The sequence below is a fragment of the Crinia signifera genome, chromosome 19 (assembly GCF_055691185.1).
Source record: "Crinia signifera chromosome 19, ASM5569118v1, whole genome shotgun sequence".
NCBI classification, from domain to species: domain Eukaryota; kingdom Metazoa; phylum Chordata; class Amphibia; order Anura; family Myobatrachidae; genus Crinia; species Crinia signifera.
The window spans coordinates 22028406-22172584 of record NC_139226.1 but is presented as its reverse complement, the minus strand read 5'-3'; the positions used below and the strand labels follow the sequence as shown (position 1 = coordinate 22172584).

General features: G+C 45.0%; 3 protein-coding genes and 4 pseudogenes across 4 annotated transcripts; 3 read left to right on the top strand and 4 right to left on the bottom strand.

Moving 5' to 3' along the window:
* Positions 1 to 5799: 5799 nt before the first annotated feature.
* LOC146041746 (formyl peptide receptor-related sequence 4-like) lies at positions 5800 to 11746 on the top strand (annotated as a pseudogene). Its single transcript, XR_014463573.1, has 2 exons — positions 5800 to 5894; positions 10041 to 11746. The product of XR_014463573.1 is annotated as a formyl peptide receptor-related sequence 4-like (transcript).
* A 12802-nt stretch (positions 11747 to 24548) lies between these two features.
* LOC146041475 (formyl peptide receptor 2-like) lies at positions 24549 to 25592 on the top strand. The gene has a single exon (XM_083161449.1). The coding sequence runs from the start codon at positions 24549 to 24551 to the stop codon at positions 25590 to 25592; it is 1044 nt and encodes a 347-aa protein (XP_083017575.1).
* Positions 25593 to 57826: 32234 nt separating this feature from the next.
* LOC146041473 (chemerin-like receptor 1) lies at positions 57827 to 58894 on the bottom strand. Its single transcript, XM_083161448.1, is given in 1 exon segment — positions 57827 to 58894. A coding segment is annotated over 1 exon segment (1068 nt).
* A 534-nt stretch (positions 58895 to 59428) lies between these two features.
* Positions 59429 to 102382, bottom strand: LOC146041472 (chemerin-like receptor 1). Its single transcript, XM_083161447.1, is given in 4 exon segments — positions 59429 to 59448; positions 61704 to 61843; positions 95621 to 95625; positions 101474 to 102382. Coding segments are annotated over 4 exon segments (1074 nt in total).
* Positions 102383 to 115042: 12660 nt separating this feature from the next.
* Positions 115043 to 115162, bottom strand: LOC146044083 (5S ribosomal RNA; annotated as a pseudogene).
* A 2403-nt stretch (positions 115163 to 117565) lies between these two features.
* Positions 117566 to 117685, top strand: LOC146044214 (5S ribosomal RNA; annotated as a pseudogene).
* Positions 117686 to 125606: 7921 nt separating this feature from the next.
* On the bottom strand, positions 125607 to 126488 carry LOC146041471 (chemerin-like receptor 1; annotated as a pseudogene).
* Positions 126489 to 144179: the final 17691 nt, after the last annotated feature.

The window sequence follows — 144179 nt, the reverse complement described above, 5'->3', positions numbered from 1 at the left end:
CAATCACAGGGTTCAAATTATTGTTTTTCTTGCACCACCACCTGTTTTCTTTTGTTCTTTTCTTCTGTAGTAATTGGGTCTATCAGTGAAACCATGTATGTAATTCATGTAAAAATGAGTGTAATATTTGTTATTAAAATGTGAATAATTGTATTTTAGAATTTTATGATGTTACCCCTGATGAAGTCGTTCTAGACGAAACGCGTTGGGATACTTCTCACGGTTTTGCCGATGAAAAAATTGAAGTTAATAAACAAAGAAATTGGATGAATTCTTCTAGTCTGCTTCACTGATTTGTGACCACCATATATATGGACTTTATTTACTTTTTCTAAAGGCGCCATACCACAATTGTGTTTTTATTGTCTTTGTTGTCCCTGAACCCTCTAGGGATTTGTGTGGTAAGGCAGCCATTCACTACAATATTTGAATTATACTTGCATATACAGCGCGGAGAGGATTATTGGTACTATATATATATATATATATATATATATATATACATACATATATATATATATATATATATATATATATATATATATATATATATATATACATACAGGGGCATCAACAGCAGTGTAGACCCCTGGGCATAGCAATGTATTGGGGCCCTTACCGATCCTCCAGCGGTAGGGGTGGGGAAAGCTTTGCACTGGGTGGTAGGGGGTATTATATCAACTGCTCAGCATGTAGGGCCTGGATCAGTAATTTCCACTAATTACCCCTTTACTGCACAGATGGTGGGAGATGGGGTGGGAGAAGGGGGTATTGGGCTGAATGAAAGGGCCCTGATACATAACTTCCAGGGTGGTAGAGGATGTTTAATATACAGAGGAGGGGTGTATAGTGGAGTGGGCTTATTATTCATAATTTTCTGGTGGGAGGACAGCTTGCTTGACTGCAGATATCTCCAGTTCCCAGAAATAGATTTCTTAGATTTTAATGGAATTAAAAACTAGAGAATCCCACCTACCAAATGGTATTGGGGACTAGGGGATGAGAGTTCAGGAGGCAGAGCAATCTGAAAACAAGTATATAAAACTACGTACCAGGTGTGTGGAGCTGGAGCAGTAACCAGCTGCTGGAAGGCTGATATCTCTGATTTTGGGAACAGTAGAGACAAGCTACTAGTGTCCATCAAAGGGGGAGAGTCCCAGCTTTTGGAATATATCCTCAAAATTTTTTTAAGTCAGAGAGAACCTGAAATATCTGACTGGGAAGAGCAATTAATAGGCTTGGATGGGGACCACTGCTTTGAAGTCAGATATCTCCGGTTCCCAAGGGCCGAATTTTAAAATTCTTATACCCATGGAAAGAGGGGACCCTCAGCTTTCAGCCTAGAGGGGTGTGTGAATCGCGGGGTGTGTCACGGTGGTTCCCCAAATCGCGGGAGGGGGCGCCGGAGATGCTGTCGGGTTCCGTGAATCGTGGGAGAGGGTCCACAAATAGCAGGAGGGGGGGGGGGGGGGGGTGCCGTGAATCTCGGGAGAGGGCGGGGGTTTGCAAATCGCGGGAGGGGGGCGCAGTGAAGCACGGGAGGGGGGCGTGGTGAATCGCGGGAGGGGGCGCGGTGATGGCGTGAATCGCGGGGGTGCCACGAATGGCGGGAGGGGGTGTCGCGTGGGGCCGCAAATCGTGGGAGGGGGTCCGCGGGGGTGCGGTGAATCACGGGAGGGGGCTTGGGTCCGCAAATCACGGGAGGGGAAGAGACGTGAATCGCTGGAGGGGGGGTCGCGGGGGTCCTGCGAATCGCGGGAGGGGGGGTCGCAGGGGTCCCGCGAATTGGGGGAGAGCGGGAGTGCGGGGGCGCCGTGAATCGCGGGGGGTTTCAAGGGGGGGGGGTGTAAAGCGGAGGGGGCGCCGGCAGTGGCAAACGCAGGATTTTCAGAAGGGGGTTTCCAGAGGGGCGGAGCAAAGCACGGAGATGGACACTTAGGTGACCCAGTATATGTCGGGTCAGTTAAAGTATTATAGATAGACCAAATGTATATAAATAATAATTAAAATAAAATAATATATATATATATATATATATATACACATACATATATATATATATATATATATATATATATATATATATATATATACATACAGGGGCATCAACAGCAGTGTAGACCCCTGGGCATAGCAATGTATTGGGGCCCTTACCGATCCTCCAGTGGTAGGGGTGGGGGAAGCTTTGCACCGGGTGGTAGGGGGTATTATATCAACTGCTTAGCATGTAGGGCCTGGATCAGTAATTTCCACTAATTACCCCTTTACTGCACAGATGGTGGGAGATGGGGTGGGAGAAGGGGGCATTGGGCTGAATGAAAGGGCCCTGATACATAACTTCCAGGGTGGTAGAGGATGTTTAATATACAGAGGAGGGGTGTATAGTGGAGTGGGCTTATTATTCATAATTTTCTGGTGGGAGGACAGCTTGCTTGACTGCAGATATCTCCAGTTCCCAGAAATAGATTTCTTAGATTTTAATGGAATTAAAAACTAGAGAATCCCACCTACCAAATTGTATTGGGGACTGGGGATGAGAGTTCAGGAGGCAGAGCAATCTGCCAACAAGTATATAAAACTACGTACCAGGTGTGTGGAGCTGGAGCAGTAACCAGCTGCTGGAAGGCTGATATCTCTGATTTTGGGAACAGTAGAGACAAGCTACTAGTGTCCATCAAAGGGGGAGACTCCCAGCTTTTGGAATATACCCTCAAAAAAACTCTAAGTCAGAGAGAACCTGAAATATCTGACTGGGAAAAGCAATTAATAGGCTTGGATGGGGACCACTGCTTTGAAGTCAGATATCTCCGGTTCCCAAGGGCCGATTTTTAAAATTCTTATACCCATAGAAAGAGGAGACCCTCAGCTTTCAGGCTAGGATCCTTAGACTCCTGGGGGTGTTTCTGGGTACTCAGGGGTCCGAAAATCGCAGGAGGGGGTGCGAGGGGTGCTGTGAATCGCGTGAGGGGGTCTGCAAATTCCGGGAGGCGCGAATCGCGGGGGGTGCAAATCGCAGGAGGGGGGGTGCCGTGAATCGCGGGAGGGGGCTGGGGTTTGCAAATCGTGGGAGGGGGCACAGCGAAGCACGGGAGGGGGGCACTGTGAATCGCGGGAGGGGGCGCGGTGGAGCCATGAATCGCGGGGGTGCCACGAATCGCGGGAGGTGGGGTCACATGGGGCCGCAAATCGCAGGACGGGGTCCGCGGAGGGTGCCGTGAATAGCGGGAGGGGGGTCCGTAAATCACGGGAGGGGTGTTGGGACCGCAAATCACGGGAGGGGGGGCGCCGTGAATCGCTGGAGGGGGGTCGCAGGGGGGTCACGAATTGCAGTAGGGGGGTCGTTGGGGTCCCGCAAATCGCGGAAGAGAGATCGCGGGGTCCTGCGAATCGCGGGGTGGTCGCGGGGGTCCCGCGAATGGGGGAAGGTGGGGTCGCGGGGGATGTTGCAAATGGGGGGGGTCGCGGGGGTCCCGTGAATCACGGGAGGGGGGGGGGTCGCGGGGGGCCCACGAATGGGGGAGGGGGGATCACAGGGGGGCCCGCATATGGGGGGAGGGGTCCCGCGAATGGGGGGTCACGGGGGTGCTGCAAATCGCGGGAGGGGGGTCGTGGGTGTCGGGGGGGGGTTGCTGGCAGAGGGGGGGTGAGCGGGAGTAATGGTGGATGGTGGCTGTGGAGTAATGGTGGATGGTGGGCATGTACTGTAGCCCTGGGTGGGTGGGGATTGGAGTTTGTGTGGCTGTTGAGCTCTCTGGATGGAGAGGTGGAGCAGGGGAATCAGGCAGAGAGTGCTTTAGGCAGGGGTGGGTGTGGGCTGCGGGCATGTGCGGCGGGTGAGCACCATAGGCAGTGACTTACCACGCACATGTTCCCTGCAGACCTCCTGGTGGATGTGGCTGGCTGCTGGGCATGGGGCAGAGTTTGAGTGGCTGTTGAGCGCTCTGGATGGAAAGGGGGAGCAGGGGAATCAGGCAGAGAGTGCTTTAGGCTGGGGTGGGCATGGGTGGCGGGCATGTGCGGTGGGTGAGCACCACAGGTAGTGACTTACCACGCACATGTTCCCTGCAGACCTCCTGGTGGATGTGGCTGGCTGCTGGGCATGGGGCAGAGTTTGTGTGGCTGTTGAGCGCTCTGGATGGAATGGGGGAGCAGGGGAATCAGGCAGAGAGTGCTTTAGGCGGGGGTGGGCGTGGGTGGTGGGCATGTGCGGTGGGTGAGCACCACAGGCAGTGACTTACCGCGCACATGTTCCCTGCAGACCTCCTGGTGGATGTGGCTGGCTGCTGGGCATGGGGCAGAGTTTGTGTGGCTGTTGAGCGCTCTGGATGGAATGGGGGAGCAGGGGAATCAGGCAGAGAGTGCTTTAGGCGGGGGTGGGCGTGGGTGGTGGGCATGTGCGGTGGGTGAGCACCACAGGCAGTGACTTACCGTGCACATGTTCCCTGCAGACCTCCTGGTGGATGTGGCTGGCTGCTTACTGTAATGCTGGGCATGGGGCAGAGTTTTTGCAGCTGGTGAGCACTCTGGAGGGAGAAGAGTAGAAGGGGAATAGGGCAGAGAGTGCTTCAGGTGGGCATGGGCGGTGGGCATGTGCAGCATGCGAGCACATTATGGGGATCACAGGCAGTGATTTACTGTGCACATCGCAGACCTACAGCTGGCTATGGGGCTATGGACGTAGAGGGAGAGCAGGGGAATCCGGCCACAGAGAACTTCCGGCGGGGGTGGGCGTGGTTGTGGGAGCGAAGGGCAGTGAGAGGACAGGCATGTGTGTGGAGCCTGTGGTCAGGGCCGGTGCAAGGTATTTTAGCAGCCTAGGCAAAACGTATAAAACTGCACCCCCCAGTTACCAAACTATCATTAGGAAGAAAGTATTACACCCTTACCATGCACCCAGCAAAATCCCTCATGCTCCTGTATGCCTATCCTGCACCCTGCCACCTCCCTCACACACCTGTACCCCTACCCTGCACCAAGCAGCATCCCTTACACACCTGTACCTTTACCCTGCACCAAGCAGTATCCCTTACACACCTGTACCTTTACCCTGCACCCAGCCACCTCCCTCACACACCTGTACCCCTACCCTGCACCAAGCAGCATCCCTTACACACCTGTACCTTTACCCTGCACCAAGCAGTATCCCTTACACACCTGTACCTTTACCCTGCACCCAGCCACCTCCCTCACACACCTGTACCCCTACCCTGCACCAAGCAGTATCGCTTACACACCTGTACCCCTACCCTGCACCCAGCAGTATCCGTCATGTGCCTGTAACCCTATCCTGCACCCAATAACCTCAATCACACACCTGTACCCCTACCCTGCACCAAGCAGTATCTCTTACACACCTCTGCACCCAGCCACCTCCCTCAAAAACATTTGCCCAGCCCTGCTCCCAGCATCTGGGGGGCAGGCGGCTGATGTCACAGGAAGTCAGCTGCCAGCCTAGTTCACGGACCAGGACGCTGCAAGTCTAAGTCAGTAGAGAATGACTTAGGTTTGCAAGCACTAGAGAAATCATTGGATAGTCGGCGATCATCGAATGATTTCGGGCCCACACGCAACCATGCTAATTGATGTTTATGCAAAACATCCATTCGCATTGCGGCGGGAATATCCGCTGGGCGGCAGAGGGCGCTCATTTAAAGCGGTGTTAAAAGTCTCGCTTAGCAGCAAACTACCGCTGCTTATTGAGTCAACCAGAATGACCACACTATATCTTTATCTATGGTATGTACACTGTTCCTATTACATTTATTATGTTATTTATGTTATAATTCTGTTCATAGGGGAAGAGGCGTCATGACGACCCTTATGGATAATATGACAATAAATCATCCTTTGGAGAATAGGACATTATACAACATGACGATGGATTATTACGACACGTATGTTTTACAGTTTGTTATCTAATTATTTTGTAGTGCTCCTGTTCAGATGGCTGCTGTTAGATACAGTATAGGCAAATGAAATCATTATTTGTGCTGTGATGACACTTTGTGCAGCATTGTTAATTCGATTTTTCTAAGTAAAATACACTAATACAGTACAATACAGTAAACTAATATGCAGTAATACACTAATACAGTACACAAATACAATACACTAATACAGTACACCAATACAGTACATTAATATACAGTAGTAAACTAATACAGTACACCAATACAATAAACGAATACAGTACATCATTACAGTACACTAATATACAGTAGAACACTAATACAATACACCAATGCAATACACTAATACAGTACATCAATACAGTACATTAATATACAGTAGTAAACTAATACAGTACACCAATGCAATAAACAAATACAGTACATTATTACAGTACTCTAATATACAGTAGAACACTAATACAGTACACCAAGGCAATACACTAATACAGTACATCAATACAGTGCATTAATATACAGTAGTACACTAATACAATACACCAATACAATAAATTAATACAGTACATCAATACAGTAGACTAATATACAGTAGTACACCAATACAGTGCAACCTCCTCCGTTAAGGCCCCTCCTCTCTGTGTCACCGCCATGCAGTGCAATAGAGTGTGAGAACTAGAGGACTCAGACTCTATTGCGCATTCTCAAACCTTATACAGTACAAAATACAGCACACCAATACAGTACACTAATGCAGAAAAAAAAAAAAAAAACACTGAACCAATGCAATACACCATTACAGTAAACTAATACAATACAACAATGCAATACACTATTACAGTACACTAATACAGCACAACAATGCAATACACCATTATAGTACACTAATACAGTACAACAATGCAATACACTATTACAATACAAATACAGTAAAACAATGCAATACGCTATTACAGTACACTAATGCAGTACAACAATGCAATACACTATTACAGTACAACAATGCAATACTCTGATATAAAACATAATAGAGCACAGGCTGCTTGTGAATGTTTCTGTGCATTTTTACCTTTTCATTCTCCGGAATAATATTGGCATGATACAGAAGCGGACACAGAAGCACCCTCTCTACTAGTCTATGTACTAAGCCAGTGGTTCCCAAACTGTGTGCCGTGGCTCCATGGGGTGCCTCGGGACACTTGCACGGGTGCCACGGGTTGGTGGTCCAGCCCCAATTCAAATTATTTATGGTCAATTATTTATGGACAAAACCAGTGCTGGTGGCTGCCAATCATAAACTGTGTCTACAAATAGAAGCAAATACTGATTTTTATTACAAAACTGAACCCAAGCATCACATCTAAACACAATCAACTTAATTTTATACATTACACCAGGGGTTTCCAAACCTTTTTGAATCACGGCACCCTAGCCTATCAGAATTTTTTCGCGGCACCCCTAGGCCCAAAAACAATGAATTAGATTGGGTTTATATGCGATTCTTAGGGTCAGTTATGTGCTAATGGGCAGGATTTAATTCTGTTTGTACACATTTTATGATTGGCAGCCTCCAGCACTGGTTTTACCCAGAAATAATTAACCATAAATAAATTGAATTGGTCCTGGACCACCAACCTGGGGCACCCCTGCAAGTGTCCCGAGGCACCCCAGGGAGCCACGGCACACAGTTTGGGAACCACTGCATTACACACATTATTTATAATTTATCTATATTTTTGTTTTTGGCCTAGGGGTGCCTTCAAAAAAAATCTGATAATCTAGGTAATCTAGGGTGCTGTTGTGGTGTGTATGGGGAAGGCCTTTAGGCTGTACCCACCCTTCGTAGTATCGGTGCCAGGAGACAATAGGCTTTCCTCCATATATGGAATCCCCTCCAGATATTCCATGACCGTGCTGATAGGAATACAATTCAGAATTAATGAGATTCTACTATTCAACGCTGAGAGGGTTGAGTGAGGGAAATTACAGGTGGCCGTGACTTTCACCGCCTGGGTAAATGTTCATCATCGGCCAAAGCCTCAGCCACCCAGTTTTCACCTATGTAGCACTCATGCGCTCAGGTGTTTGATCAAGGGGCTCACACATCAGTGTGCAGTCCCCAGGCTGGGGCTCAGGGGGTGGGGGGGAAGACAGACAAACACAAAGTTACTCACACCAGAGTTCTTGTCATCGTGCTTGACCTCACCTATAGGGGAAACACAACATCCCTATAACAGTTCCTAACACAGTGCTGACTAACCTGCACTGCTCCATGCTTGTCCACGGCTGCTCCGCCGGGTTACTTGGAGCCGCAGCTTCGGGACAGGAGTAAGTAACCCCCTGTCCCTCCACTGCGCTCAGGCACCCTCTCACACTGTGATTCATAAAAGATTGGAAACCCCTGTACTAAGCCTTGATAAGTGATACAGTAGAGAGTGACAAAGTACCTATCACACCCTGTACGTTACCTTGTAATTTGTTTTTTGTTTTACGTACTGCAGACACTTTGTGGTGCCTTATAATTAAACAAACTACTACTACTACTACCTAACTGCCAAGTTGCAGGGTATTTTTAGAAAAATGATAGGAGCTGGTTGTCTTGTATCTTTATCTCCCTTAACTTTATCTTCCTCCAATGCTCAGTACATACACCCCGTACTCAGTGACGTCATGTGGGTGATCGTGGGTTGCGGGCAGCACCTGTATATCACACGCCAAGGGTAAAATGCAACATTACAAGCAGCATGTGGCTCCTGTCACAATACTTGCCTAAGATTCCCATAAGTCATGCCATCTTCATGCGTGCACTAAGCCATCTACTATCACCCCCTAGAAACACTCTCCTTACGTTCAATATGCTCCTTGCTAAATGCTCTTCAAATTACACATGCAACTCTACATGGACACAATCAGGATGCAAATGAGGTGTGACTTACTGTAGTAGCATGCCCAATATCAAAATATTGCTCCACTTCATCTGATATTGGCAGTGCGTGTGGCTCTGAGTCAGGCCCTGTATCTCCATAGTTCACATTTAGTGGGCTTTAGAGAGCTGAGACAATGATAGAGCCGAGATGTTGATGATGATGATGATGATGATGAATATTTCAATTCATTATGCTCTGTGGTTTTGGCATTAGGAAAGTAAATTAGTATTATTTAGAACCTCACATTGTTATTGTCACTGTTAGCTACACCAAAATACTCAGCCTCGGTGCCTAGTACACTGTACTTTAAGTTATCTAGAGATTTTCTTTTCTTTTTTTTTTGTGTTCTAATTAAAATTGATTCAACTATAATTATTGCAAAAAAAATAGATAAAAATAAATAAAAACAGCAAATATCATGTAAATTTAGGTAACCCAAAAAACAAAATGTAGATATAAAATACAAATTTTCAAACATGGGAAGATCCATACTGGGTTTTGGTTGTGTTCAGATGTCGATTACTAGAACTGAACCACACATCTCTATATGTAACTAAGGGAGTCCACTCGTACATTCATGCTCAATCCCCGATCCCACGTCCTACCGTTCCACCATCTGGGTGTGTTGATCGGCAAGCATCGTTGATATTGTCAGGGATATTTAGCATGTTAAAATGCCGCAAGTATGCAATCTCCAAAGGGACAGGGAATAGGGATTTAAGCATGTTTAATATCCCCAATCCGCTGATGTGTAGGTCAGGAGATCACACATAGTTGTTTGGGCACATTAGACAAAAAAATGTAGGAAAAAGTAGCAAGGAGGCATCTGGGTACTTATGTATCATCTGGACTCCCATGTTAAATGCACCCCATTATTTCATACTCCTACTATCCAACTACGCATGGAGTTGATTTTATATAGTGTGGCGAGCGCAGCGAGCCCCGCGAGGGGACACGGTCTCATAAGAAAACCAGGAGCCCAGATATTACATAAGTACCGGCATCGGTTCTACAAATTGCCACCATCTCTTAATCCAGTTTTAAGATTCCAATTTAAGGATATAGTAACAAAATGAAGGGATTTTAGTAGGAAAATGTAAGTAAAAAGGCGGGGTTGGTGGGTAAGAATCAAGCAACAGGATCTACATTTTCATTATTTAAATATTTTTAATTTGTATACACTTAAATTGGTTCATTTTATTTTCAGGGACCTTACTGAAGACACCTGGCTCAATTCAAATCTCACCTATGATTACACTGAATATGAGACAGAAGATGATGATACCTTAATAGATATGATGAGGGCAATGTCCATCATATGGTACAGTGTGACTTTAATATTGGGGACCGTAGGAAATGGTTTGGTCATCTGGATTGCCGGCTTTAAGATGAAGACAGTCAATGCCGTGTGGTTCCTAAACTTGGCTATCGCTGACTTTGTCACATGCATTTCTCTCCCCTTGCGTATACAGTATCTGAATGGGCTTTGTATTGGGAAATGTTTTTTGATAATTTTCTGTGTAAGGCTGGTATAACAATTCTCTTCATAAACATGTTGAGCAGTGTCTATTTCATGACCGTCATCAGCATTGACCGATTTGTCTCAGTTTTTTGGCCAATTTGGACCAAAACACACAGGACGCCCAGGTTGGCCACCATCATAGCTATACCGGTGTGGTTGCTTTGCCTACTTACTAGTGTCCCTCATCTGGTGTTTAACCATGGGCTTGAGGGTGTTACTGAGTGTTATCCCAAATATTATCCGTATATTGGAACTCATTTGGGAATGATGACAAATGCCATGTATATCACAAGAAACATCTGCATGTTCTCATTCCCTTTCATCATTATCTTGATATGTTATGGCTTAATTTTTGTCAAGATCAGAGGAATGCGAAAATCAAATCGTTCTCATAGACCCATTCGTGTTATCACTGCTGTCATAGTCTGCTTCTTCATCTGCTGGTTTCCATATAACACTTGGCCATTAATAACTCTAAATATAAAATATCAGCGAATTGATATTGTCATTACAGAAGTTTCTGTCTGCTTGGCCTACTTCAGCAGCTGCATCAACCCCTTGCTCTATGTGTTCTTCACTCATGATTTCAAGAAAAGTTTTATAATCTCCATACCAGCCGTGTTAGAAAATGCTTTAAATGAGGGGCCTGAGCTCAGCAATTTTGACAATCCCACGGCCACATTTCAAGCTTCAAGTTTGGATTCTTCATCATTATAAATATTTTCCTGCCTGGATACAATAAAATGTTGTATGGATATTGGTAAAAAATATGTAAATATGTTGCATATTACTTGCGGGGAATGAAAAAGTGAAGAGCGATTAAGTACCATCCAATCAGTTCATAACTGTCAATTTTTCAAAACAGGTAACATTGTATCAATTAATTTTAGCTATTTAAAACTTATTGCATTTGAAAAATGGTGCTCCAGCGACTAAGCTCTTAAAAGTCACTGTCACTGGGCTTTAAGCCATCTCACAATTGATAGGGCTTGCCCTCTGCCGGCATTTGGAGATAACATCAAATCCAAGTGTCGGTGTGCTGGATCTCTATAGCCTTTGAATGGGTTCAAGGTCAGATGACTTGAGCAACCATTAATATTGGCCGTAAACTAAGTCCTATCCAGACCAATGTGTACAGGAAGTTATTGATGCCGCACGGTTTTTGTCCAAATCAGTGGCGTAACTATAGCCCCGCAGCCCCCGCGGTGGCGGGGAGGCGCTGAGGGGCTGTGGGCGCCGATCTGCAGGGTTATAGTTACAACTATATTTAACAACCCCCCCCCCTTACCCCTCCGCATGTCGCCGCCAGCAACGCCGCATTCAGGGTCCCGACTCCCGGCCGCAGCGCAGATCTTGTCCTGGCTCCGTCTCCTCCTGCAGTACTTCTAATGAAAAATAACTATGAGAAAATGGCTGCCCCCTAACAGCAGACAGTTTTTTGGGATGCTAGAGGAGGCGCGGGCCTCCTCTAGCATCCTTAAAAACTGTCTGCTGTTAGGGGGCAGCAATTTTCTGAAGGTAATTATAGAACTGCAGGAGAAGACGGAGACGGCTGCGGGACCCTGAATGCGGCAGCAGCGATACGCGGAGGGGTAAGGGGGGTTTTAACTTAACTTGGGAAGGTGGGTGGGAGGGCTAGGGGGAGGGGGGCGGCGCTGCCGATATTGGCGGGGGGGTGCACAAATTCTAGCTACGCCGCTGGTCCAAATTGTAAGGCTATCCAGACCAACCCAGGTAGCTGGACCCAGTATAACTCTTTCATACTGATTTGCATTTGAGGTGAACCCAGCAATTACACAGGTTTTTACGGTGGTGTGAAAGGGGAATTATACTATGGTAACGGAATCAATGCAAAGTGCGGCATCAGAAACTATATTGCCAATTAAATATTGCACCACAAATTACTAGCAGAAGAATCATCCGTATCTGGAAATTGAACATTAGTGAATGTTTCCTTATCAGCTTCATGAATAAAATTATTTTATACTGCCATAGTGTATCTTCTCACACTTTTGTTTTGTACTTCATATTTGTTGCTTTACATCATCCGATTGCCACATTTTTGTTTTACATTTGTACACTTTTATATTTGTATTAAGGTATGCTATAAATAAAATATACAAAAAAACAACTTATTCAGTATATTGTTCTATCAATTTTTTACAAAAATATTTTACTTTAAAAATGACATCTTTTATTAGCCAGCGTTGACAGCTCACCCACTATGCTAATGTTATCATTTTTGTTTGAGAGTTTAGATGATTATTATTAATAGCGTTTACTTTTTAAGGCACCAAAATTGTCCATACCATCATCCATGGAAAATTACAGTAGCATAAACAGAGAATAAAACAGAAAAAGGAATGTAACAGTCGTTACAGGGACATAAAACAAATAACAGAAGGAGATGCCGTTGTTAACATGAGTAATCAGTGACCCGTAACCTTCTCTTGTGTGGTGATTACATGTTGTACATATGGACTCCGGAGAATGGTTCTTAGAGATGAACCGCATTCTTTATTTCCAAAATGGCCAGTGTAAATTAATTTGCAATTATGGAAACAATCTTATTCACTGTGTTTGTACATTGTAGTTGTAATCCATACCACACCCATATGCACCTCTGAATGGATTCAGTATGAAATCCCGGCGGTCGGGATCCCGGCGTTCAAAATCCAGACGCCGGAATCCCGACCGCCGAAATCCCGACAAGGGGGGGACGTGGATCGCCAGGGTAATTATGCCAGGGTGTCATAGCGTTAGGCCAGCGGGGGGAGGGGGGTTGGTTTTGGCACTAGGGGGGACTTAGAGGTTACTTTGAAGGTGGAATAAAGGTTAGGTTTAGGCACTACAAATGGGGGTTATGCACTAAGGGGGGAAGGGGTTAGGGTTTAGCTGAGTGGGGAAGGGTTAGGCTGCTGGAAGGGAGGGTTCTGGGGTAAAGTGGGAGGGTAAGAATACTTAACCAACCCATGTTGGAATTCTGTTCAGCGGGAGCTGACCATCGTCATCCCGTCCACTTACTGAATTCCTATAGGATTATAGCTTTGTACAAGAAAGAATCTAACGCACATTATTAAGAATATAAAGCACATTAATGATCACATTAGTGATGAGTGATTAGTCAATTATGAATTGTTCTACTCGTATATTCTTCTGTAGCCTTTGTGGGGGTGGGAGGTTGAAGAGATTTGGTGCCAGATACACTGTGTGACTTTTGTAACACTGAGCTCACAGTATACTGTATAACCGCTACCCGAGGACAGTAATCTGAGCTATCCCGTGACCCATACAGTATCTTTTAACTGATATGAAGGTTGAAATCATCATGAGAAGTCAATTTGTAACAATCATACATCATCTGCACATGAACCTTCTCCAACAGTATTGATAGCGATCTGTACTAATGACTTGATAAACTCACTCTGCCCTTTTTTAGAAAGAAATATGTTAATTGATAGCCATGGGCAAGGCTGGTACTAGATCTGGTATGTAAAATATACATCAATATTGCCCACTGTGATACACAGAATAACCCAAACTCTTCCTCACCCTCACAATATAACCCTTCCATCCCACAGCCTAACCCTAAACCTAGTGCATAACCCTAACCCCCTTTTAAGTGCCTAAGCCTCTCCGCAGTGTAACCCTAACCTCCCTACCTTAACCCCCCTCCCTAGTGCCTAAACCTATATCCTATGTCATAACGCTAAGAGACCCCGGCATACTTATGATTGGGAATCCGGCTGTTGGGATTCTGGTGTTGGCATCTCCGTTGATGTTGAAGTTCTGGCACCGGGGATTTCTACCATCGACATCCCAATTGCCGCATTGTTACCGCATCCCATTTGACTACCCATTTGCTATTGGCTAGCTATTTTGCTTTTATATTTATAGAGACAACAGTCTTAGGGCCTGATTCAGAACTGCTCCCTAAGCAGCATATTTTTGCTGCCTGGCGAGCAGGTAAAGGCCACGTGCTGGCTGTCGGAATACCTGCCCCGAGGGGATGTGTAAGCGTACACATACCCTTGCATGCAAATGCAAGGATTTGTGCCATGAGGAGGGGGGGGGGATTTGCGGACAGTCAATATGTCAACATACACAAAGTTGGTATAGACAAAAGGTCGACACAAGCAAAAGGTTGACATGGCCATGGTCGACTCACAAAGAAGTCGACTTGAGATTCTCAGAATTTTTTCCCATTTTTCTGGACTTCTTCATAGTTTACTGTCCACATGGTCTTCAACTGGTATTAGTAACCTTATCCAAAAGTGATCCATACGAGGGGACACGTATAATAATTGGGAGTTCACATCCTCAGGTGTTGACATTGAAAAAAAAAAGTGAAAAACTCATGCCGACTTTTTCACGTTAAATTTTTCTGTGACCTTTTCTCCAGTATCAACCTTGAGTGAGTTGGCCATTTGGGGTTTACCAAGACTATACTGTCTACCCCCCCATCCGCACCCGTTAGCTGAATCGGGATCATGGCTACTAGTAGGTTAGTGGTGGAGCTCTATATTTCTATAGTTCTCTTCGCTGTCTCCAATCTGACCAGATGCAAATCTACAGAGCTAATCATTAGGAGCAACAAAGGATGTGTGATAGTCTGTTATTTCCATTTGAGAAGTGCTCATAGCATCTTAGAACAACATCTCTTCTGCACCGAAAGCTTCAATCACACGTTCTAATTCTCGCACTGCTTGGAGAGAAGAGCTACGGAAGCTTGACTCTTGCATGGAGACAGAGAGGTAAGAAGCATCTGCAGGTTCTCTTCGAATGCAACAATATTGTAATGTAATGTACGCAGTAAATGCAGTAAAATAATCTCTGAACTGTTTTTTTTTTATTTTATGATGAATTCATATTTGTACAATTTTTTTTGCAATGCTCACAATTTGTTGTTGAAAATCTATCTATAGATTATCTATCTATCTAAATCTATCTATAGTGTTTGGTGTGATCCATTTAGATTTACAACATTTCTAACACATGTTATAATTCTGCTACTAGTGGGAAAAGTAGTCATGAGGACCCCATCTATGGTTAATAGGACAATAATTCCTACTTTGGAGAACTGGACCTCAGTTACCATGACAGTGGATTACAACACCACGTAAGTTTGATCAGCTGTTTTATCTCTAGTTGTGTTGTACAATATATTATTTTCAGATACATTTCGTTCCTCAGTGATGGCTTTGGAGTTATCCAGTACATGGGACTACACTAGGGATATAGTCTACTAGTTTATTGTGTTTTAATCCTTAAAAGAAAATTAAATTAACATAAAGTTCAGAATACATACTAAAATGAACCACTTTTTGATCTTTTAGAAATAATGGACCTTATTCTGGTTAACACAGTGGTTTTTAAGCACGCCCGCAGCTCGCATTGCCGCCCGCCCCCCATTGGCAGGGCGAATTCACCCGAATGGCTGCGAATGGATGTTTGCTGACCACCAAATGATGTGGTGTGTACACACAAAACTAAGATACTCTCAGGTGCCTTAGCTTTGTGTGTGCCCTGTACGAAGACTGGGCGGGCAGCTGACATCCGGTGATGTCAGCTGCCAGCCTCCAGGCACCCTTGCAATCGGGGCAACACCATGGAAATGCCCAGCCCGCACTGTTGTGTGCGAGCACACGGCAAACACTTGCTTAAATGCACATGCGCAGAACAAAAACATTGCGTTCCCGTGCAAATTCACATGGGAGCGCACCAACCAGAATAACCTCCAATGTACAGAGGAGAGCCAGTTTAATATTACACAATTTAACAAATTTAAAAAAAGTGTAAATATTAATAAACTATAAATATAAAATACAATAGTAATTAGGGTGTTCAATCAAGGTGTATTTAATCTGTGCTGCTATTTCCACCGGCAGAAATAGCGGCACACGCCTATTCAATGCTGCCGTTAACAACAGCATTGAAGGCAGTCAGATACACCTTTTTTCGTTTATGTTTTGTGGGTAAACAGCCAAGGATTGTCAAAATCACCAGCGTTTTTAAACAATCCGAGGATGTTTTCACCGATCCACAGACTTTCCAACATTGTACCCTCGGAACATTGAATTCCAACTGTCGAGTTACTTTCGGATCGATAAAAAACAGCCCGGGATTCTGACTGTCGGAGCGTTCCGACAGTCAGAATCCCAGATTGAATACCCCTTTTAAGAAACATCCAAATACTGCAAATAGATAAACTCCACTCAAAAACACTTCAAATCAGTGTTTTAAAGTCTGTGTGGAGTTTGTATATTTTCACAAGCTTACGTGGGATTCTTCCGGGCACTCTAGCTTTCTCCCAAAATCCAAAAATTATACTGGTATTCTGGGTATGGTATAAGTCCCCAACAGATGGGATTCCAACGGTCGTTTCTCCAACATTGGAATTCTGACTGTCAGGAACCTGGTAGGGGGGTGAGCGCATTTAAACTTCGTGTGGACTATTCTATTCTCCCTCTATGGGGGTTGTGGACCACCACAAGGAAAAATAGCCTGTGTATGTCGGGACTCTGACTGTTGGACTTCTGACAGTTGTGATTCCGATGTCAGAGAAACGACCACCAGAATCCCAACTGTCAATCAGTCATGAGGCAACCAGTATTTTAACTGGACCCTGACAGATATAAATCTTAGTGTGTGCACAAGTGATAGGGAATGTAGATTATACATTTCACAGGGACTGGTACTGATGGGAATGACCAAATATTCTCTAGAAATGTGCTGAATAGTATGAATATAAACTGGGCAGGTATCTGCTTGTTAGCAGGCCATTCTCAAGCGCAGGTGTCCTTGTTGCCCTGAATTAGAAAGCTAGCAAAAGAAAGGTGCTGAGATGGTGGATGCTACTCAGCATAAACCAGGATGATGATATGCAATTCTAAGTGTGTATTAGTAATGCCTTTAAAATAACAAGAATGTACAGTAACATACTGTAAATCCTAATTAGCTCACATAAATAGCATACAGATTTAAACAATTGCAAAGCATCAGTGTTTGATTAACCAATATGCTGATTAGGCTGCAGCCTAATTTATTCCATGCTTGTTATCAATCACACACCCCAATGTACTGTGGGGGTAAAGTTATTAATGGAACTGCCAGATGGCTGTGCCAATGTAACTGATGGGCAGCCTAAATCCATAGTCTCCTTCCTGGGCACCACAAGCATTAGATCCTACTTGCCATTTGTAAAATCTTCATTACCTTAACAAGCACATAGGCAGTATGACTGGTGAGTCTCTGAGTGCCTCTACAGGTTTGTTAGCAGCATTACAAGGGGAGCTACATGTGTATTAGCTTAGGGCACCTGAAACCTTTTATCAGGCCTTGCAAAGCATTGTGCTGCAGACTGAACGTGGAGGAGCCATTGGTGGTTAGTCGCAGAGAATCTTCTGGCTAATACCTTGCTAACCTTCTATGCAATCCAAATGTAGACAAATTGATGCTTCAGGTGATTCCAAAAGAGCACAAAGATGTGGACTAACGTGTTTCAAGAACTAATGCCTCTTCCTCAGGGATTAGAGTGTATGTGCATGGTGACCCTTTTAAAATGGGTGAGTTTTACTTCTAGTCATGCCCCAACAGGAACTAGAAATGCTGATCCATTGTCAACTAGAACCAGAAGTAAAACTACTTGGTTGAGACCCAGAACCAGAATTGATGCGTCTCCATTGTCATCTGGAACTGGAAGTGAAGCAGCTCTATTGCCAACCAGAACCAGGAGTGCATGTGCATCTATGGGGAAAATGTTCAATAGGCTTAATGGGAAGCAGTGCATTTATGGTATCCAAATATGTTGGCAGTGGGTGACAACACAAATTAAATGAAAGTCTTCAGAAAGTTACTTATGATCCAATGTTTACCAGAACTGATTGTTGTAAACATAAAGGGGAGGTTTTTTGATGAAAATACATCTTTTTAGAATATTGGGCATTACACGTAATAAAGATCATTTTATACTGCATATGCCCTAGAATCCAAAAAGTTGTATTTTCATCAAAAATATAGCACCCCTGTTTACAAAATCAGAAGATCAGGAGCCATGTCGCTTATGATTCCAGAAAACAACCAGACTGGAAATAACTTTTTGAATATTTTAATTTCATTCATATTGTCACCCACTCTCAAAATCTAAAACATATCTGAAGTCTATTGGACACTTTCACCATAGTCATACACATCCACTTCCAGTTACGATTGATAAAGGAATGAGCAAGAAGAGAAAAGGACTGTTGTTTAGGGAGAGCACTTAAACAAAAAATGATTACATAAATTTTAACTTTTAATAGGTCATATTTTTATGGCCTTGAGAAAGCTTCTTAAATGCGGTGAAACATGTGTTGGTTAGATCTACACTGAAATGTCAATTAGCAGAAATAATCTTCAACTGTATTTAGATATTTAGAATTTCTCTATGTGTGTTACACTGAATATAAAAGATTCTTATGCTATGTTCCTGGTATGAACAGCAGAGGGCACCCTTGCCTGCAAAGTATTTAAACTAGTACTATGCTGGGCCTCCATAGGTCTGTTCATATAACAATTGATAGGTGGCAGCAATATAGGCACCATTGCCAGAATCAGTAAGACCGCCCGGTCCCCGACTTAGGTGACTGTATTCAATTTTTAATACCTGAACATAGCATCCAGTACTCTTTCAATACACCTAATTGTTAATGCATATAATATACTGATCAGGAAGCAATCCAATGTCATGTTCCCTTTGTAAACAACAGATAGCATCCTTGCTGACAAAGCATCTAATCTGATATACAGCCGGAGCTATCTATATTGTATTTATAAAATACCAGATAATTATAATAATTGTATCAGAATTATTAAGACCACCTGGTTTCAAACCCAGGTGACTGCATTTCATCTGGTGGTATCTGAACATAACATAGGGCAGGGGTTCCCAATCTTTTTCGAATCACGGCACCCTAGAGTAGCAGAATTTGTCCACGGCACCTCTAGGCCCCCAAAAATATATATATATAATTAAGTAGATTGTGTTTGTATGTGCTTCTTAGGTTCAGTTATGTGGTAAAAGGCATGATTTGCTTCTGATTGTACACATTTTATGATTGGCAGCCACCAGCACTGGTTTTATCCATAAATAATTGATCATAAATAATTTGAATTGGTTCTGGACCACCAACCCGTGGCACCCCTGCAAGTGTCCCGAGGCACCCCAGGGAGCCACGGCACACAGTTTGGGAACCACTGACATAGGGTATAATCACATACCTACCCCTCTGGTCCTTGTATAGGAAAGTGCCCATGACCCCCTAGCGGACCAGCAGAGGATAAATAAGAGTATCAGTGATAAACAGTAAAACACATTGGGGTGAAAAATATAAGAATTTTATTGTCAGAGGTATTTATAAAAAAAAAAAAAAACATCTTCTGGACAATAAATTACTTCTTTTCTACACACTGAAGACCTGCTTAATTAAGAAAATTGACATTTTTCAGTTTAAGATCTTTTTAGGATCACCTTTTCCTTAATACTTTTTTGTCACTAAAAACACCATCTGTGTGTATATATGTTTGTACATGTGATTTTAACCTCTTCAAATTCACTGCGGCTTCCCATCATATCATATAATGGGACCTTTTAAAAATATGACCTATTAAAAGTTAAATTTTATGTAATCATTTTTTGTTTAAGTGTGCTCCCTAAACAACAGTCCATTTCTCTTCTTGCTCATTGCTTAAACCATTACTGTTTAGGAACTGCACCCCAGCAAACCGATTTATTTAAATATGGGGATCTGATCTGTGGATCATATGTACCTAAATTTTCTATAGAGTGCAGACATACCCCCAGCTCCGTAAAGGAGAAATCCTGGGCGAAATGTAATAGGGTGCGTTTTTTTAGACTAAAAAAAAATCGCACCAAATCGCACCTTTAAAAATCGCGTTTTTTGCCGCGAATTCGCATATGTAATTAGATGCGAATTAGCGGCAAAAAATGCGATTTGCCACGATTTGCCGCGATTTTTAGTCATGAAAATGTGCGCATTTTCAGTCATGAAAATGTGCGCATTTTCATAAATGCGATTTTGTGCTAAAAAAAAAAAGTAAAAAAAAAAATGGCGTGGGGTCCCCCCTCCTAAGCATAACCAGCCCCGGGCTCATTGAGCCGGACCTGGTTCCAAAAATACGGGGGGACAAAAAGCATAGGGGTCCCCCGTATTTCTGAAACCAGCCCCGGACTCTTGGACCGGTCCTGGTTCCAAAAATACGGGGGACAAAAAATCTGGGGGTCCCCCGTATTTTGAAACCAGCACCGGGCTCCAACAGCCCGCGGTGTCATGCCACAGCCGGGGGACACTTTTTATACAAGGTCCCCCGGCCAAAACATGAGCACCGTGGCTGGTCAGCCTTGGACGGGGTACCTGGAGGAGTGGGGACCCCCCCAATAAAGGGGTCCCCCCCCCCCAGGCTTCACCCGTCCAGGGCTGAAGCCCGGGGCTGTCACCGGCGTCCGTGGCCAGTGGACGCCGGCCTGATAGGGTTAAATCCATCATACATATCATTACATTGCTTTTTACCGGCGAACTACAAGTGCCAGCAGACCTCCCCCGCATGCTGGGACTTGGAGAACCACAAGTCCCAGCATGCAGGGCATTAATGGGCCCGCTGGGACTTGTAGTCCACCTGTAAAAAGAATGTTTATAAAAAACACACACACAGAGAAGTACAAGTTTATAACACACACACCTCAATTTTACACCAGCGTTACTTACCATTCCTGGATCCAGCGCTGGTCTGGCTGCTTTACAGCCGGCTCCCCCCGCACTGACAGGCAGCGGGGAGAAGCGGCTGTCTCCGTCGCTTCTAACAGCCTCTGTAGCGCTGTCCGAGTGCTACAGAGGCTGAGAGCGTGATTGGCTGAGCTACAGTATGCGTCTCCATGGAGACGCATAGCTCAGTCCTGATTGGCTGAGCTATGCGTCTCCATGGAGACGCATACTGTAGCTCAGCCAATCACGCTCTCAGCCTCTGTAGCACTCGGACAGCGCTACAGAGGCTGTTAGAAGCGACGGAGACAGCCGCTTCTCCCCGCTGCCTGTCAGTGCGGGGGGAGCCGGCTGTAAAGCAGCCAGACCAGCGCTGGATCCAGGAATGGTAAGTAACGCTGGTGTAAAATTGAGGTGTGTGTGTGTAATAAACTTGTACTTCTCTGTGTGTGTGTTTTTTATAAACATTCTTTTTACAGGTGGACTACAAGTCCCAGCGGGCCCATTAATGCCCTGCATGCTGGGACTTGTGGTTCTCCAAGTCCCAGCATGCGGGGGAGGTCTGCTGGCACTTGTAGTTCGCCGGTAAAAAGCAATGTAATGATATGTATGATGGATTTAACCCTATCAGGCCGGCGTCCACTGGCCACGGACGCCGGTGACAGCCCCGGGCTTCAGCCCTGGACGGGTGAAGCCTGGGGGGGGGGGGCCTTTATTGGGGGGGTCCCCACTCCTCCAGGTACCCCGTCCAAGGCTGACCAGCCACGGTGCTCATGTTTTGGCCGGGGGACCTTGTATAAAAAGTGTCCCCCGGCTGTGGCATGACACCGCGGGCTGTTGGAGCCCGGTGCTGGTTTCAAAATACGGGGGACCCCCAGATTTTTTGTCCCCCGTATTTTTGGAACCAGGACCGGTCCAAGAGTCCGGGGCTGGTTTCAGAAATACGGGGGACCCCTATGCTTTTTGTCCCCCCGTATTTTTGGAACCAGGTCCGGCTCAATGAGCCCGGGGCTGGTTATGCTTAGGAGGGGGGACCCCACGCCATTTTTTTTTTTATAAAAACACTTTTACACATTTTTATTAACAGAACCATGCACAGATCTCAATGATCTGTGCATGGTTCTGTCAAATTCGCCTGTCAGAACCTGGTCTATTTTTTTTGCGATTTTTGGTAACATTGACCAAAAATCGCACCCTATTACATTTGCGAGTTGTATACTTTATAATGGGAAAACATCTGGATGCGAATTGAAATGTGACTAAAAATCGCACTTCTAAAAGTGCGATTTCGCGGTAAAAAGTGCGATTTTTTACCGCGATTTTCAACCTATTAAATGTGCGATTTTCGGAAAATGTGCGATTTCGGCCGTTTTTGACCAAAAATCGCACATGTCTAAAAAATCGCACCCTATTACATTTCGCCCCCTGTTTCTACGATTGATAAAGGAGCAGAATCACATCTGGTGTGCACAAAAGCTATGTCACTTCCTGCCTGGTTCGCACATGGCTGATGTCATTTCCAGACTCAGTTGGAGCAGGTCCAGAAGTACCCTAGTCTCATCACTTTTTTACCCATTTTAAATATGGTAACCATGCACAAAGGCACTCTAAACCCTGAGAAAGAGATATAAGTTCTTGAGATGCATTGGGAAACCTCTGTGTTGCATTGGATTTATTTGAAGGACCAATTTGTCTGGATTTGGACTGCATAGGAGCCTAGCATGGTGTTATCCAGAATAGACTCTGCAACTTCCCACTCGCAGCTCCTTCATCTACAGTCTGATCTGCAGAACTATACTTTGCATTATTTGAATTATGTATTCATTCACATGGGCCAATTAGGATTTATGTTACATTCTTATAATTTTGAATGCCCTTTTTAATCCTTGTTTTATATGTTTTATGCAATTTTGTTTTAGACTAAATATTTTTTGGTACTCTTTACTTAGTTGGGCGCCCGTCGCGGGCATCGCGGGTACATTTATGTCTGGCCGCGACGCGACCGACGCGATGCCCGCGATTTCCCATTGAAACCCATGTTAAACATGGAAATCGTGTCGGTCGCGTCGCGGCCGGCCATAAATGTACCCGCGATGCCCGCGACGCGATGCTCCCGATTTGCCATAGGAATCAATGTTAAAAGGCCCGATGGACACGATTTTACTGTTAAATGTCTCAATGGACCCGATTTGGACATAGGAATCAATGTTAAATGGGCCACAGAGCCCAAATAAGCACAATTAACCCTTAAATGTCCCCCCAAATTTTTAACGCCACCCCACGATCCACGCCAACCCAAAGCGTGGCGAGCGCAGCGAGCCCGCGAGGGGCGGCGGTACGCGTCCTCCGACCTTTTCATGCCCTACTATCCACTAGGGCATGGAGTGAGAATAGAATAGTGTGGCGAGCGCAGCGAGCCACCGAGCCCGAAGCGTGGCGAGCGCAGCGAGCCCAGCGAGGGGACGCGGATACCTTCACAGTTATACGCGTCCCCTCGCGGGCTTCACAGGTGTCCGTGGCGACGCGGACACCTGTGAAGCCCGCGAGGGGACGCGTCTACCTGTGAAGGTATCCGCGTCCCCTCGCGGGGCTCGCTGCGCTCGCCACGCTTCGGGCTCGGTGGCTCGCTGCGCTCGCCACACTATTCTATTCTCACTCCACGCCCTAGTGGATAGTAGGGCATGAAAAGGTCGGAGGACGCGTACCGCCGCCCCTCGCGGGCTCGCTGCGCTCGCCACGCTTCGGGTTGGCGTGGATCGTGGGGTGGCGTTAAAAATTAGGGGGGACATTTAAGGGTTAATTGTGCCTATTTGGGCTCTGTGGCCCATTTAACATTGATTCCTATGGCCAAATCGGGTCCATTGAGGCATTTAACAGTAAAATCGCGGTCAATCAGCCTTTTTAACATTGTTCCCTATGGGAAAATCGCGGTCATCGCGGTCATCGCGGGCATCGCGGGCATCCCGATTTACCCGCGATGCCCGCGATGACCGCGATGACCGCGATTTTTACCCCCGACGCCCGCGATTTCAATCGCTGGCGCCCATCTAGGTAAAGAGTACCTATTTTTTATATTTGAGAAATTTATTGAATATTGCCTTTTGCGACTTTACACACTTAGAACTGCATATCACTATCTTAGTTTACACTGGGTAGAGCCCATCTCATGAAGTTTCTATTGCTATTTCTCTATAAAGGGCTGGAAATATGTGTGCACAATATAAATAATTGGTAATATTAATAATATAAATATGTGCAAAGCATATAAATGCATCTCCTTTCAAAAGTATGGTAATTAGAACAAGAAAACCATGGAGACCAAACAAGCTGCACATATACAGGGCCTTGATAAGAACTGAGTCCTGGACTTCAGTGCTGTGAGAGGGCAAGCTAACCATGAAATCACCGGACTTCCTGATGAGTAAATAAGTTAATTATGTTTTTTAGGAATTTTACTGGAGACATCTGGCTCAATTTTAACTTCACAGAGGATGACAACACAACGCTCTATGAAGACTTCTATGAAGGAATTGCAAAGTATCATTTATCAATTATTATAAGGGCAATGTCCATCATATGGTACAGCGTGACTTTAATATTGGGGACTGTAGGAAACGGTTTGGTCATCTGGATTGCCGGCTTCAAGATGAAGACAGTCAGTGCCGTGTGGTTCCTAAACTTGGCTATCGCTGACTTTGTCACATGTGTTTTTCTCCCTTTACGTATATCTGAGTGGGTTTTGTTCTGGGAAATTCCTTATGATCACTTCCTCTGTAAGGCTGGTATAACGATTCTCTTCATAAACATGTTAACAAGCGTTTATTTCATGACCGTCATCAGCATTGACCGGTGTGTTTCCGTCTGTTGTCCAATTTGGACCAAATTACACAGGACGCCCAAGTTGGCCATTATCATAGCTGTACTGGTTTGGCTGCTGAGCCTACTTACTAGTGTCCCTCATCTGGTGTTTAACCATGGGCTTGATTATGTCACTGAGTGTTTTCCTAAATATTTGAATATTTCGGGGAACAAAAGAAACGCCATGTTTATTATAAAGAATATCTGCATGTTTGCATTCCCATTTTCCATCATCCTAATATCATATGTCCTGATTTTTTTCAAGATAAGAGGAATTAGAAAATTGAATAGATCTCAGAGACCCTTCCGTGTTATCACCTCTGTCATAGTATGCTTCTTCGTCTGCTGGTTTCCATATAACACTTGGCCATTAATAACTCTCGATGAGAAACATTGGAGGGCGGATACTGTCATTACAGAAGTTTCCGTCTGCTTGGCCTACTTCAGCAGCTGCATCAACCCCTTGCTCTATGTCTTCTTCTCCCATGATTTCATGAAAAGCTTTCTAAAGTCCATACCAGCCATGTTGGAAAATGCTTTGAATGAGCGGTCCGACCTTAATAGTTTGGACACTGTTGCCGCCAGCACATTTCCAACATTAAATCTGGAATCTTCAGTATAATTAATATTTTGTTAGTGAGCACACTAATGTCTTATATGGATATTAGTTTCAAAATCTCTGTATATGTGCTGTAGGCAGGTCACTTGGAATACAACATAAATTTCCCTCTATGTACATGCTTCTAGCTGGCATCACTGGCTATTTATATGTAGGTGTCATAACGATATGGTAGACTAAGGGGGAAAATTTACTAAGCCTTATAAAGAGATAAAGAGAAGAGAGATAAAGTACCAGCCAAGCAGCTCCTAATTGCCATTTTATAGGCTTTTGAGCGGTATCCAATTACCCTTAAAAAATTGTGTGCAAAAAAACTGATGTTTTACTGCTGTTTTTTTTTTTTTTTTAACCAGGCTATCCAATCAGCATACAGTATCACTCGATAAACAGCACTTGTTCTCCCGAAAAACACCCAAATTCGGCATTACCTGTGTGTTTTGTGTATCCGTTCCGTTAGAAAATTGGAATGCTCCAGCTGATAGGGGCTAATTAGATATCCTGACATTCTTGACATGTTGAATTATGAACATAAATCATTATACTAGCTATACCTGAGTAATATATGTTTTTTAATAGGTATTAATTTAAAGAGGAAATATAACCTATCTTTAAATAAGAACAGGTCGCTTGGGGCGTGGCCTGGACACTGAAGCAGCAGGACGTGCTTCGTCTGAGCTCCTGCCCGTCCACACAGCCAGTGCCCTTAACCACCCCTGTTTACCCCGCTAACTACCCCCACGCCTTAGTCCCCGGTGCCCCGGACGTCTGGGTAGCTGGGAGCCCAAGCTGCGGAGCCGGGGAGTACCCTTGGGTGCTCCCGCGGGTTGCGGCCTCCCCCCCCCCTCAAGCCGGGGCCTGTAGTTTGGAGGCGCCCGGACGCTGCCGCTGCCCGGACGCTCTGCACCGCGTGGAGGGCTGCCTGCTTCGCGGGGACCCGGCGCTCACCTGCATCTCACCCAGAGGGTCCCGCTCGCCCCCTCTCAAGCGCCGGGGACCTGCACCAGCCGGGGGCCTGAGGCTGCTGGGTGTCCGGCTCTGTGCGGCCGTCTTGGAGTCCCCTGCCGCTGCCCGGACGCTCTGAACTGCGTGGAGGGCTGCCTGCTTCACGGGGACCCGGCGCTCACCTGCATCTATTCCAGACGACCCCGCTCGCCTCCTCTCGGGCTCCGGGGACCTGCACCGGCCGGGCACCTGGGGCTGCTGGGTGTTCGGCTCTGTGCAGCCGGCGGCCATCTTGGAGTCCCCCGCCGCGGACGGAGCGGCGTCCCGGCCGCCTGGGCTCCTTCCTGCAGCACTGCACCAGCTTAGGGGGAATACCGCTAGCCCTGGGCCACGAAAGTACCGGCTCCCCCTGCGTCCTGTGGGGCAGAGAAGTGGGGATAGAAGATCCCATATGTCCGGCGGCCATCTTGGAGTCCCCTATACAGGTACTCAGTGAGCCCACCATCCTACAGCAGGCACTCCATCCTTGCTGCTCCACACTGTCCACAACTACCCCTAGCACCCTCTATACCTTTGGGGCGCCAGGCGACAGCTGGACTGACCTGGTTCCCCTGTGGCTCCTGTCCCCCCCCTCCCCCATTGTAGGTGCCTGGGGGCCGGGGCGGAGGCGCAACCTCCCTCAAGACCATCAATAGAGCACTGTGGCCCCCTGGACCCCCGCTGCACCGGTACTACCTGTGTGGGACCCCCGCACCTGCAGAGACCCCCCTCCTATCTCTCCCCCTACATCGCCCCACCGGCCTAGCTGCAGGAGCACCTGTTTATCCCATTAACAGCCACACAGGCTGTGGAAGCCGACCTGGCAGCTCCCCGCAAGTTTAGTGGATACGGCATCCACCCACTCATCACAGTCTACTACCCCCTCCATAATTCCCCTACTGCAATCACCTACAGAGGCAGCACGCTTTCACCTGAGCAATTGCCCCCTCAATATGTGATCTCCTGAACATGCCCCCAGGCCCGGAGCCTCATTAATATTCTCCAGCAAATGCAATAATTAACCTTCTGTCCTACCACATCCCTGACAGCCCTCCAACCGACTACATTTGTCAGCTTCTAACACCCCCATCCCAGCATCCACTATGCCTAAAGGCCAACGCAAACAGGGGAACTCAGATTCCGCTCAGAGCATAAGAAGATTTGCATTCTCGGCGGACAAATCACAGAAAAGCTCTACAGCATCAAATCATGAGCAGTCCGACTCAGATAAATCCGACAACTCCCCTCTTACTAGGGGCGACCTTCGCTCTCTACTCCGTGAGGTACAGGAGACAAGGCGCTCTGTCCAAGCAGTCCAAGCCGAAGTGCGAGAAGCAGTTACCGCCCTCAAAACTGATCTCAACGACCTCGGAGACAGGACGGAGCACTTGGAGGCCAAAATGGACGATGTAGTCTCAGCCCAATCAGACCTCTCCACAGACCTTCTTAACCTAAAACAAGAAATGCAAGCCCTACAAGAGCGTCAGGAAGAACAGGAGAACAGAGCGCGTCGTAATAATCTCAGGATAAGAGGCATTCCCGAAGAAGTAGACGCCTCGACAATAGACGACTATCTCAAGAAACTCTTTACACACCTCTCTCCCTCTACCCCAGAGGACCACCTACTCCTTGATAGGGCCCACAGGGCACTTCGACCTCACTCACAGGACTCCTCCCAACCAAGAGACGTCATACTACGCTGTCACTACTTTCAGGCCAAAGAGGACATCCTTAGGGAATCCCGCAAGCTGCCAAGTGTGTTGTTCCAGGGCCAATCCCTCCAAATCTATCAAGATATCGCACCCGCCACCCTGCTCAAACGCAAAGAATTTAAACCGATCACCACATTCCTGAGAGGGAAAAACATCCGATACAGATGGGGCTTCCCCTTCCGCATCCTAATATGGCATCAGAACAAATTCCTCCCCGCCAGGTCCCTCGAGGAAGCCCAGCGCCTCTTGACATCCATGGGCCTATCCCTGCCTTCCTCAACCAACAATATCGCCCCTGAAAACCAGTCTACAAATGCACCTGCCCAGACCAACACCCCTAGGAAGTCCCTGAACCGGGACTGGTCGCAAGTCCCCTCTTCAAGGCTATCCGGCTCTTCTGGACCTCCACCTTGAACTGTCAACCGGCGACTGAGTTTTCCGAAGATACACTGTCCGGTAGAATCTGCACAACGTCAGACGGACATAAAGGTTTATTAGAAATGTTGTTTGCCCCTATGGCACTTCCCTAATATCAGATTGTTAGCAGTTACTGTGCCCCCCGTTAAAGCACTAGTCTTAACAACTGTCAGCAACCATGTTAGGTGGCTCTCGGACTACTGCATATAGCTAAAGTCTAGCTAAATATTTGTCACAATTCTTGCTAACCGCTATAAGAAGTTAATCCCCTTCACTACTTAATCCTCCCCATAGGAGAACACCCCACGCATTGGCAGAATTAGAGTTATACATATAAATATATTATTCACCTTAACCATATGTTCTTGCCACATATATACCACCTATTACTTATTATTGGCTTCGGGCCGGAACTGGATTTTCCGGCCTAACAGATTGTTATGCCCCTGGACACTCCAGGTCATGCCCCCTTAGATGGGCTATCTGCCCATGACCGGTCTCAGTCACATAGTGACTCCCCCCCAGTCTCCCCTGACCGGCAATCTAGACCAGTGGCCCCTCTTCCTGGTCTTCCACTTCCCCTAGACCCCTCACTACCCCTGGTTGTTGTTTTTTGTCTCTCTCCCCCTTCCCCTGTCCCCAAACCCAGGGTCACCCCCATCCTGTTCTATTGTATAGGCTTGCTTGTATTAGGTGCATATTTCTCCCCTTGCTCCTTAGGTGCAGCAGGATGTTTTAGAGGAGGATCCGAGGTGGACCACAACTACGTCAGCTATGACCTTTAGAATATACTCTCAAAATGTCAAAGGTTTGAATTGCCCCTCCAAACGCACTAAACTTTACATGTCACTCAAACGCTCTAAGAGCGATCTAGTTTTCCTACAGGAAACTCATTTCAAGAAATCCCTACACCCAGAATTAAAGTCTAAACTATACCCACTTACTTTCCACGCATGTGATTTCGCCCAGAAAAAACGGGGGGTCTCGATCCTGCTAGCCTTACATCTCACATTTGTCCAAGACAATGTTTACGCAGACAAAGAGGGGCACTGGCTTATCTTGACAGGGAAGCTCAATCAAACCCAATGCACACTAGTTAATATATACGCCCCTAACCAAAACCAAGCACGGTTTTTCAAAAAAGTAGACGCCTTACTATCCAAATACGCCCAAGGGGCTATAATCATGGCAGGCGACTTTAATGAAGTATTAGATAATAGTATTGACCGCTCCTCTACCCCTGCCAAGAATACATCTAAATCTATATCCCCAGCCTCAAGGACCTTACTTTCCCTCCTCAAGCGTCACCTACTATTTGACTCTTTTAGACTCATAGACCCCTCAGCAAGGGACTATACATACTATTCCTCGACACATAAAACCTACTCAAGGATCGATATGATCCTGCTACTGTAAGTAGAGATCTCTCGCTTAAAATTACCTCAGCTGACATACATCCTATGATATGGTCGGACCACAATCCCATTACTGCTGAACTAGCCGCGATAGCTGCACGCCCTCCCTTAACTGCCTGGAGAATTAATGATTCACTCCTGCATAGTCCTGTATTCACAGACCAAATTAGGACCTGTTTACTAGACTACTTCCAACTTAATGACTCCCCCGACATATCTCCGCTGACTCTTTGGGAGGCCCACAAGGCAGTCCTTCGGGGTCACCTCATCAATATGGCTTCTAGACATAGAAAACTCACTGAAACCCACTTGGCTTCATTAACAACTAAGCTACACTCCCTCGAACTGCAACATAAATTATCCCCGTCCCCACCCCTTCTGGATCTGTTAAACAAGGCCAAATTAGATCTCTCTACCTTTCTCTCAGAACGCACAGCCAAATCCCTACAGAAACTAAATCAGGTTCTCTATGAAAAAGGGGACAAGGCCGATAAACTACTTGCCTCCAGGCTTAGAACTAAAAACTCACAAAATAATATCCTAGCAATTAAAAATGGAACAGGAGAAGTATCTTACTCCCCCAACTCTATAAATAAGGAATTCCAAACATTCTACTCAAACCTCTACAACCTGCACAAGAACACAGCAGCTGTCAGCCACAATGATGGAGTCATTGACGAATTTCTCCGTAGAGCCAACCTCCCCTGCCTCTCTGAACAGGCGTCCCTCCAATTAAATAAAGATATCTCCGAGGACGAGATAGCCAATGCCCTGAAGTCTCTGAAGCCGTCGAAAGCCCCAGGCCCCGACGGCTTCTCAGCATCCTACTACAAGAAATTTGCCCATATTTTATCGCCCCGCCTTAGGACCCTGTTTAACACAGTGTTACATGGCGCTCAATTCCCCCAATCCATGCTAGAAGCTAAAATAATTATCATCCACAAAGATGGTAAAGATCCCCAAGATTGTGCAAGTTACGGGCCAATCTTATTGTTAAACGTCGACATCAAGATATATGCCAAAATCCTAGCCACCTGCCTGAATGGTGTTCTTCAGGGTCTGATCCACTACGATCAGGTTGTTTTCATTCCTGGAAGACAGGCCAGAGATAACACAAGGCGTACAATAGATCTCATTCAAATTCTAAATCATAGACAGTCCCCCTCGCTAGTCCTAGCCCTTGACGCTGAGAAAGCGTTTGATCGCATTTCTTGGCCATTCTTATTTAAAACCCTACAAACTTTCGGCATAAAAGAGGAATTCTTCTCAGCAATATCAGCTCTATACTCCTCCCCAACAGCGAGAGTTTTGACCAATGGTACCCTATCTGAACCATTCCTACTAACCAACGGCACAAGACAGGGCTGCCCGTTATCCCCTCTCATGTTTGCCTTGGTCATTGAGCCTCTTGCTGCCATGATCAGAATGACAAAAGACATTCGCGGAGTAGAGGTTGGGTCCCATGACTTTAAAATCTCGCTTTTTGCGGACGATGTCTTATTAACACTCACCCACCCCTAATCTTCTCTGTCTGCCCTATACTCCATCATAAACGAATATGGCCACCTCTCAGGCTATAAGATCAACTACTCTAAATCCGAAGCCCTGTCTCTACATATCCCCCAAGATTTAAAAATCTCCCTCGCCTCCATCTTCCAATTTAAATGGCAACCCCGTAAAATTAAGTACCTGGGAGTCTATATAACCTCGCGCTACGAATTCTTATATGCTGAAAATTACCCACGTCTCTTAAATAAACTCAATAAGGATGTTGCACTCTGGAAAACCTATATTATCTCATGGCTAGGTAGGATTATCACTACAAAAATGACTATCCTCCCCCAACTTCTCTATCTATTCCAGACACTCCCAGTAAAAGTCCCAGAGAAGGTATTGCGGGAAATTCAAGCATCCTTATCCAGATTTATTTGGAAAGATAAACCCCCTAGGTTGGCGTTCAACACTCTTAAGCTCCCCAGAGCAGCAGGTGGCCGAGGATTACCCGATGTCAAGTCATACTACTTAGCAAGCCACTTAAGCCAAATAGCTGCTTCATTCGCGCCAACGGGTACACTAGCATGGTTAGACTTAGAATCCTCAGTGTTGGGGATCCGCTCCCTCGGCTCTATCTGGGGCCTATCAAAAACCTCAAGACAGCCAATCAGATGCCTGCTCCCTTCCCTTAGATTCACCATCAATCTCTGGAATCACTCCTCCCCCAAATTTAACCTCTCTTCCTCCCCCTCCCCCATCACACCCCTCTGGGACAACCCAGAGTTCCCACCGGGATGTGCACCTAACCATTTTAAATCGTGGTCTAAAGTGGGAATCAGATTGATATCAGACTTCTACGTTAAGAACTCACTGGTCTCTCTAGACGACCTTAAAACTAAATACCCTTCTCTGTCACCCCTCTTTTACGAGTATCTCCAGATCCGCCACTTTGTCAATTCAATCATCCACACTAGAACGATTGAAGCCCCTACCCAATTTGAACGGGAATGTATCGTGAACCCAATAGGAAGAGGCATGATCTCCCGAATATACTCTATCTTGATAGAGGCCACGGCTCCCAAGCGGACCCGCCATGAGCTGGAGTGGGAGAGGGATCTCGGCCCACCCCCAGACGATATGTGCTGGGGTGAGGTGAGAGAGGGTATTGCCAAGAGCTCAATTTCCACACGCATAAAAGAAACCTCCTATAAACTGTATTATAGGTGGTATTACACTCCTGATAGACTGTCCAAAATCTTTCCCTCGGCTACTCCGGTTTGTTGGCGGGGCTGCGGTAGAAGAGGTACTCTCTACCATATCTGGTGGACTTGCCCTGTCATAACCACCTTTTGGTCCCAGGTCCAAGACCTGTTGGGGTCCCTTTCTGGCACTTCAATTACCCTGGACCCATGGTCCTTCTTGCTAGCACGTCCCTTCCAGTACCTAGACCCACACATGAATAAACTGCTGTCCCATGTGCTAGCCGCTGCAAAATCACTAGTGGCAAAAAACTGGAAGTCACCATTACCCCCTACCCTACAGGCACTAAATAACTATATTGGATATATAGCAAATATGGAAAAGATCAGCTATTACCTCCATGACTGCCCCCACAAATTCGCCCTAGTCTGGAACCCCTGGCTACTAGCAAACCATCCTACCCCTAACCGTGTACTGTATATCAGCCCACATGAGAGTTGTTGTTGCCCTCCTGTTGTCCTACCCTTGGATCCTTCTTCTGCCACTAAGCTTCTGAGCTATGGTTAATATAAAGTATGTACATCTGCTCAGTTGTAACCCTCAGACCTATTTGTATTCTACTACTCATCTCTGCTCTCGTGCTTTCTGACACCCACAAATTCATAATTCTCTACTTATTGCTCGCATTCACGACCTAACCCTCCCCCTTCCCCCTCCCCCCCCCTTTGTCTTCTCTGTACGTATATTTGTTGTATCAAAATGTTTGAGCTATCTGCGTATAGCTATTAATGTTCTATTATGCAAATTGTTCACCTAGCTCTTCAAAGCAAAATAAAGAGTTAAAAAAAAAAAAAAAAAAAGAACAGGTGGCTAGCATAACTTGCTAAATGTAAATGTATCACTCATTGTAAATATTAAGCTCACTTTTTAAATATTACCAGGTTTCCTGTAATAAAAGCTGTTTGACATCGTTCGCTTTACGCTTACACTTTCAATTTCAACTCAATTAAATAATTATCAAACCATGTTTATAAAAGGTTAATAAGTGTATATCGGTTCAGAACATGAGACCCCCGGGCCAGTATAGCCCAAATACCCCAAGTCATCACATTAAGTGAGAAGCAGGGGCGGATTGGTACCGATATTTTGGCCCGGAAAATTTTTGGAGCAGCCCACGCTGGGGGGGGGGGGCTGGTGCTGCTGCCCGGAGGTGGGGTGTGCTGGTGCTTCCCCCCGGGGGGTGCTCGCGTGCCTGCCTGTGGGGGGGATTGGGGGTGCTTGCACTGCTGCCCGGGGGGGGTTGTCAGCTAACACTCGCCGAGTCCCACCACCACACGGCCGCAGGGTCTCCTTGTCCCGGGCAGCAGCCATCACCACTGCCCCGGCGGTGAAGAGCAGGCTGTCCTGGAGGATGCACGGCCTGTGCCGCACGAGAACTCCGTTCAGCACCCTCCCTGCCAGCGCCAACAGCGCCTCCGCTACCACTGTGCAGCAGCTCCTGCCACAGCGCCGACAAAGACGAACGCCAGGCCGGGGTGACATCCTGCTGGAATTGTCTTCCCGCTCCAGGTCCCGCCGGCAGCAGCACAGGACTGGGCAGCCGGCCCTGGTAGTACGGTCTGTGGCCCAGCCAGGTGGAACTCTGTCCGGCCCACCAGGAAATGGCCCAGTTTCCCGGCGGCCAATCCGCCTCTCATGAGAAGTAACAATGTAAATGTTAATAATTGTTGCATTATAAGAGGCATACTGTAAGTGCCCAAACTGTAACAAACAGATGGAGCCGCTCTCATTAGAGCAGCTCCTGGCAATTCAATCGCCATGTGCCATCCCCCGCCCAGAGTCTGACAGAATGGGGCGCACATGCATGAGACGTTCGCACGCCCAATTCTCCCAGAAGCCCTGCAGATGTCACCAGCTCCCTCTCCTTCTCCCCTGCTTGCCTGCCAGCTCTGCCCGCTGTATCCGCTCCCCGCCACCTTGCTGAGTGGGATGTGTGAGCGAATTAGCCATCTGCCGGCCCACCCTCTACCCACCCACTGCTGCCCTCCGCCAGCAATACTGAGGGTGGCTCCATCTGTACAGATTGAACCATGCTATTCTTGATTCTTTCTACGCCTTGGTGCACCGATCACCGAGAATGGGAGACGCTCATGCGTGTAAGACGTGCATGTGCCCAAGTCACAGCAATGGGAGCTTCTCTGTATACTCCTGTAGCGGGGATAGGCGCAGGGTCGCCGAGTGCACGTTTGCGATGGAGCCAGGTTAGATGGTTAGCAATTAAACTGTATAAAAGTGCATTATTGAAAAGAAAGTTTAGTACTGAAAAGTGTTACAATAATGAGGCCCCAAAGCAGGCCAGCAACATTAATTAAGGGGCCCCTGTATCTTATTTATCCAGGACATACCATTCATAGTGATCATTCCAATATGCAGTCTGCAAATGTTAGAACCTTAATACTAATTAACACCCAATGGCACATGGGAAAGAATTGGTGTACAAATGCAAAGGTTCTCAAAGTCGGTCCTCAGGACCCCACACAGTGCATGTTTTGCAGATCTCCTCACAGAATCACAAGTGAAGTAATTAGCTCCGCCTGTGGATCTTTTAAAATGTGTCAATGAGTATTGAATACACCAGTGCACCTACTGGGTGACCTGAAAAAGTTGACCAGTTTGGGGTCCTGAGGACTGAGTTTGATAACCCCTGGTCTACTACTACTATGGGGCAAATGTAATAGGGTGCGCAAATCAGAAAGTGAGAGATTTTTGGAGAGTGTTCCCATTTTTTTTTAAAGCGGCAGTTTTTTGCCAGTGCAAGTTATTGCCGCTTTAAAAATTGGGAAAACTCTTGGCCCGGTATATCTAAATATTCCCAGCAGACAAAGCACATTAGTTATTATTGAGTTCCATAATCAGTTTCCCAAAGATTTTTACATTTAAATATTGCATGTTCTAAGGATTTTCAACTGCTCATGTGTAGGAAACGACACAATATTAGTGAAGTCATAATGATGGGCATTTGGAAACTTAAAAAAAAGAAAGGCAACAGGTTCTCTTACCAGGATTTGTTATATATACACGCACACACAAACACGTATCTTTCTGTAGCATTTTTGGTGGTGGTGGTAGTGGCAGTGTTATTGGCGGCGGTGGCGGTAAGGTTGGGGGATGAGAAAGGTTGGATGAAAGCAATTACACTTTTGACACATATCCCATGGTATACTATATAACCGCTACTGTAAGATTGTAATCTGAACCATCAGCAGACCCGTATCTCAGCAGTCCCGTATCTCAGCAGTTCCGTATCTCAGCAGTCCCGTATCTCAGCAGTCCCATATCTCAGCAGTCCCGTATCTCAGCAGTCTCGTATCTCAGCAGTCCCGTATCTTAGCAGACACGTTCAGTATCTCAGAAGATCGTATCTTTTAACTGAAATTCAGAAAATCATCATGAGACTTGAACTCAATACATGTGATAAACATAAATATTATGTACATGAGCTTGTTTTATGCTTCTAGAAACGTGATGACGGTATAGATTTCTCAAATGTCGGCACCACAATTATATTAAATTATATTATATATATTATAACTATATTAAAAAATTCCCTTAATAGATATTAAAATTTATGAAAAAAAAATGTCTGCCTTAATATGTCCATGAACCCTTTAAACATCCTAGCACCTCATGTGTGTGTACCTCTAGCATGTTAAACCTTAACTTAACTTATCTTAACATAAACCAAAAAAAAAGACTCGGAGACATAGGTTTGTTAGAAATTGTTAGCTGATTTATTATTTGAATATTTAAGCTAGTTTTTGATTTGATTAAACTAATTTAAATAAATGGTGGCAAAGAAAGAATGGCTACTAAACTAAACTCCACCCCCAAACTCAGCATACGTAATCAAACTACCCTACCAAGCGGTATCCACTTGACCTACTACATTGACTACCACCCAGCCAGGTGGTCTCACTGCCCCCGAGCGGGAGATCGAGCGAAAGGCCTAAGTCAATGAATAGGCGAACGCACCGAAAACAATCTATACACGTTGCATAAACGGGTAATGAAGGCTTATTAACCTGCCGTTATTTCCCGCCAAGGCATGAACCCTGATCCCAGGGTACAGCCCCGCCACCAGCCTAAGACACACTAGCAACAACCAGAAGCAGATCCTCCAGAAACATAAACAGACCCTCTGGTACTAAATGAAACCCATCAGGCCTAAACAGGTGATGGCACTTAAACCTAATCCGTGTATGAGGTATAACAGCACCGCCGGCCGTTAAAACCCACCTTGCAACAGCCGAATTAAGCTTCTGTCTGGCCTCATCAACCGACTTAGCATCTCTGGCCCCTCTCCAACAAATACGAGGCACAATAAAAGACCACACTAACCTACAGTGTGGCCAGGCTGCACAAATGGTCTCCAGATCACTCAAGATCTGGGCCCACAATCTCAATTGGGACATTTTCCAAAGGTCGTTGCCACCGAGATGAAGCACCAGGACTTCGGGCACACCGAACCTGCAAACATTCACCATAAGGAATGACTTCAGGGCACCCCAAGTCATTCCCCTAACACCCAACCACCTAATGGATTGAGAGCAAGGAAACTCAGCCCCCCCCCCCAGAGGCAACCAACCTAGCAGCCCAATAGATAAAGGAGAGACCCACTACCCACACCTTTAACCTATCGTACCCCACACCTATAAAAGGAGAAGAAAAAAGAAGCCATTAGTAAGGTTGTATTGATATGAAGGGACATGGTATTGGACTAGAGGATCTGCCAAAAAAGAAAAAAAATTGTAAGATTCTGATTGCGGCACATATTGGTGCCGGAGGCATGCTTCAATCACAATTGAAGCCATACCAGGACACAAAAGGGAAGAGTCACAAACCATTGAGGGTAACAATACGTGGAAGGGGAATGCAGAATGAAAGGTGAACTCGGCCAGAGAAAAAATGACTGGACCTGCTGAGGGACTCTTAATTAAGACTATAGCCGAATTAAAAGGTCAATTCAGTCCGTCAGGTCAGGCAAAAAGCGATAAAACTCCGGACGCTGGCCCAACAGCAGAGCGTATCTAATCCCCGAGTAGGAAGGACAAGGGTAGGGGTAACAAAGGATCATTCAGCATCCAAACAAAACAAACAAGACAGCACAGCACGCTCAGGGCAGGAGGTGAGGCCTAATATATTTCTTTCAGCTAGCAGAGCGCCACCTCCCTAAGGCCTTAATGTCCCCAATAGATCGCCCGGCCACAGCAGCAGATGTGGCTGCCCCAATGCGAAAGGAATGGGTACCGAACTCCCAAGGGGAGAGACCCATTCCTGCCAAACAGTGACGCAACATCCAGCGAAACTGATAAAGAGTCACCGGGGACTCGTCATAATGCAAGAGCCAAGAGCCCTCGCGGGGCGGCCGCACCAACTCATACTGCGAGGCAAGAGCCACCGGGCAGACCCCATCCGGACTCACGGGCGCTAATGATACCCATCTACCCCTAGCCGCCTAATCTGTTTTGGACCGCCTAAGCCGCACCCATAGTGTCCCAGAATCTAATCGCACATCGGACAACAAAAGGACTGCTTCCCTGGACTTAGCCAGCGCCACAATTTCAGAGACCCTGAAACCCCCATGGAATGCCAAAGAAAAAGCCAGGCGGAATAAGAGGGTCTCATATACTGAGTCAGCGCAGCGACCCACCCCATCCATCAGGGCCAGGAGCATGGAAGCATCTATAGGACGCCGGGCGTCCGGGGGGTCTGGGGAAACACGGGACCAGCCCTTCATTGCTCTGGTAATTAAGAAACTTTTTGTGTAGTCATGGTAGCCCTTAAGCCTACAGAAAAAGGAAATCCCTGCTAAATAGCGGGACGCCACTGCCCTGGACCTGCCAGAGCTGTACAAATGTCACAAGAAGGACGACAAGCGCTTGTACCCCTGCCTACCTGCACGCATGGCCCCTCCAGAGAACTCCTCCCACTCGGTCCAGGCCTGCCGATATGTCCTAAGGGTAGCAGGCACCAGGGAGGACTCGGCTAACCCCTCCATTCCGGCCCGATCACCTGCCAAACAGAAGAGGGGAAGGGAACCCCCACAGAGTCAGCATCGGGGGCCAGTTCCCGAAAGCGTTGCCACTGGAAGCAAGAAAGGGCATCAGCCACCTCGTTCTCGACCCCGGGCACGTGTCGCACCCTAAACAATATGTTGAAGCGCAAACATTGGAGAAACAGGTGACTCAACACGCACAACACAACAAGCGATTTGGCCCTCTGGTTGTTAATGGTGTGAACCGCCCCTAAATTATCACACCAGAAAAGCAGACTCCTGTTCGCCAGGCGAGGTCCCCAGATCTCCATGGAAACCATAATGGGGAACAACTCCAACAGCAGCAAGTCTCGCGTCAAGCCTGACTCATACCAACTAGGGGGCCAAGGAGCAACACACCAGCTACCCGCTAAAAAACAACCGAAACCAGTGGAACCTGCGGCGTCAGTAAACAGCTGCAACTGAAGATTGTCCACTACCGGGGCCAACCAGATCTGCACACCGTTGAAATGCTGGAGGAATGCAGCCCAAACCTCCAGGTCTCGCCTGATCTCGCTCGACAGGCGAAATAGGTGATGCGCTCTGGCTACCCCAGCAGTGGCACGTTCTAACTTTCTACAAAACAACCTGCCTATAGGGATAACTTTGCAAGCGAAATTCAGCTGCCCCAGCAAAGACTGAGCTTGCCGCAATGGGACTTTTCTGGCTCGGCGACAAACATCTAAGGCCTCCCCAAGCTTCATTACTTTATCCCGCTGTAGCGAGCAAAGCCCCTGCACGGAGTCGATCTGGATCCCCAGAAAGGAAAAACACATGACAGGGCCGTTTTCTCTTCCGCAATCGGAACCCCGAATTGATGGAAAAGAGAATGGATGCTATCCAAGATGGCCGCACAATGGGTGGACCCAGCCGGGGCTACACACAGAAAGTCATCAAGGTAATGAGCGATCCCGCTCTCCCCTGACGACTGCTCCACACACCAATGCAAAAAGGTACTGAACCTCTCAAAAAAGGCACAGGATACCGAACACCCCATCGGCAAGCATTTGTCGATGAAATACTCCTCTCCTATGCGAAAGCCCATTAACCTGAAAGCATTGGGGTGTAATGGAAGCAGCCGGAACCCGGATTCAACATCAATCTTAGCCATAAGGGCCCCTGTACCATACGACCTAACCATAGCCAGAGCATCGTCAAATGACTGATAAGCCACTGAACAGCATGCTTCCGGGATGGCGTCATTGACAGAGAAACCCGCAGGGTAAGACAGATGTTGAATTAGGCGGGATTTGCCAGCGACCTTCTTGGGCACGACTCCTACCGGGGAGATAACCAAACCATCTACTGGGGGCTGATCAAAGGGGCCGGCCATACGCCCCAACTGTAATTCTTTGTCCACTTTTTCCCTTAACACTTCAGGGAGTGAACGAGCAGACTGCAGGTTTCTGAAGGAGCCCCCTCTAACTACGCCCTGAACTGGCAACTGGAACCCCTGACTAAAACCCTGAAACAAAAACTCTGCAGTCGCCCCATATCTGGGTATCGGATAAGCCAGCCGGCCATCGCCTCGACCCGAACCGGGGTATGAGCCCTATCGAGGGTTCCCCGAGGGACCCGCCTTGAAGGAGGAACCTGCGCCGGCCCCTCTGCTGGGGCGGCCACCTCGAAAGCAGTTGGAGGCTGGGTGGTTCCCGAAACAGTTGATGCAGACATGTTTAAACCTGCATTTCTGTCCCAGCTGGCAAGAGGAGTTGCTATAGGCATAACATTTATCCTTCCCCTGCCCTGTTCCCGCAGGCCTGGCCCCAGGCGCAGGACGTTGCGCCTGCGGGGTGCCCGGTGGAACCCTGGGTGCATTGGAGGGGGGGCCGCGGCTGCGGCAGCAGCTGTAGCTACACCCTAAACTGCACTCAGATGGACCCTGACCACTTCCATCCACACCTCCACATCCTTACACCCCAGGTCCAATATGTGCAAGCAATCCTGCTTGCATCGGAACTGCTCATCGTAGGTACACCAAGCAGTGCCACCATATTTGAGGTGCATGTCATGGACCATATGGATGTACCTTATGACATTCATATGCTCCTCAGGCCTGTCCTCCAGGTAGCAGGCCACGAATACGCAGAAACCTGTCAGCCAATTATCATAGGAGCGGTATGCCTCCGCCCCTATCCCCCCTTTACCCTTGGCCTCTTTGAACGCCTTCTTGGACTCCTCCGTCAGGCTAAACACATCCACAAAATCCCCCTTTTGAATTTCAACCCTACAGCTCTCTCCAAGGCCCCTCAACACTGCCGTGTAGTCGCAGTGCACCACCCCGGGAAGGTTACGCCTCTTGCGTTCCCTACGTGATAAGGCCGCCTTCTTCCTCCGTTTAGTCCCCTGCGCCAAGCGCCTCGCGGCCTTCTTAGCGTACTTTGCGGCCCAAGAAGAGGTAGATTGGGTGCCCTGGGAACTACCTGACGACCCCCCCCAGAAGCAGACCCTGACACCCCTCCTCATCAGAGGCCTCACCTGCCGACTCTGGCTAAGCAGCCCAGGTATCATCATCCGTGTCGGCATCGTCAGTCGTGTCGACCTTCTCGCCGACGACATTGTCGGCGTCAGGGAAATCCTCTTCCATGGCAGTATCATACTCGTCTGGGACAGGGGCTGGGCGGCCTGAGGCCCGGCATGAGGGACCCTGTCTACTGGCCCGCCGTGGGGTGGGTTCAACGGTGTCAGGGTTACGGGCAGACCTCCCCCCCATCACCGCTACTGCGTCTCCCATATCCTGTATGGCCTGCATGAATTGGGAGCAACCCCGGGTGACACCCCTACTGGCCAAAGCCGCGACCTCCCACTAGCACGTCAACCCCCGCGTCCCGAGGCATTGCCTGCACCAGGAGAGCCAGAGCCCCAGCAACCGAGGACCAAGCAGCAGAGAGGGCCTTGGGGTCAAAGGCCATGTCGGCAGATCCCGCCGCAGGGCCCCGACTGGTCCTCCGACCGTGTCGACCCCCGCGGGCGGAACTCCTGCCCCGAGCATGTCCAGAACCCCTAGATCCCAATCCCGCAGCGTCACCCCCGGCAAGCCGGGACTTGTTGCCCAGCAAGGTGGGCACAAATGGCCTCGGGGACCCCGGTGGGGAATCCCTCGCTATCCCTAGATATTGCCGTGCCCCCACACCTCGCCGCACCCTGACTGGCGTGCACGCAAGCGGTGCCTTCTGAGCCCCAGCAGCCGGCTGGGAGCTCTGAATGAGGCCCCTATCAGACAGAGGTGACCTCGCAGCTACAGCCCTCCCGGGACCCCCCCGCCGACTCCTAGCAGGGGCCGGGGTCGGGGAGGCTGAGGCAGCATTAGGCCCCCTCCCACCCGCGGACGCGCGCCGCGACGTGGCTCCACGCCGCCCACCAGCCGACCCGGAGGAGGCCGCAGCCGCACCCGCAGCCCGGGGGCTGGGGCTAGCAGACACAGCCCTCCTCACTCACCGACCTGCGGGAGGCGTGGACGCCGCTGCCGCAGGCGACCGCGCGGTATGCGCGGTGGCGGGCAGCTGTGCATCCTCATCAGCAAAACGGGCAGGCAGCCTGGCAGAACGCCGTGGGCATGGGGACCGTGAGGACATGCTAGGTGGGAAAGGTGCTTAAATTAGGACAAGTGGGAGCTCAAGGGAAAAACGTCCACTCACCAAAATTTCAGCAGGAAAGAGAGGAAGACTCCTCCCTTTCCTGACCCAATATTCAGCTAACTCTGCCATTCCCAAGCACCTTATTGGATCCCCGAGTCACATGTTCCGCAATGGTTACACACATAGCCTGGGATGTTTAACCCTTTCCATGCCTAGTGCTGGCATTACATTAATCTTCTTTTCTTTACAAACTCGCAAATGGTCTCAACATGTTATGTGCTGAGCACCCTCCTTACCTCTGATGTGAGAATATGGGTTATACTGTATGGGCATCTTTTATTCATTTTCCTTTATTAGTTGTGATGAGTCTATGTGGAATAGGGCATATTTTACTAATATAACGCAATGCCATAACTGCCATTTTTTTTTCCCTATTATCTCTGTTTATTTAGTTTTTAATTGATGTAGGGACAGATCTAGTGGTAAAAGTCTGACCTTGGCACAGTGGCATAACTAGAAATATTTTTGCACCCCCCCCCCATACATTAATTATACTTTTATTTATACATATTATTCCTGTGCCCCCATCACTATTATCCCTCCTATGACCCATCACAATTATCCCTCCTGTCCCTCCCATCACAGTTATATCTCATTTGCCTGAACATATAATTTGGAGAAATTTTAGACCTGGGGTGGCAGGCAGGCAGGAGCAGGTGTTCGAACACAGCGAAGTTCATGTGATTCTTTCAGCTCACTCAGACTGTGGCAGCCTTTCTAATCAATCTAAAGCCTCACTGTTATATGCTTTACTGTGAGGATTTAGGTTGATTGTAAAACCTCCCCAGCCTATTTAAATCAAGTGAAGTTTGGCAGGGAGTAGAGCGAGATTGTCATGAAGCTGGCCCCGCTGCCTGTCAGTGACAGCGCACCTCATACCAGCAAGGGAGCAGAGCGGGGGGAATGCCTCCCTGCCTCGCATACCTTGCTGAGCAGCTAGCGCCACCAACGACTCCCTAGGCAAAATTTCTGCCTTCTGCACCCCCCTCACCAATTACCCAATTTACTAATTAGGTGAAAGTGCAGAGAGAGGTAGCATCTTATAAGTTTCTTTGCCGCCATTCATACATATCCATTCCCTACCTCTCTCCTACTGTATTTACATTCATACATATATGCACTGCATCTCTCATATACTGTATACATACATACATACATACATACATACATACATACATGGCCACATACATACAGATGGGGCCGGGCTCATCTTTGCAGGGGATGGCGATGGCGTCGCCATCGCCATTCCCTGCTCCCGCGCCATCTGTGTGTCTGAAGGGGACGCGCGCGCACGAGGTGCGCGCGCGTCCCCTTCCGACGGTGCTGCCCTCGGTCGCCCGGTGCCCACACCGGGCGCCCGCACCCCCCCACAGCCTCCTCGGGTCCCCCCAGCCCCCCTCGAGCGGGAGGCGGACAGTATTGCGTCCGCCTCGCCGGCCGGCCGCCCGGATACTGAGACGCGCGTGCGTGGGGGACGCACGCGCGTCTCAGTCAGATGGCGCGCCGTGTTGCTGGCGGATCGCCAGCAGCATGCTGCTGGCGATTCGCCAGCAAGCATAAGGCCTGCGCTATCTGTACATATGGGTACCAGAGAGGGGAGTGATAAAGAGACGGTGAGGAGTTAGGTGATGGGAGGAGAGAGGGGGTGAGGTGAGAGGGGGTAATGTGATGAGGGGCAAGGTGAATGGGGCAAGATAAGAGAGGTTGAGTGGAGAGAGAGGGTGATAGTGAGGGGGGAGGAGAGAGGTGGCGAGGTGAGAGGGGGTGATGGGAGAGGTGGTGAGGTGACAGGACAGCACTAGTATTTGAAAAAATAATTAAACTAAAAAAATATGGGTGCAGGGGATTGCCTTGGGCCCCCCAAAGCCCCCGCGCCCCATGAAAGTTGCATCCCTTGCACCCTCTGCAGTTACACCACTGTATACCCATCCATCCACTGTCTCCATAAATACAGTGCGTACACATATACTGCCTCCTACAGCCATACATTGCCACTATCATATACACATACATACTGCCTACATGCAGCCATACACTACTTCCCACACTTGCACACACACACACACACACACACACACACACACATATATATATATATATATATATATATATAAACTTCCTATCCAGAAGATAAGTGAGGCAGCACTCCTTGTTCAAGATGCAAAAGTAAATCACATTTATTCCATTGATTCAAAGGTTATATGCTGCACTGGGGTGCCACTGATGGCAAAAGCAGCATAAAGACATGGGTTCGGAGTCTATTACAATTTCATAGTCACCAAATAAATGATATGGCAGTCTACGAGCCCGTTTCGGCTTATCCAGCCTTCATCCTGGACTGACCCAGAATGGATAAGCCGAAACGGGCTCGTAGACTGCCATATCATTCATTTGGTGACTATGAAATTGTAATAGACTCCGAACCCATGTCTTTATGCTGCTTTTGCCATCAGTGGCACCCCAGTGCAGCATATAACCTTTGAATCAATGGAATAAATGTGATTTACTTTTGCATCTTGAACAAGGAGTGCTGCCTCACTTATCTTCTGGATAGGAAGTTTCCATATTACTAATCTTAGGCTCCTGCACCCATCTCTGTGGATACTAGTAATGAGTGCCTATCCCCCAAGTTTCCATATATATATATATATATATATATATATATATATAGAGATATATATATCTATATATATATAGAGATATATATATATATATATATATATATATATATATGACCATGCACTGCATCCATATATCCCTCCCACATCCCAGCACATTGTTATCATTACCACTATCCCTTGGGATTGACTCCAGGCAGCCACTACTCCAGGTGATGCAAAACTAACCAGAAAGGACATCTTTCTCTCTGTCTCTATGCTTCCAATCCAGCTGCTGTCACTGACAGATGCATAGTGCTGCCATGGGGGGAGGCGTTGGTCTCCGCTGCTGGTGCTGAATGCTTAATGCCACTGCTGCTAGTGCGGAGGCACCAGTCCCCACTGCTTGCCAAGCGCCACTGCAGCTGGCGGGGAAGCGCTGGTCCCCGATGCTGCCACTGATGATGGGCGGGCGCTGAGAGGTGACTGAAGTTTCCCTCTACATTCATCCCCCGGATCCCTCTGGAAACCTTTTTTTTTTTTAAAGAACTATGCTGGGGACATTCTGCGGCCACCAATACATGAAATGTTGGGCTGAAGAAGTGGCTCCCTCCAGCAGCCGGCGGCAATAGGTCCTGGACACTGCGCCCACATATTGCTGGCTCCCCCAGCAACTGCTGGGGCTGCGGAGCCTTAGTTACGCCACTGCCTGAGTAGGAGATAAGATAATATGTGCGCATGCACCTCATGGTAGAAGGGGCCAAGTGCACGACAGGAATAGAACATTTTCTTCATTCTAATCTACCCTGAGGGCCACATAACATCATCTAGAGAGAAGCTTTGCTTCTTTTATCTTGTCTTGTAGATTTTGCCAGACCGGGGGTATGAGAAAGTATCTCTTGTTTCTAAAAGTTACAGGTAGCACACCCTAAACAATGGTAATTACCCATTTTTTTCATGAGGAAATGGGACAATTGTTCCTTCTTTATTTTAGTAGGGTTGGTTTTCATCACACAGTCCCTAATGCTCCAATTTTTGTGATAGGATGGGATTAGTGTGATGTCCTTGAGGAGGGGCAGTTCTAGGTCTGAATTAATTACTGCCCACAATCTTTTAGCCATTCCCATAATTTTTCTATTAGTGGCCGAAAATTCAGGAACGAAAACAATTTTCTTTTCCAGGGATTTTTTTTGGTTTGGCAATACGGAACTCTTCTTTTGGAATGTCCATGACCCTTCTGATGGCATTTTGTATTGTCTGTGTAGTATATCCACATTCCAAGAATTTATCCGCCATTATCTTGATTTGAATTGCCTCATCTTCGAGATCGCTACATATCCTGCGTACTCGGCAAAATTGGGAAAATGGCAATGATTTCTTCAAGGGCTCAGGTTGGGAACTGGATGATAATAATAATGAGTTGCCATTAGTGGGTTTCGTAAACACTGAGGTTTTGATAATACCATCAAAGAGTTTTATACTAACATTCAAAAACGGTATTTCACTGGAGTTATGACTGTACGTGAATTTGATGTTCACCTCCGGATAACAAACTCATCATCGTAATATAATCCCTTTTCCAGCAGGGTGCACGATAGATATTTGTCCAGCAGGTGCAATGGTGTTCAATTTGTATATCCAGGCAGCCTCACGTTGCAGCAGTAATTTCTGTCGATCACCTCCTCTCTTGGGGGGGGCGGGGGGGGGGGGATTACTTGCAATCCTTGCTTTCTAACTGTATAGCTTCTGTATGGCTTCTGTATGGCTTCTGTGTCCCTTATCCAAAATGCTTGGGACCCAAATAATTTTGGAAAACGGATTATTCCATATTTCGTAATATTTCGATATTTTAATGATTGAAGTTTCTTACATTTATGTTGTACAAACACATTAAACACATAAAATACACACAAATATATATATTTTTTGTGCATAAAAAAAGGTTTCAAAACATGAAACAAATTTTGTTTCCTATATCAGGCACTGAATTTGAATGTCAAGCAATAATTTTATTGCACATATTTAGTTCCAGTTACAGATGTCCCCAGTAGTGCTGTTAGCAATGAAAAACGTTTTTTTTTTTCACTTTCTGGAATGTAAGGTTTTCAGAATAATTTGAATATGGGATACTCAACCTGTACTAATAGTCATATGTAAATAAAATGTTCTGTATACTAACTATACTGTAGGATATTAAACAAGAAGACTAAATGATGTATGATATTTTTCCATTGTATAATTTATTACATTATTGTACATAAAGTGCTGCATCCAACCCTCTCCTGTGTTTATATATGTTTGGTACTTGTGTACTAGCACGGCGCCCAGCGCATCGCAGACCATAAGGAATATGAGCCCCGCGAGGGGACGCGGAATACATGTAAAGTAATATGCGTCCCCTCGCGGGGCTCGCTGCGCGAGCCACGCTTCAGGCTCAGTGGCTCGCTGCGCTCGCCACGCTGTATAAGATCAACTCCACGCCGACGTGGATAGTGGGGGTATGAAAAGTTCGGAGGACATGTACTGCCGCCTCTCGTGGGCTCGCTGCACTGGCCACGCTTCAGGTTGGTGTTCATAGTGGGGGTGGCGTGGGGGTGGCGTGGGGGTGTATTTAACAATATAAGCCCCCATTAGAGTATTTATACAATTTAAAATCCTACAGGGGGCTTATACAATTTAAAATTGCATCGCATCGGTGTGCATCGGGTGTATGGCATGCGATGCGATTATATTTTGTGCGACTTAATATCGTGGGCGCCGTGATAATTAGAGATGTGCACCGGACACTTTTTCGCGTTTTGGGTTTTGGGTTTTGGGTTCTGATTACCTTCAGGTTTTGGGTTCTAATGGGTTTTGCCAAAACACCCCCTAAAGGTTTTGGGTTTTGGGTTTTGGGTTTTGGGTTCTGATTTTTTTGAAAAAAGCATAAAAATGGTTAACATTGCATAATTTAGGTGTTTTTTTGCTCCTATGCTATTATTAACCCCATCAGCTTTCTTCTCCACTCATTTACAGTCTATTCTGAAGACCTCACACCTCACAATATTGTTTTTAGGCCAAAATGTTGCACCGAGGTAGCTGGATGACTATGATAAGCAAGACAAATGGGCGGCACAAACACGTGGCCCATCTAGGAGTGGCACTGCAGTGGCAGATAGAAAAACTAGGCCCCAAAGAGCACATTATTCAAAAGAAAAAAAGAGGTGCAAGATGGAATTGTCCAAGGGCCCTCCCACCCAAACTAGGCCCCAAAGAGCACATCATTCAAAAGACAAAAAAGAGGTGCAAGATGGAATTGTCCTACGGCACTCCCACCCAAACTAGGCCCCAAAGAGCACATTATTCAAAAGACAAAAAAGAGGTGCAAGATGGAAGTGTCCAAGGGCACTCCCACCCAAACTAGGCCCCAAAGAGCACATTATTCAAAAGACAAAAAAGAGGTGCAAGATGGAAGTGTCCAAGGGCACTCCCACCCAAACTAGGCCCCAAAGAGCACATTATTCAAAAGACAAAAAAGAGGTGCAAGATGGAATTGTCCTACCGCACTCCCACCCAAACTAGGCCCCAAAGAGCACATTATTCAAAAGATAAAAAAGAGGTGCAAGATGGAAGTGTCCAAGGGCACTCCCACCCAAACTAGGCCCCAAAGAGCACATTATTCAAAAGACAAAAAAGAGGTGCAAGATGGAATTGTCCTACGGCACTCCCACCCAAACTAGGCCCCAAAGAGCACATTATTCAAAAGACAAAAAAGAGGTGCAAGATGGAATTGTCCTACGGCACTCCCACCCAAACTAGGCCCCAAAGAGCACATTATTCAAAAGACAAAAAAGAGGTGCAAGATGGAAGTGTCCAAGGGCACTCCCACCCAAACTAGGCCCCAAAGAGCACATTATTCAAAAGACAAAAAAGAGGTGCAAGATGGAATTGTCCTACGGCACTCCCACCCAAACTAGGCCCCAAAGAGCACATTATTCAAAAGACAAAAAAGAGGTGCAAGATGGAATTGTCCTTGGGCCCTCCCACCCACCCTTATGTTGTATAAACAGGACACGCACACTTTAACAAACCAATCATTTCAGCCACAGGGTCTGCCACACGACTGTGGCTGAAATGATTGGTTCGTTTGGGCCCCCACATCACAAGCTGCCATTTAATATGTCCCTGCACAAACTGGCTCTACAGAGGCAAAAGGTCGTCCTCATCCTCATCCAGCGATTCCTCACCACCATCAGTATCTTGTTCTTCCTCACCCTCACAGAGTATTAATTCGTCCCCGCTGGAATCCACCACCACAGGTTCCTGTGTACTTTGTGGACGCTGGTCTTTCTCGTAGAATTGATAATTCATTTTTATGAACATCATCTTCTCCACATTTTTTGGAAGCAACCTCCTACGCTTATTGCTGACAAGGTTCCCAGCTGCACTAAAAACTCTTTCGGAGTACACACTGGAGGAAGGGCAACTGAGGTAATATAGAGCCAGTTTGTACAGGGGCTTCCAAATTTCCTTTTTTTTCTGCCAGTACTGGTAAGGACTCTCTGACATGCCTACTTGGGTGCTGTCACCCATATAATCCTCCACCATTCTGTCAATGGTGATAGCATCATAGGCAGTGGAAGTAGACATGTCAGAAATTGTTGGAAGGTCCTTCAGCCCAGACCAAATGTCCAAACTTGGTCCTTTATCACCACCAGCGGGGGGTTTAGGAAATCGCAGTTGTTTCCTTGCAGAACCAGTTGCTGGAGAAAATGAAGGAGAAGGTGCTGCTGAGTCACTTTCCACTTCAGAAGATGACAGTTTTCTAACCAGCAGTTCTTTGCACTTCTGCAGGCTTGTGTCCGCCGGAAAGAGTGACACCACGTAGGCTTTAAACCGAGGATCGAGCACGGTGGCCAAAATGTACTCCTCTGATTTCAAAATTTGTACCACCCTCGAATCCTGGCAAAGCGTATGAAGGACTTCATCCACAAGTCCCACATGCTTAGAGGACTCGCTCCGTCTCAGCTCCTCCTTCACTTTCTCCAACTGTTTCTGCAAAAGCCTGATGAGGGGAATGACCTGACTCAAGCTGGCAGTGTCTGAACTGACTTCACGTGTGGCAAGTTCGAAGGGTTGGAGAATCTTGCACAACACTGAAATCATTCTCCACTGTGCTTGAGTCAGGTGCATACCCCCTCCTTTGCCTATGTCATAGGTGGATGTATAGGCTTGAATGGCCCTTTGCTGCTCCTCCATCCTCTGAAGCATATAGAGGGTTGAGTTCCACCGCGTTACGACCTCTTGCTTCAGCTGATGGAGGGGCAGGTTCAACAGTGTTTGCTGCCGCTCCAGTCTTTGGCATGCAGCCGCCGAATGACGAAAGTGGCCACAAATTTTTCGGGCCACCGAAAGAGTCCCCTGCACAGCTCTGTTGTCTCTTAGAAAACTCTGGACCACCAAATTTATCGTGTGAGCAAAACAGGGCACATGCTGGAATTTGCCCTGCTTTAATGCCCGCACGATATTGCAGGCATTGTCTGACACCACAAATCCCCAGGAGAGTCTAAGAGGGGTAAGCCATTGCCCAATGATTACCCTCAGTTTCTGTAAGAGGTTATCGGCGGTGTGCCTCTTACGGAAAGCGGTTACACACAACGTAGCCTGCCTAGGAAGGAGCTGGCATTTCCCAGGTCCTACTACTGGTGCTGCTGCTGTTGTTGCTGCTGGACAAGGTGATTCATCTACCCAGTGGGCTGTCACGGTCATGTAATCCCTAGTCTGCCCTTTTCCACTTGTCCACATGTCCGTTGTTAAGTGGACAGTGGGTATGACCGCATTTTTCAGGGCACTGAGAACACTTTTATGCACTTTACTGTACAGCTTCGGTATCGCCTGTCTAGCGAAGTGGAATCTTGACGGTATTTTGTAACGGGGACACACTAAGTCCATCAATCGTCTAAATCCTACTCCAGCAGTTATGGACACCGGAAGCACATCTAATACAATCAGATCTGCTAAGGCCTCAGTTACCCGCTTTGCCATTGGATGACTGCTGTCATACTTCATCTTCATGGCAAAGGACTGTTGGACAGTCAATTGCTTAGTGAAATAAGTGTTCCGACTTCCCCTCCGGGATGATGAATGACTCCCAGCAGCAACCGCAGCAGCGGCAGCAGTAGGAGGCGTAGCAATGCAGGATCCTCCAGAAGAATCCCGGATAGGAGAGGAGTCAGTCAGGCAAGTAACATGGCCTATAGGACTACTCCCAATCCTCATTGAGGAAGAAATTGACGAGGAGGGACTTTGCGGTGTAGTTGGGCACGTGGACACAACAGGACAAAGGGATTTAGTTGTCCCTGGACTGTGTACATTCTTAGCCACAGTTTCTGAACTAAACAGCAACTTATGAACGCTCTTCAAGTGACGTAGAAGGGAGGATGTCCCTAGGTGGGAAACGTCCTTACCCCTGCTTATTTGAGCTTTGCATAAGCTACATATGGCAAAACAATTGTTGGACGGTTTGGGATAAAAATAATTCCAGACCGAAGAGGTGGATTTATTGGTCTTCTGTCCAGGCATGGTGATGCCCTTTGGGATCTCACGGACAACAACTGTCTTGCCCGGTGCCTCATTTAAGCAAACCGCATCAGCATCGTCCTCCTCGTCAATTTCTCCCTCAGCACCAGCTTCATCAATATCCTCCTCCTGGTGTACAACACTGACACCTTCATTATCGACATCTGCAACTGCACTGTCTGTGATCCTTCCAGCCAGAGCCGGCCCTAGCCTAAATGACGCCCTAGGCAAGATTTTGGCTGGTGCCCCCTAGCACCGCCACTAGTTCCACCTCTGACCCTGCTCCGCTTTCCCAGCACCATCAACCCTCATTATAGCAGTCATCATTTTGGTGCTCCTACCCGCAATATTTTAAATAGAAACAGCGCACACATTCGGTGCACAGCCCAAACAGGGGTGTGTTCTTGCTGGGAAGGGGCATGGCCACACAATAGTACCCGCAATTCAAATTATGCCACACAGTAGTGCAACTTTATTCACATTATATCATGCGATGGTGTCCCTTATTCACGTAACATCACACAGTAGTACCACTTTACCTTATGTACATTACTCCTCACATTATTCACATTATACCCTTAGAAAAAAATCCTAAGAAAATATTGTATTTTAAGCACCTCCATGGCCACACTGCAACCCAGCACAAAGCAGTGCGTGCTGGGCAGAGGAAAAGAGCTGCAGCTGCTGCTGTCACATAAGGGGAGGGGGCCCGGGGCCCCTACTGGGCCCTTCCATCAGACTTTGGCCTGGGTAATTTATACCACCTACCCCTTTCTCTCGGCACCCCTGATATTACCACACAGTAATGCCCCTTACACATGACACATATTATTAATGTCCTTATAACCATAATGCCCCTTACACATTGTGCCAACCTTTATTAATGCCCTTCATACACATAATGACACACATAATGCCCCTTACACATATGTTGCACATTATTAATGCCCTTATACACATGACACACATAATGCCCATTACACATATGTTGCACATTATTAATGTCCTTATACACATGACACACATAATGCCTGTTACACATATGTCGCACATTATTAATTCATTTATACATGACACACATAATGCCCCTTACACATATGCCGAACACTATTGCACAACCAACCCACTCACAGACAGCACTCGCACAGCCGCTAACACTGTGACCTCTGCCTCTGCTTGGATACAGATGTTTCCTCATACATCTTGCCTCAATATGCCATGCAGCTCCTGGCTAGTTCTGCTAACGTTGGGTGCCTTTTTTGCTGAAAATTTGTCTTATTTTCATGGTTATGTGACCAAGACACACAAGGAGCTTCCGATGATTAAAATGATATGTGGCATGCCTATATTCTGTGTGCGACTATGGCTGTACCTGCATACGAATGCTATGTTACAGTGATTTCCATAATTACACTATTTAATATGCAGATACAGCATCACTCACACACAGAATATAGGCGTGCTGCATATCATTTTAATCAGCAGAAGCTGCTGGTGCCCCTAGGCATTCCAAATGCCCTAGGCAATTGCCTAGTTTGCCTATGCCTAAGGCCGGCTCTGCTTCCAGCACATGCAGAGGGTGTGCTGCGAATGCTGAAAGGAGCATCCTCTTCCCGTACAGTGATGGGAAGGTCAGGCATCGCAACCACCAACACCCTTGGACTCTCCACTGGGATTTGTGATACCATGTCTTCTTTGGAAGGCAGAGTTGTTTGCTGGATTTTTGTTGGTGACACCTTAAATCTCTTAAATTTTAAAGTGGGAGAAGGAGGAGGAGGAGGAGGAGGAGGAGGACTTTGATCATCTTGTGAAGCTGAGCCACTAGTCATGAACATAGGCCATGGCCGTAGCCGTTCCTTGCCACTCCGCGTTGTAAATGGCACACTGGCAACTTTAAGTTTCTCCTCCAATGATTTGCTTTTTCTTTTTAAGGGCCTTTTACTCAACTTTGGCTTTTTGGATTTTACATGCCCTCTACTTTGACACTGGGCATCGGCCTTGGCAGACGACGTCGATGGCATTTCATCGCCTATGTCATGATGACTAGTGGCATCAGCTTCAGAAGCACGACGAAGTGGCTCCTCATCTTTTCCTTTTTTTTTATCCTCCATATTTTGGATATCTAACGGTAGGCAGCGGTGTCAGCAAACTGGATACCGAGATATCAGCTGGTTGTTGTCACTATCCAGTGACAACAGCAGCAAGATACAAAAGTGGATATATATCAGTAACACAACAAGTGGCGTCAGCAAACCAGAGTTATGTACTGCGATATCTAACGGTAGGCAGCGGTGGCAGCAAACTGGATACCGAGATATCAGCTGGTTGTTGTCACTAGCCAGTGACAACAGCAGCAAGATACAATATTTATTTTGTGGATAGTTACACTGGTAGGTAACACAACAAGTGGCGTCAGCAAACCGGAGTTATTTACTGCGATATATGTAACGGCAGCGGTGGCAGCAAACTGGATACCCAGATATCAGCTGGTTGTTGTCACTAGCCAGTGACAACAGCAGCAAGATACAATATTTATTTTGTGGATACACTGGTAGGTAACACAACAAGTGGCGTCAGCAAACCGGAGTTATTTACTGCGATATATGTAACGGCAGCAGTGGCAGCAAACTGGATACCCAGATATCAGCTGGTTGTTGTCACTAGCCAGTGACAACAGCAGCAAGATACAAAAGTGGATACACTGGTAGGTAACACAACAAGTGGCGTCAGCAAACCGGAGTTATTTACTGCGATATATGTAACGGCAGCAGTGGCAGCAAACTGGATACCCAGATATCAGCTGGTTGTTGTCACTAGCCAGTGACAACAGCAGCAAGATACAATATTTATTTTGTGGATAGTTACACTGGTAGGTAACACAACAAGTGGCGTCAGCAAACCGGAGTTATTTACTGCGATATATGTAACGGCAGCAGTGGCAGCAAACTGGATACCCAGATATCAGCTGGTTGTTGTCACTAGCCAGTGACAACAGCAGCAAGATACAATATTTATTTTGTGGATACACTGGTAGGTAACACAACAAGTGGCGTCAGCAAACCGGAGTTATTTACTGCGATATATGTAACGGCAGCAGTGGCAGCAAACTGGATACCCAGATATCAGCTGGTTGTTGTCACTAGCCAGTGACAACAGCAGCAAGATACAAAAGTGGATACACTGGTAGGTAACACAACAAGTGGCGTCAGCAAACCGGAGTTATTTACTGCGATATATGTAACGGCAGCAGTGGCAGCAAACTGGATACCCAGATATCAGCTGGTTGTTGTCACTAGCCAGTGACAACAGCAGCAAGATACAATATTTATTTTGTGGATACACTGGTAGGTAACACAACAAGTGGCGTCAGCAAACCGGAGTTATTTACTGCGATATATGTAACGGCAGCAGTGGCAGCAAACTGGATACCCAGATATCAGCTGGTTGTTGTCACTAGCCAGTGACAACAGCAGCAAGATACAATATTTATTTTGTGGATAGTTACACTGGTAGGTAACACAACAGGTGGCGTCAGCAAACCGGAGTTATTTACTGCGATATATGTAACGGCAGCGGTGGCAGCAAACTGGATACCCAGATATCAGCTGGTTGTTGTCACTAGCCAGTGACAACAGCAGCAAGATACAATATTTATTTTGTGGATAGTTACACTGGTAGGTAACACAACAGGTGGCGTCAGCAAACCGGAGTTATTTACTGCGATATATGTAACGGCAGCGGTGGCAGCAAACTGGATACCCAGATATCAGCTGGTTGTCACTAGCCAGTGACAACAGCAGCAAGATACAATATTTATTTTGTGGATAGTTACACTGGTAGGTAACACAACAAGTGGCATCAGCAAACCGGAGTTATTTACTGCGATATATGTAACGGCAGCAGTGGCAGCAAACTGGATACCCAGATATCAGCTGGTTGTTGTCACTAGCCAGTGACAACAGCAGCAAGATACAATATTTATTTTGTGGATAGTTACACTGGTAGGTAACACAACAAGTGGCGTCAGCAAACCGGAGTTATTTACTGCGATATATGTAACGGCAGCAGTGGCAGCAAACTGGATACCCAGATATCAGCTGGTTGTCACTAGCCAGTGACAACAGCAGCAAGATACAATATTTATTTTGTGGATAGTTACACTGGTAGGTAACACAACAAGTGGCGTCAGCAAACCGGAGTTATTTACTGCGATATATGTAACGGCAGCGGTGGCAGCAAACTGGATACCCAGATATCAGCTGGTTGTCACTAGCCAGTGACAACAGCAGCAAGATACAATATTTATTTTGTGGATAGTTACACTGGTAGGTAACACAACAAATGGCGTCAGCAAACCGGAGTTATTTACTGCGATATATGTAACGGCAGCGGTGGCAGCAAACTGGATACCCAGATATCAGCTGGTTGTCACTAGCCAGTGACAACAGCAGCAAGATACAATATTTATTTTGTGGATACACTGGTAGGTAACACAACAAGTGGCGTCAGCAAACCGGAGTTATTTACTGCGATATATGTAACGGCAGCGGTGGCAGCAAACTGGATACCCAGATATCAGCTGGTTGTTGTCACTAGCCAGTGACAACAGCAGCAAGATACAAAAGTGGATACACTGGTAGGTAACACAACAAGTGGCGTCAGCAAACCACAGTTAAAAATTTAATTACTGAGTCTGCGATATCTAACGGCAGCCAGTGGTGTCAGCAACAACAACAACTTAATTATTTTTTTTTATATTTTTATATATTTTTAATTTTTTTTTTATTTTTTTTTATATACTCTGAGAGGTAGGTACAAGGTAGTGGCACTGGCAACAACAGAGGTGACTGCCTGGTAGGTGTTTACAACCATATAACAGGTAGCCAGGCAGCACAAAAACCCTCTCTGGCAGCACAATAAAAATTATTAAACCCCCCTCTGTCTGTAGTATTCTGTAGCAGGCTAGCAGCAGCAGTGACACAATTAGAGATGAGCAGGCTATAGCAATATAGAAAGAAAACCCCCTCTGCGGCAGTACAATAAACCCCCCTCTGTCTGTAGTATTCTGTAGCAGCAGCAGTGACACAAATTACAGATGAGCAGGCTACAGCAATATAGAAAAAAAAATCACTCTCCAGCAGCACAATAAAAATGATTAAACCCCCTCTGTACTTGCAGCTCTTTAGCAGCAAGCAGCACAGTGACACACACAACGCTCCAGCAAACCCCCCTCACGGAGCAATAAATAAAACCCCCCTCTCTGGCAGCACTGCTGCCTGCTCTGCGTCGCCCCACAGAATGAAGATGGCGGCGGCGGGTCCCGGCTTTTATGTAATCCGGATCTCGCGAGAATCCGACGTCACCAATGTGACGTCGGGCCTCGATTTCGGCTCCGGGCCTGCGCGGGAGTCCGCGGACGTCCTGGATCCGGATTCGGATTCAGGACGTCCGTGCGGATCCGGATCTCGGAGATCCGGACCCGCTCATCACTAGTGATAATACACAAGTACCATATGTTTTGTTTTTTTTGTACTGATGTCCGGCACTCCACTTACTTTCTTTTCTACATTTCCAGGGTTCCCACCATGGAAGAAGGAAATCCCCACAGGTAATGCAGCAATGAAGCGTCACTCCGGGTCTTGGGAGCAAGAAAAGTGTTTTAATGCAGTCTACTGTATTGTATATTGTAACCTATTTTTTTAATTGATAGAATTATTTACTTCACATTAAATATATTGATCCCCTCATTGCCCAAACATTGTATTTAAAGGGTAAATCCTTATAAATACAGTGAATGGATGGTACTATAGTGAATAGACGTCCACCACCCCACTATAAATGTATATTAAACAGGATAACTCTCTAGGTATTTGTTATTTATTATTGCAGGTGATATCATAAATTCTTTTTGTGAAGCCATAATACATAAGAATAGATTTGATTCTCTTCTGGAACGATTTGTATAATATTGTACAAATAAATTTTGTGTTATACTTTTCCATCAAACTGTGATCGTGAGGCTTGAAAAGAATTGAGGGTTTTGTTGCAAAACATGCTCTGTCCTTTCAAATGATTCATTCTTTTAAAAACAATGACACTTAAAAGAACTGAGAGTTTTTGGAATGTAGAGTTCATGGAATGAGGATGAATCTCAAAATGATTAATGATTTGTTCCCATCAATTTCCAAAAAAGTCTGATCATATCAATGCTCTGTATCAGATTAATACCGGTCTTCAAATGTTTTCTCTAGAAGAAATGGGATGGACTTAAATAAACTCTTTTTGAAATCCCTCCCGACAAATACATAGATGATGGGATTTACACAGCTGTTAAGGATACATAAGCAAGCAGCAATGCTATCCATGATAAACATTGTATTTTCATCGATTTCAGTATTCATATACTCTAATAAGGACAATAAATGGATTGGGAACCAAAAGCAGAAGAAACAAATTACAACGGTAATAATGACTTTAAAGGGTCGACCAGATCCAGAAAGATTCCTACTTCTTCTCAGTCTACATGTGACAAGGCTATAACAAATCATTATTATCGAAAATGGTATTAGGAACATGAAGACAAATCTAGTAATGAGCATAGCTTTGCTCAGTGATGTATAATAGTCTTCACTATATATGAGAATGCAGTATGAAATATTGTTAATTGGGTCAAGAATAATGTCCATGAAAACAAGATATGGGGAACTAAGTACAAAGCAGGATGCCCAGATAATTGCGGAGATCATTGAAGATAATCTGAGAGTTCGGTGGTTTTGTGACCACACAGGACACAGGACTGATGTACATCGGTCAACACTGATGATCATTAGGAAAGAGGTGCTGAGAAACATGTTGAGGTACAGTACAGTCGATACAGCCTTGCAAATAATTACACCGAAGAGACTCTGACTTTTGAACAACTCCACCAAAACTTGCAGAGGGATGGAGGCATTTAAAGTAAAGTCAGCAACAGCTAGGTTGAGAAACCAGATAGTATTAACTGTCTTCTTCATCTTGAAACCAGCAATCCAGATGACCAATCCATTCCCGATAATTCCCAGTATGAAGATTACAATATCAAAAATAAAAATACTGATTACAAAAATGGAAAAAAACAGTGTATAGTCTCCATTTCCATTCTGGGGGCTGTAATCTGTTACATTACTTGTGACGCCAAATGCAGCTGAAGTGTCTTCCATGTTGTCAAATGTTCTACTACAAAGTTTCAAATAAAAAATTAATACTTACAGTATTGACAATACGGGTTTTTTTCAATATCATCAATACAATTTTATATAATTTATATTGGTACTTCCTCATCTTTGCGGCCACCACTACGTCAGTTACGTTACCCGCTACTTAACCGATACGTAAGGATATCCGGCGAGGAAACCGTTACAAATCTACTCTAGAGACATTTTTGAGGTAAAAGATGTTTACTATATTTAATAAAATGTACCAATGGACGTGAGATGAAATTATATGTCCAGAAGAGTGTACGCCACCACCCTGGCTCCACACCACCACCCTGGGTCCATGCCACCCTCCTGTGTCCACACCACCATCTATTACATTTAGTAGAGTAATGGTGAGCAACGTGAGCCACCGAACCAAAAGCGTGGGGAGCGAAGCGAGCCCGAGAGGGGATGATAATACTTAGCAGCACTACATAAGTTCGATAGCGTTAGTGGTGGCGGCAAAGATGAGGAAGTACCTTTATATTCACTTTACACTTATTTTATAATACGATAATCTTAAAGAAAAAAAAATGTGTTCTGTTCATGGACAATACCTTATTCCCTAATGGCTCCTACTGCACTCTTCGGGGGAGAAGGATGAGACTTAAAAGAGAAGTAATCAACACCAGCTTAAGTAATGGATGCAATACTGTGGGTGGTGGATTGATGGGGGGAAGTAGGAATGGATTAATTTGATTGATACCATGGCTCAGCAGTTGGTGGTAGTGGGAAGAGCAGAGGGGGGTGGACAGAGAGTAAGGTGCCAAGAATGAATCTATTAAATCCAAACGTCCCATATATTTAAACAGTACACACTGGGGGAAATGTAATAGGATGAGAAATTTAGAAAGAGAGAGATTTGCTAAGAAATCTCCAGTTTTTTTAAAGCGGCAATCATTTACACTTCTAAACCAATTTGATTGCGAAGTGTTAATGATTGCTGCTTAAAAAAAAAAAAAGAGATTTATTACCAAATCTTTCACTGTCTGAATCTCTCATCCTATTAAATTTCCTCTGCTATGTGTGACTATATACATCTAAATATATATATAGTAGAAGAATGGGTAAGGCGTCACTCCAGGGCTTAGAAGAAACAGTATTTATTGTGAGGCAGTCAACGCCGTTTCGGGTGTTACCCCATCGTCAGGACTAAAATGTGTTGGTTGAGCACATTTTGGTCCTGACGACGGGGTAACACCCGAAACGGCGTTGACCGCCTCACAATAAATACTGTTTCTTCTAAGCCCTGTAGTGACGCCTTACCCATTCTTCTACTATATTTGGTGGGCATCCCACCTTGGATGGCACCCAGGCAAGAGTCTTCTGAGTGCGGGGAGTGCTGGACATCAGCGCGACTTAATATATATATATATATATATATATATATATATATATATATATATATATATACAATTGTAGAGAGAGGTAGCACTCCTGTACTAGTAATAAAGGTCCCGGTGCCCTCCAGTTCACTAAAAAGTGAATATAGCACAGATAGGGTAGCGGCGGCACTCAGCGTGGAAATAAGGCAACAAACGCAGGTAGTTACTCAAACGTTTTCGATATCTAATTCGATATCTTCATCAGGATGATCCTGATGAAGATATCGAATTAGATATCGAAAACGTTTGAGTAACTACCTGCGTTTGTTGCCTTATTTCCACGCCGAGTGCCGCCGCTACCCTATCTATATATATATATATATATATATATATATATATATATATATATATATATATAGTGGCAATATTCTCCTGGGGCGAGCCTCTAGGAAAAAATGAGTGGCACTCTCCGGATTTTAGTAGACACGTTTATAGTGCAAAGTTAGTCAATACATAGTCGTCAACGTTTCAAGGCCTCAGCCTTTTCGTCAGGACGGACATAAAGTGCATACAGTGCTGTGCAAAGGAAAGAGGCCACTGCACCGCAACCTGGGAAGTGTGGGTGCTGTTTCCACCCCATTCGTAGGAATGGCGAGTGTGTTGGTACTTCTGTATCTATCTATCTATCTATCTATCTATCTATCTATCTATCTATATATATATATATATATATATATCTATATAGATATATATATATATATATATATATAGATATATAGATATCTATATATATATATATATATATATATAGAGAGAGAGAGAGAGAGAGAGATATATCTATATAGATAGATAGATAGATAGATAGATAGATAGACAAAAGGAAATAACTGCGCAAGAACCTTGATAATATGTATTGGTAGTCCACAAATGGGGGGGGGGGGTAATCGTGCCATCCAATATTTCCAATGCACTTTAGGTTATATTCACCTGGTTCACCATTCACCATAGTTCTCATCTACATCTTGGAAGCGTAGAAATTACACCTTTTTTTACATAAATTAAACATCATGTTCTTTGTTTTTCCTGCTTGGGATTTTCGACACATATATCATATATGTATATTTGTTTATAGATCAGTCTGCATATAATATTACTAAGTGTGTTATATATCTCGCTGTCCCGATATATTTGCTAATTATTTTAATCTATGAGCAATATTTAAGTACGAATGCAAACTGTAACTTCTTGTTGTGGGTATTAAGATGTTGATGAGAACTATTTATCACTTGTAAAGAGGGTTTTATTCCTGTTGCTATGTTTCTACTATTTCTAAAAGCCACTAAATAATCAGTCATGTTTTTAGATAGTAGGAGCTCCCACGGTTTTAAATAAATGGTATATTTTGACATGCAAATACAAATTTCTCATATAGGAGTGCATCCGCTTACAACTGCTCTTTTCTTCTCTCTTTTTGACAATTTGCAACAAAGTCTGATCATATCAATGCTCTGTATCAGATTAATACCGGTCTTCAAATGTTTTCTCTAGAAGAAATGGGATGGACTTAAATAAACTCTTTTTGAAATCCCTCCCGACAAATACATAGATAATGAGATTTACATAGCTGTTAAGGACACATAAGCAAGAATCAATGCTATACAATATAATTATTACATTTTGATTGAATTCGGTATTCATATACTCTAAGAAGGACAAAAATGGATTGGGAACCAAAAGCAGAAGAAACAAATTACAATGGTAATGATTACTTTAAAAGGTCGACCAGATCCAGAAAGATTCCTACTTCTTCTCAGTCTACATGTGACAAGGCTATAACAAGTTATTATTATCGAAAATGGGATTAGGAACATGAAGACAAATCTAGTAATGAGCATAGCTTTGCTCCTCATCAGTGATGTATGATAGTCTTCACCATATATGGGAATGCAGTATGAAAGAATGGGTACTTGTTTCCTAGCACAGCGCCCGTCGGATCCCATCGCATACCTTTAGTTAAGGTATGCGATGGGACCCGATCTGACCCGATATTCGGGTTTTAATAGCTTCCAATACAATTTTAGAATTGTGTTGCATCGCATGCCTTTACAATGGCATGCGATGCTATGCAATGCGATTACACCAGATATCACATTGTACAGCCACCCCACTATAAACTCCAACCCGAAGCGTGGCGAGCGCAGCGAGCCCACGAGGGGCGATGGTACGCGTCCTCCGACCTTTTCATACCCCTACTATCCACGTCAGCGTGGAGTCGATTTTAGCTAGTGTGGCGAGCACAGCAAGCCACCGAGCCCGAAGTGTGGTGAACTCAGCGGGCCCCGCGAGGGAACGCGGAATACATGTGAAGCAATCTGCGTCCCCTCGCGGGTCTCGCTGCGCTCGCCACGCTTCAGGCTCGGTGGCTCGCTGCACTCGCCACACTATATAATATCAACTCTACGCCAACGTGGATAGTGGGGGTATAAAAAGGTTGGAGGATGCGTACCCCGCCCCTCGCAGGTCCTCTGGATGGAGGGGCGGGTGTAAGGTCCCGCTCATTCCCGACAGATCTGCACATTGTGAACATCTATATAAGGTTGGTGTTTTTATATATTTTGTATCCTGATGACAAAATTAAACATTTTGAAACGTTGACCATATATTTGGCCCACTCGTGATTCCTGAGTTGCAGTTGTGAGTGCCGCACCTTCGCCAAAGTATCAAAGTATATATATATATATATATATCTGGTGAGGCCGCGGCACTGGGGACTTGCAAACAAACGAAACAGGGAGCCGGTTCTCTGTTGACATTTCAGCCCTTTATTGCGGGCTTTTCTCAAAGCCCGCAATAAAGGGCTGAAACGTCAACAGAGAACCAGCTCCCTGTTTCGTTTGTTTGCAAGTCCCCAGTGCCGCGGCCTCACCAGAGATATTATCGGACCCAATCCAGGTCAGTGCACTGGCTCTCTGAGGACCTGTGCTACACAGTGATTTCCCAATTGAGGTAAGGTTGCACCTTGTCAGACTCCATATATGTCTAATTGAGTGTATAATCCAATTTGTATAGAGGTTTTCTGTTAGCTACCTACTTTTAGTTATATTGGAGACAGAAGTTTACAGCCAATAAACTGGTGTCAAAAGTGATTTATGACCTGGTGTCAAAAGTGATTCATGATCTTTCACCATCTGGTTGGAGTTTCGTGTGCAGCATTTGCAAAATCGGTATGTTATACAACTTTATATCAAACCCTTCCTGTCGCATTTAAAACTTCAGCATCAAAAACTTGTTTTGACATCATCATCTCCACTTCTATCAGAGGATTTAGTACCTCTAGATATGTAAACCTTTTTTCCATTCCTTTTTTTCTCTCCTCCTCCTCCTCCTTCCGGATCACTGTTCCTCCTATTCACTCTTTGGATCTAAAAAATGGATGTTTTATATTATTTTTATACATGTACATGTTTTACTATATTTTAATATGTGAGTAACGACAAACTTTTCACTATTTGTAGAGATTTGTTCACTGCCGCTGATGAAGTCCTGAGGGACGAAACGCGTTGGGCTATGTACCTGTGAAAGCGCTGATGAATTTTTAAAACAATCTAATAAATGTCAATTTGTTTTTATAAATCATTGATTCATTTTAGTTCAAAAGTATAAGTACCGGTGTTATAGTGCACCTCTGTCCTTTGTTTATATATATATATATATATATATATATATATATATATATATATATATATATATATATATATATATATATATATATATATATCTTGAATTGATACAGAATAAGGAATATTTGACACTGATGTACAGTTTTAAATGTAAAACCTTTTAATTAGTCGATTGAATAAAAAAAAAAAATCAATAAATCCTGGTATGCCGAAATTTACATATGAGTAGTTTTCCTGTGCAGATTAAATTAATGTAATAAACCCAAAGTGCTAATCCATTAAGCAATTGCTACCAAGTAAGTGTTCTGTAGGTGTTATTCGCCACTAAATTCAATGTAAAAAATTACTCCAGCAAACAAAAAAATTACGGTGGAAAAATACTTAATGCAAAAGTGAAAAAAATATCTTAGTCGATTCTGTAAAAACCTATATTATGATAAACTTTATTTGTATATTTTGTCATATCTGACCTTAAATTTCCCTTGTTATCAAATCCTAATCCCTAGATCAATTATTATTATCAACATTATTACATTTTATTTATAAGGCGCCACAAGTGGTTAGCAGCGCCGTAAATGTTTTAGTATATGTACACCTCGCAAATGTCTCTATTTTGAATTCCCACGAAATGGACTAATACAAATCATATCGCAGATTTGTTAATATCTGGTCATCTGGAACTCTTTTTCCTAATATGAGATTATTTGTATAAAAGTTCTAGATCAAATACTTGCTCCTGGCAGTCCAAAATATAGAGGGGGTATTCCTATAGGGGAAATAGCGGCGGCTCCTAATTCAATGCTGTCTTTAGCGACTGCTTTGAAGCAGGATCAGTGCAGAATCGGCCCGACTTTAGAAGCTGTCGGTCCCGTTCTGCTAATAACAGCCGTGGATTGTCGCGATCCCGGCCGCAGATCGCCAATCCACAGCCGTTTTATTAGCCACGCCCCCTTTGTGCCCCTTTCTGCCGATCGGCAGGTGGGATATTGAATCCCGCCTGTTGTTCAGCTGTGGGGCTGACCGCAAACGGGCCAGGATCACGGCTGTAGGCAGGGATCGACATCCGTGATCCTAGATTGAATACCCCCCTAAAGTCACATACCCATAAACTGTATAAAGTTTCCTAAAATGTTTGGATACAAATATTTTGTTTCAAAAATACAAATTTTAAACCTCAATCCCCCAAGAAAGAAAGAAAAAATAATAATAACAACTGTGGCTACCGGAATCTTGTTTGATGTTTCAACATAATATTATATTTAGGGATAGGGATAGACAAATAACTAAACTGTAGGTACTGTGGGTTACAGATGGAGCTAGCCTCAGCCAGCCTGGTGGGACGTGGGCGGCGGATGAGGACGTGCGAGTGGCTCACTCGCTTGAGTGTCCCGCTCACTCGACGGCGGGGACCGGGTGCTTACCTTCCCATCTCCACTTCAGGGAGACAGGCAGGGAGGGGCTAACAGAATGGGGTGTGCAAGCGTCTCGTGCTCGCTCTCCCCATTCTGTCGGACTTCGGTGGCTGGCGCCGCATAGCCATTCTATCACCAGGAGCCGCTCTAATGAGAGCGGCTCCATCTGTACATGGACAATTCATTGCCAAAGCATCTTACCTTCCTTCTCCCTTGCAGTGTATATTGCATTTAAAGTTTCTCTCCGTTCAGCCGACAAGTGACTGCGTTTCTGTCTTTCTTTTCAACATTTACATTTGATTGCAATTTTTTTTTTTTTTTTTTTAAGATCTGATAATTAAACATACAAAAATGGAAATGATAATCTAACGCACATGTTTGACTGCTGTTATGGATATCAGTGCTGTAGATCTGAATCGGGACAGATAGCAGTCCGTTAATACAGTACATTGGGCCTGATTCAGACCCAGTCAGTTGGGGCCGAATTCGTACCCAGGTCCGATTGTGCGGGTCTGTGCATGCGCAACACATTGGCCCCAGATGAACACAGTGAATTACAGTACAGTGTCTGCCAGGCTGAGACCGTATGCAATGCCAACTGTGTTCAATGTTGAGTGCTCCAGGGTTTAGTGTTAAAAATGCATCTCTGGCTCAGGCGGTACACTTGAGAACTGCTAACGACACACTAGTGTGCCACAGCACAGTGGTTGAAAAACGCCGATGTATTGTATTATAATTACCAGTGAAATGGATGTCATTCACTGACTGCCTGATCTGCCTCCCACTAGATGCAACAAAAACCCCATGTATATTCTCCGTATATTGAATAACCTGGTGAGAAGTTGTTGTAAAACCAGATTATGCAACAGACAGCAGCAGGGAACAATGTCAGACCATTTAGATAACATGAGCAATATTCCACCAGATCTTCAAAGACACCTGGAACTAAATTGTAAAGCTCAAAACTCTTATGCACATAAGATAACTCTTATGCACATCAGATATCTGATGAAGCCGCTGATACCTACACAGGAGGCGGAGAAACGCGTCATACAGCTTTTTAAAATACCTCCTCTACACTTTCTGGAGCTCCAGAATCGGATTCCCCACCTGCCTGTCGAATAACCCAAAAAGCAAGTACTGGTTTATTTCAAAGCTAACTACTGCCTCAAATATAGCAGTACGACAGTAGCAGTTTGGAACCCTGAGACTTTTATCCATTATTGACTTTCAATATATATAATTTTTTTTTTTTTTTTTCCTTTATTTCGTTTTTTGCATTTTTAAACATTTTTTCACTTTTTGCTCATTTCTGTCTGGCCAGACATCAGCTAACAAGAAACCACTTTGGAGTATCAAAACGAGTCTGCCTAGACATGATTATCCTATGTTTTTAAAATGTGCAGCCCTTAATATGTTTTGTATTTACTTATAATTTTTATATTTAATTGTTATTTTTATTCATTAAATGTCACTGGCCAGTGCAATATATACATCTATATATATATAAAATTAAAACTTTTTTACATATTATATATCTTTTATTTCTTTATATACATTGATTCTAGCGCGTGTATCCCCCTTTCTTGTATTATATTTAAAGGTCATATATATTTATTCCGTGGTATGACCCCTCTTCATAAAGGGCTGGCAATAAGGCGCCACGTAATGTCCAGCTCTAGTAACATCAAAATGGTGGCGACGTAATGCTCCAACTATTAAATATTAATATTGGAGATGTGCGGGGCTTGGAGCCTCCCGCCTGACTCGGATCCGGGCTCGGCAGCAAAACGTCATCGTCCGGGTCGGATTCTCGCAAGATCCGGAACTCTTTATAAGTCCCGACTCCGGCACCATTCTTCATTCGGAATGTGAAAGTCAGACATCACGGATGTGTCTGTGCTATCTGCAAGGAGGGTAAAGCTATGGGGGACAAAGTAACTCTAAAGGGAGCTGAAGGCTGCCTAAGCATGAAGCAATATAAGAGCCCTGACTTAGGGTCAGTAAAAGTTCAGGCAGTGAAAAAACTCTGTTTCAGTTTTTCTGCCTAGTGATAAGGTTGGCAGAAGTAGTTAGCCTATCAGGAGTTAAGGGGGAGGGTACATTATAGCACTACTTAAGCCCTAGGGATCATGTGACCTCCACCTTCTTACCTTTGGAAGTGCTGGTATCCTGTGGTCTCCTGCGCAGACCTGGTAAGTGGAATATTCTTTTCTCTGTCACCTTAAGCATTAGAATGCCTAGGCCTAGACGATCTGCTCCCCCTCCCCGCCGGCTGGTGGACGCTGCCAGGCCCCTTGCGGGGTACCGGCGGCCCAGGGTGAGAGTAGTGGGCACAGAGGATAGGGCCGAGGCTTTGCCTGCCCCCTCTGGGAGCCCGGGAGGTGGCCTGGTTAGTGTGGTGTCTCCCCCTCCCTCCTCTCCCGCTCCGGCGCCGACCGGGGTGTCGGGGGTGGGCAGGGAGCAGGCCGGCAGCCTGGGGAGGTCCCTGCCGGAGGATTCAGTGGCGGGTGTGATAGTGCAGTCGGGTTCCCCGGCGGGGAGCTTGTCTGCGGCTGTGGGGCAGGACGCGGCGCTGGCTAGCGCGCGCCCTGCTCTGTCGACGGGTGACGCGGCGGGGTCGCTCGCGGGGGTGTTAGGTCAGCCGGCTCCCTCGGCGGGGAGCGTTCCGGCAGGTGAGGTGCAGGGCGCGACACTGGCTAGCGCGCGCCTTGCGCTGACGTCGGGTGACGCGGCGGGGTTGATGCCGGCGCCTGCTGAGAGAGGCGCCGGGCAGGATGCGCAGGCCTCGGCTCTGGTGAGCGCGAGGCCTGACGCTGTGAGACAGACGGCGGGGACTCCCTCACAGCCTGCTGAGGCTCGGGGGTCCCCGGCGCTGCGGGAGCACAGGCCGGAGAACGTGCAGGGGGATGTGTTTGGGCAGTTGCCTTCCCTTGCGGGGAGCAACTTGAATGTGATCATAAATGCTGATGCTGTGGGGGAAGTGATGTTGGTTGAAGGGGGGGGACGGGCGGGGGGCGGCCAAGCAGTTTTGGGTATGGGAGGAGCGGGCAGAAGCTCTGTGGGTGGGAATGTTTCTGGAGGCTTCGGATATGGTGATCCTGGATTAGGGGGTTTGAGTAGCTGCAGACCCCAGTATATAGTGGGAATGGGGGGGAGTGGTTTGGCTCCCCCCAACTCTGGGGCTAGCCAGGGGTTTCCACCTGAATCAGGGCCCAGGTGGATGGGTTCCAATGCCATGATGGGGCAAGGGGGTAGTGCACCAGCGCCACCTGCAGGGGTAGGGGTGGCAGGAAACATTTTTTTATGCCAGTAGTTCTGTGGCCACTTCTGTGCAAATGCGGGGTCCTGTAGCAAGTGTTTACCCGGGTTTTCCCTTAGGGGGGGGGTTACATCTTCAGCAGCCTGGCAGGGGGCTCATTCCTTCCCAATGCCTCTGGTTTCCCCCATGTCGGGTTGGCAGGGACAGGGGCCCCCCCACAGCTCCCCATATTTTCAGTCACATGTGGGGGGTAGTGGTCAAGGGGTGTTGTCACAGGGGCCCCCCTTTAGGCCCGTTTTTCCCACGGGTTATGGTTTTCAACATAGAGCAGGGTACCAACCGGGGTTCATGTCCCAGCCAATGTGGGGGCCCATGGTTTCACAGGGGTACAGCTCACCCAGTTTAGCGGGCAGTGTCTGGGAACAAGGGTCAGGTTATTCTGGTTTCTGGCAGCCTCACATGGGTCAGGGTTACGGGTGTTCCCCGGGAGCCGGGGTGGTGGGGGGGTTCCCTCAAACATCGCGGGGAAATGGTACACATCAACAGCGGATCCCGGTTTCAAGTGCTTTTGAGGTTGTCCCTCCCACCCCGGAGGGGGCTTCGGCCCCCGTCGTGGCCGAAGGGGGTAGTGTTGTTTCTTCCCCCCCCCCCCTTCTCTGGTTGTGTCTTCACAGGCGAGTGCGGGTGCAGGGACGACAATGGCATCCAGGAGGAGAAGTCGGGAAGTCAGAACAGAGACAAGGACAGCCCCCGAAACGTCTGCAGCAGTTTCCGGGTCGGCCGTTGCGGCCGATGAAGCTCCAGGGGCATCGGGCACGGGTGAGTGTGCGGGTCATTCATCTTGTGATTCCACAGATAGCGACACTAGTAGTGTGGGGTCGGATTCCCCTCGGCACCCGCGTAAGTTATCCAGGATGATTGCGCGTCAGGTTGCTAAAGTTACCACAAAAGACAAGCCTGTGGGTGCAAGCGCTGCTCCTCCTTCTGCGGAGCCACCTCTGTTCACCGAAATGGTTCATTGTGCGAACACAGCGGTCACCAGGGGCATCCGTAAGAGGATGAGGGAAAAGATTAGAAAGGGGAAATATGTGGATATTTTTACACTAACTGATGATATGAAGCAGGCTTTTGAGAAGGCGAAAAAGGCCGATGGAATAGGGGAGAATGCTTTTAGAAATTTTCACCAGTGGCTGAAAGGGTTTTTAGTTTTTGCAGCCTGTTATGCTGAGACGAGGGTGGCGGAATACCCCAATCTTATAAAATATTTGTTTTTGGTACACGAGATGTATTTGAAGACAAAGGGGTATTCCTGGCGGGAGTATGATGAAAAGTTTTGTCGCAAGCAGGACGGTAATGGGGTGTTGCCCATGGGGTTTAAGGATGTGGAGGTCTGGTTGGAGGTCACTCAGCAGACCAGGCCTTTGGGTGAAGCTTCGGGGAAAAAGGTGGCGGTGACGCCAGCTCAATCCCCCAAGGTAGCGGGCAAGGGCAAGTGTTTTGCGTATAATGAGGGAAAATGCGACAGGGGGGCGAATTGTCGTTTTCGCCACTCCTGCAGAGTGTGCGGGTCCAATCACCCGGCAAAGGATTGCACCGCAGCCCCATCTTCCAGGACAGGTGATGCCAGTGATGCCGCTGGAAGTCACAAGTAAGGCCCCCTCGCCTATAGTGGTGGCTGAGTTAGGCAGGTGGCTTAGGAGCTACCCAGATCGGGAGGCTGCCAGTTTCTTGTTGAATGGTTTTCGCTCGGGTTTTCAGTTGCCGATCGAAGGTTCTGTGCTTGTTGTTTCGGTTAGGAACTTAAAATCGGCCAGGGATTTTCCTCTCATTGTCCGCCAGAAAGTGGACGCGGAAATAGCGCTAGGGCGTATGTGCGGTCCATATGCGGTACCGCCAATACAGGGTTTATGCATTTCTCCGGTAGGTGTTGTACCGAAGAGTACCCCGGGTAAGTTCAGGTTGATCCAACACCTATCTCACCCCCACGGTGGGTCAGTTAATGATGCTATACCGGAAGAACTGTGCAGGGTTAGGTATCAGCTGTTTGAGGAGGCCTTGCAGTTAGTGAGAGGCTGTGGCCGTAATGCGTTGTTAGCAAAGGTAGATGTTGAAGCCGCGTTTAGGTTGTTACCAATACACCCGGATTCCTTGCGGTTCCTGGGTTTCAAGTTAGGTAGCGAGTTTTTTGTAGTTAGATGTCTACCTATGGGGTGCTCGGTTTCTTGTGCGTATTTTGAGAGGTTTAGTTGTTTTTTGCATTGGTGCATTCAGTCGGCTCCAGGGCATCAGGGTATTGCTCACTACCTTGATGACTTCCTTTTGGTGGGTCAGGGCGGGAGCAAAGTTTGCGAGAAGTTATTGGAGGTTACTGAGAGGGTTTTTGGAGCGTTAGGGGTTCCCATAGCGGAAGGGAAAACAGAGGGTCCAACCCATTGCCGCAGTTATCTGGGAATCGAAATTGATTCCCAGGCAGGATGCTGCCGTCTCCCGGCGGACAAGGTTCAGAAGCTGTTGGGACTCATTGAAGACTGCCTGGGTAAGCGGAAAGTGCGGTTAAAACAGGTACAGTCCTTATTGGGATCTTTCAACTTTGCGTGCAGGATCATACCCATGGGGCGTGTTTTTTGTCGCAAATTGGAACGGGCAACAACTGGTGTTGCACGGCTCCATCATTCGGTTTACCTTTCCAGGGAAATCAGGGAGGATTTAAAGGTTTGGTCCTCGTTTTTGGTTTCTTTCAACAGGGTAGTGTTGTGGCCTGCACCTCCTTGCTACAACAGTGCGTTGCAGTTATTTACGGATGCGTCAGGCAGTTGTGGGTTTGGGGCTTTTTTCAGGTTGGAGTGGTGTGTTTCGGGCTGGCCAAAGTCCTGGGTGGATAGGGGCTTTACCAGGAACCTGTTGTTATTGGAATTGTATCCTATTGTGGTGTCTCTGGTGTTGTGGGCCCGCGATTTGGCTGATAGGCAGGTGGTTTTTAGGTGCGACAACATGGGGGTAGTGCACGCGATAAATAATCAGAGGAGTTCATGCCCGTTCACCTTGCGGCTGCTCAGGCATCTAGTATTGCAGTGTTTACGTTTTAATATTAATTTCTCTGCCAGCCATGTGCCGGGCATAGACAATAACATTGCGGATGCATTGTCCCGTTTCCAATGGGAGAGGTTCCGGGAATTAGTACCTGGGGCGTCTCCAGTGGGTTTGACATGCCCGCCTTATGTCTGGCAGATCATCAAACCGGGTTAGTGGGGCTGGCCAGAAACGCTCTGGCTCCTTCCACACAAAGGGCATATGATGCAGCATGGAGGGTTTGGCAGGCCTTCCTGGGTAGGTATGGGCGGGAAGGTGAGTCCATGGAAGACAGGTTGGGTGTTTTTGTGTGGGAGCACTACGAGGCGGGTAGGGCTAAAGGGGCCATGTCGATTGCCCTTGCGGGCATAGCCTTTCATTCTAGGCTGCGAGGTCTGGAAGACCCCACTCGGTCCTTTGTGTTGGCCAGGGCCATGAAAGGGTGGGCCAGGGCCAACCCGGCGCCAAAGGACGCAAGGCGTCCCATTGATTTGGCACTACTGAAGGATATGGTTAAGGTATTAGCGGATGTGGGGGAATCTCCTTTTGAGGTGCTCCTGTTCAGGACCGCTTTTGTGTTTGCATTTTTCGGGGCATTTAGAGTAAGCGAATTAGTGGCTAAGAACAAAGCGGGCAAAGAGGCAGGTTTGTTGGTGGGCAACGTCCAAATGGCTAGTGGCAGCGTGTTATGCAGGTTGGTCAAGTCCAAAACAGATCAACTGGGAAAGGGGCGCTGGGTCACATTGCAGGCGCAAAGCGTTAAGGATATCTGCCCGCTCAGCTTGGCGCAAGCTTATTTAGGAATCCGCCCTGCGGGGATTCAGGGGCAGTTTTTGTTGCATGCAGATGGCAGTTCACTGTCAAAATTTCAATTTGCTGCAGTTTTAAAGCAGTGTTTAGAGGTGCTGGGGCTAAGGCCCCAGGAGTATGGGACCCATTCCTTTCGGATTGGGTCGGCTACACAGGCGGCGGCATCTGGATCGTCGGTAAGTGAGATCCGGGCGCTAGGCCGGTGGAAGTCGAATGCATACAAGTCTTATGTTCGTTTAGATAAGTTGTAGATGCGCCTGTTGCGCCAACCCTAAAACGAAGTTTACTGTCAGTTTTGGAACGGCAGCATTCCGGAATCGATGGTGTGAAGGTTGCTTTTACTTTTTCCACCACGGGGGCCTTAATTCAATTGGCAAAACTGGTCCACGGGAGGTTTTTTAAGTTTTCTCCTTCACATGGGTTGATTATGTATCAAGTTGTGTTTTTAAGAATAAGATACTGATGTTAGGGAATCTCCTTATTTTTTCAGTTTCAACGGATTCATCAGGACAAATATGGCTCATCGGCCATTCTTTTATTTATTGGGCCGGTAGGCATCCAATGGCGAGAAGGTCACATGATTATCTTGGTGATAGGCAGTTCAGGTGGATAGGAGTCCGGGGCCTGCGTTGGGTAGAGTTCCTGAAAGTGCTCATGAGACATGAGAGGAACTGGGGCAGGCCTGAGTGGCTGGTCATTCATCTCGGTGGTAATGATCTGGGTATTACCAAAGGGATTGACTTGATTCTAAGTATCAAGTCGGATCTGGTAGCTTTGAGGGCACACTGGCCTAGTGTTAAGGTGGTGTGGTCAGAGATAGTCCCCAGGTTTCATTGGCGGGGTGCAGTTAGGATCTCCGCCATTGAAAAGGCTCGCAAGAAAGTGAACTCCGCCATAGGAGTTTTTGTTAGAGCCATGGGGGGAATTGTGGTCAAACATCCTTCACTGGTTTTGGGCAGTGTGAGGTTTTATCGTGAGGATGGGGTGCATCTTTCCCCTGCGGGAAATTGCATTTTCTTGGAGGATATTTTTAGAGTTTGGGCCTGAATACTCGGGTTAATGGTTTTCGGGATCTCTCCTGGGGATGGCGGTGGAGGTTGCCTTGAGGCAACCTTGTTGTGGCGGAAAGTCGCTACCAGGCAGCGGTCAAAGGGGGGCATAAGCGGTCATCGTGGGACACCACCCCTTTCGTAGGACGGCGAGTGGTCCTCGCCATGCGGGTGGACAAGGGGCGTTCCCCTGCGGGACCGCCCAATTTTTGCTCTGCCAGGTTAAGGGGTGGTGAGATCCTCACGATGCAGGTTGTGCCAGTTAGGAGGCGGTGGTGAACCCCTCCTTAAGTTTAAGTCACGTGTTTCAAGTTGACTGGAGCTGGCGTGTGGTAGCGACTATAATTTTTTGCCATCCTCCATCTTTTAGCTTAACGTTAGGGACCTGATCTTTAAGATCCCAAAAATTCCAAATTAAAATTCTAGTTTAGCTTAACAAGGTCTTCAATAAATAATTCCTTTGACCTTTTTAAACGTAATTCTGGTGTCTGAGTCTTTATTTTGTCTGCGTGATTTATTTGCGTCAGTCTCAATTATTTTAAGTTAGAGGTTTTGTACTTATGGTTAAGTAAAAGGTTAATTAAGTCATGGGCTACTTAAGGGAGCTGAAGGCTGCCTAAGCATGAAGCAATATAAGAGCCCTGACTTAGGGTCAGTAAAAGTTCAGGCAGTGAAAAAACTCTGTTTCAGTTTTTCTGCCTAGTGATAAGGTTGGCAGAAGTAGTTAGCCTATCAGGAGTTAAGGGGGAGGGTACATTATAGCACTACTTAAGCCCTAGGGATCATGTGACCTCCACCTTCTTACCTTTGGAAGCCCTCCCGCCCTCCCTATTTTAACACTCAACGGTGTGGGATGGTTATCCCTCGGAGTGCTGGTACGCTTGGTCCTTTTTAAGCAATTTTTGTGGTGGCTTTTCAGCCAAAATGGCGGAAAGTCGCTACCAGCCAGCAGTCAAAGGGGGGCATAAGCGGTCATCGTGGGACACCACCCCTTTCGTAGGACGGCGAGTGGTCCTCGCCATGCGGGTGGACAAGGGGCGTTCCTCTGCGGGACCGCCCAATTTTTGCTCTGCCAGGTTAAGGGGTGGTGAGATCCTCACGATGCAGGTTGTGCCAGTTAGGAGGCGGTGGTGAACCCCTCCTTAAGTTTAAGTCACGTGTTTCAAGTTGACTGGAGCTGGCGTGTGGTAGCGACTATAATTTTTTGCCATCCTCCATCTTTTAGCTTAACGTTAGGGACCTGATCTTTAAGATCCCAAAAATTCCAAATTTAAATTCTAGTTTAGCTTAACAAGGTCTTTAATAAATAATTCCTTTGACCTTTTTAAACGTAATTCTGGTGTCTGAGTCTTTATTTTGTCTGCGTGATTTATTTGCGTCAGTCTCAATTATTTTAAGTTAGAGGTTTTGTACTTATGGTTAAGTAAAAGGTTAATTAAGTCATGGGCTACTTATGGGAAACAAACTAATAGAGGCACTAATGGAGGCACTAATAGGGGCTGTTTAAGGGGGACAGGGGACGCTGAAACTAAAGGGTATATTTACTAAGGGGGAACTACTAAGCGGAAAACTAGAAAAGACCAGGGTACAACTACTAAGGGGGAACTACTGTCATGGACACTATACTAAGGGGGTATTACTAAGGGCACTGTTATGTGGCACTACTACGGAGGGCTGCTATAAGGGACTGCTGTGGGGGACATCTAAGGGGATTGCTCGAAAAAAAAAAAGATTTTTATTTTTACTGCAGGGCTGCTCGATATCAGTCCAGCTGTCCTGCCCAGTGTCCCATATCAGTCCAGCTGTGCTGCTCAGTGTCCCATATCAGTCCAGGGGAGCTGCCCCTATTTTTAATAAAAATAAAAGAAGGCATATTTGTTTTGTACCTGCAAGGGGTGTTAAGTGTGCCATATCAGTCCAGGGGTGCCCCCATGTGTGTCATATAATTCAGTGGGTGCCCCCATGTGTCCTGTATCAGTCCAGGGGTGCCCACATGTGTGCCATATAATTACAGGGGTGCCCCCATGTGTGTCATATAATTCAATGGGTGCCCCCATGTGTCCTGTATCAGTCCAGGGGTGCCCGCATGTGTGCCATATAATTACAGGGGTGCCTCCATGTGTCCCATATCAGACCAGGGGTGCCCAAATGTGTCCCATATCAGTCCAGGGGTGCTCACATGTGTCTCGTATCAGTACAGAGGTGCCCGCATGTGTGCCATATCATTCCAGGGGTGCCCCATGTGTCCTGTATCAGTCCAGGGGAGCCCGCATGTGTGCCGTATAATTCTTTGTAATGAAAAGGTGTTTTTTTTTTTACTGCAAGGGCTGTTAAATGTGCTGTATCAGTCCAGGGGAGAGCCAAGAGTGCTGTATAATTCCAGTTGTGCTGCCCTTTTTTTTAATTAAGGAATAAAAGTTTTTTCTTTTTTTACTGCAGGAATGTTGCCATGTCTGCCATATAATTCCATGTCTGCTGCCATGTGTGCCGTATCAGTCCAGGGGTGCTGCCATGTGTGCTGTATCAGTCCAGAGGTAATGCTAAGTGTGTCTTATAAGTCCAGGGGTGCCTGCATGTGTGCCGGTAATTCCATCGGTGCCCCCCATGTGTCCTGTATCAGTCCAAGGGGGCCCGCATGTGTGCCGTATAATTCCAGGGGTGAGCCAAGTCTGACGTAAAATTCATGGGGTGCTGCCGAGTGTGCTGTATTAGTCCAGAGGTGATGCTAAGTGTGCCGTATCAGTCCAGAGGTGAGCCAAGTGTGCCGTATCAGTCCAGGGGTGAGCCAAGTGTGCTGTATAATTCATGGGGTGCTGCTAAGTCTGCCATATCAATCCAGAGGTGCTGCCATTTTTTTTATTAAAATAATAAAAAAGTTTGGTACTTGTGTACTAGCACGGCGCCCATTGCATCGCAGACCATATCGCATGCGACGCGATATCGGGCGATGTTGTACAATGGCATACAATTTTAAAATTGTATGCCATTGTATATGGCATACAATGCCATACAATGCGATACGATGCAATTATAAATTGTATAAGCACCCTAATGGGTGCTTACAATGCTTAAATGCACCCCCACGCCACCCCCCAAGTATAAACGTGAACCCGAAGCGTTGCGAGCACAGCGAGCGCGCGAGGGTCGGCGGTAGGCGTCCTATGACCTTTTCATACCCCCACTATCCACGTCGGCGTGGAGTTGACTTTATAAAGTGTGGCGAGCGCAGCGAGCCCGAAGTGCGGCGAGTGCAGCGAGCCCCGCGTGGGGACGCGGATACCTTCACAGGTATCCGCGTCCCCTCGCGGGCTTCACAGGTATCCGCGTCCGCTTGCCACGCTTCGGGCTCGGTGGCTCTCTGCGCTCGCCACACTTTATAAAATCAACTCCACGCCGACGTGGATAGTGGGGGTATGAAAAGGTCGGAGGACACGTACTACCGCCCCTCGTGGGCTCGCTGCGCTTGCCACAATTCGGGTTCACGTTTATAATTGGGGGGTGGCGTGGGAGTGCATTTAAGCATTGTAAGCACCCATTAGGGTGCTTAAAAGCACCCATCAGGGTGCTTATACAATTTAATATCGCATATGCGTTAAAATCGCATTGCATGCCATCGGGTGTATGGCATGCGATGCGATTAAAAAGTCAGGCGACTAATTGTCGGGGCGCCGTGCTAGTACACAAGTACCAAAAGTTTTTCTTTATTTTTACTGCAGGAAAGTCACCATGAGTGCCATATAATTCCATGTGTGCTGTATCAATTCAGGCAGTGGCGTAACTATATATGTTGCGCCCCCCAGCCATAATATTTTCTGCTCCCCCCCCAAAAAAAATGGCTTCCACGTCCCGCAACCCCCCCACCTGTAAGTCGCCGGCGCAGCTGTCAGTCAGTGAGTCAGTCAGGCAGCGATGATGTCCCGGCGCGGCGAAGTGTCTGTGTGCTGTGCGGTATCTGCCGCTCACCTGGTCCTGCTGCTGCATCTGCTCCTGGGATCACCGTCCACAGCAGCCCCATCCTCAGACATTCCCCCCCATTTCCGACATCTGGGGGGACATTTACCCAGCGTCTGGGGGGAAAGGGGGTGCGCATTTCTGGCGTCTTGGCGGGGGTGAGAGGGCAGCACAGGGCGCGCATTTCCGGTGTCTGGGGGTGAGGGAGGAATGAGAGGGCTGCCCAGGGCACACATTTACGGTGTCCTTCCCTGTGCTGCTGTACCCCAGTAGCTCCGCCCCCCGCCACCACTGATGCTAAGTGTGCTGTATCAGTCCAGGGGTGAGCCAAGTCTGCCAAATAATTCCTAGGGTGAGCCAAGTATGCCGTATAATATATGGGGTGTTGCCAAGTGTGCTGTATCAGTCCAGGGGTGATGCTAAGTGTGCCATATCAGCTATCCCTAGATATTGCCGTGCCCCCACACCTCGCCGCACCCTGACTGGCGTGCACGCAAGCGGTGCCCTCTGAGCCCCAGCAGCCGGCTGGGAGCTCTGAATGAGGCCCCTATCAGACAGAGGTGACCCCGCAGCTACAGCCCTCCCGGGACCCCCCCGCCGACTCCTAGCAGGGGCCGGGGTCGGGGAGGCTGAGGCAGCATTAGGCCCCCTCCCACCCGCGGACGCGCGCCGCGACGTGGCTCCACGCCGCCCACCAGCCGACCCGGAGGAGGCCGCAGCCGCACCCGCAGCCCGGGGGCTGGGGCTAGCAGACACAGCCCTCCTCACTCGCCGACCTGCGGGAGGCGTGGACGCCGCTGCAGCAGGCGACCGCGCGGTATGCGCGGTGGCGGGCAGCTGTGCATCCTCATCAGCAAAACGGGCAGGCAGCCTGGCAGAACGCCGTGGGCATGGGGACCGTGAGGACATGCTAGGTGGGAAAGGTGCTAAAATTAGGACAAGTGGGAGCTCAAGGGAAAAACGTCCACTCACCAAAATTTCAGCAGGAAAGAGAGGAAGACTCCTCCCTTTCCTGACCCAATATTCAGCTAACTCTGCCATTCCCAAGCACCTTATTGGATCCCCGAGTCACATGTTCCGCAATGGTTACACACATAGCCTGGGATGTTTAACCCTTTCCATGCCTAGTGCTGGCATTACATTAATCTTCTTTTCTTTACAAACTCGCAAATGGTCTCAACATGTTATGTGTTGAGCACCCTCCTTACCTCTGATGTGAGAATATGGGTTATACTGTATGGGCATCTTTTATTCATTTTCCTTTGTTAGTTGTGATGAGTCTATGTGGAATAGGGCATATTTTACTAATATAACGCAATGCCATAACTGCCATTTTTTTTTCCCTATTATCTCTGTTTATTTAGTTTTTAATTGATGTAGGGACAGATCTAGTGGTAAAAGTCTGACCTTGGCACAGTGGCATAACTAGAAATATTTTTTGCACCCCCCCCCCCCCATACATTAATTATACTTTTATTTATACATATCATTCCTGTGCCCCCATCACTATTATCCCTCCTATGACCCATCACAATTATCCCTCCTGTCCCTCCCATGACAGTTATATCTCATTTGCCTGAACATATATTTTGGAGAAATTTTAGACCTGGGGTGGCAGGCAGGCAGGAGCAGGTGTTCGAACACAGCGAAGTTCATGTGATTTTTCAGCTCACTCAGACTGTGGCAGCCTTTCTAATCAATCTAAAGCCTCACTGTTATATGCTTTACTGTGAGGATTTAGGTTGATTGTAAAACCTCCCCAGCCTATATAAATCAAGTGAAGTTTGGCAGGAAGTAGAGCGAGATTGTCATGAAGCTGGCCCCGCTGCCTGTCAGTGACAGCGCACCTCATACCAGCAAGGGAGCAGAGCGGGGGGAATGCCTCCCTGCCTCGCATACCTTGCTGAGCAGCTAGCGCCACCAACGACTCCCTAGGCAAAATTTCTGCCTTCTGCACCCCCCTCACCAATTACCCAATTTACTAATTAGGTGAAAGTGCAGAGAGAGGTAGCATCTTATAAGTTTCTTTGCCGCCATTCATACATATCCATTCCCTACCTCTCTCCTACTGTATTTACATTCATACATATATGCACTGCATCTCTCATATACTGTATACATACATACATACATACATACATGGCCACATACATACATATGGGTACCAGAGAGGGGAGTGATAAAGAGACGGTGAGGAGTTAGGTGATGGGAGGAGAGAGGGTGTGAGGTGAGAGGGGGTTATGTGATGAGGGGCAAGGTGAATGGGGCAAGATAAGAGAGGTTGAGTGTAGAGAGAGGGTGATAGTGAGGGGGGAGGAGAGAGGTGGCGAGGTGAGAGGGGGTGATGGGGGAGGTGGTGAGGTGACAGGACAGCACTAGTATTTGAAAAAATAATAAACTAAAAAAATATGGGTGCAGGGGATTGCCTTGGGCCCCCCAAAGCCCCCGAGCCCCATAAAAGTTGCATCCCTTGCACCCTCTGCAGTTACACCACTGTATACCCATCCATCCATTGTCTCCATAAATACAGTGCGTACACATATACTGCCTCCATACATACAGCCATACATTGCCACTATCATATACACATACATACTGCCTCCATGCAGCCATACACTACTTCCCACACTTGCATTCACACACACACACACACACACACACACACACACATATATATATATATATAAATCACATTTATTCCATTGATTCAAAGGTTATATGCTGCACTGGGGTGCAACTGATGGCAAAAGCAGCATAAAGACATGGGTTCGGAGTCTATTAAAATTTCATAGTCACCAAATGAATGATATGGCAGTCTACGAGCCCGTTTCGGGTTATCCAGCCTTCATCCTGGACTGACCCAGAATGAAGGCTGGATAAGCCGAAACGGGCTCGTAGAATGCCATATCAATCATTTGGTGACTATGAAATTGTAATAGACTCCGAACCCATGTCACAATTGAAGCCATACCAGGACACAAAAGGGAAGAGTCACAAACCATTGAGGGTAACAATACGTGGAAGGGGAATGCGGAATGAAAGGTGTACTCGGCCAGAGAAAAAATGACTGGACCTGCTGAGGGACTCTTAATTAAGACTATAGCCGAATTAAAAGGTCAATTCAGTCCGTCAGGTCAGGCAAAAAGCGAGAAAACTCCGGACGCTGGCCCAACAGCAGAGCATATCTAATCCCCGAGTAGGAAGGACAAGGGTAGGGGTAACAAAGGAACATTCAGCATCCAAACAAAACAAACAAGACAGCACAGCGCGCTCAGGGCAGGAGGTGAGGCCTAATATATTTCTTACAGCTAGCAGAGCGCCACCTCCCTAAGGCCTTAATGTCCCCAATAGATCGCCCGGCCACAGCATCAGATGTGGCTGCCCCAATGCGAAAGGAATGGGTACCGAACTCCCAAGGGGAGAGACCCATTCCTGCCAAACATACGCAACATCCAGCGAAACTGATAAAAAGTCACCGGGGACTCGTCATAATGCAAGAGCCAAGAGCCCTCGCGGGGCGGCAGCACCAACTCATACTGCGAGGCAAGAGCCACCGGGCAGACCCCATCCGGACTCACGGGCGCTAATGATACCCATCTACCCCTAGCCGCCTGATCTGTTTTGGACCGCCTAAGCCGCACCCATAGTGTCCCAGAATCTAATCGCACATCGGACAACAAAAGGACTGCTTCCCTGGACTTAGCCGGCGCCACAATTTCAGAGACCCTGAAAGCCCCATGGAATGCCAAAGAAAAAGCCAGGCGGAATAAGAGGGTCTCATACACTGAGTCAGCGCAGCAACCCACCCCATCCATCAGGGCCGGGAGCATGGAAGCATCTATAGGACGCCGGGCGTCCGGGGGGTCTGGGGAAACACGGGACCAGCCCTTCATTGCTCTGGTAATTAAGAAACTTTTTGTGTAGTCATGATAGCCCTTAAGCCTACAGAAAAAGGAAATCCCTGCTAAATAGCGGGACGCCACTGCCCTGGACCTGCCAGAGCTGTACAAATGCCACAAGAAGGACGACAAGCGCTTGTACCCCTGCCTACCGGCACGCATGGCCCCTCCAGAGAACTCCTCCCACTCGGTCCAGGCCTGCCGATTAGTCCTAAGGGTAGCAGGCGCCAGGGAGGACTCGGCTAACCCCTCCATTCCGGCCCGATCACCTGCCAAACAGAAGAGGGGAAGGGAACCCCCACAGAGTCAGCATCGGGGGCCAGTTCCCGAAAGCGTTGCCACTGGAAGTGAGAAAGGGCATCAGCCACCTCGTTCTCGACCCCGGGCACGTGTCGCACCCTGAACAATATGTTGAAGCGCAAACATTGGAGAAACAGGTGACTCAACACGCGCAACACAACAAGCGATTTGGCCCTCTGGTTGTTAATGGTGTGAACCGCCCCTAAATTATCACACCAGAAAAGCAGACTCCTGTTCGCCAGGCGAGGTCCCCAGATCTCCATGGAAACCATAATGGGGAACAACTCCAACAGCAGCAAGTCTCGCGTCAAGCCTGACTCATACCAACTAGAGGGCCAAGGAGCAACACACCAGCTACCTGCTAAAAAACAACCGAAACCAGTGGAACCTGCGGCGTCAGTGAACAGCAGCAACTGAAGATTGTCCACTACCGGGGCCAACCAGATCCGCACACCGTTGAAATGCTGGAGGAATGTCACCCAAACCTCCAGGTCTCGCCTGATCTCGCTCGACAGGCGGACTAGGTGATGCGCTCTGGCCACCCCAGCAGTGGCATGTTCCAACTTTCTACAAAACAACCTGCCTATAGGGATAACTTTGCAAGCGAAATTCAGCTGCCCCAGCAAAGACTGAGCTTGCCGCAATGGGACTTTTCTGGCTCGGCGACAAACGTCTAAGGCCTCCCCAAGCTTCATGACTTTATCCCGCGGTAGCGAGCAAAGCCCCTGCACAGAGTCGATCTGGATCCCCAGAAAGGAAAGACACGTGACAGGGCGCTCCGTTTTCTCTTCCGCAATCGGAATCCCGAATTGATGGAAAAGAGAACGGATGCTATCCAAGATGGCCGCACAACGGGTGGACCCAGCCGGGGCCACACACAGAAAGTCGTCAAGGTAATGAGCGATCCCGCTCTCCCCTGACGACTTCTCCACACACCAATGCAAAAAGGTACTGAACCTCTCAAAGAAGGCACAGGATACCGAACACCCCATCGGCAAGCATTTGTCGATGAAATACTCCTCTCCTATGCGAAAGCCCATTAACCTGAAAGCATTGGGGTGCAATGGAAGCAGCCGGAACGCGGATTCAACATCAATCTTAGCCATAAGGGCCCCTGTACCATACGACCTAACCATAGCCAGAGTATCGTCAAATGACTGATAAGCCACTGAACAGCATGCTTCCAGGATGGCATCATTGACAGAGAAACCCGCAGGGTAAGACAGATGTTGAATTAGGCGGAATTTGCCAGGGACCTTCTTGGGCACGACTCCTACCGGGGAGATAACCAAGCCATCTACTGGGGGCTGATCAAAGGGGCCGGCCATACGCCCCAACTGTAATTCTTTGTCCACTTTTTCCCTTAACACTTCAGGGAGTGAATGAGCAGACTGCAGGTTTCTGAAGGAGCCCCCTCTAACTACGCCCTGAACTGGCAACTGGAACCCCTGACTAAAACCCTAAAACAAAAACTCTGCAGTCGCCCCATATTTGGGTATCGGCTAAGCCAGCCGGCCATCGCCTCGACCCGAACCGGGGTATGAGCCCTATCGAGGGTTCCCGGAGGGACCCGCCTTGGAGGAGGAACCTGCGCCCGCCCCTCTGCTGGGGCAGCCGCCTCGAAAGCAGTTGGAGGCTGGGTTGTTCCCGGAACAGTTGATGCAGACATGTTTAAACCTGCATTTCTGTCCCAGCTGGCAAGAAGAGTTGCTATAGGCATAACATTTCCCCTTCGCCTGCCCTGTTCCCGCAGGCCTGGCCCCAGGTGCAGGACGTTGCGCCTGCGGGGTGCCCGGTGGAACCCTGGGTGCATTGGAGGGGGCCACGGCTGCGGCAGCAGCTATAGCTACACCCTCAACTGCACTCAGATGGACCCTGACCACTTCCATCCACACCTCCACATCCTTACACCCCAGGTCCAATATGTGCAAGCACTCCTGCTTGCGTCGGAACTGCTCATCGTAGGTATGCCAAGCAGTGCCACCATATTTGAGGTGCATGTCATGGACCATATGGATGTACCTTATGACATTCATATGCTCCTCAGGCCTGTCCTCCAGGTAGCAGGCCGCGAATACGCAGAAACCTGCCAGCCAATTATCATAGGAGCGGTATGCCTCCGCCCCTATCCCCCCTTTACCCTTGGCCTCTTTGAACGCCTTCTTGGACTCCTCCGTCAGGCTAAACACATCCACAAAATCCCCTTTTTGAATTTTAACCCTACAGCTCTCTCTAAGGCCCCTCAACACTGCCGTGTAGTCGCAGTGCACCACCCCGGGAAGGTTACGCCTCTTGCGTTCCCTACGTGATAAGGCCGCCTTCTTCCTCCGTTTAGTCCCCTGCGCCAGGCGCCTCGCGGCCTTCTTAGCGTACTTAGCGGCCCGCTTGCGGGCCTTCGCCGCGCTGCTGTGGTCAGACCCACTGGCAGAAGAAGAGGAAGAAGAGGTAGATCGGGTGCCCTGGGATTTACCTGACGACCCCCCAGAAGCAAACCCTGACACCCCTCCTCATCAGAGGCCTCACCTGCCGACTCTGGCTGAGCAGCCCAGGTATCATCATCCGTGTCGGCATCGTCAGTCGTGTCGACCTTCTCGACGACGACATCATCGGCATCAGGGAAATTCTCTTCCATGGCATTATCATACTCATCTGGGACAGGGGCTGGGCGGCCTGAGGCCCGGCATGAGGGACCCTGTCTACTGGCCCGCCGTGGGGTGGGTTCAACGGTGTCAGGGTTACGGGCAGACCTCCCCCCCATCACAGCGACTGCGTCTCCCATATCCTGTATGGCCCGCATGATTTGGGAGCAATCCCGGGTGACACCCCTACTAGCCAAAGCCGGTGACCTCCCACTAGCACCGTCAACCCACGCGTCCCGAGGCATTGCCTGCACCATGAGAGCCAGAGCCCCAGCAACCGAGGACCAAGCAGCAGAGAGGTCCTCAGGGTCAAAGGCCACAGATCCCGCCACAGGGCCCCGACTGGTCCTCCGACCGTGTCGACCCCCGTGGGCGGAGCTCCTGCCCCGAGCATGTCCAGAACCTCTAGGTCCCCCACCCGCAGCGTCACCCCCGGCAAGCCGGGACCTGATGCCCAGCAAAGTGGGCACATATTGCCTCGGGGACCCCGGTGGGGAATCCCTTGCTATCTCTAGATATCGCCGCACCTCCCGCACCCTGGCTGGTGTGCGCGCAAGCGGTGCCCTCTGAGCCCCAGCAGCCAGCTGGGAGCTCTGAATGAGGCCCCTATCAGACAGAGGAGACACGCTCCTCCGTGACCGAGCAGCTACAGCCCTCCTGGGACCCCCCCGCCGACTAGCAGGGGCCGGGGTCGGGGAGGCTGAGGCAGCATTAGGCCCCCTCCCACCCACGGACGCGTGCCGCGACGCGGCTCCACGCCGCCCACCAGCCGACCCGGAGGAGGCCGCACCCGCAGCCCAGGGGCTGTGGCTAGCAGACACAGCCTTCCTCACTCGCCAACCTGCGGGAGGCGTGGATGCCGCTGCTGCAGACGACTGCGCGGTAAGCGCGGCGGCGGGCAGCTGGGCATCCTCATTATCAAAACGGGCAGGCAGCCTGGCAGAACGCCGTGGGCGTGGGGACCGTGAGGACATGCTAGCAGGGAAAGGTGCTTAAATTAGGACAAGTGGGAGCTCAAGGGAAAAACGTCCACTCACCAAAATTTCAGCAGGAAAGAGAGGAAGACTCCTCCCTTTACTGACCCAATATTCAGCTAACTCTGCCATTCCCAAGCACCTTATTGGATCCCCGAGTCACATGTTCCGCAATGGTCAAACACACAGCCTGGGATGTTTAACCCATTCCATGCCTAGTGCTGGCATTACATTAATCTTCTTTTCTTTACAAACTCGCAAATGGTCTCAACATGTTATGTGCTGTGCACCCTCCTTACCTCCGATGTGAGAATATGGGTTATACTGTATGGGCATCTTTTATTCATTTTCCTTTATTAGTTGTGATGAGTCTATGTGGAATAGGGCATATTTAACTAATATAACGCAATGCCATAACTGCCACTTTTTTATTTCCTATTATCTCTGTTTATTTCGTTTTTAATTGATGTTGGGACATATCTAGTGGTAAAAGTCTGACCTGGGCACAGTGGCATTACTAGAAATATTTTTTGCACCCCCCCCCCCCATACATTAATTATACTTTTATTTATACATATCATTCCTGTGCCCCCATCACTATTATCCCTCCTATGACCCATCACAATTATCCCTCCTGTCCCTCCCATCACAGTTATCCCTCATTTGCCTGTTTCCCCACTGAACATATTAGTTGGAGAAATTTTAGACCTGGGGTGGCAGGCAGGCAGGAGCAGGTGTTCGGACACAGCGAAGTTCATGTGATTCTTTCAGCTCACTCAGACTGTGGCAGCCTTTCTAATCAATCTAAAGCCTCACTGTTATATGCTTTACTGTGGATTTAGGTTGATTGTAAAACCTGCCCCAGCCTATATAAATCAAGTGAAGTTTGGCAGGGAGTAGAGCGAGATTGTCATGAAGCTGGCCCCGCTGCCTGTCAGTGACAGCGCACCTCATATCAGCAAGGGAGCAGAGCGGGGGGATTGCCTCCCTGCCTTGCATACCTTGCTGAGCAGCTAGTGCCACCAACGACTCCCTAGGCAAAATTCTGCCTTCTGCACCCCCCTCACCAATTACCCAATTTACTAATTAGGTGAAAGTGCAGAGAGAGGTAGCATCTTATAAGTTTCTTTGCCGCCATTCATACATATCCATTCCCTACCTCTATCCTACTGTATTTACATTCATACATATATGCACTGCATCTCTCATATACTGTATACATACATACATACATACATACATGGCCACATACATACATATGGGTACCAGAGAGGGGAGTGATAAAGAGACGGTGAGGAGTTAGGTGATGGGAGGAGAGAGGGGGTGAGGTGAGAGGGGGTAATGTGATGAGGGGCAAGGTGAATGGGGCAAGATAAGAGAGGTTGAGTGGAGAGAGAGGGTGATAGTGAGGGGGGAGGAGAGAGGTGGCGAGGTGAGAGGGGGTGATGGGGGAGGTGGTGAGGTGACAGGACAGCACTAGTATTTGAAAAAATAATAAACTAAAAAAATATGGGTGCAGGGGATTGTCTTGGGCCCCCCAAAGCCCCCAAGCCCCATAAAAGTTGCATCCCTTGCACCCTCTGCAGTTACACCACTGTATACCCATCCATCTCCATAAATACAGTGCGTACACATGTATACTGCCTCCATACATACAGCCATACATTGCCACTATCATATACACATACATACTGCCTCCATGCAGCCATACACTACTTCCCACACTTGCATACACACACACACACACACACACACATATATATATATATATATACTAGGTGATTCATCGCGCCCTACGGGTGCTCTTCACACCGTCGTAAGGGGCTGCGCCCCCTTAATTTGTGAACGTTTGTATATGAGAAATATGGTTAGAATTGTATGAAAGATGCCTGTATTGCAACTTAGGTGTCCGCGAATCGCGGGAGGGGGGGTCGCGGAGGGTGCCGCGAATTGCAGGAGGGGGGGTCGCGGGGGGTGCCGCAAATTGCAGGAGGGGGGGTTGTGGGGGGGGGTGGATGCGGCGAATTGCGGGAGGGGAGGGATTGCAGAGAATCGCGGGAGGGGGGTCGCGGGGTGGGTTGCCGCAAATCGCGGGAGGGGGGTTACGGGGGCGGGGGTTGCGGCGAATCATGGTAGGGGGAGTCGCGGGGGGTGTGCCGTGAATCACGGGAGGGGGGGTCACGGGGTGGGGTGCCGAGAATCGCGGGGGGGTGTGTGTGTGCCGTGAATCGCGGGAGTGGGGGTTGCGGGGGGGGGTTGGGGGGGTATGACGCGAATCGCCACAAGAAAAAATCAACACAGAAAGGTCAACACATGTAAATGTTGACATAAGTGTGGCACTTCATTGGTGTCCATGTCGACACATGAGAATGAATATGAAAACATTCAAAAAATGAAAAAAAAAATTCAAAAACTCATGTCAACCTTTTTCATTGTCGACCATAGCCATGTCAGTGTTTTCCATGTGCAATTTAATTCTGGAGCTGCCGCGAATCACGGGGGGTGCCGCGAATTGCGGGAGGGGGGGGTCGCGGGGTTGGGTGCCGCGAATCGCGGGAGGGCGGGGTTCACAGGGGTCCCGGTGGGGGGTTGCCGCGAATTGCGGGAGGTGGGGGGTCACGGGGGGTGCCGCGAATCGCGGGAGGGGGGGTTGCGGGGGGGTGTGACGCGAATCGCCACAAGAAAAAATCAACACAGAAAGGTCAACACATGTAAATGTTGACATAAGTGTGCCACTTCATTGGTGTCCATGTTGACACATGACAATGAATATGAAAACATTCAAAAAATGAAATAAATCTTCAAAAACTCATGTCAACCTTTTTCATTGTCGAACATAGCCGTGCCAGTGTTTTGCATGTGCCATTTAATCCTGGGGCTGCCGCGAATCGCGGGGGGGTGCCGCGAATTGCGGGAGGGGTGTCGCGGGGGTGGGTGCCGCGAATCGCTTGAGGGGGGTTACGGGGCGGGGGTTGCGGCGAATCATGGGAGGGGGGGTCGCGGGGGTGTGCCGTGAATCACGGGAGGGGGGTCACGGGGTGGGGTGCCGAGAATCGCGGGGGAGGTGTGTGTGTGTGTGCCGTGAATCGCGGGAGTGGGGGTTGTGGGGGGGGGGGGTGGGGGGGGGTGTGACGCAAATCGCCACAAGAAAAAATCAACACAGAAAGGTCAACACATGTAAATGTTGACATAAGTGTGCCACTTCATTGGTGTCCATGTTGACACATGACAATGAATATGAAAACATTCAAAAAATGAAATAAATCTTCAAAAACTCATGTCAACCTTTTTCATTGTCGACCATAGCCGTGCCAGTGTTTTGCATGTGCCATTTAATCCTGGGGCTGCCGCGAATCGCGGGGGGGTGCCGCGAATTGCGGGAGGGGGGGTCGCGGGGGTGGGTGCCGCGAATCGCGGGAGGGGGGTTACGGGGCGGGGGTTGCGGCGAATCATGGGAGGGGGGGTCGCGGGGGTGTGCCGTGAATCACGGGAGGGGGGGTCACGGGGTGGGGTGCTGAGAATCGCGGGGGAGGTGTGTGTGTGTGTGCCGTGAATCGCGGGAGTGGGGGTTGTGGGGGGGGGGTGGGGGGGGGTCACGCAAATCGCCACAAGAAAAAATCAACACAGAAAGGTCAACACATGTAAATGTTGACATAAGTGTGCCACTTCATTGGTGTCCATGTCGACACATGAGAATGAATATGAAAATATTCAAAAAATGAAAAAAAAAAAAAAAAAAAAACTCATGTCAACCTTTTTCATTGTCGACCATAGCCATGTCAGTGTTTTCCATCTGCAATTTAATTCTGGAGCTGCCGCGAATCACGGGGGGTGCCGCGAATCGCGGGAGGGCGGGGTTCACAGGGGTTCCGGTGGGGGGTTGCCGCGAATTGCGGGAGGTGGGGGGTCACGGGGGGTGCCGCGAATCGCGGGAGGGGGGGTTGCGGGGGGTGTGACGTGAATCGCCACAAGAAAAAATCAACACAGAAAGGTCAACACATGTAAATGTTGACATAAGTGTGCCACTTCATTGGTGTCCATGTCGATACACGACAATGAATATGAAAAAATTTAAAAAATTAAAAATAAATCTTCAAAAACTCATGTCAACCTTTTTCATTGTCGACCATAGCCATGTCAGTGTTTTGCATGTGCCATTTAATCCTGGGTCTGCTGCGAATTGCGGGGGGGGGGTGCCGCGAATCGCGGGAGGGGGGTCGCAGGGGGGGTGCCGCCAATCGTGCAAGGGGGGGTCGCGGGGGGGGGTTCTTTTTGCCGCGAATCGCGGGAGGGAGGTCGCGGGGGGGTGTTTTTTCTGCGAATCGGGGGGGGGGGTGTCACGGGGGAGGGTTTGCCGCGATTCGCGGGAGGGGGGGTTCGCGGGGTGATGGTTATGCCGCGAATTGTGGGAGGGGTCATGGGGGGGGTTCTTTTTGCAGCGAATCGCGGGGGTCGCGGGGGTGTTTTTGCTGCGAATCGCGGTAGGGGGGGTCGCGGGGGTGCAGGAGTTTTTGCCACGAATCGCGGGAGGGGGGGGGGCGCGCGGGGGGGAGGTTTTGCCGCAAATCGCGGGAGGGGGGTGCTCACCTGGTGGCTGTGGAGTAGCAGTGCTGGGCAACATGGGAAGGCAGTGGGTGTCTGGCACTGTCTGTGGGCTCACTGGGCTGGTTCTCTGTCACATACCTCCCAACATGACCCTCTCCAGGAGGGACACAATGCTCTGTTTCTAGACTTCCCCTTAATGTATGATTGCCATCACCTGTTTTAAACAGGTTAATTTCTCAGAAAAGTGTTCAGCACAGATGAAGGCAATCACAAATTAAGAGGAAAGTCCAGGAACAGAGCGTTATAGACACAGACACCCACTTTGAGTGACAGATGTAGCCAAATATATAGGAGATGGATGGACAAGAAGATGATCGGCACTCCCGGTGGAGCGTATAGAGGATGATGCCCAGGTGCCTTGTCTTGGTGCAGGGAAGCACAGTATTTAGACGTCTGGTAGATAACCGGCACTCTCAGGACTTGTTTAATGAAGGAGGCAGACACAGAGGTCTTAAGCAACGTTTCGGTTTATTACAACCGTTATCAAGCTCACAGAAACAATGATACAGTGCATACATATATAGACTTACCAACACCACAGTGCAGGGCGCCTGCACCCCTCCGTCAGCCCGGATCACATGACGTCACCCTCATGGGACGCGCACCAGCCGGTGCGTCCGGACCTCCTTTGGGGTTGCTAGGCGACCTGTAGTAAACAAACAAAGTGTGCATGAGTGAACAAATGGTTAAAAAACCGGCATATCCCAAATACAACAATATGTCACATGCGCGACAAGAACCCAATGTGTAAATACACAATCCTGGGGTACGGACAGCTGGATACAAATAATGTCAATAAGGCAAGAACCCAAAGATGAAGCAGCGGCAAAAGCATAGCAGGGTATCATAAAAGACCCATACACACTATGCGATGAGGAGATAAAGCAGTAAGGGGGAGCGGTGGGGATTTACAAGAAGCAATGTAGACTGCAAGATTCGTTGAGGCCAAGGGGGTGTACGGTATTCAATCTGTGAATCCATTTGCCTTCCCATTGAAGTAATAGAAGATTTCGATCTCCACCTCTTAGACTGGGAGGTATGTGATCGATGATCTTGTACCTCAGGGTGGCTAAGCTATGTTTGTGTTCCCTAAAGTGTCGGGGAACGGGTTGTTCATTGGAGGGGTATTCTTCCCTCAAGGGAGGCTCTGATGCTTGATCTGTGACCAGCCATTCTGGTTTTAAACTGGCATGTAGTTTTGCCTACGTATACCAGGCTGCAAGGGCATCTGATAGTGTAGACAACATGTGTCGACATGCATGTCAACACATGTTTGATTTTGATGGTTTCGCCGGAGTGAGGGTGTTTAAAGGAATCACCTGTCTCAAGGAAGCCACAGGTGGTGCAATTAATGCATTTATAGCACCCCGGTTTGCGGTGTAGGAAACCCGGTGTGACAGGGGTATTGAATTTAGAAATATCATTATGGACTAAGTAGTCCTTGAGGTTGCGATTCCTCTTGTACTGTAGCTGGGCAATAATTTGTGGCGAGCAAAACTTTTTAGGTCTGTGTCATTGGTTACCATAGGCCATAGCTGTTTAGCAGCTTTGGTAATGGCTTGCGAAGAATTGTTATAGGATTGGACGAAGGGGATGCTGTCATGTAGAGTTTTCCTCTCTTTGGCAGCCAAGGTGTCTTTTCTGGGGGTATCCAGAGCTTTTTGTTTGGCAATCAATAAATCTGGCAGTCTGTATCCCCTACATAAGAACTTGTCAATCATCCCATTGATTTCAGCTTCAGCATCCCCAGGGTCATCGCAGATTCTGCGTGCCCTGAGGAATTGCGAGAAGGGGAGACCCCTCTTGGTGGCCTCTGGGTGGGCGCTTAAACAGTGTAAAAGAGTATTTCGATCTGTGGGCTTTTTATACAGATTCGTGGAGACCTTATTATCACATAATGTGATTTGGACATCGAGATAATGTATGGAACTATCACTGATGTCATGGGTGAATTTGATGGTGGTATCAAGGTTGTTGATGTGGGTGATATGACTGATGAGTTCCTCCTCGGTACCCGACCAAATCAGCAAGAGGTCATCAATGTACCGTAGAAACAGAATAATCTTATCGGAGATGGCCTTATCTTTAAAGAAAAATTCTTTTTTCATCTGAAACATATAACCATTGGCGAACGCAGGAGCTACGCAAGATCCCATTGCGCAGCCCCTGCGTTGCAGATACAATTTTTTGTCAAAAAGGAAGTAATTCCTTGTCAAAGTTAACGTAAGAAGCTTTATGAACAATTCAATATTGGGACCCGCGTACATGGGGTTGTTTTCAAGGAGAAGTTTGACAGCCTCTACACCTTCCCTATAGGGGATGTTGGTGTAGAGACTGACAACATCAAGGGTACATAATAAGCAGTTATCAGGCAATACAGGTAACGCAATCAATTTGTTAATGAGTGTCGTAGTGTCCTTCATGTAAGTCGACTGTACCTGTATAGAAGGTTGGAGGTGGTGATCCAAGAATTTAGCCACCTCATAGTAAATAGAGTCACGCGCCGCAATAATCGGGCGGCCAGGGGGATTCTGGGCATCCTTATGCAGTTTGGGCAATGAATACAATATAGGGGCAATGGGATGCTCACGGAATAGGGCCTTGGCGATATTGTCCGTGATCACTTTATCAGTGGTCGCCCGCTGTAGGACCTCCCGGAGTTCTTGGTTGTATTCTGCCGTGGGGTTGTTGGGCAGCGGTAAATATACATCCTCGTTGGATAATTGCCGCAGAAGTTCATTGCGGTATGCGTCAATGTCTTGTACCACAATGCCACCCCCCTTGTCTGCAGGGTGTATGGTGATTGTAGGATCCTTTCCTAGATCCCGATCTCCTCATCGCATAGTGTGTATTTTATGATACCTTGCTATGCTTTTGCTGCTGCTTCATCTTCGGGTTCTTGCCTTATTGACATTATTTGTATCCAGCTGTCCGTACCCCAGGATTGTGTATTTACACATTGGGTTCTTGTCACACATGTGACATATTGTTGTATTTGGGATATGCCGGTTTTTTAACCATTTGTTCACTCATGCACACTTTTTTTGTTTACTACAGGTCGCCTAGCAACCCCAAAGGAGGTCCGGACGCACCGGCTGGTGCGCGTCCCATGAGGGTGACGTCATGTGATCCGGGCTGACGGAGGGGTGCAGGCGCCCTGCACTGTGGTGTTGGTAAGTCTATATATGTATGCACTGTATCATTGTTTCTGTGAGCTTGATAACGGTTGTAATAAACCGAAACGTTGCTTAAGACCTCTGTGTCTGCCTCCTTCATTAACTAGTCCTGAGAGTGCCGGTTATCTACCCGACGTCTATATATATATATATATATATATATATATATATATATATATATATATATATATATATATATAAAAACTTCCTATCCAGAAGATAAGTGAGGCAGCACTCCTTGTTCAAGATGCAAAAGTAAATCACATTTATTCCATTGATTCAAAGGTTATATGCTGCACTGGGGTGCAACTGATGGCAAAAGCAGCATAAAGACATGGGTTCGGAGTCTATTACAATTTCATAGTCACCAAATTATTGATATGGCAGTCTACGAGCCCGTTTCGGCTTATCCAGCCTTCATCCTGGACTGACCCAGAATGAAGGCTGGATAAGCCGAAACGGGCTCGTAGACTGCCATATCAATCATTTGGTGACTATGAAATTGTAATAGACTCCAAACCCATGTCTTTATGCTGCTTTTGCCATCAGTTGCACCCCAGTGCAGCATATAACCTTTGAATCAATGGAATAAATGTGATTTACTTTTGCATCTTGAACAAGGAGTGCTGCCTCACTTATCTTCTGGATAGGAAGTTTCCATATTACTAATCTTAGGCTCCTGCACCCATCTCTGTGGATACTAGTAATGAGTGCCTATCCCCCAAGTTTCCATATATATATATATATATATATATATATATATATATATATATATATATATATATATATATATATATATATATATATATATATACATATATATATATAGAAAGAAAGGAGGTATAGAGAGCGCTTTTTCACCACCAATAGTTTGTCAAAATACAAAAACAGTACAATTATTTTTAAAAAACCAGTGTGCTTTTTATTAGATAATTTTCACATCTGGAAATGGTATCCTTTTCGGAAATACAAGCATCTCGACGCGTTTCGTCTTGAAAAAGACTTCATCAGGGGTTTAGTACATTGTGATATTAAAACGCTTGTGCTAGCATGTATTTCCTCAGATTAGCGTAGACAATAATGATATTCCTCAGTGGGGCAGACTCCGAAAATCGGTAGTAATTTTTAGCAATGCTTCTACCGGCTTGTATTGCTCCAAAAATCCTAGGGTTGTAGTGACCTCCCTCACTGGGGTAGATTTCAGATGTCTAAAGAAAATTTCAATGTATATACAGGCATCTAATTTCTTGTGTGAGGGCTGTTATAGTCTTCTCTTCACAGGGATGATTATCCAAATTATCCCTTTTGTAGGGTCAAGGTAGCCCCGGTGTGTTCACAATCTTTAAGGGTCTTGGGGTTTTACTCAGTTTTTAGGTTAATGTGGATGGGGCTGTCAACCAGGTAAATTCAGTGTTGGGCCCGGTCCAATGATAGGGGCCCACAATATCTAATGGTCCTTTGGAAACGCACGTAGAAGGCAGAACAGAAGATTCCGTTTCTGGTCTGAATGAAAAGTGGATCTGTCTGCCAATACCATTGGCAGACAGATCCACTTTCCATTCAGACCAGAAACGGAATCTTCTGTTGTCATGGTAGAAGGGGCCAAGTGCACGACAGGAATAGAACATTTTCTTCATTCTAATCTAACCTGAGGGCCACATAACATCATCTTGAGATGGTGTTATGCTGTAGAGAGAAGCTTTGCTTCTTTTATCTTGTCTTGTAGATTTTGCCAGACCGGGGGTATGAGAAAGTATCTCTTGTTTCTAAAAGTTACAGGTAGCACACCCTAAACAATGGTAATTACCCATTTTTTTCATGAGGAAATGGGACAATTGTTCCTTCTTTATTTTAGTAGGGGTGGTTTTCATCACACAGTCCCTAATGCTCCAATTTTTGCGATAGGATGGGATTAGTGTGGTGTCCTTGAGGAGGGGCAGTTCTGGGTCTGAATTAATTACTGCCTACAATCTTTTAGCCATTCCCATAATTTTTCTATTAGTGGCCAAAAATTCATGATCGAAAACTATTTTCTTTTTCAGGGATTTTCTTGGTTTGGCAATACGGAACTCTACTTTTGGAATGTCCATGACCCTTCTGATGGCATTTTGTATTGTCTGTGTAGTATATCCACGTTCCAAGAATTTATCCGCCATTATCTTGATTTGAATTGCCTCATCTTCGAGATCGCTACATATCCTGCGTACTCTGCAAAATTGGGAAAATGGCAATGATTTCTTCAAGGGCTCAGGTTGGGAACTGGATGATAATAATAACGAGTTGCCATTAGTGGGTTTTGTAAACACTGAGGTTTTGATAATACCATCAGAGAGTTTTATACTAACTATTCAAAAATGGTATTTCACTGGAGTTATGACTGTACGTGAATTTGATGTTCACCTCCGGATAACAAACACATCATCATAATATAATCCCTTTCCCAGCAGGGTGGACCTCAGCAGATTTAATCACAAATTACTTAAGGATCATTTTGGCAATCAAGATAACATGTTGCCACAAATTCCAGACACCTTAAGACCTCCCCTTAAATCTCGGGTACTCTTTGACCATCCTTCTAACAGTTCCACTATTAGAGCATTTACAACATCTCTGATTAGTACAATTGAGAATTCTCCAAATAAAAATGCTACTTCATATAACAATTTTGTCTGTGGATCTGATGACTGTGGATGCTGGGACCCTGCCGTCTCCTAGCAACCAGCAGACGCCGGTGATGTCACTAAGGGGCACCGGACTGCGCACGTGGATGCCGGAGGAAGCACGGAGCAGATAGCTGTGCACTCCCCTGGATAAGGTATTTATACCCTGTTTGTCTCATATATCACTTGCTTCTGATGAAAATTCTAATCACAAATTGAAACATAAAGCTACTAAGCTGAGTCTGTTTTCTTCATTGTCCGTGATATATATATATATAGACAGAGGTACGGTGCTGGTGGCACTCCACAAGAGAAAATTTTCGAATAAATAGTAAGAAGCTGACACCACAAACAGCTAAGTGTGCTAACAGTTTCGGAAATTTAATTCCTTCATCAGAGTACACTACATTCAACAAAGCACTTACCTAAGTAAGCTCCCCACATCAAACACCCTCCGCGATCTCCGGTGTTCCAGCCCAGGTGACCAGGGGTGACAGCATCAGCGATGCGCTCAGCATCCGCTGGAGCGGGTTGCCATAGAGATCTGTATACACAGAAACAAGTGAATTAGAAAACACATTAGAACACAGGATGAAGGTAGAAATGGTAGCATACATACAGTAGCTCAGTAATATATAAATTCATGGTGTACATAGTAATAGACATCAAAGGACATGGGCTGTCCAATATGTCAATATGCAATAAATCCTAAAAGGAGTGAATACCACAATACCACGAATAAGAGGGTAAACATGATGAAAGATGTTATGAAAATATGTTGCAAACACGAACATGTTAAACAAGAAAGATGGTGACACAATAAATGGAGCGCAACCTTATAGGAAAAAGTTTAACGATAGATATTCGTCCAGCAGGTGCAATGGTGTTCACGTTGCAGCAGTCATTTCTGTCGATCACCTCCTCTCTTGGGGGCGGGGGGGGGGGGGGGGGATTACTTGCAATCCTTGCTTTCTAACTGTATAGCTTCTGTATGGCTTCTGTATGTCTTCTGTGTCCCTTATCCAAAATGCTTGGGACCCAAATCATTTTGGAAAACGGATTATTCCATATTTCATAATATTTTTATATTTTAATGATTGAGGTTTCTTACATTTATGTTGTACAAACACATTAAACACATGAAATACACACAAATATATATATTTTTTTTGTGCATAAAAAAAGTTTTCAAAACATGAAACAAATTTTGTTTCCTATATCAGCCACTGAATTTGAATGTCAAGCAATAATTTTATTGCACATATTTAGTTCCAGTTACAGATGTCCCCAGAAGTGCTGTTAGCAATGAAAAACGTTTATTCACTTTCTGGAATGTAAGGTTTTCAGAATAATTTGGATAAGGGATATTCAACCTGTACTAATAGTCATATGTAAATAAAATGTTCTGTATACTAACTATACTGTAGGATATTAAACAAGAAGACTAACTGATGTATGATATTTTTCCATTGTATAATTTATTACATTATTGTACATGAAGTGCTGCATCCAACCCTCTCCTGTGTTTATATATGTTTGGTACTTGTGTACTAGCACGGCGCCCAGCGCATCGCAGACCATAAGGCATATGAGCCCCGCGAGGGGACGCGGAATACATGTAAAGTAATACGCGTCCGCTCGCCACGCTTCGGGCTCAGTGGCTTTCTGCGCTCGTCAAGCTGTATAAGATCAACAACGTGGATAGTGGGGGTATGAAAAGTTCGGAGGATGCGTACCGCCGCCTCTCGCGGGCTCGCTGCGCTCGCCACGCTTCAGGTTGGCGTTCATAGTGGGGGTGGCGTGGGGGTGCATTTAACAATGTAAGCCCCCATTAGAGTGTTTATACAATTTAAAATCGTACAGGGGGCTTATACAATTTAAAATTGCATCGCATCGGTGTGCATCGGGTGTATGGCATGCAATGCGATTATATTTCGTGCGACTTAATATCGTGGGCGCCGTGATAATACACAAGTACCATATGTTTTGTTTTTTTTGTACTGATGTCCGGCACTCCACTTACTTTCTTTTCTACTTGCCAGGGTTCCCGCCATGGAAGAAGGAAATCCCCACAGGTAATGCAGCAATGAAGCGTCAATCCGGGTCTTGGGAGCAAGAAAAGTGTTTTAATGCAGTCTACTGTATTGTATATTGTAACCTATTTTTTTAATTGATAGAATTATTTACTTCACATTAAATATATTGATCCCCTCATTGCCCAAACATTGTATTTAAAGGGTAAATCCTTATAAATACAGTGAATGGATGGTACCATAGTGAATAGACGTCCACCACCCCACTATAAATGTATATTAAACAGGATAACTCCCTAGGTATTTATTACTATCTGACCCGCCCGGCGTTGCCCGGGAAACCCTTGGGGTTTCTTTATTTCCAAAATTGCTGAAAAATGTCATCTTACAATATGCTGTGCCAAAGACCTAAGATTGTAATGTGTTATAGATTCCACCATAATGTTAGAATGTGTTTGCATTGATACTCAATGACGGCAATGAAATCAGGTGTGGTGTTGTTGTTTGAAACGCAACGCTCCTGAGTTGATAACTTGTATGTGTTGATGAATTCCACATCCACTCCTGAGATTTAGCACCTACTGTATCCTCCAACATCTGAGGGTCAGAAATCGGTAAAAAATCAGAAAGGGACGTGGCCACACCTCCATTTCTATACTTTCAAATTGTACAGTTTCTAGGGTGTGTAATTACAGGCGCTGAGTGCGAAGGGACCGGGGTGGGCGTTACTTACCCCGCCATAATTAATTAAAAATTCACTGCTCCCTGCCACTGCCACTCCCCTCACCGAACCTGCAGCAGTCTCTGAGGTCTGGGGATCTGTAAAGCACATGCACCGGGCATCTCTACCAAACAGTGGGGCAGCCCCTGAGTGTGGGAGCAGGTCCACGGGCCTGGCCACATGATGTCATGACGCGACGCACGCTACCCGCACCACTGTAATGCCCCACTGGGAATGGGTGCAATGGGCCAAATTCTTCCCTACACCCGCCGAGCCAATCCACTGATCCAGCCATCACAATCATCAATGGGTGCATTGACTAGGTTTGAGTGTAAGAAGTTGAATAAGACTGAGAAAAAGAATTGCCATGTTACAAAGTGTACAATTTACTCAATAAATCGTGGAAAAAATTTAAGTGTACATAGAAGTACAATCAAGAAATGAAAGTAGGATGAAAAAATAAGTTCTGTTTCAAACTGATAATTGTTTGGATGGGGTGGGTTGTGAAACAAATCTATAGGTGGGTATGGATATTGTGGGCATAATTGGTGTTTGTTACACCTACATGGGTAGGTGATTGATGGGATTTTTACTACAGTGTTACAATCACATTGTCACCATAGGGGGATTCCCAATTGGGGTCCAGGTGGTCTTTTAGGGACCCTTTACAATCCTGTAGGTCTCTTCTCCTTGAGCTTACGGTCTCCCTTAATGATAGTCAATCACTGAGGGAGACCATAGGCTCCAGGAGAAGAGACCAACGGAATTGTAAAGGGGTCCCTAAAAGACCACCTGAACCCCAATTGGAAATCCCCCTACGGTGACACTGTAGTGAAAATTTCTCATTATCTGGGTACCCCCTGTAGGTGTACCAAACACCAATTATGCCCACAATATCCATACCCCCTCCACCTATAGATTTGTTTCGCAACCCACCGCCATCCAAACAATTATCAGTTTGAATCATAATTTATTTTTTAATCCTACTTTCTTTTCTTGATTGTACTATGTACACATATTTTTTTCACGATTTATTGAGTAAATTGTACACTATAACATGACAAATCTTCATCTTAGTCTTATTCTTCAACTTCTTACACCCATAACATTCAAACAAACGCATGCAGCGCTCATGCCCATCGACCAAACATTATCTATGAACCAAAAGAGTCTGGGAAACCCTTAAGGCAGAGCAGTGCCTGATATCCAACTGACTAACAGGGTGAGTGCAGTGTACCCACTTTGTATTGATCAATGGGTGCATTGGCCAGGACAAAGATTTCTCAGTGCAACTGGAGGACTGGAGAGACAGATATGGGGAACAAAGTAGAAATGGTACATTAGGTACAGTTTTTATATGCCGGTACAGACTGTTAAATAAACGGCAAATTATTTTTTTTATGTGTTCTGTGTGTTTGTGTGTGTTGTACTGTTTGTGTGTGTGTTGTAATGTATGTGGTTTTGTGTGTTATAGTGTATGTATCTGTCCAATGCGTAAGTGTGTGAGGTGTGCTATGTATATACAGTATGTGTGTGTTGTGTCTTTGTGTATCTGTGCAAAGTTTAAATGTGTGTTTTGTGTGTGTTGTACTGTTTTTTGGGTGTGTGTGGTGAATGTGGGTGTGTGTTGTGCTGTTAGAGGTTTGTTATGTGTGTGTATCTGTGCAATGTTTAAGTGTGTGTTCTGTGTATTGTACTGTTTTTGGGTGTGTGTTGTAGTGAATGTTTGTGTGTGTTGTACTGTGAGTTGTGTGTTATGTGTGTGTGTTGTGTGTATATCTGCCGAATGTGTAAGTTTGTGAGGTGCGCTACGTATATGTGTGTGTGTATCTGTGCATATCCTGGCAATGTTTAAGTGTGTGTGTTCTCAGTGGCGTAGCTTAGTTTGGGGCGCCCCCCCGCCATTAATGGGGGGGCGCCCCCCCTCCCCGCCGGCCTCCCCACCCCCGCCGTTAATGGGGGGGCGCACCCCTCCCCACCCCGGCCGCCGGTGCCACCCCCCAACCCCCCATCGCTGCAGGCTTACCTGTCTGCGCGTCCCGGCTCCCCTCCTGGCTTCAATTAATAATTCTATGCAGACGGACCACGATAAAATGGCTGTCCCCATACCGCAAACAGTTTCAGAGAACTGTCTGCTTTATGGGGCGGCCATTTTATCGTGGTCCGTCTCCATAGAATTGTTTGAAGCCAGGAGTTGTGTGTTTGTTGTACTGTTCTTGGGTGTGTGTTGTAGTGTGTATGGATTTGTATTGTACTGCATGCGGTGTGTTTCCAGCGATTTCAGCAACAATCTCCCCCGTGTGTTCACAGCTTAAGTGTGTGAGGTGCTCTACGTATAAATGTGTGTGTTGTGTGCTGTGTGCTATGTGTGCGTATGTGGTGTACTGTGTGTGTGTGTGTGTGTGTGTGTGTGTGCGTGTACAATGTGTACGTGTGTGTGTTTTGTGTGGTCTATGTATATCCTCAATTATTTCCTAATTGTTTAAAGCCTTCACCATAATGTTAGAATGTGTCATTCATACTGAATGACAGCAATGAAATCAGGTGTGGAGTTGTTCCTTCGTCCACGGTTTCCCAGATCGTCAATCTTTTCCCCAGATCATCAATGAAGGAAAATTAAAACTTGGTGTTTTTTAAAATTCTAAGTGAAATTTCCCAAAAACGGCTTCGGGCTGCACACCACCGGGTCAAGAGGTATCTTGTTGCCAAATTTGGTGTCTCTGAGTGCCACGGTGTGTCCGCAATGCGACGGACACACACACACACACACACACAGACTCTTCAACTTATTATATAGATTTATTATTGCAGGTGATATCATAAATTCTTTTTGTGAAGCCATAATACATAAGAATAGATTTGATTCTCTTCTGGAACGATTTGTATAATGTTTTACAAATAAATTTTGTGTTATAATTTTAAATCAAACTGTGATCGTGAGGCTTGAAAAGAATTGAGGGTTTTGTTGCATCCCTCACGACAAATACATAGATGATGGGATTTACACAGCTGTTAAGGATACATAAGCAAGCAGCAATGCTATCCATGATAAACATTATATTTTCATCGATTTCAGTATTCATATACTCTAATAAGGACAATAAATGGATTGGGAACCAAAAGCAGAAGAAACAAATTACAACGGTAATGATGACTTTAAAGGGTCGACCAGATCCAGAAAGATTCCTACTTCTTCTCAGTCTACATGTGACAAGGCTATAACAAATCATTATTATCGAAAATGGGATCAGGAACATGAAGACAAATCTAGTAATTTGCATAGCTTTGCTCCTCATCTGTGACTTATGATGGTCTTCACCATATATGGGAATGCAGTATGAAATATTGTTAATTGGGTGATCAGTAATGTCCATGAAAACAAGATATGGGGAACTAAGTAAAAAGCAGGATGCCCAGATAACTGCGGAGATCATTGAAGATAATCTGTGAGTTCGGTGGTTTTGTGACCACACAGGACACAGGACTGATGTACATCGGTCAACACTGATGATCATTAGGAAAGAGGTGCTGAGAAACATGTTGAGGTACAATACAGTTGATACAGCCTTGCAAATAATTACACTGAAGAGAATCCGTCTTTCGAACAACTCCACCAAAATTTGCAGAGGGATGATGGCATTTAAAGTAAAGTCAGCAACAGCTAGGTTGAGAAAACAGATAGTATTAACTGTCTTCTTCATCTTGAAACCAGCAATCCAGATGACCAATCCATTCCCGATAATTCCCAGTATCAAGATTACATTATAAATAATTGAAATACTGATTACTAAAATGTAAAAAAACAGTGTATAGTCTTCATTTCCATTCTGGGGGCTGTAATCTGTTACGTTACTTGTGATGTCAAATGCAGCTGAAGTGTCTTCCATGTTGTCAAATGTTCTACTACAAAGTTTCAAATAAAAAAAAAAATATTTAATACTTACAGTATTGACAAAACAATCTCATCAATACAATTTTATATAATTTATATTGGTAATTCCTCATCTTTGTGGCCACCGCTACGCCAGATACATTACTCTCTACTTAACCGATACAAATAAAACCAAACCGTTACAAATCTGGTCTAGAGACATTTTTTTTCTTTAGGTAAAAGATGTTTACTATATTTAATAAAATGTACCTATGGACATGAGATGAAATTATAAATCCAGAAGAGTGTAGACCACCACCCTGGGTCCATGCCACCTTCAGGTGTCCACGCCACCATCTATTACATTTAGTAAAGTAACAGTGAGCAAAGGTAGCCACCAAGCCAAAAGTGTGGGGAGCAGCACTACATAAAATCCATAGCGTAAGCGGTGGCCGCAAAGATGAGGAAGTACCTTTATATTCACGTTACACTCCTTTTATAATACAATCATTTGAAATAAAAATAAATGTTTTCTGTTCATGGACAATACCTTATTCCCTAATGGCTCCCACTGCACACTTCAAGTGAGAAGGATGAGACATAAAAGTGAAGTATAGTACTCAACACCAGCGTAAGTAATGGATGCAATAATGTTTATGGTGGATTGATGGGGGGAAGTAGGAATGGATTAATTTCATTGGTTCCATGGCTCAGCAGCTGGTGGTAGTGGGAAGAGCAGAGGTGGGTGGATGTGGACAGAGAGTAAGGTGTCAAGAATTAATCTATTAAATCTAAACGTCCCATATATTTAAACAGTACACACTGGGGGTAATGTAATAGGATGAGAGATTCAGAAAGTAAGAGATTTGGTAAGAAATCTCCAGGTTTTTTTTTTAAAGCGGCAATCATTTACAGTGCAAAACCAATTTGATTGCGAAGTGTAAATGATTGCAGCTATAAAAAAAGAGATTTTTTACTAACTCTTTCACTTTCTGAATCTCTTGTCCTATTAAATTTCCTCTGCTATGTGTGACTATTTATCTATCTATCTATCTATCTATCTATCTATCTATCTATCTATCTATCTATACATCTATATATATAGTTAGCCAACGGCCTGGCACTCTCCTTATTTCCTTATGCCCCGTTACCTTACGGAATAATATGCAGATTTAAGTGGATGAATAAACATGCACTCAGAGGTAACTTGTAAAAAACTTCAATATGGCATTAAATAGAAAATGCTGGGTCACCGACGTTTCGGGGCTATGATACCCTTTTTTCAAGGTAAAAAGGGGTATCATAGCCCCGAAACGTCTGTGACCCAGCATTTTCTAATAATTGCTGTATTTAAGTTTTTTCAAGTTACCTCTGAGTGCCGCTGCATGTTTATTCATCCACTTAACTCTAATAAATGAAAGGTGACACACATATATATATATATATATATATATATATATATATATATATGCAGGGAATAAATAAGACTTTGGCGACTAATTGTTGTAATAAATAGTATATAAAAATATCAAATATAAAAAATTTTATTATGACAATATAAGACAAATATATAAAAACGACCAGAAGGGGGCGGACTGCTACAAAATCAGACTTAAAATATTCGGGAGTCAGGGATACATAAAAGCATATATAAAACAAAAAGATATATATATATAGAAAATTTTATATATAAAAAGGGGGAATGGGATATAAAAAGTACAAAATACAATGGATAAAAAATAGAAGTAATAGCAGCAAATTCAATAAAGAACGCTTATCTTTTTGAGAAGGTAGGAGGTCAGATACCCGACGCGTTTCGTCTATGTGACTTCTTCAAGGGGTAGAGAGCAACTGAGCTCAGGCCGGTATTTATACCTGGAAGACACAAAAGAAGGAATTCCCGCACCAGTATCTTTTGTTTGGATTCTTCTCCCCCAGTTGTTTTCAAAAAACTTAGTGGAGATCCAATCTTCCACTAAACTTGTCCGGGGGGTGCTACCCACTACTTAAAGTTAAACCTATACACCCACAGAAAAAGAAGTATCTTGTAGGGTGCACTGAGAATCAAAATATTTATTATAAAATATAACTTTTAATAGTTCCTATAAAAAGTCTCTTAATCAGATGGAGACCGCATGACCTTGTCTCAGAGTGAAATATTTAAAAGATAGAACAATGTGATAAGAATTGAAAAAATGTGAAAGAATTAAAATGAGAAGAAAAGAATGAACGTATGTGTGTCAGTTATTTATATATTTCTTGGCTTAAATTGCCTTTATAATAAATTTCTGCTTGCTGCTGTTATTATGTTGCTGCTGAGCAAACAGTAATGTTGCCACCAGGGTTTATTAAATTATATATTCAATGAGAGAGCACTGTATCATATGGCAGTGTTAATTTTTCCTCATATGAGCAATGTTCTCTGCTGCTCGGTAATATGTGATTTTTCTGATTTTTTCTCCCAGCTGTGTAGTGATTTTATACACGTCCGCACTATAGAGGTGCGTGGGGATGGAAAGGACCTTTACAGATCAAATTGTCAAGGATATGTCCCTTCAATATTTTATTCTTTATTCTGCATGTCCCTGTTTCTGTATTTAAGCGGACTTACCGCCAGACCGGGTGCAGTTGGACCATATAGTTTTATTGTCACACCTCTCCTTGAGATGGAGTCAAATTAATATAATATAACCCATTTATATCAATAGGATCTCTGTTACCCAAAAATTAAGTGATGTCCTCGCTGGGTTAAGAATGGTTGTATAGGTGTGTGACAATCATAAACGGACTGATAATAAGATAGTACTTCTTGGTCCTAGGGTGATTTATGTTAACACCCCTTATAATATTATTCCCCACCTCTCCTCAATCCCGGTACTAAGCGGTTTACCGCCGGGAAGTGCCGTGACAGATATGTTAAATTAAATGTTTCACATATACTCAGTTGTAATTAAACGTGCCTCAGTTGGACATACAGCATTTAATGTCTTTTTTTGTGTACATACAAAAGAATTTTTCACATAAATTGAGCAGTAATTACTGTTTTATTTTTTTCTTTTAGACACTTGTATTCACATTAGGGTATTATTCTCTGTGTGTTCGTGCACATAATTCCCTTTATTCACCCCAACATTATAGGGGTTATGACAGTTAAATGTGCCAAGGTAGGGAGCGCTAAGCGCTGGTTCCCAGTGAAGGAGTATCAATTACAAGTGTTATACAGTAATAAGCGGTCGCATCCGCCTGTCTGTTTAGTTGCGGGTAGCACAATATGTATGCTCCCGGCAATATCAGTCTGTTTCCCTGTTTATGCGGTCGCACAAAGTATGCTGCGCCGCTGCCTGTCAGTCTGTCTCAGATAGCACTGAGGGTGTGCTCCTGACGTGGCTGAGTGTTTGCCGCTATTAGAGTCACAAAATATATAATGGTACAGGTTCCGGGTAGCTTTTAGAATATGCTCCCGGCGTAACTGCACATATGTACCGCTATCGGCTTATGTGACAGGCTGCCTATTAGCACAAGTCCCGGGTAGCATTAAGAGTATGCTCCCGGCGTGATTGTACATTCATGCCGCTGTCGGCTTTTGTGACAGACTGCCTACTAGCACAGGTCCCGGGTAGCACAGTAACTGTGCTCCCGGCGTTGCTGTGTGTTCGTGCCGCTGTCAGCTTCAATGTCAGGCTAAGTGCCTATACAGACTGTGTTAACAGAATAACTATATGCTCATACAAATAAACCCTAAGTGGAACAGCTATACTGGCTGACTACACAAACATATCATTCTAATCTGACTACCAACGACCGTTTCACTATCGCTTCCTCAAGGTATCAACCAGACTGTTCTCCTGGACGGGTTTAAATCCCCCGCCTTCATTTCTCATTGGATGAGTGTCACTGTTCATTTTCTTGTGGATACTCCCCCTCTCTATCCATTATATGTAAAAGGAGTTCCTGATACATTTTTACTGATATCTTGTCAGTTTTTGTCTAAATCTGACATCATAATAACTTTTCACTAAGATGTCATAAGTTTCATTGCATCTGGATTATTCATTATGAAAAGTGGCATTTTTTTATATATTGTTTTTTATTTTTTAATTTTTTAATTTTTTAATTGTTATTTTTTGTTTATTTTAATTATTTTCAATTTATCCATGACTGTTAATATCTAAGGATACATGTACTATATACGTATCATGCCTTCCTACGAATTAAACTGGTATTTGTCATAATATTTTTATAGTCTGTTACATTCCATTATCTGACCTTATTGGGTGTCAAAATATGGGGGACTCTTGCTATTATCATTGAGTCTTCTTTCTTGTTGATTATATCCATGTATTATTTGCATGTATTATTCATTATCATTGTATCTTATTTATTTTATTATTCATGCACAGCCTACTTGTAAATTGTGTTTTTATATCAAAAGACACAACGTCATTCATGTTAATAATAATTGGATACATTGAGTGGTAAATTATTTGAAAAGATTTATTTAAGACAATTCTTATGTGAAAAAGGAAAGAAAAAATGGATTAATGAGATGTGGTTTTGTGTGTCTTCTAGGGATAAATAATATTAATAAAATTAAATAAAATAAATTATTATTGTTAAATATACATCTATTGGTGAGAGAAAAACGTGATAATAAAAAACAAACCGTAAACATAAGTGAAAATAGACCGTGACAATTTAGAAAAGATGTGATTATTGTTACTTGATATATGCGGTGAAATATGTGATTATATCACGATAGAAGTTGTGCACAATTACTTATGTGTACATGAGTTTTTCTTTTTATTATTGCAAATTTTTAATACTTTTTTAGGATTTATATACGTCTTCTATATCTCTTATACAATATTATTGACAAATGTACAGTATAATATTTCTCCATTTATTCGTTTATTAGATATTAAATCTAATTTACTATAGATATCCAGTGGTGCAGGATTACATCTTACTGATCCCTATTCATATAGCCCTAAAACCCTCAATACTATATATATCGGGGATATTGCTATTTATAAGGGCAATTGATTAAAGGGAGAGGGAAGAAAGAGGGGGAAGTTTTAGGATGGGAGAAAGAACCCAGTTTGAATGGGCTACAATTGAAAACATGGAGGGTACAAAGGAAGGTTTTATAATTCAGGTAATGTGGGACGGGTTAGTGTAAAGAATTTTTGAATTTTTTTTGAATTTTTTGATGATGGAAAAGAAGGACAAAGGGAAGGTTGCAGGGCCTGGATTCGTTCTCATATTCCGGAATCAAAGAAAGCAGGTGAACTGGTTGGTCTCATTCATGCCCCATGGTTCTACACTATTCATTCGGAAGATCCACTTGGATTCTTTTTTAAGGAGTTCCTTCATGACATCTCCCCCTCTTATTCCAAGGTTAAGTTTTTCTATTCCGAATGCTTGTAGTTTATCTGGTCTCCCGCCATGGTGTTTCAAAAAGTGTCTCGCCACACTGGTAAGTTGTTTGAAATTCTCCCGGTCACGCCCTGCATTTTTGATATTTCTGATGTGTTCCATCACCCTTATTCTCAGCTGTCTACTTGTCATGCCAATGTACCTCAAGCCAGTGTATAGGTTTAACTTTAAGTAGTGGGTAGCACCCCCCGGACAAGTTTAGTGGAAGATTGGATCTCCACTAAGTTTTTTGAAAACAACTGGGGGAGAAGAATCCAAACAAAAGATACTGGTGCGGGAATTCCTTCTTTTGTGTCTTCCAAGTTAAAACTGGTGTTCTACCAGATTCTTATTCCGAGCACAGTGCTGTTCAAATTAAAATAGGGTAATATACCCTTGAAAAATACATTTACAAATAATACTATTGAATCTAAATCAACCTAGTCAATCAACAAAAATGTCACTGTTCAGCCTTAATCAAGATCTTACGAACAGACAAGAAAAATGGAGAAGTACACCTGTTAACCCCTTTGGGGGACTTATGAAGGACATCAAAAAATTCAAAAAAAAATCAAAAATTCTTTACACTAACCCGTCCCACATTACCTGAATTATAAAACCTTCCTTTGTACCCTCCATGTTTTCAATTGTAGCCCATTCAAACTGGGTTCTTTCTCCCATCCTAAAACTTCCCCCTCTTTCTTCCCTCTCCCTTTAATCAATTGCCCTTATAAATAGCAATATCCCCGATATATATAGTATTGAGGGTTTTAGGGCTATATGAATAGGGATCAGTAAGATGTAATCCTGCACCACTGGATATCTATAGTAAATTAGATTTAATATCTAATAAACGAATAAATGGAGAAATATTATACTGTACATTTGTCAATAATATTGTATAAGAGATATAGAAGACGTATATAAATCCTAAAAAAGTATTAAAAATTTGCAATAATAAAAAGAAAAACTCATGTACACATAAGTAATTGTGCACAACGTCTATCGTGATATAATCACATATTTCACCGCATATATCAAGTAACAATAATCACATCTTTTCTAAATTGTCACGGTCTATTTTCACTTATGTTTACGGTTTGTTTTTTATTATCACGTTTTTCTCTCACCAATAGATGTATATTTAACAATAATAATTTATTTTATTTAATTTTATTAATATTATTTATCCCTAGAAGACACACAAAACCACATCTCATTAATCCATTTTTTTCTTTCCTTTTTCACATAAGAATTGTCTTAAATAAATCTTTTCAAATAATTTACCACTCAATGTATCCAATTATTATTAACATGAATGACGTTGTGTCTTTTGATATAAAAACACAATTTACAAGTAGGCTGTGCATGAATAATAAAATAAATAAGATAAAATGATAATGAATAATACATGCAAATAATACATGGATATAATCAACAAGAAAGAAGACTCAATGATAATAGCAAGAGTCCCCCATATTTTGACACCCAATAAGGTCAGATAATGGAATGTAACAGACTATAAAAATATTATGACAAATACCAGTTTAATTCGTAGGAAGGCATGATACGTATATAGTACATGTATCCTTAGATATTAACAGTCGTGGATAAATTGAAAATAATTAAAATAAACAAAAAATAACAATTAAAAAATTAAAAAATTAAAAAATAAAAAACAATATATAAAAAAATGCCACTTTTCATAATGAATAATCCAGATGCAATGAAACTTATGACATCTTAGTGAAAAGTTATTATGATGTCAGATTTAGACAAAAACTGACAAGATATCAGTAAAAATGTATCAGGAACTCCTTTTACATATAATGGATAGAGAGGGGGAGTATCCACAAGAAAATGAACAGTGACACTCATCCAATGAGAAATGAAGGCGGGGGATTTAAACCCGTCCAGGAGAACAGTCTGGTTGATACCTTGAGGAAGCGATAGTGAAACGGTCGTTGGTAGTCAGATTAGAATGATATGTTTGTGTAGTCAGCCAGTATAGCTGTTCCACTTAGGGTTTATTTGTATGAGCATATAGTTATTCTGTTAACACAGTCTGTATAGGCACTTAGCCTGACATTGAAGCTGACAGCGGCACGAACACACACTACCCGGGACCTGTGCTAGTAGGCAGTCTGTCACAAAAGCCGACAGCGGCATGAATGTACAATCACGCCGGGAGCATACTCTTAATGCTCCCCGGGACTTGTGCTAATAGGCAGCCTGTCACATAAGCCGATAGCGGTACATATGTGCAGTTACGCCGGGAGCATATTCTAAAAGCTACCCGGAACCTGTACCATTATATATTTTGTGACTCTAATAGCGGCAAACACTCAGCCACGTCAGGAGCACACCCTCAGTGCTATCTGAGACAGACTGACAGGCAGCGGCGCAGCATACTTTGTGCGACCGCATAAACAGGGAAACAGACTGATATTGCCGGGAGCATACATATTGTGCTACCCGCAACTAAACAGACAGGCGGATGCGACCGCTTATTACTGTATAACACTTGTAATTGATACTCCTTCACTGGGAACCAGCGCTTAGCGCTCCCTACCTTGGCACATTTAACTGTCATAACCCCTATAATGTTGGGGTGAATAAAGGGAATTATGTGCACGAACACACAGAGAATAATACCCTAATGTGAATACAAGTGTCTAAAAGAAAAAATAAAACAGTAATTACTGCTCAATTTATGTGAAAAATTCTTTTGTATGTACACAAAAAAAGACATTAAATGCTGTATGTCCAACTGAGGCACGTTTAATTACAACTGAGTATATGTGAAACATTTAATTTAACATATCTGTCACGGCACTTCCCGGCGGTAAACCGCTTAGTACCGGGATTGAGGAGAGGTGGGGAATAATATTATAAGGGGTGTTAACATAAATCACCCTAGGACCAAGAAGTACTATCTTATTATCAGTCCGTTTATGATTGTCACACACCTATACAACCATTCTTAACCCAGCGAGGACATCACTTAATTTTTGGGTAACAGAGATCCTATTGATATAAATGGGTTATATTATATTAATTTGACTCCATCTCAAGGAGAGGTGTGACAATAAAACTATATGGTCCAACTGCACCCGGTCTGGCGGTAAGTCCGCTTAAATACAGAAACAGGGACATGCAGAATAAAGAATAAAATATTGAAGGGACATATCCTTGACAATTTGATCTGTAAAGGTCCTTTCCATCCCCACGCACCTCTATAGTGCGGACGTGTATAAAATCACTACACAGCTGGGAGAAAAAATCAGAAAAATCACATATTACTGAGCAGCAGAAAACATTGCTCATATGAGAAAAATTAACACTGCCATATGATACAGTGCTCTCTCATTGAATATATAAATAGATACTCCTACCTTTACCCTTTTAAGTTATAAATATGCGCATATGAAACATGACAACTGAGGACATAATGTTTTCTGATTCCAATAATATTAGAAATCAACATAACCGCATGTGAAAACTTTTTCAACACATTTGTTTACGAGGGAATTCCATTGGTACCAACAATGATGACACAAGATGTGTTGACCATCATCCAAATCCTACTGTACATCTGTAAGATGTACATCCTCTATCCCTATACCCATCCTAATCAATAAAGAAGTCTACCTCGGGGCACTGATACTGAATAACATTGGAAAGGAAACATTAACTTAAGTACGAATAGCCTGGATAGTAATGTATCGAAGGATAAGACATTGATACAAATATTCACAATGACGCTCCATACCATGAACAACTAAAACGGGTGTCAACTACTGTTTTACTATTACTGTTAATGGCAAGGCACCAGCGACCCCATGAGAAACATGCTATATGGGATTTTGAGCCAAAGGCATATATCATTACTCTATCAAACGAATTATTTCTCATGTATAAAACAGGACAACACGAGATATGTCTCCGCTTACCTCAACAAGGTTTTAGCCTATCCAATTGAATTCAAGCAGAATTCTTGCTTCCTTGACAATTTTTGTTTACCAACATAGGCATTAAATTCCAATGAACATGTCCAACATACATTTGTGTAGCAACAAATGTAACCGACATCAATCAGGACGACACAGGATGTGTCGATCACTGCTGAGACCATACAAATCACGATTACCTCCAACTATGCACAAAGGGAATTTTCTCCTGAAGTCTCCACAGTAATACATAAGAGTAACAACTGCACCCCTGAGTTTCACTAAACAATGAGATCAAAACATTAACCCAGTCACAGGGGTGATGATGATATGGTGTTATCTGACAAGAGAGTAGCACACTATACTCACGATCCCGGACTCAGGAGGACCAATATCACTGACACGAAGGGCGACACAATACGTGTTGACAGTGTTTTAACTGACATGAGAATGATACATATTTCCCTAACAAGGCACTCATAGTTCAGAATTACCAGGAATTATGTATCTGACACACATGACGACATAAGATGTGTTGATAAAATTCAACCACACTCTGCGAAAATAGACGGATTGGAGAATTTATTTCTCCACAGTCACATCCCGACGATCGGAGATTACATGAAGGCAGGGCGTTTAGGATGATGGACAGACCATTAATTATGAAACCGCAATTAAGCATTAAACCCGCTGACGATAAAACATCAGCGGATCGTGACAGATTACCTATCAACCATACATCAATTTATTATCAGCCCACTACATCGCAATACAGGTACGCCTCCATCAGATATACAGTGGAGAAACGTACCGATTATATGAGAGCCATTGATGCACAGTCAGGATAGATTATGTACCTATGTACTTCAACAGGGAGACTTCGCGCTTTCTATTCCCGACAGCAGAAATTGATGCCGCTCGCATACCGTAGCAAATACTCACACGGGCGGACCTCCCATTGGCGGACTGGGACGCACAGGGGTATAAAACTCCTGACGTGGCTAAGGTCTGGTTGGCCTTGAAAAAGCTGTTCTGCGAAGCGCGTGCCGGCTAGCGGTGCGCAGGCAGAGCCAGCTCTCCTCACTCTTTATTATTTTTCATTGTTAGGATGTTATTTTGATTACCTGTGTATACTATCCACTATATCTCACAGCCCTTATAAGGGTAGTGTCATATAAGAGGTACCAGCACTGGCTAGAACCCGCTTTTGTTAAAGTGCTCAGCCATTGAGCTCTGATTTCAGGCACTATTAACATACGGGCAGCCTAATGAATTTGTAACACTGAGCAGACCGGCTAAAAGACGTGTCCTGCATGATATCAGTGATCTCAGAGCTCTGCGGTGAACACCACTCCGCATTAGCCTGATAGATCCTGAGAACAGAGCAGATTAACATCTATCTATAGCCGAGTCCTTGAGATCTATAACAGGAATCTCCTTGTGCGGGCCCGCCAAGGATTCAATGACAGCATATATATTTTGTACCTCACACCCAATATTTTCCCAGCTGATTTCTGGGTAACAGGGTGATTGTCTCAGTACCTGTTCTCTGTATATCCAACAGGAACAGGGATCATACCTCTTGTGTGGATATTTTACGGTGAAAACACTATATGTGAAAACACACCAAACACCATATACTTACACATGTTAATCCATCCTCATTATAGAAGTGAATTTAGTGAGAGCAGCCTGCCTGCCACCTTATTTTATTACTTGTGATTTCCTACTTTGAGTGTTGTTTGTCTATTTCTCCCTATTTTTTAACATTTCGCAGTAATTTTTAAAACATATCTAATAAAAGTATAAATTTTAAATGATATAGGTGCACCCACACAGACAGGACATTCCTGTTTTCTTCTCGTTTTTTGATACTTCTTATTGTCCTGGGGTAGCACACCTCCTCTTCAGCCATTATCATATTAAACTGAATTTTGTATAGCATCATAGGGGGTCATCCATAACATCATATATATAGTCTTGTGCGACTAATCCCTCTCCTTTTGTTCTATAATTTAATAAACCCTGGTGGCAACATTACTGTTTGCTCAGCAGCAACATAATAACAGCAGCAAGCAGAAATTTATTATAAAGGCAATTTAAGCCAAGAAATATATAAATAACTGACACACATACGTTCATTCTTTTCTTCTCATTTTAATTCTTTCACATTTTTTCAATTCTTATCACATTGTTCTATCTTTTAAATATTTCACTCTGAGACAAGGTCATGCGGTCTCCATCTGATTAAGAGACTTTTTATAGGAACTATTAAAAGTTATATTTTATAATAAATATTTTGATTCTCAGTGCACCCTACAAGATACTTCTTTTTCTGTGGGTGTATCGGTATTTATACCTGTATGCCTGTCAGATACTCAGTGACATCACTTCCTGTGATTCACTGGATTAATTAATGGTGTGAAAAGTAAAAAGGAGATATTAGGGATTGTAGGGGCCAAATGAACATATGATTTTATACATAAATATGATGTCCAGCTAAATGCTATATATACAGGACTTAAAACGTTTTCAATCATAGTAAAAAACGTATATTGTATGAAGTTGCGGCTCTTCCGCCACACTTCCTGTGTCCTTAGAGCGCGACTGCGCATGTCCGGCTTGTTAGATGTGATTAATGAGCGACGACCTCCTTTCTGTATGCGCCTGTGCCAGGAGGTTCTATTCAGAGATGCGAGTGTCTCATCTTCACATCCTCAGCTTTAGTGGATGTGTCTGAAGTCGCGGGTGCCGGCGGACATTTTCTTGTGGATCACATATAGGAAAACACCGTGATTCGACTGGCGGCCATCTTTTCAGAGGTAGTTCTCAACGTATGAGGCATATATAACGACAAGAACAAGGAACATAGTAACTACAAGTATCTGGGTTATATTTAACAGCAAAACGAACGGGGGTAATTCCCACAGTATCACTATGCGCTGATGATAAACGAAGTATGAATACTAATCATATAAAAACGTACTTGAAGAATTTATATATGAGAAGGTGATTTTAGATACATTGATTAATGCGATATAATGCTCAGTGAAAGTGGTAATTATAAAGTGCTAGTGCTAATATAGGAATAATAGTGTCAGATTCTTTTGTGACACATTCTAGAGAGTTAGTGACAGGATTATTAGAATTTAATAGATATATAAAGTGCTAGACTACTACTTAAAGTGCTGTGCATTTAATATTTAATAAGTTTATTTAGATATATACAGAAAACTAAAGTGCTATTAGGGTTAGGAAAAGGTGATACATATTCATAGAACATTAATCCAAGGTTATCTGGTTCACTGTTTTTACTACAGCACCAGGTTTTCCCAAGGGGTCTCCCATCTTGGTACTAGCCTGGCCCAACACTGCTTAGCTTCCAAGATCGGACGAGATTGGGCGTATCATAGTGTGGTTTGACTGTAGAGTAAAATGACGACACCTGGAGATGTTATTAGTGTTTTTATTAATAGTGAAGCAGAGTGAGAAGGAAAGAGGATTGTTATAATAATAAAATGGTAAGAGATCCTTAAAGAAAAGGTGCAATTTCATAATTGTCATTAAAACCCCGGGGATGTAGGGTGTCCAACTCGAAAATCCAATACATCTCACGTTGGGATAGTTTGTTCGCCAAATCTCCTCCTCTTGGTCCCAGTTTGACATGTTCTATGGCTTTAAAAGTCAGTCCTTCTGGGTTGGCATTGTGGTGCGTCTCAAAGTGCTTGTAGATGATATGGTTGTCAATTTTATTCTTTATATTTCGGTTATGCTCTTGGATTCTTAGTTTCAAAAGTCTCTTGGTTTTACCCACATACTTCAGATGGCATGGGCACTCTAGTAGATATATTACGGAAGATGTGTTGCAGTTCATGAAGTCTTTTATGTGATACTCTTTTGTATCGTTGTAGTTGGTAAATCTTTTCCTGGTGGGGTGGACAAATTTGCAGATGTTACACTTGCCGCATTTATAGGAACCAGTACATTTTAATCCGGAGTTGCTTTGTGTGCATGAAGATGTAATGAGACTAGGTGCTATTAGATCTTTAAGGTTTTGGGATTTTCTGAAGATAACCTCAGGGTTAGGTGGTAGTAGTTCTTTCAGGATTGGGTCCATAAGAAGTAGATTCCTAGAAAACCCACCAGGACGACCCATAGTGGCAGGGATTGACTCCTTGACCTCTAACTTGTCGGAGTATGTGGATATTTTTTTTACGGAAGCATGTGACAAACTTACCAGCCTATCTAAAGGACACCACCACAGTTTTAAATCTTTTAAAAAATTTTACATGGAAAGATTCATTCCTTTGGGCCACAATAGATGTACAGTCATTGTACACTTGTATCGAACATCAATTGGGAATCGAAGCATGCAAGGAGTTTCTGGAGGAAGATGACGAACTTAATCCACAGCACAAGAATTTTATATGCGACCTCATGAAATTTATTTTAAGTCACAACTATTTTAAATTTCTTGACCAGTTTTATCTTCAAAAATGTGGCACAGCAATGGGCACTATCTTTGCACCCAGTTTTGCAAATCTTTTTATGGGGAGCTGGGAAAAACGTTTCATATATACAGACCACGCTTTTAAGGAAAATATCAGATTTTACAAGAGATACATCGATGATATTTTAATAGTTTGGGAAGGTGACGAGGAGCTGTTTTTTAAGTTTTTAGAGTACATTGGAGATAACCAAATGAACCTAAATTTTACTTCCAGTATCAACAAAACAAAGATTGAATTTCTAGACTTGGTTCTAACGGGCGAAGGCGCCGAAGTAAATACCAAAAACTTCATTAAAAAAGTTGATACCAACAGCTACCTACATTTTAGAAGTAATCACCTGCGAAAATGGAAAGAAAATATCCCATACTCCCAGTTTAACCGTATAAAGAGAAACTGCAATAGAAATGATGAATGCGAGGCCCAGCTTGAGATGTACAAACGAAGATTTAAAGAAAAAGAATACCCTGACCAACTCCTACAGAATGCAATCACGAAAGTAAATCAGGTTAATAGAGACGATCTCCTTGAATATAAGACCAAAGAGGAAAAAAAGGACACAATCGCCTTCATTACCACATACAACCAACACGAACAGGTAATTAAACAGAGTTTAAAGAAACATTGGAATCTACTTCTTATGGACCCAATCCTGAAAGAACTACTACCACCTAACCCTGAGGTTATCTTCAGAAAATCCAAAAACCTTAAAGATCTAATAGCACCTAGTCTCATTACATCTTCACGCACACAAAGCAACTCCGGATTAAAATGTACTGGTTCCTATAAATGCGGCAAGTGTAACATCTGCAAATTTGTCCACCCCACCAGGAAAAGATTTACCAACTACAACGATACAAAAGAGTATCACATAAAAGACTTCATGAACTGCAACACATCTTCCGTAATATATCTACTAGAGTGCCCATGCCATCTGAAGTATGTGGGTAAAACCAAGAGACTTTTGAAACTAAGAATCCAAGAGCATAACCGAAATATAAAGAATAAAATTGACAACCATATCATCTACAAGCACTTTGAGACGCACCACAATGCCAACCCAGAAGGACTGACTTTTAAAGCCATAGAACATGTCAAACTGGGACCAAGAGGAGGAGATTTGGCGAACAAACTATCCCAACGTGAGATGTATTGGATTTTTGAGTTGGACACCCTACATCCCCGGGGTTTTAATGACAATTATGAAATTGCACCTTTTCTTTAAGGTTCTCTTACCATTTTATTATTATAACAATCCTCTTTCCTTTTCACTCTGCTTCACTATTAATAAAAACACTAATAACATCTCCAGGTGTCGTCATTTTACTCTACAGTCAAACCACACTATGATACGCCCAATCTCGTCCGATCTTGGAAGCTAAGCAGTGTTGGGCCAGGCTAGTACAAAGATGGGAGACCCCTTGGGAAAACCTGGTGCTGTAGTAAAAACAGTGAACCAGATAACCTTGGATTAATGTTCTATGAATATGTATCACCTTTTCCTAACCCTAATAGCACTTTAGTTTTCTGTATATATCTAAATAAACTTATTAAATATTAAATGCACAGCACTTTAAGTAGTAGTCTAGCACTTTATATATCTATTAAATTCTAATAATCCTGTCACTAACTCTCTAGAATGTGTCACAAACGAATCTGACACTATTATTCCTATATTAGCACTAGCACTTTATAATTACCACTTTCACTGAGCGTTATATCGCATTAATCAATGTATCTAAAATCACCTTCTCATATATAAATTCTTCAAGTACGTTTTTATATGATTAGTATTCATACTTCGTTTATCATCAGCGCATAGTGATACTGTGGGAATTACCCCCGTTCGTTTTGCTGTTAAATATAACCCAGATACTTGTAGTTACTATGTTCCTTGTTCTTGTCATTATATATGCCTCATACGTTGAGAACTACCTCTGAAAAGATGGCCGCCAGTCGAATCACGGTGTTTTCCTATATGTGATCCACAAGAAAATGGCCGCCGGCACCCGCGACTTCAGACACATCCACTAGAGCTGAGTATGTGAAGATGAGACACTCGCATCTCTGAATAGAACCTCCTGGCACAGGCGCATACAGAAAGGAGGTCGTCGCTCATTAATCACATCTAACAAGCCGGACATGCGCAGTCGCGCTCTAAGGACACAGGAAGTGTGGCGGAAGTGCCGCAACTTCATACAATATACGTTTTTTACTATGATTGAAAACGTTTTAAGTCCTGTATATATAGCATTTAGCTGGACATCATATTTATGTATAAAATCATATGTTCATTTGGCCCCTACAATCCCTAATATCTCCTTTTTACTTTTTACACCATTTATTAATCCAGTGAATCACAGGAAGTGATGTCACTGAGTATCTGACAGGCATACAGGTATAAATACCGGCCTGAGCTCAGTTGCTCTCTACCCCTTGAAGAAGTCACATAGACGAAACGCGTCGGGTATCTGACCTCCTACCTTCTCAAAAAGATAAGCGTTCTTTATTGAATTTGCTGCTATTACTTCTATTTTTTATCCATTGTATTTTGTACTTTTTATATCCCATTCCCCCTTTTTATATATAAAATTTTCTATATATATATCTTTTTGTTTTATATATGCTTTTATGTATCCCTGACTCCCGAATATTTTAAGTCTGATTTTGTAGCAGTCCGCCCCCTTCTGGTCGTTTTTATATATTTGTCTTATATTGTCATAATAAAATTTTTTATATTTGATATTTTTATATACTATTTATTACAACAATTAGTCGCCAAGGTCTTATTTCTTCCCTGCACATTTCTCTATAAGTATTATACCGGTACTTTGTTACTTTAAGACGGGCCGACACCCTACATCAATAAGGGAATATTGTTGTTTTTTGAATATATCTATTAAAGCATAAAGTGGCGCCACTCATCCAAGGATAACATATATATATATATATATATATATATGCAAGGAAATCAAAGAAGAGACGCACCAATGAGCATAAATTCAACGTACATTTACTGCACACATAAAGCTCACGTACATTCAAGGTTTAAAATGATATGCTTGCCAGCCTGGTAGTACAGATAGCCACTGTCGACCTCTCCGATAGCGCGAACCACCACCGCCCAGCTGCAGACCAAAGGATCACACACCAAGACGCCGGAGTCTCGCCACAGACGAACAGGATCAGCAGGACCACCAGTGGAAGAAAGGACGTCACTCCGTCACACGAACAAGCCACGCCCAACGCGTTTCGACTACGGTCTTCGTCAGGGGGTGTGGTTAACCCAGGTAAGTAACAGATTTATATACCCTATTTCACAGGTGGCGTCATTTTCTCATCAATTAAGAAAAAGCCGGCAAGCATTTACAACTTAACGAGCACATTCACAATAATACATTCAAAATCCATTTAATACAATAAACCAAAAAACATATATTCAAAAACAGGCTGGTACCTAACAGCAAATATGCATCTTATTCAATTTATTATAAAAGAATTTTTCTTATTTTAAAAACATTTATATATAAATAGAAAATGGAGAATTAGAAAAATACAAAAATACAAAAATAGATATAAAAAACATGCATATATACATAAAAGGAATATCTACATATATATACATCTAAAAATATATGCTATTATGATGTCCGGTCTCAGCCTGAAACGACAAAATCTATTAAAAAACAATTCATAGTGCAGTTAGCTAGCCCTGTGGTTAGACCGTTGGTTATGTACAACTAAAGGTTTTTTCCCGTGTAACAAGTGTAAGATCTGTCGACATGCTAGTCGGGATCGACACAAATTTTTCAATCATGATGGTAGCAAATCTTTTGATATTAAGAGTCGTATGTGTTGTACTACGACTAATGTCATATATCTTTTGGAATGTAGATGCGGGAAACGCTATGTAGGGAAAACTGAAAGACAACTAAAGCTCCGGATATTAGAACATGCTCGGAGCATTAAAAATAAAATAGTCCTACATAGTGTCCCGAGACACTTTCTCAATTGCTGCAATTCCAATATAGAAAATCTGATATTTAAAGCTATCGAACACGTGACCCTAGATGAACGTGGTGGAGATATCCAGAAAAAACTAAGTAAAAGAGAAACCTTCTGGATTTATACCTTAGGAACTATGGCCCCGCGAGGTCTGAATGAAGGTTGCGACATTACCCCCTTTCTGTGATAGATCGAATGTCATGTGTCGTCAGCTGTCTGGCTGGTTGGGCACTGTTGAGCTGTGCTCTGTCCATCCAGCTTTAAAGAGGTTGCGAACTGACATCGTGTTCACAGTGGTAGTGTCGACCGCATTCAAGTCTTATATTATGTAGCTATACCTTTAATTACCTCTGTCTTGATTAGATGTTCCTTTCTTATGGTTAATATACATATATATTATGTTAATTAAGAATATTGTTCATGGTTCCATAATTATCAACTTTTGCTGCTAATCCTACTCTGCTGCTATTTTCTGATATCCTATATTACTATATATTTTAGTACATAGATAACTGCACTATGAATTGTTTTTTAATAGATTTTGTCGTTTCAGGCTGAGACCGGACATCATAATAGCATATATTTTTAGATGTATATATATGTAGATATTCCTTTTATGTATATATGCATGTTTTTTATATCTATTTTTGTATTTTTGTATTTTTCTAATTCTCCATTTTCTATTTATATATAAATGTTTTTAAAATAAGAAAAATTCTTTTATAATAAATTGAATAAGATGCATATTTGCTGTTAGGTACCAGCCTGTTTTTGAATATATGTTTTTTGGTTTATTGTATTAAATGGATTTTGAATGTATTATTGTGAATGTGCTCGTTAAGTTGTAAATGCTTGCCGGCTTTTTCTTAATTGATGAGAAAATGACGCCACCTGTGAAATAGGGTATATAAATCTGTTACTTACCTGGGTTAACCACACCCCCTGACGAAGACCGTAGTCGAAACGCGTTGGGCGTGGCTTGTTCGTGTGACGGAGTGACGTCCTTTCTTCCACTGGTGGTCCTGCTGATCCTGTTCGTCTGTGGCGAGACTCCGGCGTCTTGGTGTGTGATCCTTTGGTCTGCAGCTGGGCGGTGGTGGTTCGCGCTATCGGAGAGGTCGACAGTGGCTATCTGTACTACCAGGCTGGCAAGCATATCATTTTAAACCTTGAATGTACGTGAGCTTTATGTGTGCAGTAAATGTACGTTGAATTTATGCTCATTGGTGCGTCTCTTCTTTGATTTCCTTGCATGTGTATCCATTGGATCTTGGTACGATCCCCCTTCTGAAGAGGACAGCACACATTTATTGGAGACTGTGGACATTACACTGCTTATTTGAGGACTATTTGCGCTGGGTATTTTGTTTCCTATATATATATATATATATATATATATATATATATATATAGGTATATAGAGACATATATAGATGTATATGACACATACATACATACATACATACATACATACATGCATACATACTAAATGTAAAGTCTGTTTTTTTCCCTCTACCCTTTACTCTGTAGAAGACCTCACAGTCATAGTGCTCCTTCTGAATCCCAACCCACCCATGACTAAGCTGATGCTGCTGTTGTCCTTTAACATGAGAAGCATGTAATGAGCTCCACCAATAACAACTCATCAAAAACCGCTCAGTCTCTGTTCTATGATGCAACGTGGCATGGGACTTAGTCAACTCTCAGGAATGCAGAGTACACTTGTGCAATCATGGATGGCTTGGCTGCTCATGGTCAGCTCCATAAATCATTGTCATATTGCCAGTTAGGTGAAGCTGCAGAACTAACCCACTCCCATGCACATAATCATTATTAAGTCAAAATCAACCAACAATTATGTTGGCAAATATACATGCCAACCACAGGGCTAGCTAGAGGAGGGACCAGGGGCACTGACCACTTGTGACTCCATTATAAGCCACGCCTGTCCATACTCCATGAATGCCATACTTAATCTAGTTTAGAAACATAAATAAACTATAAACTCTATTCACCTATATGAGGCTACAGATTGTACTCTTGCAGCAGGGACATGTAACCCTAAAGTGACCAAGTCAGCCCTTTAATCCAGGATACAGATTAACTACACAGGATCTGTGGCAGTTACAATCAAGGTGAAAGCCATCCCCAGAACCTGTGTCATTAAGATGTGTCCCGGATGAAAGGGATGACTTGGTCACCCTATCTAACCCCTAAGTGTGTCTGTTGTTACCCACTTAGGTTTTTTACTTAATACTATAGTAATACAGAATTGATTCTGCAGTGCTACATAACAAATAGTAGGGCAAAAAATTATTAGTGATGCATTATGTATACCTACCACTTTCTGCCACCTGCACCTCACAGGCCTCCTCCTCCCACTGCACCTCCTCTGCCACTTCCTCCTACGCAACCTCCTCCACCGCAACCACCACCTCTGCAACCTCCTCCTCCACAACCACCCAAGGGCGTAACTACCATAGGTGCAAGGGGTGCAGCTGCTCTGGGGCCCAGAGCTGAAGGGGGCCCATCTTTGCTGTCTAAGTAATATGGTTTACATACATTTATCACCATCAGTTGCTAAATAGGGGGCCCTTACAAACTTTTGCTATGGGGCCCACGAACATCTAGGTACGCCTCTGCGCTCTAGATGTGATTTCGAAATACACCCATAGAGGATATCTCAAAATACATACTCACATCACAAAATGGTGTGACACCTTTAGCAGTTGTCACTCTACAGACATTTTTCACCATATTCATGCCATACCATAAAACATAACCTAAGCACTCACTAACCAAACACAATTTGTTTTCTTCAAATAAGATCATTTTTTTTATGTCACGGGCACAATCTACACATCATGCACCTCCTATCACCAGCCATATTATGTATACAATACTCGCATATTTTTACATACACCTCCTTATAATCCTATTCTGTAGTAGGGTCATTATGATTCTCTAACACTTTAATAATACTGTATTCCTACACATTTTTTATATCATTTTCACACGTTTTTAAAAAAGTTTCACAATTTTTTTTTTTAACTTCGAAATCTGCACTGCTTTTTAAATTGATTTTACTGTGTGCCCTTCCGCTCTCCCCCCACCCCAACTCAGGGTAGCCCTTCTGGCCATCCGCGTCCCGTCCCTCACCTTCATGTTCTATTACATACAGTCCTTGGCTTGTACAGCCCGTCCTTGTTTATGGCACTTCTAATGGTCAGTAATGTAGTGGTGGGTATAAAGGGGTCAGTAATGTAGTGGCGGGTATAGAGGGGTCAGTAATGTAGTGGCGGGTAAAAAGGGGTCAGTAATGTGGTGGCGCGTATAGGGGGGTCAGTAGTATAGTGGTGGGTATAGAGGGGTCAGTAATGTGGTGGCACGTATAGGGGGGTCAGTAATGTAGTGGCGGGTATAGAGGGGTCAGTAATGTAGTTGGGTGTATAGGGGGGTCAGTAATGTGGTGGCGCGTATAGGGGGGTCAGTAATGTAGTGGCGGGTAAAAAGGGGTCAGTAATGTAGTGGCGGGTATAGGGGGGTCAGTAATATAGTGGTTGGTATAAGGGGGTCAGTAGTATAGTGGTGGGTATAGAGGGGTCAGTAGTATAGTGGTGGGTATAGAGGGGTCAGTAATGTAATGGTTGGTATAGGGGGGTCAGTAATGTAGTAATAGGTATATAACCCACCCCTACAGGTTTTTTTTATGCCACCAGTTTTGCTATTGCAGAATAGCAGGCCATATTTCTTTTGATTCTAGCAACCCTGGCATAAAGTTGCATATACAAATGCATCAAAAAATACAAGGAAGACTGCAACTGCATGCAACTCTAAATCAGATTCTATTACACAGGATCCGTACCCCCCAGCAGACCCCGCCCCCAGGGCTGCTTCTATAAATTTCCCAGGCTGGTTTTACATCCCAATCCACCCCTGGATATTACAGTATGTAAATATGTATAACAATATACAACCAATGTCACAATAGAGGCACTATTAATGATAGAATATACAGAGCACAGGGTCCATTACGATCCATGCTTAGGATATAACAATAATCACAACCACGCATAAACAAACAAGTTTTATTAACCACCATTACACATACAAGAGGAAATTAGACCACACACTTAATATATTCAATTCCAGGCATGTAGGATACAAGAATAAATACAAATTTCTAATGTAAAAGAACAATATTAATGAACATACAGGTTCCGGGGTTGAATATTAAACACACAGACGTCGGGGCCGGAGTCCCGATACTTTGTGATTGGTGGAAGCCGCACACTGGACCAATCACGTGATCTGATGCCTTGGTCAAGTGACTAACGGCGTGAGGTCACGCAAAGACATAGCACGCAGCAGCCTGGGGAAAGGCGGAAGTTCCCTCGACACAATGCCGGACAATCAGCCATATGATTGGCTATAAAATACCACATGATCCTAACTGATCCAGCCATTGACTGGACATGGAAATATAGGTCCAGACGTGGAGACAATCATTTGGCTAGCTTGAGGAAGCTAAAATGCGAAACACGTGTCCTAACCCGTGTTAGGCAGATTGTAGGATGTTATGATGCAGGTTGCATGAATATAATGTCAGATTTATTGATTGGAAAATAGTAGGATCACTGTCTCCACAGTGTCTCTATACAAATAGACTTATACAAAACACAATAAGTTTATATAGGAAAGCTATTTGTGTATTTGTCGATAATAGAGGCACCACTAATAATTTACATTTAAAAGCTGGGATTTACTGTATGTCCAAATGTGTATATAGTGCCATATAAGACAATCACCAGCAGAGGTCATCAGTGTTCTTCTGAGACACAAAAAAAACCTCACACTGCTGAACTATAACATAGTTGCTCCATACAGTGTCTGGGCATTGTGCCAGCAAAACAGTGTTTACATATACAATTGTCTCAACTTGTATATAAATTATATATGGAGACAAATCCTCCTTGTTGAACTCTATAAAGGCAATTGCCTAGTATTGTGAAGCCTACTAAGGCAACTAATAACAAGGTATCTTCCCTATTTTTCATCAGTGGGATTTATCCAATAATAAAGACATTACCCTGATGGGATCTATCCCTTGAATTAAAAACCGCATCCTTCAACCACATCTGCCTACATGGTTTAAAATCTATAAACACAATCTTTATCTTCGTCACCATATCTGTTCGTATATGTCTTGAATTTTAACCCTTTATTTTCGCTAAACTGGTGGGCATCTCCTTATCTGAACTACATTAATAAAGATAGTAGGAGCTCCCGCAGTTTTAAATAAATGATCTATTTTGATATGCAAATACAAATTTCTCATATAGTGCATCCGATGATAATCATATCAATGCTTTGTATCAGATTAATACCGGTCTTCAAATGTTTTCTCTAGAAGAAATGGGATGGACTTAAATAAACTCTTTTTGAAATCCCTCCCGACAAATACATAGATGATGGGATTTACACAGCTGTTAAGGATACATAAGCAAGAAGCAATGCTATACAATATAAGTGTTACATTTTGATTGATTTCAGTATTCATATACTCTAATAAGGACAATAAATGGATTGGGAACCAAAAGCAGAAGAAACAAATTACAACGGTAATGATGACTTTAAAGGGTCGACCAGATCCAGAAAGTTTCCTACTTCTTCTCAGTCTACATGTGACAAGGCTATAACAAGTTATTATTATCGAAAATGGGATTAGGAACATGAAGACAAATCTAGTAATGAGCATAGCTTTGCTCCTCATCAGTGATGTATGATAGTCTTCACTATATATGGGAATGCAGTATGAAATATTGTTAATTGGGTCAAGAATAATGTCCATGAAAACAAGATATGGGGAACTAAGTACAAAGCAGGATGCCCAGATAATTGCGGAGATCATTGAAGATAATCTGAGCGTTCGGTGGTTTTGTGACCACACAGGACACAGGACTGATGTACATCGGTCAACACTGATGATCATTAGGAAAGAGGTGCTGAGAAACATGTTGAGGTACAGTACAGTCGATACAGCCTTGCAAATAATTACACTGAAGAGACTCCGACTTTTGAACATCCCCACCAAAATTTGCAGAGGGATGGAGGCATTTAAAGTAAAGTCAGCAACAGCTAGGTTGAGAAACCAGATAGTATTAACTGTCTTCTTCATCTTGAAACCAGCAATCCAGATGACCAATCCATTCCCGATAATTCCCAGGATGATGCTTACAATATAAATAATTTAAATACTGATTACTAAAATGTAAAAAAACAGTGTATAGTCTTCATTTCCATTCTGGGGGCTGTAATCTGTTACGTTACTTGTAATGTCAAATGCAGCTGAAGTGTCTTCCATGTTGTCAAATGTTCTACTACAAAGTTTCAAAAAAAAAAAAAAAAAAATGTAATACTTACAGTATTGACAAAACAATCTCATCAATACAATTTTATATAATTTATATTGGTAATTCCTCATCTTTGCGGCCACTGCTACGCCAGATACATTACTCTCTACTTAACCGATACAAATACAAACCAAACTGTTACAAATCTGCTCTAGAGACTTTTTTTTAGGTAAAAGATGTTTACTATATTTAATAAAATGTACCTATGGACATGAGATGAAATTATAAATCCAGAAGAGTGTAGACCACCACCCTGGGTCCATGCCACCTTCAGGTGTCCACGCCACCATCTATTACATTTAGTAAAGTAACAGTGAGCAAAGGTAGCCACCGAGCCAAAAGTGTGGGGAGCAGCACTACATAAAATCCATAGCGTAAGCGGTGGCCGCAAAGATGAGGAAGTACCTTTATATTCACGTTACACTCCTTTTATAATACAATCATTTTAAAGAAAAATAAATGTGTTCTGTTCATGGACAATACCTTATTCCCTAATGGCTCCCACTGCACACTTCGAGTGAGAAGAATGAGACTTAAAAGTGAAGTATAGTACTCAACACCAGCGTAAGTAATTGATGCAATAATGTCTATGGTGGATTGATGGGGGGGAAGTAGGAATGGATTCATTTCATTGGTTCCATGGCTCAGCAGCTGGTGGTAGTGGGAAGAGCAGAAAGGGGTGGATGTGGACAGAGAGTAAGGTGTCAAGAATTAATCTATTAAATCTAAACGTCCCATATATTTAAACAGTACACACTGGGGGAAATGTAATAGGATGAGAGATTCAGAAAGTAAGAGATTTGGTAAGAAATCTCCAGTTTTTTTTAAAGCGGCAATCATTTACACTGCAAAATCAATTTGATGATTGCCGCTATAAAAAAATAGATTTTTTACTAACTCTTTCACTTTTTGAATCTCTCGTCCTATTAAATTTCCTCTGCTATGTGTGACTATTTATCTATCTATCTATCTATATATATATATCTATCTATATATATAGTTAGCCGACGGCCTGGCACTCTCCTTATTTCCTTATGCCCCATTGCCTTCCGGAATAATATGCAGATTTAAGTGGATGAATAAACATGCAGCGGCACTCAGAGGTAACTTGTAAAAAACTTCAATATGGCATTTATTAGAAAATGCTGGGTCACGACGTTTCGGGGCTATGATACCCCTTTTTCAAGGTAAAAAGGGGTATCATAGCCCCGAACCGTCTGTGACCCAGCATTTTCTAATAAATGCCATATTTAAGTTTTTTCAAGTTACCTCTGAGTGCCGCTGCATGTTTATTCATCCACTTAACTATATATATATATATATATATATATATATATATATATATATATATATATATATATAATGGCACGATCTGTCCGGCAACTCCTGGGTGCAACCTGGGGCAACAGGGAATACCTGCCCGGGTGCTCGCTTGAGGGGTTAACAAACCCTAATACAGAATATGGCAATGAAGACAGCGTCACTCCGGGACTTCAGTGAAAACAACAACTTTACTGCATCACGTCTACGGCGTTTCGGGCATCGCCCGTCATCAGGACAGAACTGTCCTGATGACGGGCGATGCCCGAAACGCCGTAGACGTGATGCAGTAAAGTTGTTGTTTTCACTGAAGTCCCGGAGTGACGCTGTCTTCATTGCCATATTCTATATATATATATATATATATACAGAAATACAGGGGCCCCAGCACTCACTACAACAAACTAACTCACCTTAACATTCAAATAATCAATTAAATAAATAATGGGGTTTTAGTTCATGAATTGATCAATGCATTTAAGCTTGCAGCCCATCGCCAAGAGACTTGCAGTGAGTTCCAGTGAAATGGGGTCCCTTGGCGATGGGCTGCAAGCTTAAATGCATTGATCAATTCATGAACTAAAACCCTATTATTTATTTAATTGATTATTTGAATGTTAAGGTGAGAAAGTTTGTTGTAGTGAGTGCTGGGCCCCCTGTGTTTGTATTTACTAGAGTGTGTGGTCAAAGGCTACTGCACCCCAACCTGGGAAGTGTGGGTGCTGTTTGCACCCGATTTGTAGGAATGGCGAGTGTGTTGGTATTTCTGTATCTATCTATCTATCTATCTATCTATCTGTCTGTCTGTCTGTCTGTCTGTCTGTCTGTCTGTCTATTTATATATATATAATTCTTGTGAGGTGGTGGCACTCCAAGCACAACAGGTATCACAGTCAATGATGAATAAAGCGGTGCCCGTCTAAAGACAGCTGTGAGGCTGTCAGTGTACAAGGGGTGCTGGGTTGGTGGCACTTGCAATAATAAACAGACCACACCAGGTGGATGTACATCCGCCTGGTGTGGTCTGTTTATTATTGCGAGTGCCGCTGACCCAGCACCCCATATATATTTCTGCTGTTAGCCTGACAAAGGAGCGTTAAGCTCCGAAACTGTTGCACAAATAAATTGAACTTTTTTTACCTACTGGAGTGCCGTGTGGTGCATTACTCTGCTGAGGATCCACCACCAAGTCTATTAGATTTTTGCAAGGGCACCCAGTCCATTCGCACAGGTCAGCAGGAGTGCCGGATATACAAACCCATAAATATATATATATATATATATATATATCCTGACTATTTATTGGGAGTGCGGCCATCTGCTTCTATATATATATATATATATATATATATATATATATATATATATATATATACATATACACACAAAAGGAAATAAGTGCGCAAGAACATTGATAATAAAATGTATTGGTAGTCCACAAATGGGGGGGGGGGGGGTTAATCGTCCCGTCCAATATTTCCATTGCACTTTAGTATAGATTCACCCGGTTTACCATTCCCCATAGTTCTCATCTACATCTTGAATGCGTAGAAATTACACCTTTTTTGACATAAATTAAACATCATACGCCGAGTGTATGTTCTTCTTTGTTTTTCCTGCTTGGGATTTTCGACACATATATTTTATATATGTATAATTGTTTTATATCAGTCTGAGTGTGTTATATACAGATGGGGCAGGTCCCATTCTGGCTGGCGGATCGCCAGAACGTCTGCGCTGGCGACCCGCCAGCAGCCGCGCCAGCGAATACACTGAGACGCGCGTGCGTCTCACGCGCACGCGCGTCTCAGTCTCCGTCGCCAGCGCGACGGAAACCCTGTCCGTCTCCGCCTCAGGGAGACGGACAGGGTTAGGGGGGTTAGGGGGGGATGCGGGCAGGCGGCGGGGACCCCGGGTTACCGCCGGCAAGCCGTCGGGGACCCGGGGAAACGGATGAAAGCGCCGTCGGAAGGGGACGCGCGCGCCTCTCGTACGCGCGCGTCCCCTTCTCACCATCGTCATGGCGCTGGCGGGGGATGGCGGCTGGCGACGCCAGCGCCATCCCCTGCCAAGATGGGACCTGCCCCATCTGTATCTCGCTGTCCCAATATATTTGCTAATTATTTTAATCTATGAGTAATATTTAAGTATGAATGCAAACTGTAGCTTCTTGTTGTGGGTATTAAGATGTAGATGAGAACTATTTATCACTTGTAGAGGGGGTTTTATTCCTGTTCCTATGTTTCTACTATTTCTAAAAACCACTAAATAATCAGTCATGTTTTTCCTGTTTTTTTATATATTTTTATGTTTTTTTATGTTTTTCCTGTTCGTCTCCGGTGTCTCCTCTCACCCGTCGTCAATCATCTCCATTTGAGTCTATGCGACTATGAAGCGTAGCTTTGCTACCTAATTAAGGAGGTTATTCTGGTCGATGCGGTCCATCCCGAATTCTTTCGGAGCGGACCGCACGCCACGCTGTGCGGACATCGTAAGAAGAAACGCCCACCGTTCCTCCGCATTCGGACGGACTCACTCTTTAAGAAGAGGGCGTGTTTACGGACGACATCCAAACCTTGCGTGTGCGGTGGACACACACATATTCTGCACGGTCTTACAGCGTCTGAACGGACTGGAAGCTGGCCGTACGCACCGATGCGGTGTATTTCCGCAAAACTCACGACTATTATCTGAACTCATAAATCTGTCACATGACACAATTATGCAATTAGGCAACCTCATTCAATAGTGTTTGTTTGTAATTGGAATCAATTAAATCCTAATAGATACTTAAACACATTACTACCACATTAATTACAGACATTAACCCTTACATCATGTGAAGTGCTTTTTATTCATTGATACCCCTTTATCTAGGTTTTATGTATGCATATTATATCATAATTGCACGTCAAATGCAATATTCTACAATGTGCTAATTATTACTAACACATACTAAAGCAAACTTACCAACAGTTATAAACACAGTGTGTGTGTGTGTGTGTGTATTTTGTTGTTTGGATAATGTTATTTGCTCTACAATTATAGTACATTTGTGTATTGCAAGGATGTGCACACTACAATAACATACATCTATATACAGTATGTACCTTTTGCTACTGAAAAATTTTGTAAACAATTTACACATATACTGTTTAATGTAAAAAAAAAACACACAGACAACTTCTAACTGTTAACAACTATTTATTTTTTAGGCAAAATATTGAAAAGTCAAAATACAAAAAAAATTCTTTAAAGCAGCAGGTCTGTCAAGTCCTGTAGGTCTGCCAGTACTAGGTGCAGGTGTTCCCTCAGTCGCAGGAGGGCCCCACGGACACCCTCATCTGCTTGGCTAGGGTCATCTGTGGGCATGTTAAAGGGGGTAAAATTAGTATTGATATTCATGAATACATTTAACATAGTGATACATAAATCTAAAATGCAAGGTGACATGTATATATATATATATATATATATATATATATATATATATATATAGGTATATAGAGACATATATAGATATATATGACACATACATACATACATACATACATACATACATACTAAATGTAAAGCCTGTTTTTGTCACTCTACCCTTTACTCTGTAGAAGACCTCACAGTCATAGTGCTCCTTCTGAATCCCAACCCACCCATGACTAAGCTGCTGCTGCTGTTGTCCTTTGACATGAGAAGCATGTAATGAGCTCCACCAATAACAACTCATCAAAAACCGCTCAGTCTCTGTTCTATGATGCAACGTGGCATGGGACTTAGTCAACTCTCAGGAATGCACAGTACACTTGTGCAATCATGGATGGCTTGGCTGCTGATGGTCTGCTCCATAAATCATTGTCATATTGCCAGTTAGGTGAAGCTGCAGCACTAACCCACTCCCATGCACATAATCATTATTAAGTCAAAATCAACCAACAATTATGTTGGCAAATATACATGCCAACCACAGGGGGTGCCTAGCTAGAGGAGGGCCCAGGGGCACTGACCACTTGTGACTCCATTATAAGCCACGCCTGTCCATACTCCATTAATGCCATACTTAATCTAGTTCAGAAATATAAATAAACTATAAACTCTATTCACCTATAAGAGGCTACAGATTGTACGCTTGCAGCAGGGGCCTGTAACCCTAAGGTGACCAAGTCAGCCCTTTAATCCAGGATACAGATTAACTACACAGGATCTGTGGCAGTTACAATCGAGGTGAAAGCCATCCCCAGAACCTGTGTCATTAAGATGTGTCCCGGATGAAAGGGATGACTTGGTCACCCCTATCTAACCCCAAAGTGTGTCTGTTGTTACCCACTTGTGTATGCGCTACAAGAATCGGCTAAAACATTGCACCGCCAAGCAACGCTTGCTATAGCTTGGCATTGCATAGCTGTACTTCGCATTACTTATGTAGCTTTCACATCACACTTTTAAAATGGTATATTGCCGTTTTTTTGCCTTTTAAAACGTTTAAGGCTGCAGTGTGAAAGTGTCATAGTTGAAATACCATTTAAAGTTAACTGGTATTTCAACACGTTTAAAAAGCAGAGTCCTACCCATTTTAAAGCCAATTCAGATCCGTTTTTTGTGCTGTCTGAATGGCACTGAAATGGTATTTAGTAAAAAAATAAAGGTTAGAGCACTGTGATAGGCTGTCCCTTGTCTTGTGTCCCTTCCCTGAACCAGGAAATAAGCTGTGGGTAGAAACGTGTTCAGAGGTTAAACGGCTTGACTGGTGATGTGAATGGTACTTAAACTGTATTTTTAAATGGTAATCTGCTGCAATATGAACACTAGACCCGTTTAAAATACCATTTAAAATTACAGTTTTTCAAAACGTTTCAAAATGTTTTATGTGATGTGAAAGCTAAGTTACTGTATGCATTTATGTGTATGCGTACATTTATAAAAAAAAAACACAATTACAAAATAATAAATGTCCAAATGAAATCATCACCAACACATACAAAACATACATGGTGAAAGAAGTTTGAAAATCAATATACTCACCAGACATGGATGATAACATCAGCTACAATATTGGAAAAAATAAAAACATTTCAACATCTCTGAACAAGGTATAATTGTGAACTGCAATATTGGACTAAAACCAATACACTTCAAACATGAAACGTAGTACAATAGCATTTTGCATTAATAGGCCATGGTGCCTAATTGTTACTTCCTAATACACAACAATAACATATTTTTCATCCTTGATGGGTTTAATTGTTGACAAATTGGGTTGGTCTGTGCAACATTCAAAAATGTACATGAAGAATCATCGAACCACAGAGTCCCGCAGCTGGTATCCCCACGGCTTTCTGTGGAGCGGGATGGGCGCAGGGGAACATCTTGCGGCTCAGATGGAACCTCCCACTCATCAAAAGGTATATTACGCCGCACAGCTATGTTGTGAAAGAATGCACACAATCCCACAATCTTCGACACCATTTCAGGTGCATACTGTAAGTCACCACCAGTGCGGTGGAGCACTCTAAATCGACCCTTTAACAGGCCAATTGAGCGCTCCACCACTTGCCTGGTGGCAACATGCGCCCTATTGAATGCCTCCTGTGGGCCCGATGTTGGGGAGCTGTACGGCGTAAGCAGCCAGGGCGTACATGGGTAACCGGAGTCACCCAGAACCCACGCATCACGGCCTTCAAGCTCTTGGAGTCTATGCCAATTCCCGGTTTGTCGGATAACATGAGAGTCATGGGCACTTCCGGGAAACTTCGAGTTGAAGGCGAGAATTTCCATGGATGGGCCACATACCACCATCACGTTGAGTGAGTGGAACATTTTTCGGTTCCTATAGATCTTCTCACTGCGTGATGGAGGCACGGGTACATGGGTGCCATCCACAGCTCCTATCACATTAGGGAAGCCAGCAATTTGATGGAATGCCTGCTGGCTTCTGTGAAGGGTCTCTTGTGCAAAAGACATGGCCATGAAGTTCCCCTTGCGCCTAAACATGGCTGACATCACACGCCTCAGGATTCTGCTGAAAGCAGGCTGGGATATTCCAGCAAGTACTGCCACTACTTGTTGGAATGATCCTGAGGCGCAGAAATGCAAGACCGCCAGCAGCTGAGTGTGAGGTGGAATTGCCATCGTGAGCCCATGAAGAGGTTCTAGATCACTCTCAATGAAAGAGAGTATATCTAGAATGACATGTGGGGGTAACCGGTACCTAGTAAGTACCTCATCATCGGGCATCCCAAAGAGTGTCACCCGTATGCGAAAGATTCTTGCACGTCCTGGCCTCCTTTGGCGATGAGGGGGTGGAGCCGCAAGTGCCCTCAGCCCATGGGCCACAAATTCCATCATTGTTTCCGCAACCTACAATAAAATGATCACATGAAAAGGTACACCTATGCAAAGAATGGTCCACAATAAACTCACGTAGAAACATATGAATCCATACGTACAATTGAAGGGTGCCCGCTCAGGTCCCGAATATCCATAATGATCTACAATTATGCCAAAATAATATAACCTCACACAATTATTTTATATCAAATATGTTTCTTACATGTAACACTTAAACAATAATTAAGTAATATCTCTAATAACAATTGTGCCTGAAATCATGTAGTCATACACATGAAGGAAGAATTGTAACAAATATGTTAGATGGTAAAGCATTGGGCATCAAAGTGTGCGCCTTCCGATGTTGTGAAAGTGCATGTTGTAACATGAATAACCACATTGTTAACTCTAACAGCATGGCACAAATGTCAGCTCTTGCTGGGACATGTAGTTCACCAATATATGGAGGGCCACAGGTTGAACACCTGTGTGTTAAATGGTGGCCAGGTAACATGAATCATTAATGCAAACAAGGCTTTGGTGAAAAAATAGTGTGAGATATGTTAAAATCTTGTGCATAAATGAATACCCTTACATTGTAAATGTATATCATCTCTACAATGAACATGGGAAACCTTACCTTACACCTGGCCACAATACAGATCTGGATACAAATGAATGAACCTAGCATCAAGCCACTATTTATAGGCCTATCACATGTGATGTGCATGCCATCAGTGATTACTATTGCATGAGTTGTAGACTGGATTAACATATGGAATGGGTTAGTGTCATTTGTTGTACATACTACAAAATAATACCCCTTTTACACCGCCGAAAAATCCGGGTCAGCGGCAGGTCAGACCCGGATCACCGGCGGTGTAAATAGGGTATATCCATGTCCATTTACACGGGTCCTCTACCCAGGTCCTGACCTGGGTAGAATCCGGATAGGACCCGTGTAAATGCTGGTGTAAATGGTCCCGCTGCGGGTATAGGCACCCGCGGCGGGTCCACAGCGTGCAGCGCTGGGAAAGCTGTGCCCAGCTGCTGCGGGAGGTGGGGTCCCTGTGCCCGCTATGGGGAGGGGGGGGTACCTGTCAGCCTGAGGTCGCTGTCCCCGGGTGCTGGGAGGAGGGGGGTGTCTGCAGCTGCTGAGGGGAGGTGGGGGTACCGGTCAGCCTGAGGGATAATGTGCGCCGCTGCTGCTGTAACTCCCCCTGGCAGCCGGTCCCTGCGGCGAATGGACAGTCAGTGTCGGCGGTCCCTCCAGTGCATAGGAACTAGTACTAGTTCCCATGCGCTGGAGGGACCCCCGGCACTGACTGTACATTCGCCGCAGGAACTTTGCGGCTGCGGGGGGAGCACCCGGGGACAGCAGCAGCGGCGCACATCGACCTCAGTCTGACAGGTACCCCCACCTCCCCTCAGCAGCTGCAGACACCCCCCTCCTCCCAGCACCCGGGGACAGCGGCGGCGCCGCACATCGACCTCAGTCTGAGAGGTACCCCCACCTCCCCTCAGCAGCTGCAGACACCCCCCTCCGACCTTAGGCTGACAGGTACCCCCCCAGCCCCTCAGCAGCCGCAGGGCCCCCCTCCTCCCAGCACCCGGGGACAGCTTCCCCCATCTACCCCCTCAGAAATGTTATTCAAGTAGTAGTAATATATATATATATATATATATATATATATATATATATATATATTTATACCCCCTTGGCAACGAGCAAGCATTTTTAAGGAAAGGCAGGGCTGACCCAGGTTAAGTGTAAATGGTGCAGACCCAGGTCCCACCCAGGTCTAAGTGCTGTGTAAATGGGGTATAAAGCAGGGTCAGACCCTGGAAACTCCAGCGTTCAAAGACCTGGGTCCGACCAGGGTTTTTGGTGTAAAAGGGGTATGACATTCACAGATATAATTTATGTCTGCCTAAAGTTGCAGTTGTTCATTGTGATTAAAATCTGGCAATGACTATAAAATCACACTTAGAATGTACGCCTGGTTTTGTACATTTGATTTCCCGCAGGTATGGGCGTGGCCTAAGTGCCGCACAAACACCACAGTGTACGTCGCCGTACGGTATGCTGCCGCACAGAACGCAGGGTGGGGCTGATTTACGCCTATTACATCATGTGTATATATAGGTGTGCACGAAATTCAACTTTGTGCTGCAAACATGTCTGGTTCACAATCAGAGGGAGAACAGGAGCATCAGCGCCTCCTAGCTCGCCTGGACTCCATCACCTCCAATGTGCCCCTCACCAGAGACCAGCCATTGGGAGGTTAGCAGGCAGCTGCCCCATCTACAGCTGCCCCATCTACAGCTGCCCAATCTACAGCTGGGCCATCTTCTGGCTCAGCAGAATCATTGGGAACACAGCAGGTGGCTTCACCAGAGAGTAGCCTGGCCAGCACTTCAAGTACAGTGACTGGTGGCTGTGGCCGTGGGCGTGGCCGAAAGAGGCCAACAGAGGAACCAACCAGCAGGAACATGGCATTTGAACTGCAGGAGCTTGACATACTGGTACCCTTTGCACGGGATTGGATAGAGTTGCCACAGGAGAGGTTGACACACACAAGGAGATGGAAGATTTGGGAGGACATAACTGTGGAGATTAATGCGGTAGCTCCACAAGTTGTGAGACGGAGCACGTGAAAAAGAGGCAAGTTCAAGTATGTTACATTTGAGCAGAACAAGACCAGTAATGTTTTTATTAGATGTTAGATGGAGTTGGTAAATGGTCGGTCACGTTGCTAGGAGCAACAGACATGATTGCCATGTCACTTATTCTATATTTATTGTAGGGTGAGTGTGAATGTTTCTTCAAAGTGTTGGTTTTATAGTTTAACCTAATGTAAGTTAAGTTGAATGAAGCACATGTAGAAATCTGTAGCAGATTACAATGCATGCTACATCAAACGTCAGGGGTGAGGTAATAATATTTAAACTTTGGTTGCAGGTGGCATGACTTCAAAACCAACCTCAAGAAGAAACTCACCAAACGTTGGGAACACAGCCACACCTCTGGGGCTGGCCCTATGCCAGGCCGCCTGAAGCTCACCCCCCTGGAGGAGTTGGCTGTGCCCTGCATTGCAATTGAGCAGGTCCGGGGGGTGAGCAACATGGACAGTGAGGCCCCAGTGGAGGTTTTTTCAACTGACTTAGAAGGTAATTTGTTTGCATGGCATAAGTAGTTTGTACTAATTTTATAGGAATGTGTTCTAATTGTAAGTTTGTCTTTCAGCATCATCTCCAATGTGCTGTAGTGATAATCTTGAGGAGGCGGAGGTGTCAGTGCCACCTGCCACACGTGCCATCCATGTGCAGCAGCAGTAGCCAACGGCCACACAGGATTTGGACAGGTGGGTGCAGATGATTGGCCAGATTTGCCAGCTGGGAGACTTAGAATCAGAGCGGCTGCGTAGGACCGAGAAGGTCATGCAGGCTATTGCCAGCACCCAACAGACAATCGCTGCCACCCAGCAGGGCATGGCTGCCACCCAGCAGTCCATAGCTGGCAGCCTGCAGGTGTTGGCAGAGCAAGCCCTGCGCCAAAATGACCTCCTCCTCTGCCATAATGAGCTTATGGCGGAGCTACTTACCACCAATAGGGCCCTATTGTCAGTCGTTTCTGGTGCATTTCCAACACCAGCACTCCCTGCTGGCAGAAGGGGAAGACCATCCCCCCCTTCCACATCATCTGCTCCACCTGCCCCACCATCCCAACGTGGCCGAGGAGCTGCTGCTTGTGGCAAGGACCCTGCCAGGGCCAAACGGTCCCGAAAGTGAACTTGGCTCCACATTACTCTCCACCCTTATGTCTTCCCAAATCTTTCATTTTGCTGTGTGTGTCAGCTTCATGTGTGCAACCCAATACCGTGCACAGGGTACCCACATTTGGCCTCGTTTCTAATGTTTTGTTTGGATCCCCTGTTGCCCTCTTTCGGCTACCATTACTGTCTGCTGTACTTGAAGTGTTGGTGCTATACTTTTCTTGTGAAGCCACCTGATGTGTTCCTAATGATTCTGCTGTGGCTATGTATGAAAAGAATACATTGTGTGCATTTTTTTTGTTTTGAAAATTCCTGTTATGGTCTCTTTAATTTTTGGCATGTGCCAAATAACATGCTCTTAAAATCTTATGTTTTCCCTAACTGTAATACATTTTTATTTTGATTCCCAAATGTGTGCTGTTATTGCTGAATGTAAAAGTGACATATCTATTTATATTAGTGGTACCAAGTTCTGTCCATTGCTTGCAGTGTAAATGTGTGTAAAAAATGCAGCCATGCTTTCAGCATATATTTGTGTGTTTTATAATGGTCCATTTAGGCTGCAATGGTTCCAATTGAAGCAATGACAAGAGTGTAATTAATGAGTAATGAGTAGAGGACTGGATTGTTTTGTGTTCAGCAGACATTGGTTCAGGTGTGGCCGTACTAATTGGGCGATCCGAATGCCTAGCGCATGACAGAGTGGTGTCCGCAAAGCAAGACTTGCTTATGGAGACCGCATATTTCCTGCCTTTTGGTTCATTTGCAGTCGGTGTTCTATCCGAATGCACGCCTACCAGAATTAGTGCACTCCCTCGTGTACGCCCATGTTTACGCCCAGTTCAGCCTACTTTGAAACTACGCCCCTGTGTATTTCCGAATGACGCCCATATTATGCCCATATTTCCCGAGTGAATGCGGGTCACATTTCTGTACGGTATTAGTGAGAACGAGTGCAGAGACCGTGCGTGGTACATGCGCATAACGTTGCATACGCATGCGCAGACGGCTAAAAAACGAAATCCGAAAGAATTTGGAAATTTACACATGGACCAGAATAAGGCCCTAACTATCTGTAATGGGTGACAACTTGGAGAAATTAACACTACATACGAGGGTTGGAGTGATGAACAGAAGTATAAATCAAAATTTAAGATGCCTTTTTTCAACTATATTGTCAAATTAGATATGGAGACTTTATATTTTGTGAAGTCAATCTAATTGCCGTTGTAGCATAATGTTTGATATGCGTTATGTTTGCTGGTATATTGTGTATATGCATTTATTATCATTTTTTATTTTATCTTACGTGTCTAATTAAATGTTATCAGTGCGGATATAATAGTGTGTATGTTTTTTAGGTACTTGTGTACTAGCACGGCACCCACGATAATTAATTGCGGGATTTTTTATCGCATCGCATTACATACACCCAATGGCATGTGATGCGATTTTAGCCCCCTATGCGATGTAAAATTGTATAAGCACAATGTTAAATGCACCCCACGCCAACCCCCAAGTATAAACGTGAACCTGAAGCATGGCGAGTGCAGTGAGCCCACGAGGGGCGGCGGTACGCGTCCTCCGACCTTTTCATACCCCCACTATCCACGTCGGCATGGAGTTGAATTTATAAAGTGTGGCGAGCGCAGCGAGCCACCGAGCACGAAGCGTGGTGAGCGGACGTGTATACCTGTGAACTTCTGCGCGTCCCCTCGCAGGGCTCACTGCGCTCGCCACGCTTCGGGCTCGGTTGCTCGCTGCGCTCACCACACTTTATAAAATCAACTCCACGCCGGCGTGGATAGTGGAGGTATGAAAAGGTCATAGGATGCTTACAGCCGCCCCTCACGGGCTCACTGCGCTTGCCACTCTTCGAGTTCACGTTTATACTTGGGGGGTGGCGTGGGGGTGCATTTAACATTGTAAGCACCCATTAGGGTGCTTATACAAGTTATAATCGCATCCCATCGCATTGTATGGCATTGTATGCCATATACAATGCCATACAATTTTAAAATTGTATGACATTGTGGAAAATCGCTCTATATCGCATGCAATATGGTCTGCGATGCGATGGGCGCCGTGATAGTACACAAGTACCGTTTTTTATATTGATGAATTTCTAAGACCGCATTTAACGGCGGTTCTAATTATGTATGCTACTATATACTTTGTATATATTTCTTAGATATTTTTCTATGTGTATAGATTACTGAATGCCATAGGATATTTATGTATTTTTAAAATTTTAATTTTAATTTTAATAAAGTGAATAGTCGTAGTGGACTTGTATGTAACAAAACCGTCTTTGTAACCCTTTTGTAACACTTTTTTATTAAATAACCAACATCTCATACAGACCGACATTTTGGGGACCTACGTACCCTGTTTCCAAGGTGAAAACGTACCCCATTTTCACCTTGAAAACGGGGTACGTAGGTCCCCAAAATGTCGGTCTGTATGAAATGATGGTTATTTAATTAAAAAGTGTGGTACTCTTTACCTAGCACGGCGCCCATCTCAGTCATCGCGGGCATTGAATGCACTAAAAAATCGGGTGCGACGCGACCAACGCGATGCCTGCCATTTCCCATAGGGAACAATGTTAAATTTCTCAATTGACCCGATTTTACTGTTCAATGCCTCAATTGACACGATTTTTCCATAGGAAACAATGTTAAATGGCCCACAGAGGCCAAATAGGCACCCTGAAGTGTGAAATGGCCCCCACAATTGTTAACGCCACCCCACGATCAACATGAACTCGAAGCATGGCGTGCGCAGCGAGCCCTCGAGGGGCGGCGGTACGCGTCCTACGACCTTTTCATACCCCCACTATCCACGTCGACGTGGAGTTGAGAATAGAATAGTGTGGCGAGCGCAGCGAGCCACCAAGCCCGAAGCATGGCGAGCGCAGCGAGCGCAGCGAGCCCCGCGAGGGGACGCGGATACCTGTGAAGCCCGCGAAGGGACGCGTTTACCTGTGAAGGTATCCGCGTCCCCTCGCGGGGCTCGCTACGCTCGCCACGCTTCGGGCCGACGTGGATAGTGGGGGTATGAAAAGGTCGTAGGACGCGTACCGCCGCCCCTCGCGGGCTCGCTGCGCTCGCCACGCTTCGGGTTGACGTTGATCGTGGGGTGGCGTTAACAATTGTGGGGGCCATTTCACACTTCAGGGTGGCTATTTGGCCTCTGTGGGCCATTTAACATTGTTTCCTATGGAAAAATCGTGTCAATTGAGGCATTGAACAGTAAAATCGGGTCAATTGAGAAATTTAACATTGTTCCCTATGGGAAATCGCGGGCATCACGTTGGTCGCGTTGCACCCGATTTTTAGTGCATTCAATGCCCGCGATGCCCGCGATTTTTTTACCTGCGATGCCCACGATCAAAATCGTGGGCACCGTGCTAGGTAAAGAGTACCAAAAGTGTTTTTGAAAGTCTCCAGAAAGTTACTTGCCAGGGTTCCCGCCATGGAAGAAGGAAATCCCCACAGGTAATGCAGCAATGAAGCATCACTCCGGGTCTTGGGAGCAAGAAAAGTGTTTTAATGCAGTCTACTGTATTGTATATTGTAACCTATTTTTTTAATTGATATAATTATTTACGTCACATTAAATATATTGATCCCCTCATTGCCCAAACATTGTATTTAAAGGGTAAATCCTTATAAATACAGTGAATGGATGGTACCATAGTGAATAGACTTCCACCACCCCACTATAAATGTATATTAAACAGGATAACTCTCTAGGTATTTATTATTTATTATTGCAGGTGATATCATAAATTATTTTTGCGAAACTTTAATAAATAAGGATAGATTTGATTCTCTTCTGGAACAATTTGTATAATATTGTACAATAAATTTTGTGTTATACTTTTACATCAAACTGTGTTCGTGAGGCTTGAATTGAATTGAGGGTTTTGTTGAAAAACATGCGCTGTCCTTTCAAATGATTCATTCTTTAAAAAACAATGACACTTAAAAGAACTGAGAGTTTTTAGAGTTTAGAGTTAATAGAATAAGGATGAATCTCAAAATGATTAATGATTTGTTCCCATTTCAGTTTGCAAAAAAGATAGAACCTTCATCACTCTGCATAATTCAGTCATCAAAGTACAGAATCCTATTCAGGATAACGTATCCCACTCATGACCAAATAACCATAAAACCAACTTCTAATATACTTACCAGAAACCCCCGTTAGCATTATATTTACTTGAACAATACAGCAGCTAAGACTATAACATCAAGTGGTACGTCCCTCCAATAAATCATGACAACCCCTCTAGATGTGATTTCGAAATACACCCATAGAGGATATCTCAAAATACATACTCACATCACAAAATGGTATGACACCTTTAAAGCAGTTGTCACTCTACGGACATTTTTCACCATATTTATGCCATACCATAAAACATCACCTAAGCACTCACTAACCAAACACAATTTGTTTTCTTCAAATAAGATCATTTTTTATGTCACGGGCACAATCTACACATCATGCACCTCCTATCACCAGCCATATTATGTATACAATACTCGCATATTTTTACATACACCTCCTTATAATCCTATTCTGTAGTAGGGTCATTATGATTCTCTAACACTTTAATAATATTGTATTCCTACACATTTTTTATATCATTTTCACACGTTTTAAAAAAAGTTTCACAAATTTTGTTCACTAGAACACTATTCACTTACCAGTAAGGGTCCAATATTTAAGGACACCTCACTGGGATATTACCAGGGGCGGATTGGCCCTGCCGGGAAACCGGGTATTTTTCCGGTGGGCCGGCTTATTTAAGCTAGTGTACAGCCGCTAACCCTCCCTGGCTGGGCCGCTGACCGCACAAACTGCCATCTACACGGTTAGCAGCCGCGGCACTATGCCCATAATAAAGATGGCCGCGGCCAGCCCTGGCTTGATCAAACTTGAAATGGCCGTGGGAGGGCTGCTGCGCATGTGCGGCCACAAGCAGCTCCTCCTGCTGTACTTTATTTTTTGTGGCAGTAGCGCTGGGCTGGCCTGGTACAACTAGCCTTGAAGCCGGAAGATGAGCAGCTCCCCTCTGCGCTGCTTTAAACTTTAAGCGTCCCATATTGATTCATGATATTGTGGGAGAGGACGGAGGAGCACTGTGCAGCTAATTACTGAGAATGCTGCAGTGCTTCCCTCAGACTGAGCCCACCCCCGGAGGAGAGGGGTGACTTGCCTGCCTGCTACTGTGCCTGGATGTCGTCTTCCTCTGTAACGTGTGCTGCACTGATATCAGCTGAGAATGCCGCCTGCCCTGCTGAGACCATGGTGAGGCCAGATTTTAGTGTGGAGGAGGGGTTTTGTGTATGTGGGTTGTAGGCTGTCAGTGCATGGGGAGATATACACGATGTGTTACAATTGAGAGATTTAATGGGGAAGCTGGTGCTGTAAGGATGTTATTAGTGTCAGGGGGAAGGGAGGAGGATGCATACGGTGTCTGTCTGAAGGAGTTATCATTAGGGGGATATTTAGTGTTCATGCTAACTTTGTTTTGCAGGGGCGCTGCGCTGCCCGTTTTTTTTTTTAACTTAGAAATCTGCACTGCTTTTTAAATTAATTTTACTGTGTGCCCTTCCGCTCTCCCCCCCACCCCAACTCAGGGTAGCCCTTCTGGCCATCCGTGTCCCGTCACTCACCTTCATGTTCTATTACATACAGTCCTTGGCTTGTACAGCCTGTCCTTGTTTCTGGCACTTCTAATGGTCAGTAATGTAGTGGTGGGTATAAAGGGGTCAGTAATGTGGTGGCGGGTATAGAGGGGTCAGTAATGTAGTGGCGGGTAAAAAGGGGTCAGTAATGTGGTGGCGCGTATAGGGGGGTCAGTAGTATAGTGGTGGGTATAGAGGGGTCAGTAATGTGGTGGCACGAATAGGGGGGTCAGTAATGTAGTGGCGGGTATAGAGGGGTCAGTAATGTAGTGGCGGGTATAGGGAGGTCAGTAATATAGTGGTTGGTATAAGGGGGTCAGTAGTATAGTGGTGGGTATAGAGGGGTCAGTAGTATAGTGGTGGGTATAGAGGGGTCAGTAATGTAGTGGTTGGTATAGGGGGG

What these genes read in the sequence shown, in the direction of transcription:
- LOC146041475 (XM_083161449.1), top strand. Translation starts at nt 24,549, where the DNA reads ATGTTTTTTAGGAATTTTACTGGAGACATCTGGCTCAATTTTAACTTC.